The 109118-nt window shown below is 39.2% G+C and overlaps 1 protein-coding gene across 1 annotated transcript; it reads left to right on the plus strand.

Moving 5' to 3' along the window:
- Positions 1-6921: 6921 nt before the first annotated feature.
- On the plus strand, positions 6922-63164 carry LOC127624736 (gamma-aminobutyric acid receptor subunit alpha-6-like). The gene is made up of 10 exons (XM_052099591.1): positions 6922-7120; positions 7221-7339; positions 8423-8490; positions 9938-10158; positions 10631-10713; positions 10800-10943; positions 12426-12578; positions 28231-28478; positions 31386-31636; positions 61774-63164. The coding sequence occupies exons 1-10, from the start codon at positions 7086-7088 to the stop codon at positions 61781-61783; spliced, it is 1332 nt and encodes a 443-aa protein (XP_051955551.1). The 5' UTR covers positions 6922-7085; the 3' UTR covers positions 61784-63164.
- Positions 63165-109118: the final 45954 nt, after the last annotated feature.

Raw genomic sequence — 109118 nt, forward strand, 5'->3', positions numbered from 1 at the left:
ATATAATTTTGCAAAAATGACACGCTCTGTTGGTTTGATCGCCATAGAGAGATCAGGAAAGATGTTTGAAATCAAGATTATTTTTGCAACTATATTTGGTGACATTGGTGGTGTTTAATTTACACACTCAAGCTTTTAGCAATCTTTTTTTTCCTTCTTTTTTTAAGAGGTCTGAATGAAGTGTTTTATCAAAAACAATTATTTCACAGAAAGAGGAATTGCTCAGTCAGAGTAATTGAGCAACAGGATCACTTTTTAATTGAATGTGAAGTAATGATGTCTTTTTACAACTTGAGCATTCTATAATCTCTATTCATTTAGAAGGTGGAAGGTCATACAAAAGCTCTTTAATAAATTGCACATTTCTACTTGTGGAATTCTGTGTAATCTTAAAGTATTTGTCTCTTTCAGGTGCAATATGAAAGAATGTTGACTTCACCTTGAGCATTTCTGAAATCCTGTCAGTCACACTGCATTCACACCATTAACTTCCAAACACTGCCTGTTGGCCATGTTTTCTCCCTGCTCTTTGATGCTCTGTAATTTCGGATGAGAACTGTACGTGTCCATGCCTTTGTCGTTGATGTCTTCAATCTTGACAGTGGGGTTAACTAACAGCCAGTGCTTATGGCGTATTACCTGCATCCCAGCCAGAAGAGAGGCCACCTGGTGTCATTTTCAAGGCCATGTTGACTTTACACGTCCTTCAAAAATCAATAGCCATCATAGCATGTATTTGGCACAATGCTTATGATCTTAGATGAAAGCAACAAACCTTTTAAAGATTTAGTTTCTCCTTTTGTTAATACTGTTCACATTAAATAGTGCATTGAATGTAACTCTTTCAAAAAAATCTAGATTTGTCACAAACTTGCCCCAAATTGGCCACTTATTTTCACATGCAAATGAGCTTGCGATTCACCTAAAATGAACTATTGTGGGTATGGGCATAAGTCAGGTTTTGTTAAATTGGTTTTTCTGTTTAATTGTTGAGTTCTGTTCCAAGTAGTATATACTGTGTATATACTGTATATATATACCAAGTTACTGTATGTGATCTAGACTGCAAGTGTACTTCATGACTACATATCTTAGTAGTATCTTCGTACTGCATATCTTAACAATATGTGTTTGAATTGTATTAATATTATTCAATATTATTCTATAATTCTGTATTCTAGTGCAATTATGAAGCCATCACATGTATCCAGCTGTGCACTAGTGAGTTAATTTAAACTCATAATATATTCCTATTCAACAAATAGGTAACAAGACTTGCCTGTTACACATATGTAATAATACTTGTCTATTACACATGCTGTTCCATAACTCAATTACATATTAAGTACATGTTGTTTCGTGTTATTACATTATTTAGTACTCTGTACTTAATTGGCTAATTACACTGTAACAGGGAAACTGTCAAATAAAGTGTTACCAGTTACGGATATGACTAGAGTCCTCATCTCATGTCAGGGGTGATGATTTTATACATATGTTTCAAAATTACAATTCATTTATTTAGGAGTAAATATTTTTAATGGGGGAAAAAATACTGAGTGCGCCTTTAATTCAGAGACCCTCTCCTCGAAATCTGAACACAATGGTAATGTATCATTTTCATGGAGGACGTTTGGCTTTTGTGTTAAAAAGAACAAGACATTTTAGAGAAATTCTTTGTTTGTGAATCAATAAACTTGATTTAACCTCAGTGAAGTTGTTGTCATGTGTTTTGGCTACAAGGTCACTCTGTAAAACCTTTAAACTAGCAATCGGTCTGATGCCCATGAAACTGCTGCATGTTTTTACACTTATTTCCCACTCTGTAAAGGCCAACAAATACACAGTTGTTTACATAGCCCCATACTGAACAAACAGAGAACATTTGGTTTGGGTGTAGTGTTGTTGAGACCAGAAGCACAGTCTCCATGTCCGTTTGGCACACCTTCACCCCCGGTTCATGCTCCAGTGACCCGCTCAGCTTGGTTTTCCTCCCAGTTCTCACCATGCCTCAGTAATCTGCAGGCCTGCCATTCTCTTTGCCACATTCCAACACTCTCAGTGTTCACTGGTTATATCACAGGCCAGTTCTGCTATCATTATATTTCCTGAAAGCTCCATGATTTTTACTTTGGGGCTTGGTATAGATTAAACTTGGCCTTATTTCATGGTATCGAAATTAGTGAGAGTGGACAGCAAGCTGGATGAATTGATACGGTGGCAACCTCTCTTATACATGGACTGTGATTGTGGCAGAATTCAATGTCTTTCTGACACCAATTCAACATTTGATGAAGTGATAAACCACAAGAGGCTCCGAATTACAGTGGTTTTACCATGAGTAAGGGCTGGGTCTTTCCTGTTATACCTTTTGAACTTAGTAACTATAAAAAAGGATTATGTCTGCAGTAATTTAGGGTAGTATTTCTGTAAAAGGGTATGCCATACTTTCAGATATATGCCTTGGTCAAGCGTAGACACTTCAACTTTTTTATTTATAACAACTTAAATATAAAACTTGCAAATGATTTAGAGTGGCACACTGTGAACCCTAATGTTGTAATTACTGGAAAAATATATTTTTCTTAATTAAACATTACTTGAAATGTTTGATATATGTTGAAATGTATGTTCCTTGAATTTGTTTTTCTATTTAAAATGTTTTTTTAACAAAAACTATTCATTACAAAATTGAGGCAATGGAGAAGACCCATTATACCTTGCACTTGAATTATTTAATTGTGTTTCCTTCTAGTAATTATTATTCATTTTTTTATAGTTTGGTGTGATGTCATCATTAGTGTGATCTGTGTCCCCTTGGACCCTGTTAACGTTATTTCAGTTCACCTTTTGCATGTGTAAATGAAGTACAGGTATATATGCATTATTGTGTATAATTATGTTTATTTAATGATTGACCTAAAATCTGTTCTAATCTTTATTTAAGAGGATAGTTCACCAAAAAATGAAAATTCTCTCATCATTTACTCACCCTCATGCCATCCCGGATGTGTTGCTTTTTTTTCTTCTGCAGAACACAAATTAAGATGTTGCGTTGAATATTTCAGCTCGGTAGGTCCATACAATGCAAGTGAATGGTGACTAGAACTTAGAAGGTCCAAAAGGACATAAAGGCAGAATTAAAGTCCTATTTTCACTATAAATCTCCATATTTGACTAGCCCTGACCAGTAGGTGGCTGAATGTGAAAGAGAAAGTGAAGATTTAAAGAAAAAGGACTTAAAATGGATCTGTTTCTCACCCACATATATCATATCACTTCAGGAGATATTTAACCACTGGAGTCATATGGATTACTTTTATCCCGCCTTTGTGTGCTTTTTGGAGCTTCTGATTTCTGGTCACCATTTATTTGCATTGTATGGACCTACATTAAAAATCTTAATTTGTGTTCAACAGAACAAAGCAAGTCATACACATCTGGGATTACATGCGGATTGATTAAATTATGAGAGAATTTTCATTTTTGGGTGAATTATCCCTTTAAGCTGTGCTATTGTATGACTTGTATGAGTCCATTCAATTAAAATTATTAAGTAGAAACAACATTTAAATGGAAAATCTGAGTTAAGTCTAGGGTATTTGCGTCTAATTACCTTAACTTAAATAGTTAAGTTCATTCTATATGAACACCAAGTGAACTTAATTAAACAAGTCAACATTAACATTAAGCATTTTTTACATCAGTGTGACAAGGAAAGTGACAACAGAAATGAGTCAAGATAAAACAGTAATTAATTGCTTATGTTATTCATTTGTAAGTCGCTTTGGATAAAAGCATGGACAAATGACTAAATGTAATGCAAATATAATAAATATAAACAAAAGTGGACTGTAGCAAAATGGCAGAATCCCTCCTTTGAATCTCACTATAATTGTCTATTTTTGCTACATCGTGACATAAATCATGAATAAGTTGGAACAAGTGTAATTATTAAGCATTTTTGTGAGTTAAAATGCTCACTATTTGGCAAGTATTGCATGGGAGTCACCCTTTCTATTCCTGCTGTTTTAGCTTCATATTAATTATTTATAATGTGTAAAGTAAAAATACTTTTTAGTTATTAATGAACCCCTTAATAAACTCTAAATGAAAGTAGTATATAAAATATGGTGTTATTATCATATTTCCCAATAAATTTTTAGTAATTCATTGTAGAGGTTAGCACATATATAAGCATATTTTGCATGCAGGGACATGACAAGAAAATAGAAACATCCAATGAAACCAAAGGAGTGAAATTATTCCGAATTCATCCATGTGTTAACTTAATTTCGACACTGTGGTGAAAGAGAACCACATTTCCTTAAAAAATGTGATGTTAAAAAACATTTCTTGCAATATGTTTAGACATAGGCTATATGATGGGATGATATGAAAATGAACTGCACATAGGAATGACCCAACACTGTTATCCCTAAAATCACTATTATGCATGGGTTCGACTATAGCTTATTGCTTAAATAGCAGCAATAGCAATAAAATAAAAGACACTTGTGTTCTAGAAATAGTTAAATCTATTTATAATTACAATCGAAATAAACAGTTCTCCCAGCATGTAATATAGTTCCTTGGCCTATCCAAGCAAAGCATCAACTTAGTGTAACAGGAGCTAGCAAGTATGTGATAGCTGTGTGTAAATGTCACTCCCCTGTCCCCTCAAGAAGAGCCTTTAGCCAGTAGCCTTTAGCCTCCACGTTAACGTGCCCATCTCCCATGTTGAAGACCCTGGTTCAAATCCCGCTCTGAGCGGGTTGAGCTGTAAGGGATACATTAACACATTAATTGGCTAATATGCAGTCACAGGTGTTTGATAATGGGTTATACAGTGGCTTTAAATGTGTCTCATCTATTCAGAATTTAGAGTCAGATCTATCCATTTTATAATTCTCTGTCATTCTCTGACAGTGCTCGCAGACTGAATGGCCCATCAAATTTGAGATGAATGAAATGGTTTCTGATGGCCTGATGCATTAAACCTTTATGGCTTTGGATTAAGATAATGGCCCAGAGTAGTTTCATTGAGAGTAGTCCAGGCTATGCCAAGCAGATTCAAACACCATCATTTGAATAAGCTCCTGTTGAAAGAGCTGTAATGTCACAGATGTGTTCCCATCAATCTTTAGTGAGTGGGAAAGGCTGCGTCAGCACAGAGCGGGCCGTTTTATAACCATTGCATTATAGACTTTGACTGTAAACATGGAATGATATTGCACCAGAGATCTTCCATCCAAAAATCACAACAGAAAACAAACATAAAATAATCACTAATTTAATAAATAATTCATCCTGATCCAAAATACTTATCTGATTGCTACTGCATAACGTTTTATGCTCTTATTATCTCAGAATATATATGACATTTGGTCTTATACTTACACATTTCTTTAAGAAAATCTGCAATCGATGAGGATGCAAATGGCCTAAATGAATTCTCTGTTTGATAATACAATTTTGCCTTCCGTTAAAATATGATACAGGGAGGTATCTAATACAAATGCCTGCAATATCCGGGTATTACAAGTAAATATTAGACATTCCCATCCTAAACTAAAAGGAATAGTTCACCCAAAAATGAAAATTCTCTCATCATTTACTTCCTCTCATGCCATCCCAGATGTGTTTGACATCTTTCTTCAGCAGAACACAAACAAATATTTTTAGAGGAATATTTCAGGTCTGTAGGTCCATACAATGCAAGTGGATGGTGATCAGACCTTCGTAGCTCCAAAAATCACATAAAGGAAACATAGAAGTAATCCATGCCCAGTGGTTAAATCCATATGTTCAGAAGCGATATGATAGGTGTGGGAGAGAAACAGATCAATATTTAAGGCCTTTTATTACTCTAAATCTCCACTCACACTTTTACATCTGAAAGTTAAATATTGATCTGTTTCTCACCCACACCTATCATATCCCTTCTGAAGACATGGATTTAACCACTGGAGTCGTCTGGATTACTTTTATGTTTCCTTTATGAAACTTTTGGAGCTATAAAAGTCTGATCACTATTAATTTGAATTATATGGACCTACAGAGCTGAGATATTTTTCTAAAATCTTTGTTTGTGCTCTGCTGAAGCCACACATCTGGTATGGCATGAGGGTGTGTAAATGATGAGAAAATGTTGATTGTTGAGTGAACAATCCCTTTAAGCATGACATCAATGACAATTTCTGAAACCATTTTCAATGTGTGGATTTTACATAAGCTTTACAGTGCAACATTTATGATTTAAAATAGTGTATACTTTGTGTTTATATGTCTCAGTAAGCATCCACAGCATGGTTTTGATAATGCATAAAATGTAGTTATTTAATAAGTCATAAACAAACATTATATAACTGCATGAGTAGTTAATGCATATTCAAATGTAAAAGTGAAAATATATGATTCAAACTTTAATGGATTTTCTAAAAAAAGAAGTAACCTGCAACTTCTGCTTGATCTAACTCTTAAAATGAGTTTTATTGGTGTAAACTAATGCAATTTAAGGTGATTCAGTGGTGGTAAATTATATTTTTGACTTGAATAAAACCAGTTCATTTAGATGTTACCACATGAAGCATGTCTTTTTTGTGATCTGTTAAACATTTTACTGTATATATGGTCATGTCAATTATATTAATGCAAGTTGTTATAAAGTTTAAATAGTTCAAACAAGGAAAATAGTACATTATTAATGTTCAAATATGAATGTAGAATTATCTAACGTTCCATCTCTCATGTAAACTCTAACATCAGATCATTTAAGCTTTCCCAGTCCAAACTATCAGGATATTTCCACTCTAATCTCTCCTAATGCTTTATTCGATCATTGTCAATGTCCTTTGGTCGTGTCTCCTCCGCCTCTTTGACAACACTTTAGTTTTCCATCAGAGCGCGAACAAGCGCAACCGCACTGGAGAACTCCGGCAAGACTTTACGCATATAAGCTTCAGGATTTACGCACACTAGTCGTCCTGTGATCGCACCAGCTCATCTAGCACACTCTGAGTTATGGGATGTACAAATCATACCAGTTGACAAGCGGACACTTGGTCAGTGAGTGCGCGTAAAGCATGGCTTGGATACGCACATGTTTTCTCTTCTCTTGGTAAGTAAAGTGCCTTTATCTAACTTTGTGTGCGTGTTTATCTTTCCGCTTTGCTTATTGATGTGTGAAAGTGTAAATGAAGTTAGGACTGTGTTTACAGTGTCGGACATGTGTTGGCCAATCCGCCAGCTGAGACGAAGATTTATTTGGATAACATCACGCGCATTTTGGATAGATTATTAGATGGATATGACAACAGACTACGACCTGGATTTGGAGGTACTAAACTGTTGCTGGAATGACATGACGTGCTCAAGAGTTACTTAGGCGCAATTTTGAAGGAATAAAATGTTTATCGTCGCTGTTAGTTAGCCTACTTGAGATTTAGTATTTTTGACTTCATTAAGTTTTGCATTTGTAAGTTCCAAATATATATATATATATATGAATTGCATTTTCTTTGAAGTGGAATTGTGTGTGTGTGTTTTTATTATTATTATTATTACAAAAAAGTGCTTTGTTTTTTATTAGATTTCTTTTTTTCATTTAAAGTGAATTATTACTAAACTACAATCTCAGTCCAAAATATTTAATACAGTCCTTTTATTTATTTATTATTTATTATAATTTTATTTAATTGAAAATAATAACTGAATTGGTGATTCTCATGAAAGTTGTCAAGAAAATGTCCTGGCCATATTTAACCCCAATTCATAATTTTTTATATATTTAATTTATTTGTGATTTTTTTTTTTGCATTTAAAGTTAAAAAGAAATAAAAATGAAGCTTGCAATTTGTAACATTAAGATTTTTTTTTATTTAATTTTACAGTATTTTCAGGAGACATTTTACCCCAAATTCCCATTACTCTAACACGTCTAAATATTTTATACTATTCCCATTTTCTTCAATTATGAACCTCATTACTGTAATGCCATGTTACTGTAAACTCAAATAGACCGTTTATTTTTTTTCTTCTTTATTTTATTATTAAAACCAGTGAAAATGAAATGCTAAGATGTATAAATACTTACAATTTTAATAACATATATATATATATATATATATAACATTGCGGTAATAAAAATCTCATTTATTTTTTTATTTTTTTTTATTTTTGCATTGCGTTGCGGTAATGAGAATTGAGGAGTAAAATGTGTGTAACAGCCATTAAATTATGTCACAATGTAAACATTTTTTAAATATCATGAAAAAAATAAGAAAAAAATCAAAGTTTATTTGTTTCTTCTGATTTACGAATAAAACAATAGCAGGGCTTTTTTTTGACTGGTTTCGTGAAAATATCTCTAAAGATGTCCTTTTATTTTTCACATTATTTTTGTTTAAAACAACAACACTAGGTCCTGTCACAGAGGTTAAAACGGACATCTTTGTCACCAGCTTTGGTCCTGTATCTGATGTGGAAATGGTATGTGAGTTAAAAATTCTACGTATTTACATGCATAGAAACATAAATCTACTGTAATTGCATGTTTTCTATGCCCACTGCCTGTAGTCATGACGGTCCAGGGCTTCATTATTCTGACATTTGTGCAGGATGTCATTATAGCAGCTTAGGGATTTTAATCTGGTTGACAATCCCTGACAGTAAGGGTCCCAGCTGAGCTTTGCTTTCTCTGTTACACACTACACTATTTTTCCATAGTGTCCAAAGCCTGCTCACTTGCCATGTGATTCACTGTGACAGTCCGAAAAACAGTATAGATGAGTCTCTGCCAAGATTAGTGGGGAGAAAAAAAATGCCATTGCTGAGTGGAAGCGTGCAATCTTAAATCAGATACATGTGCGATAACACTTTACTGATGTGTTTGCTGTAACAAAAGTATTGTGAGTTAGAGGGTCACGTTAAAAATGACTTCATCATTTATTTTGTTTCTTTTCAAATGCCTTTATGAAGAGGTTTTACAGTTTTAGCCTTGTCCCAGACCCAAACTTGTACATTATTAAACTATGAAAATCCATTATATATATATATATATATATATATATATATGTATGCCTTTCACATGAACCTTTTCAATATATATTGTATGACAATGTTTTCTAAAGATTTTTTTCCAATATACTCAGTTTTCTCATGTCATTGCCACTAAACCAAACTATTTTGCCATTAGAAAAAGTATTTTAAAGTTAGTATACTTGTTAATCAATTAAAAAAAAAAATTCAGTGAAGAGCAGACTTGAGATTAAAAGTGATTTTTGAAGAAAACAAAGAATATTCAAGGTAAATATCTCCTGTGAGCAGAATATTTTTATAGGTCATCATTTCCAATCAATCTACAATTTTCCCAAATGATGCAGAAAGTGTGAAAATGTTATTTAATTGTGCATTTAGAATACATAAAATGCTAGCTATGAAATTAGCCAAAGGAGTCGGACACTTTATTTCAAAATATACAAAAATTTCATTTCCACCAATGGGAATAAATCATAAATAAATAAGACAAAAATGATAAATCTCCTGCAATGCACATACATACACTGTTAGACATTGATAGTAGATAAAACAAAAACATTTATAAAAATAAAACAAAAATAGTAATAGTGTGACATGATTTATAAGACAAAGTCCATAATGCTTGAAGCTGAAGAAACCCCAAATGTATTTGTAATATTGTGTTGACATTTATTATTTTTTATTTCTCTAGTTCATTGTAATGGTCCTGCAGTGCGAAATGAACTTTTTCAAGTACAATATTCCACTCTAAGCACTCTAAGTATATATAATTAGTTTCTGCACATAACAACTTAGACTTGTTTTTTTCGAGCAAAATAAAGTACAGTTCTAGAAAATACAATCAGATGGATGACTACTCTTATGTGTTAAAAACCCCTCTTTAAAAATAATTTCTCAGGAATACACAATGGACGTGTTTTTCCGGCAAACATGGATGGACGACCGGCTGAAATTTGAGGGCCCCATTGAAATCCTGCGCCTCAACAACCTCATGGTCAGCAAGATCTGGACTCCAGACACATTCTTCCGAAATGGCAAACGTTCCATTTCACACAACATGACCACTCCCAACAAGCTGTTTCGCATCATGCAGAACGGAACTATCCTGTACACAATGAGGTAACCGACCTGCCAAACTGTTTGCTCTCCAAGTCAAAGATGGACTGCACACACTTAAAATGGCAATAGAAATAAAAATAGAAAACATCACAATATACAATGGATTCTAGTGTATAATGCAAATGTATCATGTACTGGTCATCTGTTGGGAAGAAGGCATTATGCAATATAAAGTGGGTCCAAACAATACTTGTACACTTCAATCACACTTAAATCACATGAATGTCATTTCATTATCAAAGTAAAATATCAAAGCAACTGCTGTTTATTGTAAAGAAGCACTAAAAATAACCTATTTCTTAAAAAATGGTTTTGAAAATGTAGTTTTGAGAGGTGCTCTAGCAGCATTTGTTTACAAATGACACTTGCTTTGATAATTTGTTTTCAAATTGTAGGGGCCGCTCTATATGGAGATAGACTAAATCTGTTGTTGTTGCACATTTACTAAAATTGTTCCCTTATTTTTTTCCAGGTTAACCATCAATGCTGAGTGCCCCATGCGATTGATAAACTTTCCGATGGATGGACATTCTTGTCCTTTGAAATTTGGCAGCTGTAAGTCTTTTCCAAAACGGCGCACATTTGCTTTGAATGAATTCTTTGGAATAACTGACTTTAATTTGGTTCAATATTCCATATAGATGCCTACCCAATGAGTGAGATTGTATACACATGGAAGAAAGGGCCATTATTTTCAGTAGAAGTACCTCAAGAAAGCTCCAGTCTGCTACAGTACGATCTGATCGGACAGACAGTATCCAGTGAGAGGCTCAAGTCAAACACAGGTATGATTTTAAGGAGATAAAAAAAATAAAGATCATCAGAGAGCTTTTCTTAAAGGAATATTCTGGGTTGAAATTAAGTTAAACTCAGTTGCCAGCATTTGTGGCATAATGTTGATTACCACAAAAAATAATTTTGACTGTTCCATTCTTTTCTTTACAAAAGCAAATATCGAGGTTTTAGTGGCGCACTTAAAACGGAAGTTAATGGAGGCCAATCAGTAAACGTTAACATACTCACTTTTTAAAAATTATAGCCACAAGATGTAAACAATATGCATGTTAACATGATTTCAGTGTGATAAAATCTCTCAGTAACCTTTTCTGTGTAAAGTCAAAGCCAATTTTACAACTTTGTTGCCATGATGATGTATTGTCAACAAATCCTAAAGCCCTAAAATTACTGTAAAATGACAATTTAAACAACTTTACAGTGAAATTGTACAAATTATACAACTGTTTTAAAAAATAATTAATGTAAGTCTTTTTATAAAAAATATATGCTTCACATTTCTGCCTTTAAACCCTCAAATAATTGGCCACATTCAAAAAGAAAAGGAGGGATGAGTCAAATTTCTTTGGTAATCAACATTATGCCACAAATGCTGTCAAGTGATCTTAACTTGTATTGTCCATTTTTTTTTTTACTATTTTTAATCTACTTTCCAGTTAAATAAGTGCATTTGCATTTTCTCCCTGCTGGAAAATCCAGCTTAAACTGGTAGCTGTGTTTTGGAACATGGTAGATGGTCCAAGCTGGTCCTAAAATGGTCCAAGCTGGTCATGAGCTGGTGGACCAGCTACCATCTACCAAAAACCATCTTGAACAACTTGAGCTGATATGACAAGCTGGTAGCTGGTCTAAGCTGATCTCCCAACTTGGACCAGCTAATGACCAGCTTGGACCAGCTAGAAGCTAGCTACCATGTTCTAAAACACAGCTACCATCTTAAAATGGATTTCCCATTAGGGCTTAGTTCAAATGAATCTAAAAAGAGGATGTGTTGAATGTAAATGTTATCAAATTTGTGAATCTGAAATTTGATTTATTTCTGAATCTTGAATGTATTTCTGGATATCGATAAATAACATGCCAATGTGCAGACCTTTTTTACAGTAATCAACATGATTAAGTTTTAAGTTAAACTTTATACGAATGTAGAAGCATATATTTTAGTTCCTGTAACTAGTCATCATTTATTTTCAGGTTTTCACCATTTTTCATTCACTTTTGGCATCTACTATTTCATTTCAAATGGTACGACAAATTAAATTAGGTCAAAAATGCCATGCAGTCCCCCAATTAATATGAAGCATGAATAAAAATCATAACATTTTTTAAAAATACTGTTTAAAACAGTTTTAGATGGAGTGTAGCATGGCACACTGCAGGACATGTTAACTTTTCTTACACAGTGTACAGGACAATGTTATCAGCAGGCTTGTTCAGGAACTGTCTATGTCACTGTTGTTTGTCTCTTGCAGGTGAATACATTGTTATGACTGTATTCTTCCACTTGCAAAGGAAGATGGGTTTCTTCTTGATTCAGACCTACATCCCATGTATTATGACAGTGATCCTTGCACAGGTTTCCTTCTGGATCAACAAAGAGTCTGTACCTGCTAGAACTGTGTTTGGTAAGCCACTGCTTTTACTTCTTTAACGGATCATGTTATGGTTATGCCAGGGTGGTTCAGTTGGTGATTCAGGGTGTTTTCAGTTTCTGACCAAACATTTGTGTTTGTACAAATACCTAAAATACTAATGAGATCACATTGGTTATGCTATTTACTAAATACAACTGTACTTGGCATTTTCTGCATTCGAGGTTGGGTTTAGAGGAATTACAATAATGTTTAATATTAACGGGAGAACAACTTACAAGTCACAGGCTCAGGGTTGTAAAGTAATTGAGTAAAAATACTTAGAGATATGAAGAGATGAGGTTAAGGTTAATGTTCTGTCAAGATTTAAATCAACAATACTTTTTAAATTTTTTCTTTCATTACATTATCGGCTAGGTTTAGGGTTTAGGATAGGGAAGTATCCTGAACCTTAAACCTAAACCTAATCGATAGTGTCTTAAAAAGCATATGTGAGATGAAAAACACAATTTCTGAAGCAACTACGTCATTTTGTGGTGCTTCTATGACACTCTGGGCTAACTCGTACCCCAGACCTTTGAATCGCATATGCACCATTCTATCAATTGAGCTACCATGCAGTTTGATAACACATAAAAAAGCTTGGTAATGTAGTATGTTATGCATTGCAAACATTCAAATGAGTCATGCGCTATAGTAAAAGTGTTTAGATGTCATAAGAATGTATTATGTGAGGAACAGAGTGAAAAGTAAGTGTTTATGAACTGATATGATCTGTTTTACTCGTGATTTGTGTGAAAGGGGATAAAAGTCCTTGTTGTTTTAGCGCCTCTAGTGTTTATTCCACCAGAAAATTGCAGTGTTACGTACAACAGGCCACATAAAAATTATTTTCCCAAAATTGTGTTATTGTAACATGATTCTATGACAAGGTTGCGAATGCCACTGGAGAAAAATATGAGTCATCTGAGACAGTAAATAGGTGAATTATAAGTCAATCGAATTTAACAACATCCTCTCTCACACAATCTCCTCTGTTGATTTCATTCTAGATAGGAATTTTAATACTTTTTTAATATTTAAGGACAATTTAATGGGAATAATTTTTTACTTTCACTCAAGTGTATTTTAGGCCAGATACTTGGTTTCAATTGACTAAAATGTTCACTAAGTACCCATACTTTCACTGAAGTATAATTTCTGAGTACCTTTTACACCCCTGCATGAGCTCTGTTCAAAACCTATTTAGCCACCTACGAAGGCAGCATTTTAAGGCATCATAGGCGTGCCCCGACACAAATGCTGTTAAAAAAGCAGACAGCAACATTCTAATGCCTTCTACGATACTTTCTTTTGATTAAATAATAAGGCAGCATGATGTGTGTACTTCACAAGATGGTGGAAAAATTTTGAGAAATAGTAGATAATAGAAATATTAGAAATAGTTATTTGTTCAATACCAAAAGGTGAATTTAACAAATATGTGTTTGAGCTGTGGATTTCATCGTGACATTATGTTGTTATGCATGTTAGACTATCACGTCATTAGCTTAGCAACATGCTAACACAACATTTTTTAAATCAATTGTAAGATTTACATTCACATTTATGCATTTGGCAGACGCTTTTATCCAAAGCGACTAACAGTGCACTTATTACAGGGACAATCCCCCTGGAGCAACCTGGAGTTAAGTGCCTTGCTCAAGGACACAATGGTGGTGGTTGTGGGGATCGAACCAGCAACCCTCTGCTTACCAGTTTAGTGCTTTAGCCCACTATACCACCACTAGTCCTAGCTATCATCAGAAAACAATTAAAGCCCTTGCCTGTTGTCAAAACGCATTGTTACAGTGAACTAGGTCAATCTTGCGCAAAACATTACTGACTTTCAATTAAGTTAATTACTTAGTAGTAGAATGCTTGGGTTATCCATATTAACAATACATTTAATTATGAATTATCTTAATATGTACAGTATGTCTGTACATGATAGTTTGTGTGTGACAATAAACGTCTCGGTTACTGTTGTAACCTCTGTTCCCTGATGGAGGGAATGAGATGTTGTATCGAAGTAGTGACACTAGGGATCACCCTTGGGAGCCCCAGACACCTCTGATTTTTGAGAAAAGGCCAAGGGGAATTGGCGACTGGAATATGCATGCCACTCCCAGGACATACAGGTATAAAGCTGGAAAGTAACCACACATTCAGGTTTTGTGCTGAGGAGCTGAAACAAGGTCCAGGCCATTTACATTTACATTTACATTTATGCATTTGGCAGACGCTTTTATCCAAAGCGACTAACAGTGCACTTATTACAGGGACAATCCCCCTGGAGCAACCTGGAGTTAAGTGCCTTGCTCAAGGACACAATGGTGGTGGCTGTGGGGATCGAACCGACAACCTTCTGCTTAACAGTTTAGTGCTTTAGCCCACTACACCATCGCCACTCCATTTCAGCGGTTAGTTCTGTGCTGTGGCAGGAGGGACACAACGTCTTGTTCCCTCCATCAGGGAACGAAGGTTACATCAGTAACCAAAACTTTTCCCTTCTGTCAATTACTCAACCTTGTGTCGATGTAGTGACACTAGGGGTCCCTATACATAACACCATGACTAACTGAACTGTGTAGAGACGGGCAGACCTCTGTGTGCCTCGTAGCCAGTGCACCCGGCCATCACCTAACCTCCCCCAATGCTCTTGTAGGTCTCAAAAGTTCACAATTCAACAGGGACAATTCAACTGCTCAAAAATATGCACTGGCTGACCCAGCCGCAGCCTCTTCTCATTTTTCTCCCCAAAAGGAATGAAATTGTTCAGCAGGGGGCCATATACGGTCCGCGTTGGGGGCCACCCGGAGGGTGGGGGGATGAGTGGAATATATCACATGGTCTTACCGAACCCTGTCGAGTGTTTCTACAGACACGGTGACCAGGGGCAGAGGGACCTCTGACCAAAGGAAGACGCGGTTTTCCAATAGGAAACCACTTTGCGGAAACACAGGTTTAGCAATGAGGTAACCAGCGCATGTGGAGCACTTACCCCAGTACAATTAGCACACTAGTTAGCACACGTACTTGGCCAGCAGCAAGTTTCTCAGAAAACTCACCAGCCACAGGGCTAAGGAGGAAGGACATCCAGGGTCCATGCCTTTGTGAACGCGACTGGGAGAAAAAGCACACGTCTTCACCTCAAGGATGGGGAAAGGCGCTATGCGCAAGCAGTACACCTGGCCAGCTATCCCTGAACTTATCTGTTCTTACCTAACAGCACACAGGGCTGTGTCAAGGTAGAACCGAGACGTGGAAGTACGCATCCTTCAGGTCTACCGCCGCGAACCAATCTTGATGCCAGACGCTCGCTTAAATGTGTTTTTATGTCAGCATCTTAAACGAGAGTCTGTGCAAAGCCCGGTTCAGAACTCGTAGGTCCAAGATTGGCCGCAACTCACCACTTTTTTGGTAGGGGCTTTAAAATCCCTTCTTCATCTCGGCTAGTGGAACAGTCTCTAGCGTCGATCTCCACATGCAAGGCAGCGGCGTTCTCGCCTTTCACCAAAGTGAAGCGTAAGCCATTGAATCTGGACGGGCACCTGGCGAATTGAATCACGTAGCCGAGTCGGATAGTCTTGATCAACCACTACGACGGGTTGGGTAGCATGAGCCACGCCGCCAAGCTCCGAACAAGGGGGACCGAGGGAACAATCGCATTGGACATACTGGCGGGTGGGGCCTCGTGACGGGGAGGAGCTTCAGGTGCAACTGGTAGCTGTGGTGAGTCTAGGGACATTGAAGCACTTACCTGGCTCCTCCACTGTCAGGATGGTTTGAGACAGGGTAGGAGGTAAATCATCCTCACGACCAGCCGAGGCGTCAAGTCGAGGGTGGATTTGTGCCACAGCTGAGCACATGGGGGCGGGCCTACCTCTGAGGCGCCATACCTGCGGAAAGGAAACGGTGCCCAGTGGTCGTGACAACGATGGCCGTGGACACCAACCGAATGGCCCATGAAGTGAGGAAACTACTCTTTTCTTGAAAATTTGGGTACTACAGCTCCTTGGGCATGCTGCAAAATCATAAGAAAAGGAAACCAAGGATTCTCCGGCAGGCCCTCCACCGGAGGAAGGAGTGGTCTGCTTACCAGCTCCTGTGACACAGATCTCGAACCTCCTGGGCTCCCCATGTCATGGGTGCTTCGAAGCCTTCCTTAGGTTCTTGGTGGCTGGCCATGAGACGGGTGGCATCTGCTTCCTGTGGGTGGCTCCACTCTGGGGTGGGCTGTGGCAGAGCAGGTGTTTTTGCCGCAGGGGGATGCCCTTGGCTGTGCCGGGGCAGGATATGCTGTATAGCTTCCGTCTGCCTCACCGTCGAAAACTGCCAGGCAAATTCTCCTATGGGGTCGCCAAACTGGCAAACCTGTGAGATGGGCATCAAGGAATCGAACCTTGTCTCCCTCAAATCGACCAGATTGAGCCAAAGGTTGCACTCCTAGACCACCACAGTGGACATCGCCTGCCTGAAATACAGCGCCGTGACGTTTGTCACCCAGAGGGCAAGATCAGTCAACAATCGCAGCTCCTGCATCAATCCCGGGTCAGGACTACCCTTGTACAGCTCTTTAAGTGCCTTGGCTTGGTGCACCTGCAGGAGAGCCATGGCATGCAGGGCGGAGGCGGCCTGTCCAGCAGCGCCATAGGCCTCAGCAGCCAGTGATGATGTAAGCCTACAGGCCCTGGACAGGAGCCTTGAATGACTCTGCAAGGTGGTGGCACTCTGCGCTCTGGTTTTGCATGATACAAACCAGGTGCGGGCAGTAAAAGGAGCACACCACGATCGGCTAAGCTTATCATGCACCTCCGGGAAGAATGGAATGGGGGCGGAGCGCGGCCGTGAGCAGTGCTCTTGCCCCAGGAACCAATCATCGAGCAGCGAGGGTTCGGGGGGGAGCGAAGGATTACACTCCAGCCCTATGCCTGTAGCCGCCCGGGCAAGTATGGCCGCCAGCTCTGTGTCAGCCTGCGACTGGGCTGCCGTACCCGAGGGTGGGAGTCCAGCCGAGTCCTCCACGTCAGACAGGACGAGCCCACTCTCCGATGCTGCTATCAACAGCTCATCCTCTTCATGAGCCCCGAATGAGACTGCGAACCTTCCCTGAGATGGGCCCGCGGTCCCATCCCAGAACACGACCGGGGCACACAAGCATGCTAGGGAATGGGGGTTCTGTGGAGGGTTTCCCAGCAGAGAAGCTCCCATTGAGGTCCCCAAATCGCCCCCAGTGCTAACCGACTCATAGAAGACCCGTAGTTAGAAGGACCCGGGGAGCCGCTGGGGTGGCTTTCCCTCTGATGAAAGAAAGCGCGATCGCAACATTCCCATGGTCATGGACAGAGGTGAATGGATCGGCAGAGTAATTCAGCACGCTGAACACAACCACTCAGCTCCAAAGAAAAAATCTGAATGTGCGGTTGCATTCCAGCTCCTTTAATACCCGTATATGCGGGGGAGTGGTATGCAAATTCCACTCGCCAATTGCCATTGGCCTTTTCTTAAAGATCAGAGATCCCAAGGGCGACCCCTAGTGTCACTACATCGACCCAATGTCGAGAAGGGGAACAAGGAGGAAATACAGACAGTGTATTTTATTAATTTCTGAAAAAGTATTTTAGAGAGTGACTAAAAAAGTAAAGTAATAAGTAATGTGATTACTTTTCTCATGGAGAAATCAGTAAAGTATTTCAATTAGAGAATAATTTGAAATTGGTAGTGGATAAATATTTTAAGTAACTTACCCAACAAATAGTGACATATATCATTACCGTGATTTACATTACATTACTTATACTGTAATATAAGATTTTCGGCATTCACACATAATTACATATTGATTTTGAACTTGTAAATTGGCTTGTTTTTCCATTCAACCAATCCATTATTGGTTGTCCTGTACTATCCAGACTTGTATAAAAAAGATTATTATGACGTAATCAGCTTCAAGGGTTTGATTTTATTGGGATGTGTTTTTCTTGAAGATAAAGCCACAACTAATGTATAAATATGGCTTTCTTTGAGCAAGATGTAAGAGATCTCGTTTTTGCAAGCAATCAACTGAGAGGTGAGTAACCTACAGTGTGTTTCTCACATCTATCAGAGGTGAAAAGTGTTATTCCTGTGAATGGAGATGCAAAAGGCTAATTAATACACTGCTTAATACAGTGCAAAAAGAAAAGAAGTGAGAGATGCTGGCAGTTCACTTTCTTTAGAGAGCAGGAGAAAGAAGGGGAGATAGATATGCAGAGGCACTTATTGTCCACAATCATTGAAGATGTTCTAAATCAGCATGTCCCCTTCACTAAAAGCTAAAATAACCCAGAGCATTTGCTTCAGAGACGTAACTGACTGAGGTTAATTCGAACCAACTTTGTTGCCTTTAAAAGCATGTGTTTGCCCCCAGCTCTCTTTAATTTGTGCCTCTTCTTTTCCTATGATTTTACTTATCTTTCCTACCGTGAAATGTGTTTTCAAATGAATGAAATCTTGATATCAACCAGTTCTTTGTGGCTGCAGTTGAGATTCAATGAGGTATTACATTATATTATACATAGAAAGGACTCAAGTTTTATTTATCTGTGGAAGACATTGGTTTGTTAAAAGCACCATGAGCTTGTAAATGATCAATGTATGTCGATATTTAATGGTCATGAGCTTCATTTATAACTAAGAATTTGAGGCATTCAATTGGCCTATTCAAGCACATTGCTTCTAAACTTCCTTTGTTATATGGACCCGTGTTGTGTATTGTAAATATAACATATTCCTTTAGCTAGAAGAGAAAATGTCTTTTCATGAATGTCGATATAATACACCTTTCAACTGTAACAGCCAAGGTTATAAACTTAGTAGTAATAGTCACTTTCAAGCTCATCACAGGATTGTGGCCTTAAGACATTCTAATATGTAGAATTGAAGCTTCTGAGTAAAAAAAATAATAAATAAAATAAAAAATTGTATGTAAGCAATACTACCTAGATCAGTGTTTCTCAACTGGTTTTGGTTCAGATCCCTGATTTTTCATTGGACATCAAATGTCAACCAAATTACTATGTGTAATTGTTTATTAAATTAGCCTTATTATACTGTAGATTATGCTTTAATCACAAAATTCACAATTTATGTCACAAATTGGCACTCGCGTGAAGCAGTTTGTGATAATTGTCTAGTGATCTTACCGAAGTAATTATCAAATTATGATCAAAGAAAGTAGAAGAACATTATAATCAGACATATATCTGTATGCATGTTGTAGTTGAGCACTCTAAGCATATAAGAATTAAGAGCCAGTTTACTACATTTATGCCAATGAGTGAATCGTTTATTTTAACTGGTTAATTTACACGAATTGTCCGAATGAACTGGTTTACTTTAATGTTTTGGACTTCCCATGAAATAGACAGGGTGGTAAATCTATCACTCCCTTGAGGACTGAGGTTTGTTGCCACTATGATAATGCAAGAACGCACATAAGTATGTTCAACCAGGCGCGTGTTGGCAATGCGGTTGCCAAGCATTGGCATCTGTGTTCGCATATTTGCATAGAGTATGTTTCGGCTTTTCCTTCCCAACATTCATCGAGGCGTGTCGTGGCTTGTCGGATAAACAAGATTATATATGCTTTTGGTCTTTAGGGCCCAGTGTACATTTCTTCATAACTGTTTGTGGTGAATCTTTATAACTTTGATGATTAACTAGGAGTCCTAATCGACCCTTCCATATGGTCCATAGGCTCCTGTCTAAATAGGGACCAAGTAATTCAGAATTAAGCTTTGTGCTTGCCATAAAATGCTGCTGTCTCTATTAAGACGTAGGCATGTTTCATTGTCACTGTCCTCATAACAGACTATCTCTTCCTCGAATGCACTCTCTCCTTGGGTGAGAACACATATCTAATTCCAATCTGCTTGAACCATTGACCATGAGTCACCCTATAGGTCACCCCCCCCCCAATAAAACAAACAAACAAACAAACAAACAAGACAAGTCGGTCTTGGTGTGAATGGCAGGGCAGATTTAATCTGCAGCACCCCTTGCCCCCTAATAACAGGTTTGGAGAAGGTGAGCATGATGTGGGCACAGATACATTTTGTCCTGTTTTATTAATGGAAAATGTTTATGTGACCATCTTTGAGTGATAGTACTGAGAATTCAGAGGGAGCATCGCTTGCATTTTCTGTCATACAAAATGGACTTAAAGTCTTATTTGTTTTTAATTAAAAAAATGCTACGTTATTAAAGCTACATTGCCATTTGAGAATTTCAGTGTATGGAAAGTGATAGAAAAATCCTGCATCTGATAATGCCTTTTTCACGGCTACACACTTTGCAAAAGCAGCATACCAAACTAGTAGGATGTCAGAATGTGCAGTTTTTGTGAAAAAAATGACCAATACACCGTCTGCTGAGATAATGAAATGTGCATCCACTGGACACTTTACTGTACCATTAGGGAGCTGAGAATATAGCAGATTCAAGTTTAATTAAAACATTTAATCGAAAATTACTAGAGAAATGGGAGTTGGGTGGCTCTTTTTAAGAATAAGTGCTAGAAATACCAAGAATTGCTCATGAGGAAATTGTATTTGTTTAACCACACCCAATTACACTGTTTTGTTTTTTTAAGTTATTGTTGTACTTCACATGTCAAAAACACAAGGCTCAAAGGACAATGCCAACATGACAGATGTACCAACATAGTCTCATGACAACTTGGAGAAATTGTAAGATGTCATATTACTTGACTTGACCAGTCAATCAACAAGCAGAAGCCATATTCACTCACTATGTTATGATAAGGTTGCTAGTCAGGCTGATCTCCCAGTGAAGTTGGAAACAGTAGGTAGACTTTTAGTGAAATTGTTCTGTGCTTACCTAAATGTGAAGCACTGCCCACAGTGGCCACAGTGGTAAGTGTTGTTAGGTTTATGGGCACGTGTGAGCTCCATGTTCCGGGTGTAAAGCCAAAAGCGAGTTGTTTTCAGATATAAAGGCTATCATATAGTCAAGGCAGATGCATATTTTATAAACTGTACCCCCAAACTCCAACCTAAACCTAACCATCAGTGGAGTAAAAATGTAATGTTAAAGGGAAAAATGCAACCTCCTAATCATATTCGTCACTGATTATGCGTTTGCAATTACTCACTGGTTTCAACATGGGATCCAAACCAGAAGTAACACACTTTCTTGTCATGCCACAAGGGAAGACTGTGACTTTGTGACTTTAGTGTCTATACACTCTTTGGTGCCACAGTACAGATGTTTAGTATATATCAAAGAGTCCTCACATTTCTATAATGAGATATACAAATCCCAAGAGTTCTTGGCCTCAGATGTTTAACTTATGTAAATTACATGACACTCATTTATTGGTCAACAGCCCCAGTGGTACTACTGAACAGATGCTATACTGAATCAACACACACTGGACTGTGTTCCTGTGGTATGCAACCATTTTTAGAGGATTCGTTTGATTCCTCCAACACATACAGTTCATGTATTCGAGAAATATGTTGAAATTAGGTACCTTAATTGTTTTATATATATATATATATATATATATATATATATATATATATATATATATATATATATATATATAGTAGGGCTGTCAATCGATTAACGCTTTTAATCAAATTAATTACATGGTGTCCCGATTAATTGATAGCGATTAATCGCATATACAAATATTTGCTGAGAAAGCCCCTCATATAACAATAATTCAATATATAATGATGAAATAATTATACATAGCTATTTTAAATATATATATATATATATATATATATATATATATATATATATATATATATATATATATATATATATATATATAATTATTGGCATACAATTCACAGATTGTATTTGTCAATCAGTTTGAGATTTATTATGAGGGCTTGTTTAAGGACACCTGCGTGTCTTTATAAAGATGTTCACGTCAATGTGTTTGCTCTTAAAGAGGAAATAGACTCTTTAAGCAGAAATATACTCTTTAAGTAGAGCTGTCTAAGTGTCCAGGTGTGTAATATGCACTAGGCGTACAGGAGTGAAAGCCATTGGAATGTGCCGTATATCCAACAGCTTTCGCTTCTTTGAGGTGAATGGAACAGCAGTAGTATTCAGCTCACTGATACACAACCGTTCGGCTCTGAACAAAAAATCTGAATGAGAGTAGGCATTCCTTCTCCTTTTATACCCGTATGTCCGGGGGAGTGGCATCCACTCACCAATTTTCATTGGACTTTTCTCAAAGATCTGAGGTGTTTTGGGGCTCCCAAGAGCTACCCCTAGTGTCACTACATCGATACAACTTTGATTGACAGAAGGAAACACAAGTTAGTATTAGTTAAAATTCTGTGCCTATAACAAGAAAAGAATGCTAATAGGTTAAGGAAAGGGATTTTCCTACCCCATTGGCAAATAGATTGTTCTTAATTGTGCCCACCAAAAAAGCCCACCAAATTGTGTTAGATGTCTCTGAAAGCAAGACTTAATATCTTAAACCATCCTGTGTATTAAGTTATAAGAATGACTAAATATATTTTCACCTGGGAAAATAAGACCATAATGAAGATTTCTTGCAGTACACAATATGCTAATAACTACAAAAAATAAAATAAAAAAATATAAAAAGAATCATCTTATTCAATAATCAGCTTATTCAAAATAATCAGACAACATAAGCAAAAAAGAATCCTGATAAAAGAACAAAAATGAATACATTTACATGATCTTAAAAAAGATGGCATTTAAGAAAAAGAAAATAATAAATTAAGGTTTTCAGTAAATAAATAAAACCAGTAGATGTTTGCAGCAAGTCATCCATTCCCATTCTGCCCTGCAGTAATCCAGCTCTGACTAACATCACTATAGAAACTTTGTCTGGTATGTTTTTGTTTTTACAAATTGAGGTGTAACACACTTTTTACAAATGACAACCAAATTACTAATTATTCCTTCCCTGAATAAAATGAATCCAGAAAAAAGAAAAATAGCTACACTTCATTAAATATGTGTCCTTAATTTGTCTTGCCTTTGGCAGTGTCATTAGCCTGATGCAGAGTGTTTACAGAAAAATATTCTCAAAATTCTGGAGAAGTCCTCCAAGAAACATTTCCAAATTTTAGATTTTCCCATGAAGCTTTTTTCACAAATCGGTGAGCTTTAAACTATTTTGAGTGTCAGGAATCTGAACACAGATTAGGTTTAGTCCTGAATTAATTTAGAACAAATTTAAATATTTACTCACTCTCATGTTATTCCAAACCTATTCCCCTTTCTGTGGAACACAAAATAATTTTTGAAATTGAAATCTTTGTTCACTGAATATCTTCCTCACAACAATGGCTCTCAAATGCTTATAATATGTGTTGTGTCAGTGTTGTTCAAAAGCGATGCGAGAACAATGACATTTGATCCATTCTGCACCATAGACACCATATTTGTTCTCAAAGCTTGAGATTTTCAATTAATTAATAAAGACCAAAATATAAGTCTTTTTAATCACACAATATTATCGTATGTCTTCAGAAGACTTGGACTATAAATACGCTTAGCTGTGACATTTTTGGGTTCTTTAGACACCCCACAAATGTAATGTCAAATGGACACTTTGTTCAATTTGACTTGAAAATTCTGCTGAGGCCAGTGCTGGGGTGGTCTCATATGCATCAACCCCAGCAGCGCGGCCACCGCGGAGGATGCCATATGCTCCAGGAGCCTTTGGAAACGTTAAAGGGACCACAGTGCCTGGCTTGAGGGAAGCGAGGCATTTCGGCACCGACTGTGCACGCTCGTTGGAGAGACGTGCTGACATTGAGACTGAGTCTAACTCCATGCTGAGAAAAGAGATGCTCTGAACCGGGGCGAGCTTACTCTTTTCCCAGTTGACCTGAAGCCCCAAACGGCTGAGGTGCCTAAGCACCTGGTCTCTGTGCGTGCATAGTAACTCTCGCGAGGGGGCCAGGATGAGCCAATCGTAGAGGTAATTGGGGCAAGGGCTGCCTCTGTGACTTTCGTGAATACGTGAGGGGACAGAGACAGGCCGAAGGGGAGGACTTTCGTACTGATACGCCTGACCGTCGAACGCGAAACGGGTCGTGGCAGGAATGAGACGTGAAAGTACACATCCTTCAGGTCTACCGCTGCGAACCAATATAGCTGGGCTTCGCAGCGGGGCGGAACAGGTAATACAGCGTCGGGAGGCAGTGAAGCGTCCCGAGGCTCTGGTGCTGAGAACAGACTCGAAGCACTTACCTTGCTCCGCGCACCCGGCAGGAGGTCTGATGTTGGCGTCCTCTGGACTCGTCTGAACCGGCCGGCCGGGGAACAGTCGTGGGGCTGAAAGCGGACTGTGGCCGCGTCCAGCATGCCGGGACTGTTGAGACCTGGAAGCAAAGTGCCGTGAGAACGCCATTTGTGGGCAAGGTGACCCAGAGACAAAAGGAAATAGCTCTATTATTGAGAATGTAATGAATTTAACAAAAGATTCTCCTCCCGGCCCTCCACCGGAGAACGGAGCGGTCTTACCAGCTCCGGAGCTACCATCTCGGTCTCTGGGTCAGTCATCTCAGGAGCGCCTAGGAGCCTTCCGGGTCCTCGAGGGGGTCCGTGAGACGAGGGGCGTCCAACTTCTGCGGGGAGCTCGACGCTGGGGCCACTCTCTTTTGTTAGTTGAGGCGGAGCACCACTTTCTTTCTTTCTTGAAAGCCGCAGGAGGACGCCCTCGGCGAGCAGACAGGGCATGGCCCCTGGCGGCAGGTTTACAATAGCCTCCATCTCTTTCTTCACCACTGAGGACTGCAGGGCGGAGTCGTCAAGTGGTGTCGGTGCCGAATGGACGGAGCTGGGAGACGGGGGCGTTTCGAGAAAGCGTGCTTTCTCTGCCTCCTGTACTGCGACCAGGTCCTGTCCATGCGTTGCGTTTCTGGACCACGGGGGGTGGCCATCGCCTGAGTGCAGTTCCTGCGGCACGTCAAGAACAGGACTACCCAAGTGCAGATTTTGAAGTGCTTGGCCCGGTGGACTTGCAGGAGGGGGCCATGGTGTGCAGGGGGGAGCAGTCTGGGACCATTCTACCACCGAGGGTAGCGAGAGCGGAGGAGCGAGGAAGCTGGGCCCAGGCGAGTTATCCGCATCCGACGCCGCTGTTACGCTCTCGATGCAGCGGTGATGTCATCATCCAATGCCAGGGAGCTCAAGGGACCGGACGGTAGGCCGTTAAGCGGACCGCACTAATCCCGAGCTCGGGGGAAGCAGGTAAGCGTGCCGGGGAGGCGGGAGGTTTCGAGGAGATTTACCCAGCGAAAGAGTCCCGTTATTCTCCTCAGATTGTGTTTCATCGCCCGCGAGGTGCGGGGGGGCGGCTGAAGTGGCTTTCTCTCACTACAAGAGAAAGCAGAGATCGCAACGCTGCCGCGGTTATGTTCTCACACTGAAAACATAACCCATTGGAGAGAATGCTCATCCTGAGCTCGGACGGAAACAAGCAAGCGTGCCGGGGAGGCGGGGGGTTTCGAGGGGGTTCACCCGTCATTGTCCCCAGATCGTCTTCATCGCCCGCGGCGAGGCGAGGGGAAGGCGAGGCGGGGGGGGGGGCGGCTGAAGTGGCTTTCTCTCACTACAAGAAAAAGCCTACGACCGCAATGCTGTCATGGCTATGTTCTCGTACTGAAAACATAGACCATTAATAAAAAACGCTGCCTGCGTGTGATCGCAACCCCGAGGCAGTTTTTATGACAGTCAGAGGTGGGGAGAAATCAACCGCATCCAGAAACTACACAGGGGCGGAAAAATCGTCTTTAAAAAGACGCGTCCTGAGAAGGAAGTTCAACGCTGCTGTGTTTTGCTCTTTTTAGAGCGAAATTACTCTTTTAGAATAACTCTTTCGAGTTATCTGCGCTATCAAAGCGCCCAGGGGCAACAAAATGCACAGCCATGCAATGAAAGAGAAAGCCGCTGTTATGCGCCGTAAGATGCAACAGCATGCAGAGTGTCAGAGGATTAAACAGGAACTGGTGTGTGACTCGCAGCAGACTGCATGCACGACCATCGGCTTTGAATAAATTTTCTGAATGAATACCCGTATGTCCGGGGGCATGATATGCAAATACCGTCTGCCAACTTCTCATTGGCCTTTTTTCATAGAACAGAGGTATATATCGGCGCTCAAGAGAGACCCCTAGTGTCGCTTCTCTGACACAACGTGGAGAGAGCGACAGAAGGGGAACTACAGACATTTTGTCACAATAAACCGTAGATATCCCTGTATGATTAATTTTGTTATTGCATGCTTCAAATCTGATTTATCAATGGCGCCATCTAACAGTCTGATATTTCTAAGTATCAACTGCACACCCGAGGATAAAGATGTATTTGTCCAGTCATCCGTGTATTGCGAGTCATCTTTCCTACTTCCCGGCAGAGTATGTGAGCAGAGCGGAGTGGAAGCTGAGCGAGGAGAGGAGTGGCATGATTTTGCCTAGAGCGAGGAGCGGGTTTTTAAAAAATCACAGTGTCAAAAATCACAGAGTATCATTGTTTTCTCTCACTTCAAGAGTGCTCCACTAATGCTCCATCATGAGCACAACCTGTTAACGGCCCTTATTGCAATAATTCACCACATGTTAAGCAGCGTTAAACACTATTGGCATGAAGGAAAGATGGAATTCCTGATATAACCATAAAGAATGTGATAAAAATAAATTTTTAAATATAGCGACACTTGGTAATAGTTGACCTCCCGCTCGAAAGTTACTTTCACTGTCACTCTCCATATACTGTTCACACTCCCTATTATTGAGGTAAGCTTGAGGTGAAGCTTAAGTCAACTACATGCTTGTGTCTCGTCATTTTATTCCTACATCAGCTGGCATATATTGAAAATTAATGACGGGACGGCGAAGGAGAACACGAGTGGGGAGGTGATTGCCATGATCAAATGTTAATTGTGAAATCCTAAAGACATGGTCCAGAAAACACAATGATTATCCGATCACATGTGAAGAGAAAATATAAAGGTCAGTCATACACAAAATCTTAAAAAAAATTCTAAAGCTAGTATTTCTAAAAGTGAGCTCTGCTGTAAACTTATACTTTTGATAGTCTTGTTTTGATGAAAAAAAAGTGTAGAACATTCTGAGTTTTTCGTTCACAGAATTATAGGGCAAAAATAGAAAATAATGGTCAATAATTAGGCAATAATAGATCATTTTTTTGTATTTTTTGGCATGGGGTTACCTACATAAAGTACACTCAGCCCCTTCACGTTGTGGTGCTGATGACAGATTAGTAAAATCACAGCGCTGCTCATATCCACCATTAAATGTTGCTGCACTGAAGATCCCAGAAGTGTGATTGCCTACTGTGTCATCATGGTAGTTTCATTAATGGTTTACTTTTATGGTGTTTTTGTCCTTTATGACATTTGACCGATGTGATATTATTGTATGGAAAAGAGCTTTGTGAAGATTCTTCAAAATAACAGCATACAGGTTTGGAAAGGCATGAAGGTGAATATATTGGCAGAATTTTTATTTCTGGTAAACTATTCCTTTAATGACTGTTCTGTCATGAAAGTTTGTTTAGATTGACAAGCTGACTGGTTGTCTATGTATGTTTGTTTTATTTCTGACAGGCATCACCACAGTGCTTACCATGACCACGCTGAGTATCAGTGCCCGCCACTCTCTACCAAAGGTCTCGTACGCCACAGCCATGGACTGGTTCATCTCCGTCTGCTTTGCCTTTGTCTTCTCTGCCCTTATCGAGTTTGCTGCCGTCAACTATTTCTCCACCTTGCAGGCCAATAAGGAACTTCGGCGGGCCAACGCAACCCATGCTGCAGCCATGGTGGCGACGAACATTGATGGGGAATTAATTTCGGTAATTTTTACAATTACATGGCCAAAAATATCTCCATATTTTCCTTGTTCATTCAGTCCACCCTCTCTCCTCTCTTGCTTTCAAGGCTTGTTCTTGCTTTAGCTGTTAACAAGAACACTAGACAAAAGGAGACAGCTAGTGTCCTCCCTAGCCATTTCACTGTCACAGATTATGTAATCACTTTGATGTATCAAAATATCCAAGTGAAAGCAAGGCAGGCTCACAGGGATGGGGGTCTACCCTCTCTGTCTTGCATGATTGCTTCAGGGGGGAGATGCAATCCCTGAATACACCTGCACTGAGTGAATGAATGTGTCAGGGTTTGTGTGGCACATTCGGATTGGTCTGTAGAAATGCTTCTTCAGATATTTAAGATAAAGTATCTCCGTCCTTGATTAGTTCAACAATAGCTTTAATGGGGCATTTGTTATCAACTAATTCTCTGTCAAAGGTGATGTAGTTGTTTCAATGTTCAAATACTTGCTACTATTCCAGGTTCATGTGCAGAGACAACTCTAAGAAAGTAATTTGTACATTATTGTGCATAACTGGATACAGGCCAAATGTATTTTATCTATAATATAATCAAATAATGGGGTCTTGGTAGCTCAGTGGTAAAGACGCTGGCTACCACCCCTGGAGTTCGCTAGTTTGAATCCCAGGGTGTGCTGAGGGATTCCAGCTGGGTCTCCTAAGCAACCAAATTGGCCCGGTTGCTATAGAGGGTAGAGACACACGGGTAACCTCCTCGTGATTGCTACAATGTGGTTCGCTCTCGGTAGGGTGCATGGATGCCTCGGTGGGTGGCGTGAAGCCTCCACATATCTTTATATCTCCACTATATCTCCACGGTAATGCACTCAACAAGCCACGTGATAAGATGCGTGGGTTGACGGTCTCAGACGCGGAGGCAGCTGAGATTCCTCCTCTGCCACCTGGCTATTGTTATGTGTGTGTACTACTGAAATTCTGCATGTATCCAATATGTGTTTGACAGTCAGTTGCCTCTCATATACATTCAGTGTGGAAGTAATGAATTGCATTCTATACTTTTTTGCATTCTCTCTGATATATGAAAAATGAAACATACAAATATAACAATAAATTATGTTCCATTTTTTATTTAATTTTTACATTTTACATTTATTCATTTGGCAGATGCTTTTATCCAAAGCGAATTACAAAAGAGGAAAACATAAGCAAATCATCTTAAGGAGACAGTGGTACAAAAAGTGCCATATTACAAAGTTTCACTCTCATCAGAATAGTATAAAAAACTGATTTAAGTACAACAAGAATTGTAATTATTTTTATTTCTTTTGTGACTGGTTAAGTGCTCTTGGAAAAGATGTGTTTTTAGCCGTTTTTTGAAGATAGAGAGTGAGTCAGCTTCACGGATGTAGTTGGGAAGGTCATTCCACCACCATGGTATGATGAAACTGAAAGTCCGGGAAAGTGTTTTGGTGCCTCTTTGTTTAGGTACGACAAGGCGATGTTCCTTAGCCGACCGCAGGCTTCTGGTGGGAACGTAGCTCTGCATAAATGTTTTTAGGTATGCTGGAGCAGACCCAGTGACTGTTTTGTATGCCAGCATCAGAGCCTTGAATTTGATAAGTGCATCAACCGGCAGCCAGTGGAGAGAGCCAAGGAGTGATGTAACATGTGCTCTCTTTGGTTCATTAAAGACCAGACGTGCTGCTGCATTCTGGATCATTTGCAGAGGTCTAATTGCACATGCAGGGAGGCCTGCAATGAGAGCGTTACAGTAGTCCAGTCTAGTTATGACAAGTGACTGAACGAGCAGTTGTGTGGCATGTACAGAGAGGAAAGGTCTTATCTTCATGATATTTTTATCGTTGTGAAAATGCTTATAACATTTTATAATATCTTGGCATTTTGTAGGTTCTTTTGTGATAGATATGCATGCCGGGTTGCTAAAGACACAAGATATGTAGCATTGTTTGGCGAAACACCCATGCATTTACAGGTATTGAAAGGCAACAAGAGTAAATTGAGATAACTAAAGCAAATAGTAATATGATAGCTCATTTGGAGATCATTGCACGATCATACACTTCACATATAGAGCCAGAGAGAAGGCACAAAGCAGAGTGTGAATGTCCCATTTTTGTGGGCATTTAGCCTGAGTTAGATGCCGCCTGTTGTGGTGTCAAAAATAGCTGTGGTATTATGGCAGCGTGAGCAGGTGCTCCCTGAGTAATTTCACACCGCAGTGAGGACGACACAGTGATATACAGCTGACACTCACAGCTTGGAAACCTGTTCAAAGAAGGAACCCAGTCAAAGCACGCACTCCATGCCAAAAACTTTCCCCAGCAGTCAGTGATCACAGATAGCTCAAGCTCTGTCAATTAAAGCCATAAGACCGCATTGTTGCCCACCTGTGCTAAAGAGCATGTGCAACAGTTAAGACCTGTCAGTAATATTATCACACAAAAAGAAAGATATGTTGCATGCCATGTTGTTTTTTTTGTTGTTGTTTTTTTAAATACATTTTACTGGCTACTAATAATCAAGGTTCTGCTGTACCTGCCAATAAAGTGCTGATGGGAGTAGAATCGCTGACAAGTTCACATGCATTCTGAAATAAAAATATAATACAATTAAATAAAACATAATAATTTGCTGATAAGTATTTTTATAAATTTTTCGCACTTCACGGAAAAATAAAATCTCAACATTTCTCAAAAACATGATATAATAATAATAATAATTACCATTGCAATCAATATCAAAACTCTATACCATCAAACATTATTCTAATATCTGTGTTCCAGGACATGTAAAATATGTATGTGCCCAAAGCAAATCACACTGCATGAATTTAGAGTGTGTCAAACTTTTCTAATTGATCTAATGTAACAGTCTCTTTGTATCTCTGTCCAGCATCCTCTGGACCCTGGTGGCATGTTGAAGAAGAGGCTGAACTCTCTTTCTCAAAGAGATGTTGCAGAGAGATTCTCTAGGCCGTGCCAGTCTGATTTCCGTCAGCAAGGTTCTGCTGTTCCTGCCAACAACTTGCTGACAGGAACTAGTATCATTGACAAGTACTCGCGCATCCTTTTCCCACTATCTTTTGGGGCCTTCAACCTGGTCTACTGGATTGTCTATCTCACCAAAGACACTATGGAGTCCAGGTAGGAATCTGCTGTTGGCTTGGATGAACTTGCCTTGTCACACTTTGTAACAATATAAATAACAAAGTGGGTCATAATGTTGGATAATATTGTACTGGGAAGGAAATGCAGATATCTAACTCAATTCAAACTTTAGTTGTATCCTCAGCACCACCCACAGACCGTTCACTGAATGTCTGACGCATAATGCACATAAAACTGGAAATCATGTTCTCAGTCCAGGCTTTGTGGAACAATCTACTCACTGATTTGCCACAATGAGCTTTTTTAAAGAAGAATTAATCGCTGGATTTGCCAAAGTTTTGTTTGAGGCACTAAGAATCAGGTAAACTGGATGTCCTCAAACAAAACTGTACATTGCACTTTGTTTTCTGTTTTGTCTTTGAAATAATCTGTGATTTTTAGTTTGGACAAAACTACTAAATAATTTGCACACATTGTCCTCTTTTTTTTGTCTGTGTCTTCTGTACAACCGTTCAGGGAGACTGCCACGCTTGATGAGTGTTGGGGTTTAATCTGATTCAGTGGCATAGCCACAGGTGGTTCTGGGTTAGCCGGTGCCACCCACTGGCATTCAGGCCGACCCAGTCATTGTCTCATGCCCCTATTCTACCAACAGCCAAAAGCTTGCTGGCCTCAAACCACAAACCTCTAATGTCAGAGGTTGTTTGGCTGGATGATGTCTGCCTCAAAGCTTGCAAAACAACAGCAGCTCAAAAAATAAAACTAGATCTATCATTAAAACGATGCTATTTGAACTGTAAACACCCAATGCAGCAATGAGACACATGTTCAGTTAATGGGCCTCTCGTATCATGCAGCGGCTCCAACCACTTTATTTTCCAATCAAATGTGTTTTGTAAATATCATACATTGATTGCATACATGTAAATTGATCGCTATAATTATTAATTAGGCTATATATATAAATAAATTCTGATCTCTTCATCAAAACCATATCAAACTGACAATTTATTTAAAAAGATAAAATTATGTTAATTATAAATATAAAAACATTTTATTCATTGTAACTTCTTTATTGCACCAAAAGCAGCTTATGATGGCATAAATAAGCTACTCTGAAATAAAATATTTTGGATGATTAAATATGCTCTTAAAACCCTTAAGACTTTTAAACTCTGGCCTCTTTTCCCGCATATGACAAAAATAATAGGTAACACTTTGGAATACTGTATCTTACTTAATGGGGTTCCATTCCGTTGTTGATTTCTGGTAATTGACCATACAGGCCAAAACTACTAAATTCGCTGTAATGACTCATTTTGGGAGTGTAGTAATTCCACGAAATGCGTATTGCATTTCCCTAGTAATAATAACATTAGAAGTAAGGAAGAAGAAAGGGCCACAACCTGAATATTGTAATGGCTAATTGTTATGATATTAATTGTAATTAATCGACTGTTCATTAGTAGTTACTCAATAGTTATTTCTCCTGAAGCTGAATTAGTAGATATTTAAAAGTAGTTCATCAGGAGGCATGACTGAATTCAATAGTTATTGATTAGCTAATTGTTACTTAACACAACTATAAAATGCTATTACATACTGATAAGTTAACACATCTTCCTTAGTAGTTAATAGTAGTGACTTAAGTGTTAATGAAGAATTACCTATTAGTTCTGCAGTAATTCCTTATTAGTTATGCATTAAGTAAGATACAGTATTCTAAAGTGTTACCAAATAATATCCCAATATAATGTTTTTTCTGTTTTTCAAAAATGTTCAGGGTAAACCACAAAATCCCCATATAATAAGTAATATCTGTACTCACAAGTAAGGTTCCATAGGATATGCATATAACATAAAATAAATACTGTTTGAATGTAGCTAAACATTACTATTGTTATTAAGTGACCTTGCATAGCTAAATGTCCTAAATAAGCCCTTGATTTCAAAGTAAATAATAGCTGTAATCTAAATAATTAGATGTAGTAAGTAGTGTAATATTGCACAATTTAAATTCTTGTAATCTGATTGAGTGCAACAGAGCTCGCCCACTTTTTCAGCCACGTGGTTCCGGAAGTATTTTTCCCACTAATTTCTTCCATAGACTTATGTATTATTTGAGCTGTAAAGTTGTTGTTTTTTGCAGTGGACTACTAAATTACTGGGATCATAGGGTTTACACTGTTACATCATCATGGCAACTAAGTTGTTAAATTGCATATTACTTTACACAGAAAAAGTTTAGTAAGCCATTTTATTACACTAAAATCTTATTAGCAGGGATATTATGTACCAATATACCATATGGATTGACCCCATTCACTTACATTGTAAATGTTTCAGTATAACACAGAATTTTCCTCTTTTTAAAGATAAATATGTATTAGATAACCAACATTATGCCACAAATGCTGTCAATAGAGCTTAACTTGCATTGAACCCAGAATACCTAATATATATACTGTGCATCCGGAATGTATTCACAGCTCTTCACTTTTTCCACATTTTGTTATGTTACAGCCTTATTAGAAACATTGATTAAATTCATTATTTTCCACAAAATTCTACAAACAATATCCCATAATGACAACATGAAAGAAGTTTGTTTGAAATCTTTGCAAATTTATTTAAAAAATCACATGTACATAAGTATTCACATTTACAGTACATTTATTGTGTCACACATATTTCTAAAATAATACTATTGTTGTATAAAACATATAAAATATGAATGCATATTTTTAAATCATGAGAGAATTTTCATTTTTGGGTGAACTAACCCTTTAAGGAAAAAAAAAGCGTTCCATCTTCTGTCCCCCACATTATATAATGTCTCAAAGAAAGTCTCAGATCGGGACAATGCATAACAAAAGCTAGAGGCGATCTGCTAAAGCCAGCCAGATCATCCTGCCTGTGTGATGTGGGGACTGTTGTACTGTTGACAACCCCTCAGTGTGACAGTACACTGTCTCTCTCCACAATTCTGAAGTGCTGCTTAATAATCGACTATTGCATGCTTGGCTCTTCAGTTGAGTTGCGGCAGTCCTTCATACAATCCTTAAAGAGGATGAATTAGAAGTGTCACTGACCGGATAGAAATAAGAAACATATTAATGACTTCTGTGCTGTTGGCCAGAAGACAAATGGAGAATATTTATGATAGGACATGTATATTTCATTAGGATTTAATTCCTGGCCAACGCTGAGACTAATTTGGAGTTTAATGGGACACATTTGTTCTCTGCTATTTTCTCATACGCTGCCTATCCCCAAATATTCCTTGTGGAATCACATTTGTAACCTGAGGTTATGATCACTTATCTGATAATAGGAGTGCTGTGTTTGAGTACTATATGAAACTCATTGTCTTTAATTCAGCATTATCAGCAGGAAAAACATACAATAAGATGGACAAATTTCAATATAGGATGCATTGCAACTGGGACATATATGCAGTGTATGGCTGAATAGATGAAAATTCTGTCATAATTCACTCACCTTCATGTTCCAAACAAGTTTGAAGACAAAATGAGTTGTTTGAAGAATGTTCAAGCTGCTTTTTATGGATATATGCCAGGTCATCACACTCTTCTCCAAATTGGATCATTATTTGATGATTAAATCAACAAAAAATCTATTTTTAAAACAATTACATTTACAGCCTGCTTTCCTCTGGCAGTTATAGTGCAATGTCAATTGCAGCAGACTTATAGCACGGAGTATAAAGTACAAAATTTGCCTTATTTACACAGAAAGGAGCCATGCTTGTGCAGAAAGGAATGACAATGACTAAGTAAATCCTTATTTTAAATACACTATTTCAACGCTGGGTGCGCCTGCTTAAACTTGATTGTTAGTTAATAAGGTGAGGGGTTTTGTCGCTGAAATACAGCAACTTTTTTGTGAATTTGTCCTTTAAAGTTTGAAATGTAAAGGCCATAAAAGCCATACTATTTATTTATATACCACAGTTAGTTCCTGTCCTCGAATCTGATTGGACAAGAGACGTTCCATGAACACTGATGGTGTGACAGCATCAGCACTTGGATGCTTCACTGTGTGTGTATCACTCCGCCTTCATGCTGTTCTTAACTAAAGTGAATCTGTTAGGAGTTACTGGATTTATTTTTTAAATTAGATATGTTAGCCAGCAGGTGGTGGCAAAAGATTATTTTTGTGTGTAATATGAGACAGTTGGTGACGTAAAGTCAATGTTTACAGAGAACTGAGCTCCATGATCGCTGTATTACTAATACATTACCAAAGCTAGGAAACAGCTTTAAACGGCTTTAAATGGACAACTTCAGGATTAACTCTTTCCCCGCCAGCGTTTTTAAAAAAAGTTGCCAGCCACCGCCAGGGTTTTTGACGATTTTCGCTAAACTTTAATGGCCCGCAGAATATTTTCTTCCATGAATATATGAAGATTCTATATATCAAAATAAAGATCTGAGCCTCTGCTTTTAGGCAAAAAAAACGATTTTATTTTATCTTCATTTGTTCTTTTTTTATTGCAACTTGAACAGAGGTAGGTTTTGTCAAAAACAACATTTCGGACAAAAAGCTGATAAAAAGGCATTTTTATCAAACAAGTGCTTTAGTATTAGTATGGTGTTCCACTTCACGTTTGAGACGATCACAGTCTGTTTCTTTGATCAAAGAGTTGCGTACGCTTTCAAAACATGCGTGCGGGTCTTCCTTACCGTATACCACCTAAAACACGGATACCCAGAAAATTCCGTGTTTGGCGGGGAAGCGTTTTTTCATAAAACCCGGAAAATTCCGTGTTTGGCGGGGAAAGAGTTAAGGCTCATGTTGAGAGACACAACAGACTGAAAAGTTACAGAACTCAAGTGTAATTAATCAGTCCCAGGTGGAACCTCAGTTCCCTGATGGATGTTGTGTCGAAGAAGCGACACTAGTGGTCTCTCTTGAGCACCGAATTGGCAGACAGAATTAGCATGTTTCTGCCCCCGGACATACTGGTATAAAGGCAGGGAAATATGTCTGTTTCATTCAGGATTTTTCTGAGGAGCCGGAAATGGTCCGGCCACAACAGTGGCTCGGCTCAGCGACGTGGCCGGGAGGACACAACGTCTCCGTAACCTAGACGTTCCCCGTCTTCGCTCACTTTGACATTGTGTTGAAGAAGCGACACTAGGGTTCCAATTTCAATCATGCCATGCGCTGAGCCGTGTACGTGTACTGCTGACACAGGAGCGGGCAGGTACTTGACGTGCCGAAATGACCAGCTGTATCAGACTGCACGTACCCCCCAATGCCCCATAAAGTCATCGTAATCCTTATAGTTACCCTAGACAGGGGAACAAGGCGACGCTTGCAACCTGGGAACGGGCCGAGCCTAGCCGGACCTCTTTTCTCTCTATGTTTCTTGCATAGAGTCAACGGCTGGGGCCCTTACATGCATCAGGGAAGGGGGTCTTACCCAGTTTCCTATTCTTTCAGGGGGAAAAGACCCTGCAGAGACCACACCTGCCCAGAGAGGGGGAGGTAAGAGTGGTGACATACACCACATGGGCTTTTAGGTCACATATGGGAAGTGGCACGGTGGTAGATCCCGCCTCTTCAGAGAGAGGAGTTTCTACAGACACGGCGACCGGGGGGCAGTGGGAACTGCCCAAGGGAGACGCGGGTCCGCTCGTAAGGGGACCATACTGCGAAAAATACACACGGGGGGGAAGTACACGTAGGAGTCCTGACCTGTGGAGCACATATTCCAGTACAGGGTAGATTTGAGTAGCCGCAGTGAATTGGGTCAGCGAACTCCTCCGCTGAATTGCGGACCCAGAAGGCTAGGGAGGAGTCATCCAGGGAGCCGAGTGAGTGGGATCAACTGGGAGAAAAAGCACACAGTTTTACCTCAAACGAGAGAAAGGGCGTTAGATGCAAGCGATCCACCCGGTCAGTCCATCAACATGTTACCGAGTTCTACTGCCTCGGACCTGAGAAAACACGGGACGAAACTGACTCTACCCTGAGATTGTAAAATCTTGCAAAGGTATTTGGTGTTGCCCAACCCGCTGCTCTCCATATGTCTGCCAGGGAGATCCCTCTGGCCAGTGCCGGGCCAAGCAGGGTCTTCAAACAAGTTGCGTCAAATGTGCACACTCTTGCAGTTGCTTGCTTTTGAAGCCATGGTAAACCCTATGTGTGTGATTCTCTTTTTTTCTCCCCAATTTGGAATGCCCAATTCCCAATGCGCTCTAAGTCCTCATGGTGGCGTAGTGACTCACCTCAATCCGGGTGGCAGAGGACGAATCTCAGTTGCCTCCACATCTGAGACCATTAATCCATGCATCTTATCATGTGGAGACATACCGTGGGTGGAGGCTTCAAGCTGTTCTCCACAGCATCCACACACAACTCACCACGTGCTCCACCGAGAGCGAACCACATTATAACGACCACGAGAAGGTAACCCCATGTAACTCTATCCTCCCTAACATCCAGGCCAATTTGGTTGCTCAGGAGACCAGGCTGGAGTCACTCAGCATGCCCTGGATTCAAACCTCGCGACTCCAGTGGTGGTAGTCAGTGTCTTTACTCACTGAACTACCCAGGCCCCTGTAAATCAGTGAAATAAGTGCAAAAACCTTTTCACTTTTGCATCTGGTACAAAGATGCTTGTTGATTCTTTTTACTTTTAGTGTAATAGCCTCTACCCTTTGTATAATTAGTATTATGCATGCAGTTTTATGACCTCATAAATTAAAAGACTAATGGAAAATTTGTACTTTTAAAAGTTTGTTTATCACACAATTTATAATGAAGTAGTGAAGGCAAAATTGTTGATTGAAAATTGTTATATCCATTTTTCATGTACAGTTTTAACCTGAAATCTTGATTTAAAAAAAGTCATGGGCATGTTATGTGTCAACTGCCCTTCAATCTTGAGAATATATTTACAGTCCAAGAATATTGCTGTGAGATGTTTCATAACTGTCAATTGAGTCACATTTTTGCATAATACACTGGAAATAAATTGTGTAATATTGAAAAGGCCTGTTCTTGCAGTGCCCTAAATGTGAGAGACTTTTGTTACAAGTTAATTCACAAGAAATTCTGCTTTTTATTCATTGAGCATGGATCACAGTTTATCTGTATTAATGCCACCTTGTTCTTTTCAAATCCAGTGGAAAAATGGAATGAAGGAAAGGAAGGCTGAATGCCACTATAAAGAACCTGCCGCAGGATAAATGAAACATAAAAGTTATCTCCTCTCTCTCTCATACACATTCAGTCTGTGTGTTTGTCTAACAATGAAATCATAGTGGGCCTGGTGCTGGCTTTTAAATTAGATGTTTCATTCAGACCCAGACATTAATGAGTATATGTGTGTGTGTGTGTGTGTGTGTGTGTGTGTGTGTGTGTGTGTGTGCGTGTGTGTGTGTGTGTGTGCGCTAGTTTCACAGGAACTACCTGCAGGCGACCAGCTCTTCACTTTATTGCCCACTGAAGTGTCTGACGCATGAGGGAACGTTTTTCTCTCATAAATCAAAGGCATTAAATGTCAGCACAACCCAAATTCCCATATTTTCCCATCTTCAAGCAGCCCTTTGCCATAACTTTGGTGTAATGATCATTCAATTACTGCCCCTCTCAGGTATGTCAGGAAATGTTGAATGCCTCCAAGACAGCCATCCATATCTATCATATCTTAATGGATTTGCACAGCACAATGTGAGATACCTTTAAGATGTGTGTGTGTTTATCTGCTTCCGTTTGTAGATGAGCATTTAGTGGACATTATTAGATGTGCTTTTGTAAAGCCAGTCATAAAACAAAACAAAAAACAATCCACATATTTAGTGCTGAAAATCTCAACTTACAGCAGTTTTCAACTAGTTTTGTTTCAAGACCCAGATTTTACATTCAGTGGAAACCCATGCAAAAAAGTTCCAAAATTATTAAATAAATAATTCCCCCAAAAACTAAAAATCTCTCATCATATACTCCCCTTCATGCTAAACCAGATGTGTATGAATTTCTTTCTTTGGCTGAACACAAACAAAGATTTTTAGAACACTATCACATCTCTGTAGGTCCACACAATGCAAGTAAATGGGTCAGAAAACTTTGAAACTTTCAAAAGCACATAAAGACATCATAAAATAAATATGTAAGACTCCAGTGGTTTAATCAATGTATTCTGAAGCAGTCTAATACATTTTGGGTGAGCACAGACCAAAATATAAATAATGTTTCACTATACATCTTGCCAATACAGTATAGGATTATGATTTCAAGCTTAATAACACTTCCTAGTGCTCGACATATTCACATAGCGCTAGAAGGTGCTAGGTAGTGTAATCGAGCTAAAAACCATGATCACCTAGGAGACTGCTGTAGGATTATCCATGAATGAAGTCATCAAATGAACACAACACCACATTCCACAGATCATTAGAGAGTCATAAAAACAAATCTTTGGCACTTAAATTGCTGAAGGAGACTGTCTCTCCCATGCCTGCATAATATCAAACTAGGATGTGTAATGACAGAGCTGACCAATAAAACTAACAAAAGAGACTTTTCCAGATCGCACATGAATTGAGAACTTCTCTGCCAAGAGGCCCTAAGTGCAAAGGTTAAAGGCAATAAAAGACAGAGAACCCACTCCCTGGAATTCCCGAGAAAGACTCAGAACACACTCTGTTTTGTCCTCCGATATAAACCAATTTGCTACACTTAGACTCATCAGATCACGAGACATTGTGATTATTATCCTGCAACAGCAGCTAAAAAGGAATCCATGAACATTGTACTTCGCTGAGTTAACCCTCTAAAATATACAGAATGCATTTAAACCCACAATTTACACAATGCCTAGCCTTGCTAGATAATTCAGAAAACGTATTTGACTTGTGATTACTTCTATAACTTACAAATTAAGGATTTATGATGTACCTTTTAAAATATGTGTAGTGATTTGTAATCACTTATTACTGACAAATGTATGATCATGTTAGGCCTCATGTATTCAGATACAAGACAAAGGCAGGCCTAACACAGTCGTAAAGCCGGACTGAGGCCTACAAAAACAAAGTCATAAATCTTACTGATAAAAACCGTGCCAAAATCAAACAAAGGGAGTACAAAACCGACTACAAATCCCAAGAAGCCTTGCTCACTTTACAACTGTGTGAAATTCCAAAGGATGGAACTCTCAACTCCTACTGGATGAGGCACTCAACAGAACGCACCTCAACTATGATGTCATCAGGAGTAGAAATAGCTTGAAAATCGTTCTGTACCTTACTTCTTACTTTGCTTGCCGTGCGTAGACGCAGTCATCACTGCTCTCAGGTGTTGCCTCGTTGCACAAGGAAGTAACGTACGACTTGAAACTGCGGCCTTACAATCTCCATCTTGCTGGACGAGTTGAGATTACTCTGTGTTCCACTGAACACTTAAACGGATCCGAAGGAGACTTCTTCATCCGTTTTCCTGCAGAAGTGAAGAAAGAAGAATCCACTTCCCTCTTCAACCAAGTTGACGTAGCTGATTTCTCCGCCAGCCCGCCGAGAATCAGCAGCCATACCGACCGCAGACAGAGCAAGGAAACGGTCTCGCGTCATCACCCGAGCCTCAAGGAACCGAGTCGGAGTCAAACGACAGATGAATACATTCTACATGCGTCCTCACGTGATCCAAGTAAGAGGTTAACGTCTTGGCAGAGATAGAATAGTTAGGTGTGTTATTCTTGTGGATCAAGTTTATCGTTTGTACAGTTCACGGACCACTAATAATACTCAAGCTATTAATGTAACAAACTGTTATCACAAATGAGAGTTTGCTGTGTTGTAATCCAACCACGTTGGACTGTTGTGAGACCGCCACACTGTGTTTATCCATTAAAGGACCAAAGGCCGCGGGACAGGTTACGAGCCGCTCACCACGTCTCTGAGTGATAAACTAACAGTTGCCTTCTCTTCCATGACCGGGAAACCGGCTTCAGCGCCACCACTTTATTCTCTCTCTCACTCTCGGTTGTACTAACCACACACATACACGCACGACCCCTCACAAAGATTTGGCTAGTAGATAACTTTGTGATAAAGCTCAGCTTTGTCCCCAAGTTAACGAACAAGCGGAGACACGTGGTAAATGGGCAGACGCCATTATCCGGCATCTCTCCGCCCACATTCGTGGCCATACTCTCTGGCCGGAAATCTCATGTGACGTACTCTTCACGAGAGTCATGTCCGCCTTTTTGAGCACATCACTCCTTACACACACACACACACACACACACACACACACACACCCTCTCACACATACACACACATAACGTCCTCTCATGTGCAATATGCTTATTTTTGGTTACTATATCTAATCATGTCACTGTTTAGTTTATAGTTGTAAGTCGGAAGTTTATTGACTGCATTGTATTGATTATTATTTGATATTACTGCATCAATAAACTTTGTTATATTTCAAAGAGAAGTGTTTTGGTTTGTTTTGCATACACGTGTCAAAGGCTGGCAGGGGATGCCAGTGCTCGAATTCAAACCTTCAATGTTTCCCTTTGGAATTTTGATAATCTACGGACATCGATTTTCCTAAGAGGACAATCTAATATTGAGACTGTCTGGTTATTAGTCCCTGATTCCAGGGTGGTGCCCCGGCGATGTTAATCCTTATTAATATTCTATTGATTTTGATAATTTACAATTATCTTTGATGATTGTCGAATTTGAAGGATCAATAAGCTAATGTTAAGTCTAATCAATGTTCCATTAATTTTAATAGTTAATGATTATCTTTGATATTAATTAATATCTATGAAAATTATGAATTATTGCTAATAAACAAACCCGCTCCTAATCTGTGAGCCCTAAAATTCTAATCTTTAATCTTGTATGATTCATCTCATTCTACTAAGAATGATAACTATAAAAGGCTTAACTTCAGTTCAAAACTTTCCTACCCAAGCAAGAACTTGCTCTTCTTCCTCTTCTATGCTTAGAACTTCTGCACTTGGAACTCCCTCTTGGAACAGTTGATTGGTCTCCTCTCTTCTATGGCTCTCTTGCCTCTTCCATGTAGAGCCCATGGAAACTCAAAACCTGAAGTCATGAGGAAGCAAAGTCCACCTCATCATCCATCCAGACAATAACTTCCCACGATCATAATAGAGGTCAAACTTTCGAAACACAAGAAATGCAACACAAGGAAATGCAACGACATGCAAGTACATCTCAGCACTTTGAGCGAAAGACTGGAGATGTTATCCGATTGCAAATCGATTTAGACTCAAAGAAGGATAAATGGTTCTTAAAGTCATTGTCAACAGACTCCATAAAGTTAATTTTCTCTGTATTGATCGTTTACTTCACATTCTGTCACTACTCACCAACCTGTTTCATGTTGTATGTGTTAGATTAGATTTATGTTTAGAATAGTAGTAAAGTTTGTCTGTATTCAAAGATGATTTGACTGTGGTACATTTTGAGAAATAATATCATCCCTGTTCCTAAAAGATTTCTCTTCAAAGCTATACCTAAATATGTGTAATATAATTTCAATAAGCCATGAGAATAATATTACTCCAATAAGTGAATTAATTATAATTCACTTATTAAAGCTAATTCTATACAATAGAAATTGTGAGCAGATACAACAAGACATCACAATTTTAATGGTAGAGAATTTTATTTAGACAAATAATCTAGTTATTTGTCATTTATCTAATTTATAGTGGTTGTCGAACGCGATTAATTCCATTATAAATTTCTTTACATAATAATGTAGAATAAGGAGAGTTTAATTTAATTCGTAGCTCAGACATACTGTTCCTACATTTAATGGTGGAGAATTGCGGCACTTTAATCCGTACCTTGTACATTTATACAATCAAATTCCCTACACTGCTGATATCAAGATTTATAGTGAAAACTGTTATGTGCTTCAGAAGACATGTATTAAACCACTGGAGTCATATGGAGAACTTTTATGCTGCCTTTATGTGCTTTTTGGAGCTTCAATGTTTTGGTCACCATTCACTTGCATTGTATGGACCTACAGAGCTGAGTTAGAATCTGAATCAGAATTAGCTGCAAGTGTTATCATGTACACATTTTTTGGGTGATTGGAGAAACAAGTGCACACAGAACATAACAGTGAGACATAATATAAAACAAGGTAAGAGTAATAAATAGACATACAAATAATAGAACATATAACAGAAAGGCTTAAGTACATGTGCATGTGGTAATGTATGTGCAAGTTAGTGGTATGTATGGTTATTGAATTAAATATGTGAATTTACATATGTACATGAGATAATTATTTACATTATTGCACTATAGGGGAGTTCTGAGGCAGTTTAATTGTTCATGAGGAAAATGGTCTGAGGGTAAAAAACTTTCTTGTGCCTGGATGTCCTGGTGATCAGTGCTCTGTAGCAGCGACCAGAAGGCAACAGTTCAAAGAGGGATTGGGCAGGGTGTGTGGGGTCCAGAGTGGGCAGGGGGCACCAATAATCCTCTCAGCAGTCCTGAAGTCTACTCTCATCACCACTGTTTTGAGCGTATTCAGCAGCTCAAGGTTGCTGTGACCACACCAGACAGCCAGCTGTTCAACCTCATCATGAAGACTTGTCACCATTGTTGATGAGGCTGATGACCGTGGTGTCGTCGGCAAACTTCAGGAGCTTGACAGTGGGATCCTTTGCAATGCAGTCATTCGTGTACAGGGAGAAGAGCAGCAGAGAGAGAACGCATCCCTGAGGAGCACCAGTGCTAATAGTGAGGGTCCTGGATGTGAGTTTCTCCAGTCTCACTAGCACTGCCTATATGTCAGAAAGCTAGAGATCCATTGTGGCAGTGGGGGCGTGGTCAAGCGCCCGTCCGGGAGAGAAAAGCGGTAAGGGCGCTCACACCTGAGCTAAATTATGTCTAACACCTGTCTCTAATTGCAGTAGCTTGAGGAGAGCGGCATAAAAAGCAGCAGCAACAGAGCCCAAGGGCAGAGCCCGACACAAAGGCCAAGAAGCTACTGTGTTGAATCTGTGTGTAAATTATTATTTGAGAATTAAAAAGCAACCTTACCTGAAACCTGTTGCTGTTTCCGTCCCTTCCTCAGTGGAAACCCTTTACATCCATCAACAGATTGGGGTGGGCATGGAGAGCTGGGTCAGTTTGGTTGAGAGAAGATCAGATATGATGGTATTGAAGGCTGAACTGTAGCCCACAAATAGGATCCTTACATAAGTCCCAGGTCTGTCGAGGTGTTGCAGGATATAATGCAGTCCCACATTGACTGCATCATCCACAGACCTGTTTGCTTGGAAAGAAAACTGAAGGGGGTCCAGCAAGGATCCATTGATGTCCTTCAGGTAGGCCAAAACCAGTCTCTCAAACGACTTAATGACTACAGACCTGTCACTCTCACGTCTGTGGTCATGAAGTCCTGTAATTTTTTTTGTTTTGTTTTTGGGGAGCGGAATGATGGTGGAGTGTTTGAAGCAGCAGGGAACGTCACACTGCTCCAGTCATCTATTGAAGATCTGTGTAAAGATAGGGCAATTTGGTCAGCGCAGACATTCAAACAGGCAGGTGAAACTCAGTCTGGGCCTGAAGCTTTCCTAGTCTTTTGTTCCTGAAAACACACTCCGCACACATCCTCCTCACAGATCATAAGTAAAGTTTGAGTAGCAGGAGGGTGAAGGTGAGGGGTTTCAGGAGGGGTGTGTGTGTGTGTGTGTGTGTGTGTGTGAGCGTGTATTTATCACTTTGTGGGGACCAAATGTCCCCATAAGGATAGTAAAACCTGAAATTTTTGACCTTGTGGGGACATTTTGTCGGTCCCCATGAGGAAAACAGCTTATAAATCATACTAAATTATGTTTTTTGAAAATGTAAAAATGCAGAAAGTTTTCTGTGAGGGTTAGGTTTAGGGGTAGGGTTAGGTTTAGGGGATAGAATATAAAGTTTGTACAGTATAAAAACCATTATGTCTATGGAAAGTCCCCATAAAACATGGAAACACAACAAGTATGTGTGTGTGTGTGTGTGTGTGTGTGTGTGTGTGTGTGTGTGTGTGTGTGTGTGTGTGTGTGTGTGTGTGTGTGTGTGTGTGTGTGTGTGTGAAGTGAAGATCAGAGTGGGGGAGGGAGTGAGAATGGGCTTTTCAAACCTGCACTAAAACACATTCAGTTCATCAGCCATTAGTTGACTTCTACAGAGCGGGGGGAGGTGTCTTGTACTTGGTGATTTTTTCAGGCCTTTCCACGCTGGTTCGTTGGCTGAAAACAACAGAAAACAAGCTTATTTTAGCCACTCTGATTTGCTTAGTATGTGTGTTCCTGGCCTGGTTGAACAATATTTTATCTCACTTCTGTAAGCAACCTCTTTGGCATGACGAAGCTGTCTGAGTTTTCCTGTAAACCGTGGTTTATCGTTATTGAATGATAAAAATGTCCTAGTAGGGAAGCACATATCCTCACAGAAACTGATATATGATGTCACAGTATCTGTGAGCTCATCCAGATTGGTGCCTGCAGCTTCAAAAACACTCCATTCAGTGCAGTCAAAGCAGGCTTGTAGTTATTGTAGTTATATTTTTGTCTCTGGTGGGGCATATGATGTGTTGTTTGTATTTTGGCAGTTCACAGGTGAGGTCAGCTTTTCAAAAAACTCCCAGAATTATAATAACTGAGTCCTGGTGTTGTTGCTCCATATCTGTGATGTGATCAGCCAGCTGTTGCAATGCTGTGTTCGCCCATGCTTGTGGCTTGTAAGATATAAATACTTACCAGAATGAATGAGCAAAACTCCCACAGCGAGTAGAAAGGCTTTCAGTTGAAGAAGAACACTTCTAATTTAGGATAGAACATCTACTTCAATGCTGTTACATCTGTACACCAACATTTGCTGATGTAAAAGCATGTTCCACCACCTCTCGTTTTCCCTGACGATTCCACAATGCGATCCACTCTGGTGTAGGGTCTGAACCAACCAGACACACACTAATTATTCATTATATACAAAGGTCTATGAAACTCCTCCGAAACTAACATCCCAAATGAAACGAACACCCTGGCAGAACCAAGTCTCAGGTTACAGGGCTGATAAGGAGACTTTTACGACCTCCAAAGGAATGTTCAGAGAGTGCTGACTCTCACTTAATTCTTACTGAGGAGAAATTAACCCTTTTAATCCTATATATTCTATATATATATATATATATCCATGTGATAAATGTATTGACATGTATCTAATGTTCCATCTCATGATTTTCCTTTATGTTGTTTGGTCTATGTTTTCTTGCAAACTCTAATGGGTTAATGTTTCAGACTTTGCATACTATGGTTAACCGAAATCATATGTGTGGCATATTTGGTCTCTATAACTTGGTATTTTGAAGATAGAAATGACTGTGTACATGATATGTCGATAACAACAACAAATTAGTATTACAAGAATATTTCCTAGTTTCTTCATCGGCTACCACCCCTCCAGGGTGCACATGCAATGAGCACCCTTAGAACAAAGAGCAATAAACCAAATTCCCGCCTGGAACTTCCACCCTTCTTATTGGTCGAGCCAATGAGAGGTGGGACACGTTTTCTAAGGTTATAAATTGCATCCACACCGGCCCTTCTCTCTGTCTTGCTTCTTGTCCTCTTGCTTTCTGGTCCTCTTAGCCCTCTCTTAGCTCTCTGAGCCTCGTGCTCTCTTACTCTCTTGGTCCTTCCTGAGAAGTCCTAATGAAGATAATGCTGAACTAGAAGGCCCCCAAGGACTCCCAAGCATGCGCCAGGCTACGGCCTTGTCTTTCCATTCACCAAAGATCCTCTGACTCCCACTGGTTCTCTCTCATCAAGACAACATCAACAAAGATCAACTGGAGCCTCAACAAATTGCATCAGGACAGTTTAATTCAAATGGGACATGCAAGTATCAAACTTAGTCTCATTATTTGATACATTAAGTATCCTTACCCCTTTCTAAAAGGGCGTGTCAGAACTAATATGATGGTTTGCTCAGGCTGTTGATCTGCTGAACTTCAAACAATGCTATAACTTCTTGCCTTCCTGTATTCTGCTTCAGCCCTCTTTCCCTTGGTAAACTGTATGCATGTATGTATATGTATGTTAGAGTAGTTTAAATGTTTAGTCTAGTTAATAAAGTCTTGTTCATGTCACATGTAAAGTTGTCTGTGTCTCAAGCTCATATCTAAAGTCACTAATCATAGATTTTGACTACTTGCTCTTAATACTTAGTAAGAAAGACATTTCCCTTGCCCCGGAAATTTACATTTCTATTAATTAATTAATTAATAACCAATATTGAGTGTTCACGGGATGAACCGAGTATTTGGTTGTAATGTTAATGTAGCTAAATCAAGTTAACCCGAGTAACTGATCCAAATATTCATAATCGATTATAACAAGCTATGATTGATTATTAATATTTCGTAGAGCTGATTCGCTACACTGGACACCTGGACGCCCGGCAGATGTAATGCGCTGTTCGGGATGGCTTCATTTAGCCATGAAACACATGAAACACAGATCAGCAGAGATCACATGTCCTTATTTGTTTGAGTGAGCGGAAGCAGCCATCTTGAATCCTACATTATTACAATAGGGTTCACATAATAGTAAATAAATTGTTAACACAATAGTTAACATGAACTAACAATGAACAATATTTTTTACAGCATTTATTAATCTTGGTTAATGTTAAGTTGTACATATAATAATACATTAATTTACATTTAAAATTGTTTATGTTAATATTAGTTAATGCATTGTATTCTAACATAAATTTAAAACAATAATATTTCACTTACCACTAACCAAGATTAAAACATGCTATATAAAGTATTGGTCATTGTTAGTTTATGATACTTAATAAAACAAATTGTAAATGTTACAGCCATGTTATAATTTTATAAAATTGCTCCAAAATACATAAAATACCTTGAATAAATTAAAAGCCTTTGATGTTCAGCTTCCCCAAGCACTCTTTTTTTCCATTGTCAAAGTAAAATTATTTTATTTACAAATATCATGTGTGTGAATTAATTGCTATGATTATGTAACCGGCTCCCTCTGGCTACCGTTACGCTCTGCGTTGTGTTTGATTTGTAAGAAGACTCGTGACACTGGAACTGCTGCTTCACTGGAGATTTATTATCAATGAGCCATGTAGATGGTACTGGATAGATTAAAGAGAATACAGCAATGAGAAATGTTTTTTGCTGTGATTTTATCACCTCTCCTCAGCATGCTCTTAGCAGTCTGAGGACGAACATCATAATTTTGATAACATATCAAAATTACAATGTATAAAACATATTACAACCACTACATACAAAATAATTTTTCACAGCCCATTACATTAACATACAATATAACCTTTTACAACTAATCTTAAACCAATCATAGTTTAGAAAAGAAACAAATTAATACAAAATGAATACATTTGAAATATTGAAAAATATAAACCATACCTGGATAGTTTAAAGAGAATACAGCAATGAGAAATGGTTTTCGCTGTGATTTTATCACCTGCACAGATTAAAATCCAGTTAATCAGTCAGTTAAAATCACCACGTTTTGTTAACGCACACACAACCATACTCAACTGCTGTACTCGATGATAAAACATCGAATCCTATCCATCCATTAATTAAACACTTCCTAAGACATGTTTAACAATTTTAACAATAATATTACTGCATATTATGAACTTAATCAAACTCCTGAAAACGTTTATGGGCTTATATTGTAAGAGCACCTATAACCGCTTACCTCTCCTCAGCATGCTCTAAGCAGTCTGAGGACGTCACAACGTCAGCTCAAATAAATCAAAACTTATTTCCCCAAATAAACATTAACAATGTCAAAACTAAATTACAATATTTTCTTAACCAAATTAGTGTAAAGTAAAATAATTAAAATTTAACAGGAAGGATAAGTGAAATACATACTTTACATTGTGAATATTACTCATGAATATTAATATCCGTTACATTCACCCCTCCTGAATTTCACTAATATCCTGACCAAATAACACAAAATTGATCCAAAAGAACCAGATTTACAACAAATCTCATTCGTAATTCAACATAGTGAGTTACCTGCTCTACAGGTTAAGAAAAATCCAAGGTTGATCAAGTCTCAGACATCCTTAGAATAGTATGCTGCCTTGTACAACATACAATAATCTAGTCTATTTCACACTTCATGAAATTCACATCTCGTACACACTCTTCACAGAGTTTTCAGAGAAACAAATACCTTTTAAAACAAAGAAAGAAATGAACTTGATCTCCCTGTTAAAGATGACCCTATTCTCTGAGCATAAAATGGTCTTTGTGCCATTGATTCAATTAACCGATTTACTTTTCTGACTACCCTCCCTGCACGGGTCCTAACACCCAATACGTCAGTTGGAATTTGTGCTTGTGTGTCAGTAATACAGCTATCGTGTGTGTCAACTACAGTTTCTATTAATGAGTCAGGATTTCCAGTAGAAGATTCTGTCTCTATGGAAAATACTTGATCAGAACCCTTAACAGCCTCATTTTCACTGAGATTTTGACCAACGATACTTCTTTGATCATGAATTGAATGATCAGACTCCAGAACATTATCATCCATACATTCTTGATCTCCAATCTGTTCTTGACCTTCAAGTTCCCATGCCCTAGTTCTATCATCAGAACTATTTTCTTCCGACGAATCAGACAACTCAGACACACAAGACTCACTCTCCTCATTGTCAGCATCAGATTGCATATCTTTGTCATCTTGAGGTGATTCAACGGGTAGGAAACTGATATCCAGAATCAAATTTCGGTGCACGACTTTGGATTTTCCCTCCTCCCGTCAATTAGCTTGTATATGTTTGTCTGAAGGTTCCGGTCCCTTACAATATAGACAGTAGGATCCCACTTATCAGCGAGTTTTCTCTTTCCTCTCTCACTCTTGTTTGCAAGGAGTACTCTGTCTCCGATGTTCAAACATGTGCCCTTGACTTTACGATTGTAACCTTTAGCCTGCTTTCTTTGCTCCTTTTCAGTGTGTTTTTGAGTAATGCGAGCTGCTTCATCCAGGTAAGACATGAGGGTTTTTGCATAGCTACTATGATCAACAATCATTGGGTCACGCAACACCTGTCCAAACATGACATCAACAGGAAGCTTTGGAATGCGACCAAACATCAACTGAAATGGGGGATAACCAGTAGTCTCATGCACAGTGGCATTATATGTGAACGTCAAAGTCTGTATCTGTTCGGGCCACCTATGTTTCTCCTTGAGAGGCAGAGAAAGAAGCATATTGCCTAAGGTCCGATTAAACCTCTCGGTCCCACCGTTTCCCATTGGATGGTATGCTGTAGTGTGGGATTTCTCAATTCCTGCCAGCTTGAGCAGCTCGGCTATAAGGGTACTTTCAAAGTTGGTCCCTTGATCAGTATGAATGTGTGTGGGGAAACCATAAACGCAAAAGATGTGATCCCACAGCTTCTTTGCGATCTGTTTCGCCTTCTGATTCACACAAGGGAAGGCATGGGCTAGCTTGGTAAAGTGATCAGTCACAACCAATACATCTACGGAACGCTGGTTGCTGTCCTCAGCACTCCAAAAATCCAAACAAACTAGTTCCATAGGGGCAGAAGTCCTAATGCTCTCAAGTGGGGCTCGTGCAAATGGCTCTGGTGTTTTGGCCAATATACATCTCTGACAACCCTTGACGTAGTCTCTTATGTCACGATCCATTCTAGGCCAAAAAAAACGTTGTCGGGTTAACTGAAGAGTTCTTGACTGTCCCTGATGTCCAGCAAGATTGTGTACACCAGTTAAGGCTTTAATCTTGAGGCTTGAAGGGAGCACAAGTTGAAACCTCTTGTGCTGGCTTAGAGGGTCTTTAGAGACACGATAAACTATCCCATCTTGAATCTTCAGCCGATCCCATTGCTTAAAAAGAATTAGAGTCATAGCATCCATTCCAACCCTTTCTCGCCTTGATGGTCGCTTCTTCTGACTCAGATAAGGCAAAAGTTTTGAAATGACAGGATCTGACTCTTGGCCATGTTGGATCTCTTCAATGGGGATTGCTGAAATAGTGTCATACCTAAACGGTACGGCATTCTGAATGGACTGAATTGCCTGCATAGCTCTCAGTTCAGTTACATTCTCCCACTGATTATGGAGGTTCAACTGAGTTCTGACTGCTGCGTGATCACAGGACACTGCAGAGTCCGGCTGACCCAACACAAGAAGACTGTTTACTTGTAAATGGAAAGTGTCTTGGATTTCATCTTCAGTTACACCTGCAGCTTCAGTAAGCAAGCTGCCGTATCGCTCCGTAATGAGCCTCCGACTGATTGTTTTTGAAAAGGGATCTCGGCTCAAAGCATCAGCCACTGTGCTCTTCTTCCCGGCAATACATTTGAGGTCAAAAGTATATGCAGCAAGCTTGGACACCCAACGCTGCTCACAAGCATCTAATTTAGCCTTGGTTACAATATAAGTGAGCGGGTTATTGTCCGTCCGTACAGTAAAGGTATGGCCCTTCAGCCAATGACTGAATTTCTCACACACACTCCACTTTAAGGCTAAAAACTCGAGTTTGTGAGTTGGATACCTCCTCTGCGAATTACTTAGGGACTTGCTTGTGAATGCAATGGGACGAGCTTTCTCCTCGCCTGCTGGTATTTGCTACAACACGGCTCCAAGACCATCCAGAGAAGCATCAATTGATAAGATTAATGGAAGAGAAAAGTCGGGATGTGCTAAGACCACACTGTGTAGTAGGCTCTTTTTCAGGTTAGAAAGACCATCATCACACTCTGAATTCCAGTCAATGGGCTTGAGCTTTCGGTATGTCCCTGCCTTAGTCTCAGTTCTGACCTTTGTCCTCTTTTTCTGTCCAGCGGTTAGAGAGAAAAGCGGTTTGGCTACAGAGGAGCAGTTTGGGATGAAATGTTGGTAATAAAGAAGCATTCCCAGAAAAGACTTAATCCTCTTTACCGATGGTGTACTTCCATCTTCTTCCATGAGATCAGCTTTTGACAGCTTGACTATGGCGTCAACCTATGAGGGATCAACAGAGACACCATTTCCATCAATGATATGGCCTAAAAACTTAACAGTAGCCCGCATCAGATGGCACTTTTTTGGGCTTAACTTGAGATTGTGGTTTCTCAATCGTTGGAATACTACCTCCAGCCGCTCCAAAGCCGCATTCTGATCAGGCGCGAACACCAAAATGTCGTCCAAATAGCACAACAAACTACTAAAATTCAGGTCTCCAAAGATACTCAACATCATGCGCATAAACGACGCTGGGCTATTACACAACCTTTGAGGCATCCTGTTGTACTCATGAAGTCCTACTGGAGTAGTAAACGCTGTGTATCTCTTATCTTCTTCAGCCATGGGGATGTTATAAAACCCTGATGTTAGGTCCATGGTACTGAAGAGAGTGTTTCCACCCAAAGCAACTAGACAGTCAGACTGGTGTGGAAGCGGGTGCGCATCCTTAGTGGTCCTGGCATTAAGCCATCTAAAGTCTGTACAAATCCTCAGACCGCCATCTTTCTTCCATACTAGAACTAAAGGCGAAGCTTACTCACTCACTGATTTTCGAATTATTCCTTGCTCTTCCATTTCTGAGAGAACTTGACGTAATTTTTGATAGTTAGCGGGGGGTACTTGACGGTATGGCAGTCGGAATGGACGCTCGTCTGTCAAACGGATACGATGAACAAAACCGCTGACCTCCCCGCAGTCCAGAGCATGCTTAGAAAATACATCATGGTAATTCTCAAGCAACTGAACGAGCTTTTCCTTTGCTGCGCCCTTGACAGAGCATGTGTCGATGTCGATATCGTTGAGGCCTACGGCCTTTAATCTTTGTTTAAGATCCGCTGTGGCAGCAGGTTGACAAGGATTCTCAGGTGTGGGCAATTGTACATGATTGAAACCCTGCAACAGCTCAAAATCTTCCACTGCGAGACATGGGGACACGTCTGCAAGCTTACGATTTCTTTATAGGGTGACAGGTTTGTCTGAAAGGTTGGTAACTTTTAGAGGAACCCAACGATCTCCCCACAATGGTGTAATAACCCGGCCAACGATGATATCTCGTGGCATGGATCTGGAAGAAGTGGTATCCACTATTACAGTGCTCCCTAGTGACATAGCAGTATTACTCGGTAACCTTCCCCAGACAAGATGCTCTGTTTTAGCCATAAGGGTAACGGACTGCTGAAGCTTAACAGTTCCAACCTTATCAGGTGGATCTCTGCCTCTCCAACGGCAAGTATTTGCCATGACATCCAAAAATCGTTCACATGATGAAGATGGCTCTGAGACACCGTTAGATACTATCCTCCAATTATCATCACTGATCTTCATCCTATGCATGAGGAACTTAATCACGTTAGTGCCAATGATTAAGTCGTCCCTTTGTCCTGACACAACTAGAACAGGTACCAAACAGCTCTCGCCATACACTTTCAACTCAACTTCATACATGCATTTTGGCTTGGTGGCTTTACCTCCACAGCCTACTAACATTATTTCCTGTGGCAATGGTGTGGGATTCGACAACAAACCTTCACTCAGCATTCTGCTCTCTACTGCTTCACTGAAAGTACAAGCCATGGATCCTGAGTCCAACATTCCCATCATCTGGGATTTGTCATTGACACAGACGGGTGCATAAAACAATTTGTCAAACACTTCAAGGGATTGCATGTTCTGTGCGATTTAACTTCAACAGGAGCTTGTGCACAGGCACTTTCGTAAACTTGCATAAGATCAGTATTTTCGAGGGTTTGCTCCACTCTACCCACACGTTCCCTCTCTAGGTGTGAGTCAGCTAGTTTAAAGTTGGCAAACCTCAAGATAGCTGTACAACCTGTATTTGCACAATTCCTCTTTATGTGGCCAGGTTGGAAACAAGCAAGACACAGTCGTTGTCGTCGGCAATGTGCTAAAGTTGAGTGCTCAGGGGAATGGCATACCTTACATGCTCTCACAGGGGGTTGGCTCAGCCGAGAGTGCTTCATCTCTGCTTGACTATTCTGAGAAAGAGCACGATCAAGTAAACCGATAAGAGTCTTCATGCAGTTATTATCATTCTGTGAATGTGCTGGGGTACTTGCAATGACTTTATCAGTAGACACGACAAGAGAAACACTAGTGTCAACCTCGCCCTCCATAGGTGACTGGGTATGAGTCGTAACGTTTCCCACGACAAAGTTGTGCTTTGATTTAACTGCCAACTGTTCTTTTTGCTCAGTCTGATACCTATCAAGATGCTCTTGAACCTCACTCGCTGTCCACTTATCTGGTGCTTTCAAGCGGAAAATGGCTGACAGTGTTTGGTCTGGGCAGTGTTTGACAAACATCATGGCTGCCTCCTGACATGGATTGTCCATCTGTCGCCCAAGCCTAATTAGAGCCTCCTCTGCAACATCCACAGACTTATTTATCCGGACCCAGTATTCGACTGGTTTTTCTCCAACAACAGGCACTGTGCCGTAGAAATCAGCTAAGGGCATATAGGAATATCTGACTTCGCTAAAATGCTGTTTCAGGATATCAAGGATCACTTTGGGGTTCTCGGAAGGTCTTAGGGAGGTGTTACTGCGAAGGGTAATCCTAACAATGTCTTTGGCTTTACCCATCAACCTTGAAAGTATTTCATGATGATGCTCCAATATTGGTATACCTCTTTTCCGCAGATAAGTGTCCATTAAATCCTCCCACTCATGCACACTGAACTTATCTGTTCCATCCCCTCGGAAGACAGGGGGCTCTTTTGCCTCAGACTGCATGACTAGTTTGACGCCTGTCAGATTAAGTGAGGGTGCTTCTACGAATGACTGACCTGCACCTAAACTTTGAGTCTGTGCTTTACTGGTGTCTCTCTCCCTATACACTACCCCACTTTGTGCAGACATTATAGATGTTCCCACTTCCTGGGCAATGTGTGTAATAAAATTATACCATGCTGGATCAGTTAAATCTGGGCAGACTGATAATGGATTACCCTGTAGCTGACTATGTGCTTGTTCGGTTACTCGAGTGGAACAAAGTTCAGGTGATGCTCATTCTACATTACCCCTTCCTGCAACAGGTGTGAATGTACGATCACTGAAAAGTCTACCTCTTCCAAAACTTGAATTTGACATGTTGCTATCAGCATTGAAATGATCTGCATTGAGACCATGTGCCATAATTTCTCTTTAACATACAAGTCACTAATCAATACGTAATGTAAAATGCAAATGTATATAAAAAAAGCTCTTGAGCGCCAACACAGTAAACAATTAAAGAATGTCAAAAGAAAAAAAAAGAATTAAAAGTAATGGCACTAATCATGAGGTGAAGTGTCCAGTCCGGTGAAAGTTAACCTATTTGTGTTACTGGTCATTGAAACCTTGGTGAAGTTTAGCGTCCACCGGCGATCAAACGGCATTGATCCTTGGATGAAGATTCTAGCGGATGAGCTCATCTCCATCCGGGTCACGGCACCACTGTAACCGGCTCCCTCTGGCTACCGTTACGCTCTGCGTTGTGTTTGATTTGTAAGAAGACTCGTGACACTGGAACTGCTGCTTCACTGGAGATTTATTATCAATGAGCCATGTAGATGGTACTGGATAGATTAAAGAGAATACAGCAATGAGAAATGTTTTTTGCTGTGATTTTATCACCTCTCCTCAGCATGCTCTAAGCAGTCTGAGGACGAACATCATAATTTTGATAACATATCAAAATTACAATGTATAAAACACATTACAACCACTACATACAAAATAAATTATCACAGCCCATTACATTAACATACAATATAACCTTTTACAACTAATCTTAAACCAATCATAGTTTAGAAAAGAAACAAATTAATACAAAATCAATATACTTGAAATATTGAAAAATATAAACCATACCTGGATAGTTTAAAGAGAATACAGCAATGAGAAATGGTTTTCGCTGTGATTTTATCACCTGCACAGATTAAAATCCAGTTAATCAGTCAGTTAAAATCACCACGTTTTGTTAACGCACACACAACCATACTCACCTGCTGTACTCGATGATAAAACATCGAATCCTATCCATCCATTAATTAAACACTTCCTAAGACATGTTTAACAATTTTAACAATAATATTACTGCATATTATGAACTTAATCAAACTCCAGAAAACTTTTATGGGCTTATATTGTAAGAGCACCTATAACCGCTTACCTCTCCTCAGCATGCTCTAAGCAGTCTGAGGACTCAGCGTAAGTTGAACGGCAATGACGTCACAACGTCAGCTCAAATAAATCAAAACTTATTTCCCCAAATAAACATTAACAATGTCCAAAACTAAATTACAATATTTTCTTAACCAAATTAGTGTAAAGTAAAATAATAAAAATTTAACAGGAAGGATAAGTGAAATACATACTTTACATTGTGAATATTACTCATGAATATTAATATCCGTTACAATTATTATTGTTATTTTTTTTTATCTATCTAAATAATTTCAGAGCATTACATCAAAGCTAGTGTGTGATGGCATACTGTAAGTAGAAGGGTTATTACTGTATCAAGCGTTCAAGGGCCGCAAGCATACATTTTGAGTTTTAAAATCTGGAAGAAACCAAATTAAACCTGTGCTTGGTGTAAAACAGCCATAAGATATAAGAACAAATGCTAAAATGTGCAATGTTTGTTTGCGTTATGGTGAAGGTTATGTACTAGCACCATGTTGGTGGAAAATAAATATAGTCTTTGTAATTCCTTCAATTAGTTTGTATATCATCGCTGTCTGATGAAAAAATCTCCAAAAAAAGTATTTTTCAAGAGCATGGAAAAACTCTATTTAATGCAAATCATACAAAATGAAACAAAAATAACATAATTAGTCACATTTAGCACCATAAACAGAATTCTATCATTACACATCTGTTAGTGAACTGTTCAATATTTTAATTGGACTTTTTTGTTAGGAACGTGGACATACACGGTTTTCTCATCAGGGGTTCCAGTGGCGCATGTTCAGTTACAGACTCGATTCTAACTGTTTGTGTTCCCAGAACTCAGTTGGTAGGTTAACGATTGCAAGATAATTTAATTTTGGATATAATCTGAGCTTTCACTTACTATTTACAAGTCAGTTTTATGACTAAGGTTTCTAGTCCAGTTGTTGAGTGGACAGTTCGGTTTTGAGATGTGTTTTCCGGGTCCATATTCAACTTTCACTCGTGATTTCGCAAAAATGGAAATCTGGCAACCAAATATGGCTGGAATAGTTTACTTTTTAAAGCCATCTGACATTGTGTGAGCATGAATGACGTTGGTTGTCAGGGAAATCACAGAGCTGGTCAGCTGAGGTAAATTAGTTGACGCTCTTCAAAACATAAGTGTGGGACATACATGGTTTTGATGGACACTTCTCAAGGAAGGAGAAATTCTTAAACAGATTAAACACCTTTTCATTGGTCATTTAGATGCACAATTCAAACAGTAGGAAGAGGTCATTTGGCGCATTCCGTAAATTGTAAAAAGTCAAAATTGTCAAAAGTGGAGATATGTGTTTTTCATCGGACAGCAACAATATACTCTGTTCATACTGTTAACGCAATAGCATAAATGTTTTGAATGCATTCTTTTGATTCAGAGCTTGGGACAAGTATGTCCAGACATAAGCTTTCTCAGGGAGCCTTTTTCCTTTCTGTAGTTTTCTCTAGTGTCAAAAAGCTAAGCAATTCATCAGCTTTCTCAGCACTTTTCATCATAGGTCATCTAAGACAACATTATCTCCCTTAGGACAATACTACTGGATCAATGCACGACCTAAATCAAATTTCAACTCCTGGAGAGGTGTTCATGTATCTACATGTAAAAAGTAGTTTATTGGCATTTCAGGGGCTTTTGTAGTGTCAGTGGATATTCAGAGCTTAGCCCAGACCTGTGTGATTCTGTATGGGGCCATCCTTTGATGAAATATCAACATATTTTACACTTTAGGATAAAGGTTTAAATGTTACATCTGTCCTGCTAAGTTTTGTCTGGGCTTCAGGTATGCTTACAGATTAGAAATTCTGTGCTTTCAACACAATGTACTTAAAAACAAAAACACACACACACATGTTGTCACTTTCGGAACATATATTATTATCCCTTCATTTACAATATGATAAAACACATATGGGGCTTTACTGAAAACATTCGAAGCCCAGCAACGCCCATAGGACATTTTATCCTTTTTGGAGTTTGACAGCTGTGGTCTTCACGTGCGTGGATGTTGTATGGAATGAGTTACATTTAAATTTGTCAAAATGAATATTGTTTTCCACAGCAAAAATTAACAGCATGAGGGTAAACTTTTCCTATATTAAACTACAAAAAAAGTTTTGATTTGTATAAAAGACCATCTAATTTAATTTGCTACAGCGCACATGAGGTATACATCCAATACCTGTCAACTCAAATAAGCAGATCTATAGGTGAATTTATTTCTGGAATAAATGAGAAACCTTCTCAGGCATGAGCTGGATAGACTGTTGTTGCTTTGACGATGACGTCCAGACAGTGTGATGCAAAATCAATGTTGTGAGCAGAATAAAAGTTGACATTCCGTTAGATTTGCTAATAATCATCAACACAACCATTCAAGGCATGTTAGGCATGACTTTGAAAGGTGAATTGGATGAAAAGAGGTTGAAAACCAGGTTGTAAACTGTTCTAATATCATCAGTGTTAAAGGAATGGTCATTATATCTGTCCAAACCCGTAGGACTTCCAAACTCGAGATGTCAGGCAGAATATTAGGGACTCACAGTCTCCATCAACATTCAATTTTATTGCATTGAAGAAAAAAGATGCAAAGAAAGTGAATAGTGACTGAAGCTAACATTCAGCCTAACATTTCCTTTTGTGTTCCATGGAAGGAAATATATTAGGTTGTGTAAATGATGTCACAATATTCAGTTTTGGATAAACTATCACTTTAAAATTTCATTCATTATATGCATCTGTGATTTGTCAGCAAGGATTTGTTTGTAAGTGTGAATGCATTCATGTTGTGTTGCAATTACTCTAATAACAAAATTAAGGGTAACACGTTCTTTAAAGGGTCCACAATGATGCACTACTTAAGCATGAATAAGACTGTAATTAATGACTAACTGAATCTAGAGTAAGGATTTCTTAGCCATAATTTACAACTTACAAGTCTTTGTTTGTGTAGAAAGTAATTAATGCTCAATTTCAGAAATCAAGTTTACTAAAAACTTTAATAAAATCTTCTATTTATGAAAACTGGACCCCTGTTCTAAAGTAAAAGTTTAGTATACTCAAGTCATTGGTTTGTTTAGAACTTTTCAATTCAATAAATCTCTCTGAACTTCTTTAAGTTGACATGCAAATACTGTTATTACCCAATAAATGGCAAACAAAATGGTAATGTAATGTAATGTACCAGTGTGAGTAAATGTTTTGCTTTTGAAAAAGGAGCCAAATTGTCTTCATTTTTAGCAATTCATTAGTAAAGATGTAATAAAACCAATAATAATTAGTCATAATTACTGTGTTCAAATAGTTGAATACATTTAAATACCTCCTAATAAGTGGAAAACAAGCCAATAACTTGAATAGATTTGACTCTCAGTTTATAACAGGGGGTAAGTTTTTTTTCTTCTGCAATTTATTAGTGAAAACAAAGTAAACACTAATTAGTAAAGGCTATTATATTTAAATTAACTTGAATTCCACCTAATCAATGCAAAACAAAACTTTAACTTAAATAGGTAAAATATCCGCTCTATAACAGGGGGTCCATTTGTCTTTAATAGAGTAACAGCTTTGTAAAGTGAATACTAATTAGCCTTAATTACTGGCTTAATGATGTTTAGTAGTCTTAATTCACGATTCATTTCTGAAATAGAGTTTAAATTAGCCTACTTTTGACCAAAAAATAAGATGTCGAATAAAATGTAAATTATGGCTAAGAGAGCCTTACTCTACATTCAGTTATGCATTAATTGCTGTCTTATTAATACTTAACTAGTGTTTATTAACATCATTGTGAAGCCTTAAAATAAAGTGTCTAAGATTCTACTCTGAGCACATCCTCAGACTCAGAAAATATACAGTATTTTGTAATATATATGGCAACACTATAAAGGTGAAGTGTGTCATTTCTATGCCACTGGCATAACCAAATGGGACAAAAAAAAAAAAGACTTGCAAAATGACTTAAACTGTTTTCCTGAACACTCTACCTGCCATTGGTTGCCCAAACAAACTCACTAAATTGTTGTAGTTTGTTGCTAGGTTTCCATATACATATGTTTTTGTATGGAAAGTTTGGAATATTGCATAAAAAGTCTAAATGAATACATCAAGATGTGAATAAAATCTTCAAAATGCACATTAAAAAAACTCATACGCTCACTTGACATGGATACTTTTTTTATTCAATAACAAGACATGAGCATAGGGTTGAAACACATTTACCAAATACAGTATATTCCAATAGAACTTATTAAGAAATATAGTTATATGACTTTGCCTCAACGAGCCCTCTGAATGCAAACACATAATTAGCTCGGAGGATATCATCAATATCATGGTATAATGCCTTCAGTGTTGCTTTGGTTGTTCTCAAGAGCCAAAGTCTGTCATCAAAATAAATGGCTACTATTGTTTTTTGTGATATTGCAATTTTGTGCAGAAATTAATGGTGTAAATTGCATGGAAACATGACTAATATTGCTGTGTCGGGCTGTTCTAGATGCTCAAACAAAGCATTGCTTTGAGAGAGCCACAGAGTTACACTTTTAATGGCTTATTTACACAGAGTTACACTACAAATGGCTTACCTACATTTGTCTTATAAAATCATAAACATAATTAAAATAAATATGACAATTACATCACCTTTAACTATTGAAGATGCTGATTTTTGATTTATGTAACAAATGTGAAACTTTTGAGCTTTTATAAGGTGTGTCATTTTCAACTTGAAATTACAAGGCCAGTGAAGACAGAACATTTTTGTACAAGTCAGAAATCTGTAATTGCAGTAATCCCGACATGAGGTGAAAGCAAATTAAACCTGCTGTTAAAAGTCTGTGTTATTTGCTTATTTCTTTTTTTCTTTGTATTTCTTTTAGGGAGGTGTAAGCTCTGTTGGAACTTCTCCAAGGAGAAAGGCCACTCAGAGAGCATGTGTTGACCTCTCATTTCTGTGGCATGAAGCTCTCCGACTGCAGAATGACTCTCCTTCTCTTCCCTATTGACATTCATTGCACAGTGGCACTTGCGTTCGAAGTATGTCATTGACCCAGAAGTACACACTCAACATTCTCTCTTCACACATTCACCATAACACTCACCATTCCCCTAAAGGTTCAATGATGGTTGATTACAGGAATGTTTAATATACCTGGAAAGAGCTGTCTGTTGTATTCTTCCTTATTCTCATTGCCTGGCACATGTACCCCTGGAGGTTCATAGGCACTCGGTTCTGGAAACACTTTTTTGAGCAAATCACCTGAGTCATAAATCTCATGTGACTGATCACTCTGTGTTAAAACTTGGTAACGCTTTACAGTAATGTTCCCTTTGTCAATAAAGGGGTTTAATAATGACTAACAAGTCATCTACAAATGCTTTATAAATCATTGATATGCAGTTGTAACAGGATGAATAAAAAGGTTGACTTTAATGCAATACTTGCCGAATTGTGAGCAATTATCTTGCATGTAATACATGCTTTATAAATACACTTATGCACACTTGTATTAATCAAAAACATCAAATGCACTGATTCATGATTTATGTCACAATGCAGCAAACATAGACTGTTAAAGTAAGATTAAAACGAGAGATTAGATCCTTTTGCTACAGTTCACATTGTGTTTATATTCACTACTATAACATCTTGGCTAATATTTGTTGTCATTTTCCTTGTCACGAAAAAAGAAATGGTGCTACTCCTATTGGTGTCCAGACTTAACTAGACCTAGTTACCTATAGTCCTCTGCAAAACACTTTTTGGCATACATCTTACAATATATCCTGATCACCATTAAACATACTGAAATTAATGTAGATTGGTTACTAATGTTGGCAACTCCTGAATAAATAATTTTTATGTGTTCACTTTATATTTCAGTACATGTGCATAGGGTACTAATATTGAATTTGCGTTATTAACCATTTACAACATGTGAGGTAAAATAGCTCACTCTTTGTCAGGTATTGCATGAAAGTGTCAATTTTCTGCATGCTGCTACATCTTCATATTTGTATGCATTTATTTTTAATGCATTTGTAAATAACGTATTATTAATAATTAACCCCTTTATAAATCCTTAACAAAGGGAAATTCATGTAAAGTATTACCTAAATGTCCTTCAAGCAGATAGGGAATATTTCATACTGATAATAGCCATCGACACACAATAATCGATCACTGGTTAAAACTACTATAAGATTACGATTTTTTTTTTGGTAACACTTTGCAGTAAAGTTCCATCCATTAACAATAGTAAATGCATTAGGTATCATGAACAATATAATATATATATATATATATATATATATATACATACTGTATATATACTGTATAAGCATTTATTAATCTTTGTTAATGTTGTTAATAAAAATACAATTGTTCATTGTTAATGTTAGTTCATAGTGCATTTTCTATGAAATTTGAAATTCTGATTTTAAAAATGTATTAGTATATGTTGAAATTAACATTAACTAAGATTAAAAAATGCTTAATAAGTATTGTCCATTGTTAGTTCATGTTTACTTATGTTGTAAACCAAACTTTTTTATTTTATTTTCATTGTAATTTATACATTGTTATATGACCAAAATCTTATATCACGATATGAGTAATATATATATCACATTATAGTATTTATTTGGAAAATAAAATATATTATAAAACAAAATATAATAATAATATATTAAATAACCATATTGTACTGCCAATTTGTGGATAATCCTAATCCAGACAGTAAATAAAATACTTCAAGATGCTTACTTTCATTTAATTTTCTCTTTATTTGAAAATTGGCAATAGTCCATGTAAAAAACAAAATACATTTAATAAACAATGATTTAAAACTTGGTTGCTAAATTTCACATTATGGCACATTTCAGTCTGATATGTTGTTGACCAATTTTATTATTATTATTCTAAACTTTCGTTAAGAGCTTCCCAAATCAATGCAGTAAATAAATAATAATAAATAAATTATATATAAGTAAAAAAAAAAAAAATCTACAAAACTAACCACAAATATCCAAAATGATGTAAACATTTCTTGCAGAATTTTTTTTTTTTATAAATATAAACAACAATAAAATTATGACAGAATAAATGCAAAACACATATTTTGGCTTTCATAATATTCTTCATGCTTCATTTTGAAATAAAATAAATGGCTTGTATTACGAGTGATTATCGTTTTACGACACGATTTGCAGATTATATATCTCTATGTTGACTTTTGTGAACCAACACCACAGATGTCACACCTTTTTTACTAACAAGCTACTCTTAATTTTCTTGTTTATGAGTTGTCAGTTCTGTGGATATTTTTTATTTTTTTCCTGGGTCAATAATTATTGAGTAGCATGAGCGCGTTCCTGTAAATATCGAGTATCCTGCTCAACTCCAGAGAAAGCAAATGCGATGCTCACATGAAACACAGATATGCACGTCTCACATGAAGCCCTGCCCACGTAGATAAGACCACGCTGTGCACATGGATACATATCACAATATACACAATATAGCAAAATCTCTATTGATTGACACTTTATATCATCACCACGATATATATTGTTATATCACCCAGCCCTATTATATGTTGAGTCTGAATACAAAGCTAGTATTAAATGGCAGTTTATGGTGAGCGATACCCAAGATTGCCTGCATAATGGTGTGGTAACATTATCAATCAGCAGGAGCTTACTGCCGAAGTTAACCAGCCAAAACTTGAAACTTTGGTTGGATCTTTTGGCTGTCAACCCAGTCACTTTTGTATTAATGGCTGCATTTTCAGTCTTTAACATGGGAATATTTTGATGGAACCTTGCTTGTTTCATAGGTTGCACCTGGTCGTGTAAATGGTCCTGTAAATTCATGGGTCCTTTTATGATTATGCCGACATAGAATCTCATTGAATCACATTACAATACCTACATTTTTGCAAATGATTTTAACGTGGCTTGTTGTACAAATTGCAGCAGTTACCTGGTGAAATTAACACTAGAAGCTTCAATATCAATGACATTCATTTTCACACAAATCACAAATGAAATGGCAGATAATCAGTTTAAAAACATTAACTTTTTGTCTTGTTCTTCACACAATGCTATCTTATGACATCTAAACACTTTTACTATAGCACATGACTTGTAAGACCACCTTTAATAGCTCAATCCGATGCAATTGCTTTTATCCAAACAGGTTTCCATTTTATCAGTTTGTTCAAGTGTGATTAAATGGCACAATAGCTCAACTTAAACTTAGAGAATTGCACTTTTTATGTGAAGTCCTAAAAAGCACATGAGCTGAAAGATTCATAGAAGCACCACAAAATGAGGTGGTTGCTTCAGGAATTGTGTTTCCCTGTCTGTCACTCACTCGACATTGTGTTGATGTATTGACGCTAGGGGTTCAATCTTGAGAGCCCCAATCACCTTTGCTTTAAAAAGAAAAGGCCAATGAGAATTTGCAAGTGGAATTTGTGGAATAAAAGGAGATGGCGTGCATCACTCATTCAGGTTTTTTCTTTGGAGCTGAATGCATGTTTTATGTTCACCCTCTCACCTTTTGCTACACTGCTGGATTCTTACACCGCATATCAGTTGTCACAGTCAAGTGTTGTGCTTCCCCTGGGGACTTCGGCTGCTGAGTCTGCGGGTGCTAAAAGAGAATATTCAAAATACTCAATTTTGAGTATATTTTCTTCTAAAAGAGCTCGCACAAATGCTTGGTGTCTTTTTAAAGATATTCTTCCGTGTTTGCCCTACTGAATGTGGCCGTTATCACTCCCCTCCAGATTCCATGAAATCTTTCTCGAGTGCTTGGGGCACCAGCCCACTGAGGCGGCTTTCGTGGAAGGGTTGTGTTCTCATTGCGAAAACATGCCCATGAGAACACCCTGATGCTCAGCCGGCCGGGTCGGGGAGCACCGTGGGTGATCTGGATGAGGACATGGAAGTGTTTCCACCGGCTCAGCCCCCACGGACCTCCCATCTCCAGCACACTCATTCCTTCCAGAAGAGCTGTCAATCGATACAGGTGCTCCGCCTCAGGGCAGATTTAATTTGTCGTTTGTGGCTCACAACGTGGAGGAGCTTTCGGTCACAGCATTGGTGGGTGGCCTTCTGCTATCGGAAGCGGATGAATCTTTTGAGCTCCCGCTCATGGGAGCATAAAATGTGGCGGACGCTGAGATGGCAGCCGTGCTTGCCTTGACGGCTGCGAAAATGTGGCATAAGTGGAAATCTCCACCCTGCCCTGAGCGTTTTCGACTGGATGATTGGTTTCTGGGCTCAGAGCGTGACTCACGGCCACACCCCTCCCCGCCTTTCTTCTTGGAAGTGCACGAGGAGATAACAAAGTCGTGGAGAGCACCTTTTTCTTCCCATACACACTTCGTGGGCTCATCCACTCTGACTTCCCTCAACAGTGGAGTGGCTAAGGGATATGTTGAGTTCCCCCAGGTAGAGCGTGCCGTAGTGGTGCATTTATCCCCACAGAGTGCAGCCATATGGCGCGACCGACCAAGGCTCCCTTCCAAGGCCTGTAAGTTATCTTCCTCATTAATGAAGAAGGCTTACAAGGCCACGGGTCAAGCTGCTTTCATCCTGCATGCCATGGCCATCCTGCAGGTCAAACAGACCAAGGCACTGAAAGATCTGTACAAGGGTAGAACCGAACCAGGGATGATGCAGGAACTTCGCACTGCGACCGATCCCCCCTCACAGCGCTTGCCCTGGGCCGAAGTATGCCCACTCTGGTCCAAGATGGGCATCTGTGGCTCAACTTTGTGCATGATGCCGAGAAAGGGGGGGCATCACGCAAGGGGGGCTTTTTGGTGACACCGTTGAGAATTTCGCCCATCAGATCTTGAAAGTGAGGGAGCAGGCTGAGGTGATTAAGCACATCTTACCGCAGTGCGACTGAGCTGCCTTCAGTCCTCCGAAGTCCCACACCGCATGCTTCTCGCAAGAGCCATCCTGCTGTGGTGCATCAGGATGAGCAGAAGCGCATCCTGCCGTCAGTACGACATCAGGATTAGTTCATGGCCATCGACCTGATCATTCAGTTTTGGTTTGATCATTCGGTTTGTCTTCGATGGTCAAGCATACCAGTACAAGGTCCTCCCCTTTGGTCTGTCCCTGTCCCGTCGCATCATTACTTAGGTCGCAGAGGCTGCCCTGGCACCGCTGAGGGAAAAGTGCATACACATTCTCAATTATCTCGACAACTGGCAAATCCTAGCTCAATCGCGAGATCTATTGTGCACACAGGGACTTTGTGCTTCAGCACCTTGACCGACTCGGGCTTCAGGTCAACTGGGAGAATATCAACCTCTACCCTGTGCAGAGCATCTCTTTTCTCAATATGGAATTGGACTCTCTCACTCTCAAGGCACGTCTTACACCCGAATGTGCTCAGTCAGTGCTGACCTGCCTGAAGACCTTCAGGCTGAAGGTAGCGGTGCCAGTGAAACAATTTCAGAGGCCCCTGGGGCATATCCTTGGTGGCGGTTCTCCTCCTCGGGCTGATGCATATGAGATCATTTCAGCACTGGCTACAGACTCAAGTCCCGAGGTGAGCATGGCACCACGGCACCCAGCGTGTGACCATCATGCCACAGTGCCGTCAGACATTTAGCCCTTGGTTGGTCCTGGCATTTCAACGGGCAGGTGTTCCCCTAGAGCTCAAGGCGCGTTGTGGTCACGGCAGACACCTCGAATATACTTCCGTAGTAGTTCTTCTATATTCTTTGTTCAGGGATAAAATTACGTTCTAAACAGTCAAACAACGGTATACTGTTTCCGTACATTCAGAAACCCGCCGCACTGATGTGAGTGGTACATTCAAATATGAGGATGCTACATGTAAAAATATGTTACCAATGACTTTATGCCTCATTCTGAGTAGAATTCACACATGGTCAGTAAATGAAGATGTTTTAACCACTCAATGATGATTTAAAGTAATATGCAGTAGAAAAGGATTGTCTTGCTTACATTATGAATTTATGTCATTAACACTGCACTAACACTGAATGTGTGTTAGTGTAATTATGCACTAACATGATACACAAGGCCATAATATGTGCCAGTTACACTGTTATTTTAATTTAATATGACACTGATACCATTGCAACGATGAAAGTATAAAAGTGTCAATGTGCAGAACAAAGATAAAACAATGATTATAGAGGCATATCTCACTGTAAATCAGTTCAATGGAAAGTAGGAGGCGAGAACTGACCAGCCATGCTCCTCCGTCTCCCAGCAGATCACCCGCGGCTGGAGTGGATGGTAGCGGCGAGAACTCCACTACGGCGTATCCCTCCTCCTTCCTGGGTTTCGGCACCAGTGTAAAGCAGTTAAATGGACAGGAGGAGGTGAGAACCGTCTTGACTATATAAAAATAGTTTAATGAAAAAATAAACCAAAAGACACAAACACACACACACATAGGACAGACAGCTGCCTCTAAAAGTTCGCTCTATGTTGCACCACCGTCCACAGTAGGCCTTTATCCCTCTAGGAGGCTTGATTAGCCTGATAAGGGGCCGGATGTGTAAAATCACGACCCGGCCCCGCCATCCGCCTTGTCACACTTACTTTAGACAGATGTGTGAATGGCTTTTGCTGCAGATAGCACATGAGTGAATGGGCACTTAAGAGTATTTTATTCCTTTAGTAGACTAAAATAAAAAGGCACATGAAAATGTTTCTATGCGAACGATCTTACAGATAAGTACATTTGCATCAGCTCGCTAATAACTCTGCACATCGATGTGTTCATGTTGACTGATTTTGACTCACTGAACAACGTAAAGGTCACACCTACCGATGACGTGGACCAATTGAAGTAAGAATGTGTTTAACACCCAATAAGAATTTGCCCCACTGAGACTAATGCAAAATACATCTTTTTGGCCAGATTTTGTTCTAAATGATGTCACACCCAATTGTTTTTCGATTTCGTAGAAAGTATATCGAGGCCTTAAGGGTTATGTTTAAGGTAGGGAGGTTGTTTTTTTGCTTTTCAGTGCTATAGAGCATTAACCTTAAAAACCGCATCTGTTTGAGTGAACATTTAACTGACTTTTAGCACCATACAGAGGACATTTCACCTCGGAACTGCTGTGCTACGTGCAATGAAGCATGTAATATGATTTAGCAAAACTGTTACATAGTCATGGAAATTTCAGGCTGGACTATGCAAACAATGGACCAAATGGTTGGCCAGATCATTACAGAGTCCCCAGTGTGCTGACTAAAACTATTGTTTTTATGAGATGTATTTTATCTCATAATGTTAACCGTAACTTTTTCCTTCCATTTCCTATCCTCATGGCAGGTTCTTGGCCAGAATAAGCTGCTTTGTTGATCAGACTTCATGTCATAAGTCAAAGATCTGGCTCTATGGGACTAGGTACTAACAATTTTGCCTATTTTTAAGTCATTAGAGGTGCATCTGTTGCCACATAGACTGCTGATTGCTAATTAGCCTATTGCAACTCACCGTTTGTAATTGCAATTTGTTCTCATCAAAGTTAAGCTGCTTTGTTCATGTGGTATTTAATTTATTATTCCTCTACACACACAATCACACACAGTTCTAGTCTATTCAGACACAAGAGCACACCTGAGATAAAGACCGTCTTCAGGCAGTCATTGTTTCCTTGAATCATTGTTTTGCTTCATTGACTTGATGGGAGTCTTTTAAGAGGGAACTCGCAGCGGTTTTGGACGATGCAGCCCTCCTGGCGACAGCCTTGAGTATGTATGTCTCAAATTTGTTGTCGTATTCACTCTTTTCTAAAAACATTTAGACAGGCTCTCACTCCCACATATGCCCTTTTTGCAAGAGTTTGTGAACTGCATTTGTCATAAAAGATTCAATGCTGCTGCGATGTTGCCATTGATTAATTGTTACTCTTATTCAAGGGGCTATTATAAATGAGGATGTTTTATTAATGGCCTTCATCAAAGCATTTTATGAAATGTATTTACGCTTGTGCTTTGGCAGAAAAGAGCATCTGTGAATGGTTTCCTGGCAACAGTGCACCTGCTCTAAATTGAGCTTGTTTATTGATGTTGTTTATAAAATGTTTATCTCATTTTTATTTTCAAAAGGATGTTCAAACCTCATCTTATTATGAGGTATACTGACTGACCTTTTTGCATTTTTATTTCCAAGAATATTAGCACTTACTAATTCACTTCTTAATTAGCTTCATTCAATTAGATTCAGGTAATCCAAATCAGTTCACAAACAATTATGCAATTTCCAATTAAGATGAGGTGCTAAATGCTCATTTTAAAAGATGCACGGTCAAATGCGTGTTAAGTGTTAAATTCAATGTTGTATGTACATATATACCAATGGGTTATTTATATTCCTGTAGATAAGCTACTGGTTGACTCATTCTTTTGCATTTTTCTTTTAAATGGACTGTCTGGCGTCTCATGCACACAAATTGACAGCTTCTTGACAGGAACCCCTGACCTGTCTAGCTTTAACATAGCTCTGTGAAAAGAAAAGCACAAATCAGAGGGTTATGTGTGTGTGTGAGACTCTTAATCACTCTTGAAAAAAGCCTGTCATGATAAATCCAGTGTAGAAATAACACATTGAAAGCAGATTATTATATATACTAATGTATCCTCATGATATTTTTTGGAAATGACAGAGTGTATTAGGCTTTCTTTTTATTTTAACCAATTTGGTTATATTTGAGTTTTATTTTGTACCCCAAGCATGTTTCTTGGGTTATAATTAAAATGAGAACTAATATTTTCCTCCTCTTTCTGGGTTTGATTGTAAAGATTTGTCAACAAAATACATTTTAGTATGTCTATGATACATATTGTCAAATGTTAACTGTAATAATGCTTTTTTCTTCAATGGCAAGGTCTGGATTTATAGCATGTATAGTGTTTTTGAACATGCTACTGTAATATTTCAGTTATTTAACATGCAACTTCTGTTCTCATTAAATACTGAAATGAATAAGAAATTAATGCTTAAGCATTATTCAATGTATTTATTTTGCTTAATTGCAGTAAGAATATTTCAAAAAGCAATTAAAGATAAACTGACAAAAAATAAATAAAAAATGCTTGGCTTCATCTTAAAATGCAGTGTTGACTTCAGAAATACTGACATTTTTGCTTGTGCCATTATATTTGAGGCCACTTAATTAGGATGAAAATTGTGATATTAATTGCTGACAGAATACTATTCTCTGTTCAGCAAATTCATTTAAATACTAAGACTGAATTAATTAAATCTGACACTTTGTGTTTGAGAGAAATGATCAACATTTGAGAACACATTTCGGAGATTTCAGCCTAACTAGAATTCTCAAAGCGTACGATCTCACATTACAAAATTGTTTTTAGTCAAATAAACCCAGTGGTGAACAATATGAGTTACTTAGTAAAACTATACTTGATCTAATCTAGAAATTACTTTTTTTTTATTCAGTCATGTTAAATTATATTTAATTTACATTTAAAATTAAACCAGTTATTTATTTATTTATTTATTTATTTAGAGTGCATGTAATTTGATTTTGCATTTGATTATATATACAACAGTTAGTTCCGGTCCTCGATTCTGATTGGACGGAAGATGTTACATGAGCACTGATGGACTGACACCATCAGCACTCCGACGCTTCACAGTGTATGTTTCACTCCACTTGTGTTAGTGCCCTTCTAAACTAAAGTGTAAGAGCAGTGCATGTGTTAAGTGTTACTGTTTGTCTTTTTTTTTTTCATTATATATGTTAATGAGCAGGTGGTGGCAAAATAACATTTTTGTGAGTAATAAGAGCCAGTTAGGTGACATGAATTGAATCCGCATTTACATACAACAGCTCTTAATGATCGCTTGTATTACTAATACTAAAGCTAAGAAATAGCTTTAAATGGCTTTAAACTAACAACTTCAGAATTACGGCTCATCACAGCTGAGAGACACAACAGACTGATTAATTACACAATGGGTGCTGTTTAAAATGGCATAGAACATTGCTGTTTCTATAGTGATTGACCCTTGCACACCGGTTACTGCAAAATGGGGAGAAATACCCCCACTTGGACACTATTTTTCCACTGAAAAAGCTGATCTTCAGAAAGCTGACAGCATCTCTGCTTGGGTGTGACAACAGGTGATCAAACACTCTCTCGCTTGCTCTCACACACACACACACTCCCTCTCTCTCTCTCTCCTCACTCACTCTCACTCACACACACACACACACACACACACACATCCATCCTTGTTTATCCAATAACCAGTTCGAAACAGCACAAGCCATGATATTTGTGAATTTACATAGTTGAATTACTAACAAAGGCTTGGACGCATCATTTGATTTGAACCAGCAATGCCAGATTCTGATCCGTCACGTAAGAAAGTAATTCCATGCACAAATGCGTTTTTTATGACTACTCAGTTTTTCCATATTTTAATACATTTATTTGTTAAATGAACTGTTGTATATAAGCAATATCATGCTCGCAATTGTGCTACATGGCCCTAAATCAGCACTGCTGTGATTACCTGTGGTCGAATCAAAGCAGTCCTGATGTAGGGCAATATCACTCTCTTGCTTGTGTGATATTGCTTTAATATAGTCAACATCTAAATTGACAAGTCAGATTCAAGTATAAATTTAATGAAAACCAAAATATCAATGAATCAACCTGAATACATTGTTACACCAACAAAAATAATTTTGAGGTTTAGATTGGGCAATTAGCTCCACTTTTTTAGATTACCACTTTATACAGTGTAGAATGTGTTAAGAGTTATAAAACAGATAGTTATTGCTATGTTTCTTGCTAACCATAAACAGCCTACAGTAAGGATTCTAAAAATGATTTGCTATTATAGCTTATTCTGATTTTTACAATTTAAAATTACTTATTTATTGCATTATTATTTTACCATGTTGCTGTTCCCGCCATTTTTGCTGCCATTGCGCCTTACCTGTGGTAAAATCCCTGTAGTGCTCATCTTCTCATGGCTTTATGGCATCTGTAATAACTATTCAACCATTTGAGCCATTTGTCATAATTATGACTTCATCATTTTTCTTTGTCCATTTAAAAGATGAAAGGCATGATTGTATCTATAAATGTCAATACTACAGCCAAGATCCAATCACAGATCCACACACTGTTTTCTCTGTTAGTATAAATGACACGAGTGTGCCAGAATCCATCCAATCCCTTAAGACCTCCAGATGCCCTTTGCAGTCAAAAAGCATAGAGTGCCACCTATTGGTACATAGCTTGTTACCTGCCCTGTGCACTCACTCCTCCCTTTCATATCCACCTGCCCAGTGCAGAGTTAAATGCATGGATGCACACTCACATACTGGCAAGAAACAAACAGTTTTTTTAAGTCCAGAAAGCCCAAAATGGGCTGAAAATAAGGAGGAATCAGGGGTTGATTCAGATTATACTACAGCATACAGTAGTTGAACACTTGATTCTGATTGGTTGACAGACGTTCCAAGGAGTGGAGTCATTTTCTGCAACTGCACAACTCTGAAGTAATTCCAGGTTAGTTAACCGCATTACCAATAAATATTTTTGCTTCCAAAATTTCAACTTTGCCACGTTAAACATACTGTACATGGCAGGCACAAAGCCTATAAGCCTACAGCCTATCATTTGAAAAAAAGAAAAAAAAGAAAAAGCAAACCAAATAACACTTAAAATCTTTTTCTGCTTTATTTCTGAAAATACTTTTAATATCTTTGACCAGCATGACAATTATTGTAATAACTAATACTTAATAATGTGTGGCATGTGCAGGTATGTAGCTGAGAGGCAGACCAGATGCAGGTAATCACATGATCTCTCTCACTCTCTCTCTATCTCTCTCTCTCTGTATCACATGCACACAGACACACACAAAAATTTGTAATTTAAATAACTGCTAAAAACAGTCCAAACCATCGTTACTAGCTCAAAAGCGTCAATTAGAACTAGTAACAGGAGCTTGGACTGCACTTTTGAAAAAGTAAAAAGGCTTGGGTGCCAGTACTGAACTAGTAACAAAGGTTATACATTCAGTTTAGTAATGACTGCCTGGGTGACACTTTGAAATAGTAATGCAGCATAGGTGCCATTCTTGAACCATCACAGATAGCTCAGGTTATGCATTCAAACTAGTAACTACTGCCTGTGTGATGCTTTTGAAATGGTAACGCAGCTTGGGTGCCATTCTTCAACTATTGACGATGGCTCAGGTAATAGTAATGACTGCCTGGGTGATGCTTTTGAAATGGTAATGCAGCTTGGGTTATGCGTTCAAACTAGTAAAGACTGCCTGGGTAACGCTTTTGAAATAGTAATGCAGCCTGGGTGTCATCCTTGAACTATTAATGATGGCTCAGGTTGAGTAATCGAACTAGTAACAACTGACTGAATGGCACTTTAGAAATAGTATTGCTACTCAACTGCTGTCCTTGAACTAGTTTTGGTGGCATTGGTGACACTTTTGAAATAGTAACGTGGCTTTGGTGGTATTCTTGAACTAGGAACAATAGCTTTGGTGATGCATTCAAACTAGTAATGATGGCTTGGCTGATACATTTTAAAAAGTAACTGGCTTGGGTGAATCTTTCAAAACGTAGTGCAACATAAGTGCCATCCTTTAACTAGTGCCGGTGGCTTGGGCAACACTTTTGAAATAGTAATGCGGCTTTGGTGGCAATCTTTTACTAGCGCTGTATAGCCGGGCTCACCAGTGGGAAACCACGGTGTGGGAGTCAAAGGCTTTATTCATCGCTTCCTATGAAACTTTTAGACTGAGATGCTCAAAGTTTTTGACCAATCGGTGTGTGGGAGGGAGGCAGCACACCAACAAGCGGCTCTGCACCAAAGGAAGCAGTTTGTGGCAGTATTCTCAGTCCTATTGCAGCTTGGCGGCGGCCACCAACTACAATGCAGCAGCCCAAGTGGACATGCTCTGGCAGGAGCTCGTGGAGGACGTTAAGGACAAGATGTTTGCTCAAGATCTGCCCTTTGAAGATTTGGTAGACATGGCTTTCAGTGTGGACCATCTCTTTGTCGCCGTTATCAATCGACTCATCCATCTTGGAGATCATCGCTCCCTCCAGAGACCTCTCTGTCTCCCAATCCTCTACACTACCCATGCAGGTGGGTAGAACCCGACTCACCACTGAGGAAAGACAGCAGCATATGATTAATAATATTTGCTTGTACTGTGTGTGTGTGTGTGTGTGGGGGGTGTTGTCCGGTAGAAGCCAACACTTGGCAGTAGTAAGGGAAATACTAGTGAGAGCAACACCACTCTTTCAGTCCCTCGTCACTCGTAATCTCTTTCATACCATCCTTTGGTTGGAAGACGCTTCCCACCAGTGCTCTATCCTGATCGAAACAGGAGCCAAAGACAAATTCCTTGATTCTGAGCTGGCGACCAAATGGAGCATCCCCATATGATATCTCTCTGTGCCACTGGTGCCCAGTGCTCTAAATGGCCAGCTGCTAACTGAGGTGTTCAAGATCTCCCCCTTGGTAAGTTGGCTTTGGTGAGGACAATTTCTGGTGAAGATAGACTTCTACCTCATACACTCATGTTTTTCTCCATCACTTGTCACCCATGGTTGTCTCAACATAACCCACACATTGACTTGTCCCATAATTCAGTCAGACAGTGGAGCACATTTTGTTTGTCAAATTGTCTTGGGTCTTTATCTTCTCCTGACTTTACTCTCTTTGTGTTGCAGGGGAAAGTGGTGGATCTCTCTGGTGTTCCATCGGAATGCCACAATTTTCGAGCGATGTTCAGTTGGTCCCTGGCCGTCTCCTTGCATACTCACTGGCCATATAATTGTCCCATCTATCTCTATCTAGGCATTTCTCCACCCCGTAAATGGCTATTTTCCTAGTCCGCCCCTGAGAGGGAGGTGATGGTCAAATAACTCAAGGAGTCTCTGGTGGCTGGCCTCATCTGTCCTTCCTTCTCGCCAGCTGGCGCATGATTCTTTTTCATGAAGATTAAGGATGGCTCATTGTGTTCCTGCATTAATAATTGGGGGCTGACTGACATGACAGTCATGTAACAGATATCCCCAGCCTCTTATGTCTTCAGCCTTCGAGATCTCGCAAGGAGCTCAGTTATTCACAAAATTGGACCTCTGCAATGCCTACCATTTTGTCTGGGTCAGGAAGAGGAATGAGTGGAAGACGGTGTTTAACACTTCTATGTACCATTTCAAAATAGCACAATCCCTTTAAGATTGACCAGCGCCCCCACCATCTTCCAGGCACTTTTTAACAACTTGCTGATAGACATGCTTGATAAGTTTCTCTTAGTGTACCTGGATGATATTCTGATTTTCTGTTCTTCAATTCTTGGCACATATCCGGACACTCAGCATGTGTTGCAGAGGTTGCTGCAGAATCAGCTGTTTGTCAGATGGAGAAATGTGCCTTCCACCTCCAGTCATTTCCGTTCATGTGGTATGTCATCTCAGTGGAGGGGATTCGTATGGATTCTCTCCCTTCTAAGTTAACAGCCATCTCCAACTGGCCAGCTTCCACTCCCGCAAAGCTCTTTAACAGTTTCTTGGTTTCAAGGAGATTCATTGGAAATTACAGTCAGGCAGCCATGCCACTGACTGTGCTCACCTCCACAAAGATGCCGTTTCAGCAATCCTCGGTGGCTCAGGCCACCTTCAGTTCCATTAAGAACTGTAACAGGGAAAGGATGGGTAAGGAGGATGCAGGAGGGGGCCTGGGTTGCTCAGCATGTATTGATGCTGACTACCACCCCTGGAGTCACGAGTTTGAAACCAGGGTGTGCTGAGTGACTCCAGCCAGGTCTCCTAAGCATTCAAATTTTCCCAGTTGCTAGGGAGGGTAGACTAACATGGGGTAAGCTCCTCATGGTTGCGATTAGTGGTTCTCACTCTCAATGGGACATGTGGTAAATTGTGCGTGGATTGCAGAGAATAGCATGAGCCTCCACATGCTGTGAGTCTCTGTTGTGTCATGCACAGAGAGCCATGTGATAAGATAAGCGGATTGACTATCTCAGAAGCGGAGAAAACTGAGATTTGTCCTCCACCACCCGGATTGAGGTGAGGAACTGCGCCACCATGAGGACATAGTAAGCACTAGGAATTGGGAATGCCAAATTGGGGAGAAAAGGAGATGAGCAAAAAAAGGCAGGAACAGGCAGAACAGTCAATGTAAATTTAATGGGAGAAATTCAACTTATAACAACATAAATCAAAGACACACACATATAGTGGCTGCATCTCTCTCTCTCTCTCTCTCTCTCTCAAACTGGCATCTTCGGCTCCCCTTTATCTTGCTCTCGTGCTGACTCCGCGCCGGCCATGAACCCTCATGGCCCAGCCATGCCCTCCTCCTCGCAACACTCCTCCCCCATCCGATTCCCCATCTCTAGAGGAGATACACTGCCCTTCCAGCCATTCTGCAAGCCTGTGGTCTACCCTGCTTCCAGGGAACCTGGGGGAGAAACGAGGGGAGGGACAGGGGAGTGTTGAATGGGATAGTGGGAGAGAGAGATTAACTTGTACACCGGTCCCTGGACACACTGTCGCCTGGACCTCAATTACTCCTCTGCACTCTGGTGGACTAAAGCCGGTCATCCCCGTGTGGATGGCATTGAGTCCTCTGACCCCTGACATACGGAATGGCTCCTCCCCTTCCCGGCAGCTGGCAGCGACTCCTCCGTCCCCTGGCAGACGGATGCTGCTCCTCACCTGGTAGACAGCAGTGGCAATGACTCCACTACAGTGCAAAAAAAAAAAAGGAGGAGGCGGGAATTGGTAGAACAGTAAACATAACTTTAATGACAGAAATTAAACTTAAAACAACATAAAAGAAAGACGCCAACACATACAGCGGCCCTGTCTCTCTCTCTCTCTCTCTCTCTAACTGGCATCTCTGGCTCCCCTTTATCTCGTTCTCTGTTGATCAGCTGACTCAGCGCCAGACTGCACCCTCACGGCTCACTCATACCCTCCATCTCGTCACAACCCTTTTTACCTCCTCTCCCATTTTGGTGAGACCAGACCCTGAAATGCAGTTCATTGTGGAGATGGACATATCAGCTATTAGAGTTGGGGCGGTTCTCTCCAAGCTGTCCACTATTGAAGAATTGCATACCTGTATTTTTTTACTCACCATCTCTCCCCAGTTGAACAGAACTATGATATAGGTAACAGAGAGTTGTTCGTGGTTAAGATGGCCCTGGAGGGAGCAGCCATTCCTTTCCTGTTCTGATCACAGGAATCTGAAGTTAAACTCAAGGCAGGGTCGATGGGAATGCTCTTCAGGCATTTTGGTTTAACCCTCGCTTACCATAAATCTTAAGACAGATGCCCTGTTGTGGCAACTCGCTGCTGGAGATGAGGGCTCCCCACCTGATGACATCCTGTCTTTGGATATTGTGAAGGGGACTTTCCTCTGTGGCATCAAGTAGTATATCAGGGAAGCTCTTGCCAGGGTCGAAGCACCCGGGGGGTGCCCTGACGGTCTGCTGTTTGTTCCTGACTCTGTCCAGTCTACCATTCTCCAGTGGGGTCATTCATCCAGGTTGACGAGTCACCCGGGAGTGAGGAGGACACTGAGTTTTCATGACGCTGAGTAAGCGGAATAATTGACTTGCGCACCTCAGGGTGTGCATTAGCTTTAATAATTCAATGGTGTCTGACCTATTATTCTTTACATATCCAATGTATGAATCACATTGTATTTCCATTAAAAGAGAAAAATCTATTCTGGTGTAAAAGTGCACTCACTGTGTGTGACTTATGTAACATTTCTGCATTCCTAAATCAACGGCCACTTCCCACAGCAATTTATAAATTAACACTTTGTTTTAGGGATCAGAAATAAGACAGTGATTAATGACTAATAATTTGACTTCTAAGGGACTAGTAACAGACTTGTTTGGAATTATAAGTTATTTATCAGGCCTTTGTTCGCTAATTACTTACCCTTGCCTAATAGCCTCTTTACATTCGTTTTTTTTTTTCTCCTAACTATTATGCTAGTATTAGCTAGTAAGGTGAAACAATACATCCATCCTTTACTGGTTCTAATTACACTGTCTGAATGTGCTAAGTATAAAATAAATATAGAAGGCAGAGCGTTTTGTTGCTTACTCTAAATAGCAACAAAAAGCATATTCTTTGCATTAAGTGCCAATAGAGATATTACTCCGTTTTAGGGATTTTGTCTTTTTTCTGGTGATTATAACCAGAATGTTTTCACAAGCCTCCCAAATTTAGCTCAGCTCTGCTCCAACTGCACACTGTCACATGCCATGTGATCCACTCTGCTCTGACGTAGCAAAAGGGAGAGAAAGAGGGATGGAGAGAGATGGATGAATAGAGAATCCCACATACAGAATCACGACAGGCTCTCAAATGCCAAGCTCCATCCAGAGCCAGATCCTCATCCTTTAGACTCTATCATTTTCCCACTGTTAATAACATGTTGTGAGCATGTATGTATGTATGTGTGTTTGTAGAAATACAGTATGTGCAACCACAATGCTCTGACATGTTAAAAGAAGTTACTCACCATCATGTCTTTCCAGACCATTATTCTGTAAAATTAAATTTTGTGAAAAGTCCAATGACATAGCAGTACATTTTCAAATATTGTACATGTCATTTTCATGGGGGAAAATTAAAAGTGAAATAAAAAAATAAATAAAACTTAAAATTGCATTATTTTCAGAATAACGACAAAGCAGTTTGCTAAGTAATGTACAGTCACTTGGAGTCAGGGTCCTGATCTCCCTATCGGGGCTTATTTTTGCAATAACATCTGGCTGAATGTACATTATCCTGTTATTACATGCCTACTGACCAAATAAATACATGGACAGAGTCCCGTTGTGGTTATTCTGTGAAAATGACTTCTCAATTTCCAGCCTATTTCAAGACTACTTGCCAAATAAATAAATAAATGGACATGAAATATTGATTTGCATTGAAATTATGTTATTATGTGAAAATAAATAAATAGCTAAACTGCTGAAATCCACCTCAAGTTCTCTTGGTGTTTATTTTTGTAATTAATGACTGTTTGACTGCTCATTTCAAGCTTATTACAAGACTACTTGCCAAATAATGCATATGAAGCATTGATTTGAGTTTATATTATTTTATTAATCTACTTGTAGAGATCACACAGAGATATGAGAAGCAGGAACGATGGCTCACAATACCCAGATTTATTTATATATATATATATATACAGTGCATCCGGAAAGTATTCACAGTGCTTCACTTTTTCCACATTGTGTTATGTTAAGCCTTATTCCAAAATTGATTAAATTCATTATATTCCTCAAACTTCTACAAACAATACCCCATAATAACAACGTGAAAGTAGTTTGTTTGAAATCTTTGCAAATTAATTAAAAATAAAAAACAAAAACCAAAAAATCACATGTACATAAGTATTCACAGCCTTTGCCATGACACTCAAAATTGAGGTCAGGTGCATCTTGTTTCCACTGATCATCCTTGAGATGTTTCTACAACTTGATTGGAGTCCACCTGTGGTAAATTTAGTTGATTGGACATGATTTGGAAAGGCACACACCTGTCTATATAAGGTCCCACAGTTAACAGTGCATGTCAGAGCACAAACCAAGCCATGAAGTCCAAGGAATTGTCTGTAGACCTCCGAGAGAGAGGATTGTATCGAGGTACAGATCTGGGGAAGGGTACAGAACAATTTCTGCAGCATTGAAGGTCCCAATGAGCACAGTGGCCTCCATCATCTGTAAATGGAAGAAGTTTGGAACCACCAGGACTCTTCCTAGAGCTGGCCGCCTGGCCAAACTGAGCGATCGGGGGAGAAGAGCCTTAGTCAGGGAGGTGACCAAGAACCCGATGGTCACTCTGACTGAGCTCAGTTTCTCTGTGGAGAGAGGAGAACCTTCCAGAAGAACAACCATCTCTGCAGCACTCCACCAATCAGGCCCGTATGGTAGAGTGGCCAGACAGAAGCCACTCCTCCGTAAAAGGCACATGACAGCCCGCCTGGAGTTTGACAAAAGGCACCTGAAGACCTCTCAGACCATGAGAAACAAAATTCTCTGGTCTGATGAAACAAAGATTGAACTGTTTGGCCTGATTGGCAAGTATTAGGTCTGGAAGAAACCAGGCACTGCTCATCAACTGGCCAATACATCCCTACAGTGAAGCATGGTGGTGGTAGCATCATGCTGTGGGGATGTTTTTCAGTGGCAGGAACTGGGAGACTAGTCAGGATCGAGGGAAAGATGAATGCAGCAATGTACAGAGACATCCTTGATGAAAACCTGCTCCACAGCACTCTGGACCTCAGACTGTGGTGAAGGTTCATCTTCCAACAGGACAACGACCCTAAGCACACAGCCAAGATAACAAAAGAGTGGCTACGGGACAACTCTGTGAATGTCCTTGAGTGACCCAGCCAGAGCCCAGATTTGAACCTAATTGAACATCTCTGGAGAGATCTGAATATATATATATATAAATTATAATTTTTTATTTTTTTAATATATTATAATAAAAAAAATGACCAGAAATAAAATCAAAGTTACAGTATTATAATATAATGTCTAACTTCTTGATTAAGATAATGGCCACATTCTAATCAGTTTTCAACCTCTGTTTTCAGTTTCCTACTGTCATAGTTTTCCAAAGTATATGAAAATGGAGAGCGTTTTCGAAAGTTTCCACTTGTGGTGGAGAAATATGGCATTCCAGTGTGGATGAGAGGGAGAAATGTGGAAAAATGATTGCATTTTCAAATGAATAATTAATAGTGTGGACATGGCTTTTACAGAGCAGCAAATTTTGAAATTACAATTATTATTTTTAGAGTAAACCAGTAACCATAATGACCGTAGAGTCAATCTCAACAGTTCCATTATGAAACACACACGCACTTATTTTGAAGTTGAAATGCAGAATTAATGTGAAACACATTATGGCTGATTAAACCAAACTCTCATGCATTTGTCATCAACATTATCCTGCGGATGTTCACGGACAGAGTCCTTCCATTCAAGCTGCCTTGGGCTTCATATGACCATTCTCCCATTCGCAGACATTCAATGGGACAACACGCAATGTGATCATGAGCTGAAAGCAGCCACATACACACTCATGTGCCCTGCTGACCTACAAACTGAAGACACATGACTAAGCTGATGTGCTTCATTAGCACTACTTTTAGGTACAATACCATTTTGCAATCCTCTGCTGGACAGAAACAATATGAGACATATACATTGCTGTGTATTATAATTATCACTTATTCACTAAGTTAAAAGAATTGCAGATTTCTAACATATCATTATAAAAATATCCTTTTCTAAGACAGATGCCCTGTTGTGGCAACTCGCTGCTGGAGATGAGGGCTCCCCACCTGATGACATCCTGTCTTTGGATATCGTGGTGGGGACTTTCATCTGGGGCATCAAGTAGCATATCGGGGAAGCTCTTGCCAGGGTCGACGCACCCAGGGGGTGCCCTGACGGTCTGCTGTTTGTTCCTGACTCTGTCTTCAATTTCTTTGAAGTGCCCAATGTCCAAATGCCCCTATTTCAAAACTCAGGGCCAAATTAAAGGCACAGTTCACCCATTATTATTATTATTATTTCATATTTTTATTTATTATTATTATTATTATTATTATTATATAATTTTGTATTATTATTTATTATTGTTTTTATTTTATTTTTGTGAAACACATAGAAAGAAAAAACAATGTTCTAGAAGTCCATACAACTTGTTCTCCATATTCCAAGTCTTCTTAATTACCTTGTGTGAGAAACAGACCCAAATTTAAGTAATTAAATATTCAGAAGCCCTAAAATAGTATTCACGTTTGCATTTAGATTAAACCATGGCAAGCAGGTGTGTTGTTAAATTTAATTTCACTGATTGCAAAACTAAACTTGTTTTTATATGTGACATATAACTTGGCATGCCCGTTACAATATGTGGAATGAAGGAAGAAGGTTTTACAAATTATAAAAAATTTAGCCATCACAATTTCATGGTTTAATCGGATTGGTCCATTGAAATGTAATCTGTTAGCCAATAATCTCATGCTCTCCATCCAGCATTTAAATTGCTTCAGTCATTTGCAGGTAAGCCAGTCTCGCTGCAGCGTGCCAAGAGAGTTTGCTCACTGAAACTCTTCTCCTCCCCAGCACCACTTTAGATCTTATTCAATGGTGAGATTTTTACTGACATGTCATTTTTTTGTCATGTTGCTTTCATGGCATTTTTTTTAGGAGTTTGGTAGATTGGTAGCCTTTTAAATAGTTTCAATTTAGTTTTAAATGTCATGAGAGTGAGTAAATTGTTATTTATGCCTGAATTTCATTTTTGGGGAAACTATTCATCTGCAAAACAACTGGAATCCCCTGGTGTAAAATCACAGGTATATTAAAAAAGCATCTGCCCACCTCTATGAAACTTCTTCCTATGTTTAATAAGGCAATTCACATTTATTTCATTCTAGAATGAGAGTCATGGTCTGATTAAAATCCTCTTGAGTTCCAGCTAAAAATACAACTAAGATCACTGGAAAATGACCTTGTTTGATTTGTGTTCTCATTTTGGCTTCCCTGGTATATCATACTGCAGAGAGAGGAATACTCAACTGAGGATTATAAAGGAAACCCAGTCGCTATAGTTACTTGATACAACTGAATTTGAAATTGCATCATTCGGTTAGACTAATATATACTGTTCATATTCATACATGAAAAGCAAAAATGAAAAGCTATAGAGCCATTTATATTGCTATGTAATGCAATGACATTCTGACATTTTTAAGGATGGTTTAACATGAGATGCACTGTCAACAAACTGCATGTTAAACCTTCACCAGTGTTACATTAAAAGTTTGACTTTTATGTAGTAATGACTACATTCCTCATTTTATTAATAGAATCATAAGATAAGTAAAATAAGCTGCTTTCAGCACTAAATGTTTGAAAGTAAGATATATGCAGCAGATATTGTGCATATTTTTAATGTTAATGTTTATATTCTGCATTCATGGTGCTAATGCTATTGCCATTATATGCACTTTTAGACTCTGTTATTGTATTGTATGTGTCAAATCTATATGAGTTCAGCAAAAAACTCAAAAACACCTTCTTTTTGGCCAGATTTTGTTCGAAATGATGTCACACCCGAACTTTCTTTGATTTTTGCTAGAAGCATATTGGTGCCTTAAATGTCCACATACATTTGAGGCCACTGTTTTTCATAATCAAAAGGGCTTGATCTTATCTCATTTTACCTAATTATCTATAAGTTTGTGCCTAGATGACAATGTTAAGTTAGCATGACAAACTAAGTTAGCATGGGGACAAGAAACGTCCTAATAGCTGAGCAATTAAAGTAGCAAGGCAGGTCTAATGATCACTCAGTGTGAATGAAAGTGTGTTGTTCAGCAGCTGAGAGTGTAGTCTTTAGAGAATTGAAACAGTGCGGGCATCAACGCGGTCACAGGAGTGACAGCAGTTAGCGAAACTCTACACTAGAGTGTTAGATGTGACTGTAAATTCTCTGTAGAATTTCACAATAATGATGCTAGCGTGTCTGCCAATTATTTTAACCAGCCTATCTTGTTTGTCGTGATTGGAAAACAATGTTAAATGCTTTCTCTTTGTAGTTAAAGGGGAAATTCACTTAAATTTGACAAATCTGTCAATAATTACTCTCCAACTATGTTGTTCCAAACCAAATAATCAATTTATTAAGGGATTTTAATGGTGTTTATAAATTACTATTAATTCATTTATAAATGCATTATAAATCATTAACATGCTATTATAACAACAAGCATAGAAAGAGAGACTTTCATGCAATACTTGCCAAATGGTTAGCCATTTTACCTGTTAGCAAACTTACCGCAAATTTGCAGCTTGTTATTTTCACATGCAAATGAGCTTGTGATAGCTGCAAATGCTTGCCAGAAGTTTGCAGCTCTTCACCGGTTGTGGTGAACCTCAGGGAAACCTTTGGCAACAATGGACAATTTGGCAAAATGTTTGTAAGGGTTAAGGTGAGACAGTACTCTGAGTAGCCCTGTTGACATAAAATGATATTATTTACATAATATAGTCATAATATAACCTCAGGGAACAATTGGCAACAATGGACAATTTGCCACAATTTTTGTAAAGGTTAATTAAGATGGGACAGTTCTCTGAGTAGCATAGTTGACATAAAATGAGATCCCTAATTTTGTTCAAAGTTTAACTATTATCAGTTTAACGTAATCCTCTCATGTTCATATTACTCAAAAAGGCATGTAAACTTAGTGAAATTAAATGAATTGCGTTGTCTCAATAAGTAAAATGTGTCTTGTCAGCTTGACTTAATCCATTTCATTGGGACAACATGAATATATTTGTTTGGTTTACTAAAACTTGGACGGGGAGTTCTAGTTCCCATCATACTTTGCATTTGGACGAGATAAGGAAAGTATTTAAGAGGCCATATTATGCTTTTTGGGAGTTTACCTTTCCTTTAGTGTGTAATATAGCTGTTTGTGCATGTAAAGGGTCAGCAAAGTTACAAAGCACAAAGACCACACCAAAGGGATTTAGAAAACACTGCTCCTGAACTGCCTGAAATGCCTAGTTTGCAATCTAGCCATTACTTTGTGAAATAGCTATGTCACTATGTAACACATTTGCATAATGCACGCCTCATGATGCCTCGGGAGCTGAATCTCGGTTTGGTAAGGGGTGTTACACATTTCCGACACACGCTTCAAGTGGTTGACCAATCACAACAGACTGGGCCAGCTGACCAATCAGAGCAGACTGGTCTTTTCGGAAAGGGGGGCTTTAAAGAGACAGGAGCTACAGCAGAGCGTTTCAGACAGAGGGTGAAAAGAGGTGCTGCAGCAATGTTCATTATGAGAATAATTATGAGTTTTTTGAACATTAAAGCATGTAAACCTATTTTAGTAGACCCCCAAAATAAAACTATGAACCTGTAAATGAGCATAATATGGGCTCTTTAATAGTTATTTTATGTGTCTTTGTGCAAGATACATACAAAAGGAGAGACTTGTCAGTGCTTAATGATTTGTTATGCTGATATTTAGAAGAGGGGGTGGGGTAGCATTATGGTGAAGAGTGGAGCTTAAAGTTAGGCTAAGGACATATACACATTGTGCATTCTACTTTTTGCTATATCCATTGAGCAATTGCTTTGCAAATCATAGCATAGTGGCCAAACTGCACTCAATAGTGCTTCTCACCAGCATGCATTTAGCATGCACTGTCACCAGTGACAGTCCTAGCTTTTTGGGTGTCCTAAGAAAAAACTTGTGTTGGGGCCCCATCAGAATGTTCGTAACACAACAAATAATGTCTTTGACAGTGTGGGGGGCCCCCTGGCGGATCGGGGGCACTACGCAAGTTGCTTAGTTTGCCTATAGGGATGACCGGCACTGACGTTCACTGTTACTAGTTAGCATACACAGTAACTGAAAGAGATACATTTGAGTTGTTAGGTTTACTCAATTCAGTTAGGTTCCCTCTAATTGAAGTATTCAAATTGAGATTACATGGAAAATGTACATGATTTAATCAAGTTAAACCAAAGAGTTATTTATTTTATTTCATTTTTTCTTTTTATGTAAAGCACTTTGAATTGCCATTGTGTATGAAATGTATAATATAATATGCTATATATATAAACTTGTCTTGCCTTGCCTTATTTATTTATTTATTTAGTTTGTGAGTGATTGTGTAATAATGTATTTTTGCTGTATTGTCACATATATCATGAATTTTGGCATTTTATGTTTTTGATTAATAGAAGTATGAATAAGTGTATTTATTAAACATTTATAAAAATGTCAGTTAAAATGCTGACTATTTGGTAAGCATTGAAATAAAGTTGCTCTTTTATGCATGTTGCTATAATGGCAAATAAAAAATGTATAATGCAATATTATAGTTATTAGTAAATAGTATTAGTCATTAATAGGGCCCCAATATAAACCAATAATATCCATAAAAGTATAATAAAAGTGGTCAGTTTGACTCATGCAAAATAGTTTGTAATAAGTCTTCTGGAGCCATACGATAGCTTTGTGTCAGGAAAAGGTAGACATTTAAGTTGTTATTCACATAAAATCTTGATATCCACACTAGCTCTCTTTTCATGAGAGTTCGTAAGAGACATAGCGATTCATGAATGAATCATTCTTCTGAGTTAGATCTCTTCAAAGAATCAGTTGATCCAGTACATTCATCCTGGTCTGACTGATTTATTCTTGAATTGGACTGAACTTATGGATTCAATGATCCAGTCACAGCATTTAACAGCTCACAATGGTAAGACTAGTGAATCAGCGACAAAAACTTTGATCTACTCCTAACACAAATTTATCATATGGCTTCTGAAGACTTGTAATATAATGACCAAGTTGCATGGTCCACTTTCATGGTCCATTTTTGTTTGAGTTTTTTTGGACTTAACAGACCCAGTTCTCAGTCACATGCATTATATAGAAAAAAAAGAGTGGTCTATGTATTATTCAAATGTTCACCTAGAGTGTTTCATGAAATAAAGAAAATCACACATGTTTGGAACAACATGAAGGTAAATAAATGATGACAGAAGTTTCATTTGTGTGTGAACTATACCTTTAAGTCTGGGATTCTGGTAGAGAAACTGATTCCAGGTGGGTGTAGAGAAGCACATGAGCATCCTAACAAATACAGTTCATTTAGACTGTAAGACAGCAGCAGTAGCAACTGCTAATGGGCTGTAATGGACTCATGGACCTAGAGGGTTGATAATGGGTTTGGACAATAGGCTGCTGCTGTTGTTAGTGGGTGACATATATGACTGGAGTCAAAACCCTCTATTCTCTGAGGTGGGTCTTGACCTTCAAACAAGGGTGTATTGGCATATAGCCACATACTGTAATGCGATTGAATGTTTAGAGCCTGACAGTGCCACTTGTGCCTCAAAAACCAAAACATTTTATTTTTTTTTTTTAAAATTGGAAACATACTGCTTGCGTTGATTAACAGCATAATTATGCATTGTTAATGGGCATTCAAGCGACCTGAAGGCAATTTAAGTTGGTAAATGAGAGTTGGTGATTTCTGGCTACATGAGCAACAATGAGCATTGATGCAGAGCTCAACAATATGCAAATGAGCAGTGATGCAATGACTACCAATGGGAGTGAAAACAGTAATCCATAGCCTGATATAGTTGGTGACCCGGAGCCCCCAATACTTTGTGTGGCCATAATAAAAATTCACCTTTTGTGTTCAAAGGAAGGAAGAAAGTCTTGTACAAAAAATATTGGCCCAAACAATAGTGCAAGAACGCCCAAACTAATGCCATTGGTTGAGCCAATGTTGCTGTGTCAGGCTTGTCGGTATGTGTGGCAAACAAAGCAATGTTAACAAAAAAACACCACAGAGTCAGTGTTTTAATTTTTCAGTGAAATCAGCCTATAAATTGAGTTATGACTGAAATCGGGTGTCAACTGTGCTCCGATTTAGAGAAAACAACAAAAAGTGTAACGATTGCCGAATCTAAAAATCCACACCAAAACAAAGTAGATTTGTTGACTTTGTGAAAGGTTTGTAAAGGAGTTTATTAATGACATATAATGCATTAACAAAAGCATTAGAAATCAATGATATGCGGTTATAGCAACATGCATTAAAAAAAGTAACTTGTGACAAATTGTGAGCTCACATGTTATAAATGATTTATAATAGTTTTTCAACATTAGTAACCTATGAAAATGTAAAACTTAATGTAAAGTGGACACATATAACTAATTTACTAAGGAGTTTGCCAGCATTATTGACTTACATACCAATTTAATTTTGGTTTAATGGTCATCAGGCTTTATCATTGTCTATTCTTGCTTCATTGTGACATAAATCATGAATTAGGGCATTTCATATTTTTGATAAATAGAAGTATGAATAAGTATATTTATAAGAATATTCAGAATTCAATACAAGTTAAGCTCAATCAACAGCATTTGTGTCGTAGTGTAGAATACCAAACTTAATTTTTAATTGCCCCTCATTTTCTTAAAAAAGGCTCAAATCTGTGTTCCAGTGAGGCACTTACAATGGAAGTGAATGGGGACATTAACATTAATATACTCAGGGTTTCAAAAGTTTATACACAAGACAAGATAAGTTTAAATGCTCACTGTTAGACAAGTATTGTAATAAAAAGTCAGTCTTTTTATACATGCTGTTATCACTGCATATCAATGATTTATAATGCATGTGTAAATTACATATTAGTCATTAATAAATCCCTTTATAATCACCAATATACACTGTCTTTCAAGTTTAACTAACTTAAAGAGCTTGACTTTGGAAACGACAATGAAAGTGGGACATTATATGCACAAAACAGTTAACAGTTTCTTGATGTAAGCGACTGTAAATCTCATTTATATATCTGTGCAGATGCATCTAAAGTAATGGGTGGAATTGACATTATAAAGAATAGCATCTTACGACTATGTCTGATGTTTTGTAAGATATAACACTGATAACACACACTGAGCTTTTATATTTTGTAGGGGTATTACAATATTTATCTATATAGAGCTATCCACCATTGGTCAAAGGCAGCAAGTGGCTCTGATGTTCTTCTATTGCTTTTAAGCATTTGCATATTTCAGGTCAATGACTGAAGGCACCTTGAGTACACTGGACAGCATCTATGCTAATGTCCTGTGAATGAGCATACCCTTGGGTTATACTGTATGTGTATGTGTGACACAAGGACACATTTAGCTCAAAAGTGTGAGTGTATGTTTGAATTGTCTGTGTTGTGAAGGAAATTAAATGCTGCACAAAAATAAGGTTAACTTTACATTACCATGGAAACGCACTGATGCTGATGAGCCGGTTCCATCTGCTCAAGTGAACGTACTTTAGAACCTCTGTCGCAGCTGTTAAAGATTCTCTCGTTGTGAACTTCTGCCAGTAGGGAACTTCTGCCACAGGGAAACTGAAGTATGGTCAAACACAGAATATCACTAATTTGCTAATTAATTCCATCTTATTACATGGCGTAATGGAATGCAAAATGGCCATAATGCAAAGTCTATATTTTGAAACCAACCTGCCTCCAGTCTTTTGCTATATATATCATATGTAATATAATGTAAATATAAATAATCATTCCTTGGGTGATTGTTGTTTGGCAGAAAAAGTTTGACTTTAGTGCTGTAGACTGTAGTGAATCTAACAATTATAATCCACATATGTCATCTGATGAAAAAATTAAATAAAATATAAAACATATACATATATATATATATATATATATATATATATATATATATATATATATATATATATATATATATTATTATTTTTTTTTTTACTATACTATATATAGATTCATTATTAAGTTATTTTAACAACTGAAACATAATATTTACATGTGTTCTACATTTTGTATGCAAATTATTTTCCCCATTACAAATAGTACACTCAAGAAGTAACATCATCTGGACAAGTAAATAAGCACATACCATTTTCATTTACACACTGTCAAATGTGGTAACCTGTAATTGTTACCTTAAGTAATGTCATGGTTACTGTTGTAATCTCCGTTCCCCATTGGAAGGAACGAGACGTTGTGTCGAATGAAGTGACACAAGGAGTCTTCCTGGGATGCCAAAAGTACCTCTGAACCTGAGAAAAGGCCAATGTCAAGTTGGCAGACAGAATTTGCATGCCCCATCCCGGACATACGGGTAAAAATAGAAGCAGGGCAGCGAGTGCCAGTCAGGATTTTGCACTGAGGAGCCGAAAATAAGGTATGGCTGTTTACAGTGGTAGGTCTTGTGCTGTGGCATGAGGGACACAATGTCTCGTTCCTTCCCTCGGGGAATGGAGGTTACAACAGTAACCATGACGTTCCCCTTCTGTCACTCACTCGACGTTGTGTCGAATGAAGTGACACAAGGGGTCACATATAAAAACGCCACGCACTGACCGTGTTACCTGCGTGCTAGAGGCAACTGTGTTGGCTGCACGTAGCCCTCCCCAATGCCCCCAAAGTGGTGTCACATACAGACCTTAGGTTCCCCGCACCCCTGAGGGGGGGAACAGGTTCTATATGAATAGCATGGGAGCAAGCCCGGCAGCCGCGCCTTTTCTCTCACTATGTCTCTCACATAGGATGTGATGCGGCTATCTTAACACTATGAAATGTGTCGGGGAAGGCGGTCTTTCCCAGTCCTATTCTTTTAGGGGTAAAAGACCCTGCCCAGTCTAGGGGGAGGTAACATGTGGCAAATACACCACGAGGGTTGTGAAGCCGTACGTGGGAAATGGCGCAGTGGTATGTCCAGCCTTATGAGGGGGGACTCTGCAAGCACAGCAACCGGGACAGCGGGGCTGCCCAAGGGAAACGCGGGTCCGACGTAGTGGGTCTGGCCGCGAATTGCTCCGCTGAATTCGCCGGACAGAAGGCTAGGGAGAATAAATTCCAGGGAGCGACGCTTAGTGGCTAACCTGGGATAGAAGGCACACTGGATCAACTTGGTGAAGGGCGCTGTATGCAAGTGGAACACCCGGTCAGTTGTGCCGCGTTACCGAGTTCTACCGGCTCAGACCTGACAAAACACGGGACGAGACCGACTCAACCCTGAGACTGTAAAATCTGGCAAAGGTATTGGGTGTTGCCCAGCCCGCTGCTCTGCAGATGTCCAGTGCCCACGAGGATGCCACACTTCTCGTGGAGTGTGCTCGAACCCGCAAGGGGGTGGGCACGGCCTGGGTGTGATAAGCTAAGTAAATAGCATCAACGACCCAGTGAGCTAACCTCTGTTTGGAGACGGCGTTCCCTTTCCGCCATCCGCCAAGCAGATAAAGAGCTGCTCAGAACAACTAGAGCTCTGCGTGTAGTCAAAATAGATACGCAAAGCACGTACCGGGCACAGCAACGAGAAGGCCAGTAAGGGGCCACTAGGATGACATGGTCCTCGTCCTCCCTGATCTTGCACAGCACCGGAGTAGGAAGGCTCACTGGGGGAAATGCGTACTTGCGCAGCCCCCGGGGCCAGCTGTGTGCCAGCGCTTCTGTCCCGAGAGGTGCTCCTGTCAGGGCAGTGGGAGGCAAAAAGAGATCTATCTGTGCCTTGCCGAATTGGTCCAATATCAGCTGGACACCTGGGAGTGGAGCCTACACTCTCCGCTGGGTGAAACCTGCCACGTCCTCCGTCGTGTTGCGGTTGCCAGGAATGCGAGTGGTGCGCAGCGACCTGGCTGACTCTAAAAGAGGAGATTTACATTTTACATTTTCATTTGTGCATTTGGCAGACTTACAGTGCATTTTTACAGGGACAATCACCCCGGAGCAACCTGGAGTTAAGTGCCTTGCTCAAGGACACAATGGTGGTGGCCGTGGGATCGAACCAGTGACACTCTGATTACAAGTTATGTGCTTTAACCCACTACGACGCCACCACCACTCCACTGGGAGATGGCGGGCGAGTTGTGACATGACGAGAGCCACGCCTTGGCGATTTATGTTGCGGTGCTGTCTGAATGGATCAAGACGTGCTTGACCCGGATTAGTGGGAGAAACCTCCGTAGGGCAAGAGATACAGCCAACAACTCTTGGCAGTTGATGTGCCAACGCTGCCGGGGTCCTGTCCAGAGCGGCGCGGCCAAGGCTGAGGATGCCATATGCCCCAGAAGCCTCTGGAATTGTTTTAGTGGAACCGCTGTGCCAGGCTCGAAGAGAGCGAGGCACCTGAGCACTGACTAAGCAAGGTCGTTGGTGTCTCGCGTCATCGAGACTGAGTCTAACTCCATGCCGAGAAAAGAGAACCGGGACGAGCTTGCTCTTTTCCCAGTTGACCTGAAGCCCTAGATGGCTGAGGTGCCTGAGCACCTGGTCTCTGTGAGCACACAGTAACTCTTGAGAGTGAGCCAGGATGAGCCAGTCATCGAGGTAGTTGAGTATGCGGATGCCCACTTCCTTTAGCGGGGCAAGACGCTTCGTGAAGACATGAGGAGACAGGCCGAATGGGAGGACCTTGTACTGATATGCCTGGCCGTCAAACGCGAACCATAAGAAGGGTTGGTGTCGAGGCAGAATGGAGATGTGGAAGTACGCATCCCTCAGGTCTACCGCCAGCGAACCAATCTAGCTGTCGAATGCAGGTAAGAATCTGTTTCTGCATACACATTTTGAACGGGAGTTTGTGTAAGGCCTGGTTGAGAACTCACAGGTCTCACACTGCTTTTTTGGGTACGATGAAGTAAGGGCTGTAGAAACCCTTCTATAGTATTGCCGAAGAGAGCAAGCTGGGAGACGGGGGCATTGAGAAAGCATGCCTTGTCAGCGTTGCGCATCTTGACCATGTTTAGCCAGAGGTGATACTCCTGGACCACGAGGGTGGCCATCTCCCCCCGAGTGCCTGCGCTGTGACCATCGTGGTTCTGAGGTTGGTGGCAGACCGCAGTTCCTGCAGAACATTGGGGTTGGAAATACCCAGGTACAGACCTTTGAGTGCTTTGGCTCAGTGAACTTGCAGGAGAGCCATGGAATACAGGGCGGAGGCAGCCTGTCCGGTGCCGCTGTAGACTTTCGAGGTCAGTGATAACGTCATTCTATAGGCTCTAGAGGGGAGTACCGGGCGGTCCCGCCAGTTGGCGCCGTTCTCGGTACACAAGTGGATCGCAACCGCTCTGTCCACCTGGGGGACCTTAGTGTACCTGTGGCCCACCCCCCCCATCCAGGGTAGTGAGAGCGGCGGTGGGGTCGGTTCCGGGCAGTAAAAGGTGCCCTCCTCGACCGCGTCAGCTCGTCATGCTCTTCCGGGAGGTTTCCAGTCCAGCCTCGCGCTCACGGCGGCCCGGGAAAGCGTAGCAGACATCTGCGTGTCAGCCTCAGACTGGGCGAGCAGACCGAAGGTGGCAGCCCAGACGAGTCATCAGCATCAGACGCCGCTGTGCAGCGGCGATGTCGTCATCCAATTCCGGTGGCTCAAGGGAGAACGCGAGGCAAGCCGCACTCATCCCGAGCTCGGACGGAAGCAAACAAGCGTGCCGGGAGGCCTGTGGTTAGTGGGGATTTACCCGGCAAAACCGAGCCCGTCGTCATCCCCAAATCACCTTCATCGCCAGCCGCGTCGTCCTCAATCCCGTGGGAAGAAGGTACGATGCGGGGAGCGGCTGAAGTGGCTTTATCTCGTGAGAAAAGAAAGCTGCGACGGCAATGTTGCCATGGCTATGTTCTCGCACTTAGAACACGAACCATTCATAAAACGCTGCCTGCGTGTGATCGCAGCCCAGGCACGCGAGGCAGCTTTTATAACTGTCAGAAGTGGAGAGAAATTAACTGCATCCAGGAACTACACTGGGTGGAAAGACATCTTTAAAAAGACACGTCCTGCTGTGTAACTCTTTTTAGGAGGAGAAACACTCTTTCAGGCAATGAAAGCACTGTCGAAGCGCCAAGGGGCGTAGACTGCACAGCGTGCAGAGAGAGAGAGAGAACACCAGCTGGAAATATGCCGTAGATCCAACAGCAGTGCTTATCATCAGTAGAGGTGAGTGGAACAGTGGTGAACTCAGCTTGCTGTTGCACAACCATTCGGCTCTGAAGAAAATTTCTGACTGGCACTCGCTGCCCCACTTCCCTTTATACCCGTATGTATGGGGTGGGGCATGCAAATTCTGTCTGCCAACTTTACATTGGCCTTTTCTCAGGTTCAGAGGTATGTTTGGCATCCCAGGAAGACCGCTTGTGTCACTTAATTTGACACAACTTCGAGTGAGTGACAGAAGGGGAACTAATTCTACCTGGTGTTTTGTTATTGGGTGCAATTTATTATTTAACTTTTTCTTCTTGTATGAAAAGAAATGTGTTATGGCTTTTTAAACATTTTAAACAAGAGTGAGTAAACGACATTGTGTGTGTGTGTGTGTGTGTGTGTGTGTGTGTGTGTGTGTGTGTGTGTGTGTGTGTGTGTGTGTGTTATGTATACCTTGTCTTGTTTCACTGTTGCCCTTTTGTTTGCCATTTTTGTCACTTTTGCATTCCTTAGTTTTCACTTTTGTCCCTTGTGTAACTCCATAGTCTCTTTGTTAGCTTTCGTGTTCACCGTTCATTGTTTGCACCTGCCCTCGTTAATTTGCCATTTTGCTTCTGTTAATCACCTGTTTGTTCATTGGCCCCTTTGTTCCATGTTTATGTATTTATACCTCGGTTCTTTGTTCACTCCTTGTCTATCGTTGTTTGTTGTTAGCCTGGTACGTGTTCCCTGCCCGAGTTCTCTGTTTGTTTTCATCGTGTTTAGTTTTCAGTTTTATGTTTTATTTCCCCATTGAGGGTTGTTCCTTTGTGTTTACTTGTTTGTTTATTTAATAAAAAGTCTAAACTGCATTTGGATCCGCATCTCCTCGTCTGCCTCGTTGCTCAAGCATTACAGTGTGTGTGTGTGTGTGTTTGTATGTGTGTTTGCTATGTAGAGGAATATTGGAATTCTAAGGCCTAGTTGAATTCCTCATACTAGCATTACAACTATTTATATTTATTCTGTTTTTGAATATTTATTAGTATTTAATTAAAACGTTGTGTATGATGTATTGTACACAGAATGCAGAAAGTATGTCTACAGAATATCTACAGAAAATAGCAATTAACAATGTAGGCCTAATTACAAAAAGTTTTTTTTCATCATTCAGCAAAAATATTTGTGTTATAATATTTTTGTTTTGATAAAATGTATATTAATTTCAATATTAATTGATAGAAAACAGCAATTACACTACTTGCAAACCTTTCTTTTTTCGGTACTCGCTCTTGCTTTACTTTTTTGTCATACGTCACAGTGATGCAGCGGTGGTGCTGTTTGAAATCGTACAAAATTTCTAACCGACATGCAGTGCTTCAAGATCGGTCTGCACAGCTCTTCATGAAGTCGATCACACCTTATGACTTCTCACTGAGAAGCGTCATCTCTTATCAGACATGTTTGCTTCGGCTCCAGTGTGTTTACCTTCCCTTGAGGTGAAATCCGAATCACATTACGTCAGCAGCTTGGGGGACCGGTATTCAGAGACCGCATTGAATCCAGGAAGTAATCGCAATAAGCGACGAGTCTGATCTGGAGGTTGCATTTTCCCCTCTAACATTACATTTTTACTCCACTGATGGTTAGGTTTGTTTACTTTTTATTATTTTGTGATTAAAGGTGCAGAGAGTGACATGCTTGCACTCTCAAAGTCTTAGCTCATGTTATTGTATTTGGTCTCCTCACAAAAGGCACCTTTTCCATCTGAATGACCCTTTGTTACTAAACTAAACTCTTGAACTGCATCAATTTTCTCGCTCTGAAGACTTACCATAGTTCCAGATGAGTCTTAAGTATGATTATAGTCCTTCTGTGACAGGGTGGCAATTAATATGTCCTTAAAGCATCTTTTCCTCTTGTTTGAGATCCTTCCTTAGAAAGGCTTAAAGCCTTTGAGCATAAGTCATTTATTTTCTCCTCTTCGTTATGTTTAAATTATCAATTTTTTATATTTTTTTAAAACTAAGTTTCCTAAAATGTGGTGAAGCAAATTAGCCATCATTCAGAATGATGTGCATTTTGATATTACACAGGACAGAGTGAATAACTGACAAGCCATTGAGTGAAGTACTGCAGAGTTATATTAAACAAGCTAGATGAAAGGGTAGTTTAAAATGTTACTTTATCTGGTGACACTTTAAAACAGTCAAAACAACTTTGATGTTAAATCTATGTAAACTGTTCTGACCAGAGCTTGTGCCTAATTAAAGTGAGCACTAATCTCTGACTTGCAAGTAGGCTGGTACGTACTGCACACAAGGGGGTATTTCACCCTTTGTCATCTATATGAGATGGAAACAGAAAGAAAATGAGAGCGATTAAGATGCTGAATGACAACGAAAGACATAAACAAAGAAAGCAAGCCAATTCTTTATCATGAATCATAACTGCTAAAGGCATCTGAAAGAGCAATAGAGCCTACACAGATCAGCAACAAGATTAAAACCACCTGCCTAATATTGTGTAGGTTCCCCTCGTGCCGCCAAAACAGCGCCAATTCGCATCTCAGAATAGCATTCTCAGAATGGTCATTCTTTGTTGACCTCTCTCATCAACAAGGCATTTCCATCCACAGAACTGACACTCACTGGATGTTTTATGTTTTAGCACCTAAAGACTAGTAAATTCTAGAGACTGTTGTATGTGAAAATCCCAGGAGATCAGCAGTTACAGAAATACTCAAACCAGCCCGTCTGGCAACCAACCATCATCCATTCGATTATCTAATCACCCAATCGTGTGGCAGCAGTGCACTGTACAAAATCCTGCAGATACGGGTCAGGATACAAGAAGGACCTTCTCAGTGATTTGGACCGTGGTATGATTGTTGGTGCCTGGTGGGCTGGTTTGTGTATTTCTGTAACTGTTGATCTCCAGGGATTTTCACATACAACAGTCTCTAGAATTTACTCTGAATGGTGCCAAAAACAAAAAACATGTCTCAACCTCTTTATGCATATCCCGAGGTTACCAGAGCCGGCCAGATCCAGCTCCGTTCCTGCATGTGTCAGACTCCACTGCTACATGTCGCTGAGTGATGACGACAAACTACAGCCGGTGCCAGCCAGACATCACTTCAGTCTATTGTGATGGACTTCAGAGGATGAACTGATGCCAACTGTAACTGTAAGACACTGGATAATTCATATGCCACTACCTGAACCTTGGATTTAGGATGGACCTCACCAAACCTCATCGAAATGACCTGCCGGTTAAACTGCGATGCACGTCACTGATCACTGCCTGAATCACATTTGTCTAATGATGGACTACAGTTTTAAAATGGAATACATAGACTATCCTTTAATTGCCAACAAATGCCTTCATTAGCCAACTAACAAAGAACATTGCATCTATGTGAACTTCTGCAGATAATCCAAGATGGACTTCAAAGGCATTAGTCATTAATCTTAGAATTCTTACAAAATCTTTGTTTAACACTACCTTAGTTTACTAATCTTAAACCATGACCTAAACTGCACATAATTAAGTAATATTGGCATTATATTCATGCAGTTAGCCAGATCGGAACTGACCCCCACAGTGAGCCTGATTATTTTTCTCCATTAACCAACATCTTTTGGAGTTTTGTGTTCCTTGCCACAGTCGCCTACAGCTTGCTTACAGGGGTTTTAAATACAATTATTATTTAATTATTGAATAATTAAATTTGTATATGCAATTTACAATCATATTGAATCAAAGTACACAGTGATGACTTTAAGACTTATATATATTACATTATCATTTTTTGTTAATGCATGATTTTCTGAAAAGCTGCTTTGAAACGATGTGTGTTGTGAAAGGAGCTATACAAAGAAAAATTACTTAACTTGACTCTAGAATTTACACCGAATGGTGCCAAAATCAAAAAAACATCCAGTGAGCAGCAGTTCTGTGGACAGAAATGCCTTGTTGATGAGAGAGGTCAACAGAGAATGGCCAGATGGCAGCAAGAGGGGGACCTACACAATATTAGGCAGGTGGTTTTAATGTTGTGGCTGATAGATGTCAAACTAAAGACAGCATGTACAATTTATATTTCTCACAGGTGTATATCTCATTCTGCAACATGGCCTGTACATTATTTATCTTAAAGCAGGGGATCTTGCCTTGTGCATTGAGGTCCAATCCAGGTGCACTATGGTGATGGAAAGGTATGTGACCTTTATCCATGTAGTCACAGCGGTCAAGGTAAGGGCAGTCGGGCTTTATGATGATTGATATGAGCATGACGACACACAAACAGCCAGGTGGGAGGCAACTTTTCGTCTATCATGAGAGGTTATTTATAGTTTTCTTTCAACCTACATAAAATAAACAAACAAATAAATAAAACTAATTAGTACAAAAAGTGAAATTGATCATACATGGGTGTAATCAAATGAGGCAATGACTTTGCTTAATATTTTGACAGAATACTGGCACACATCTCACATTGTTTTATCCTATCTTATTTTATTAATTGATAAGTATTAATAATATCTGTTTGTCTGTCCTTCCGTCCATCCATCTGTCTGTCTGTCTGTCTGTCTGTCTGTCTATCTGTCTGTCTGTCTATCTGTCTGTCTGTCTGTCTATCTATATGTCTGTCTGTCTATCTATCTGTCTACCTACCTACCTGTCTGTCTGTCTGTCTATCTATCTATCTATCTCTCTATCTGTCTGTCTATCTGTCTACTTACCTACCTGTCTGTCTGTCTATCTATCTGTCTGTCTGTCTATCTGTCTACCTACCTACCTTTCTGTCTGTCTATCTGTCTGACTGCCTGTCTGTCAAAGTTTTTCTTAATTAAATGTATTTTTCAACTTTTTTAAAATCATACCTATGACACACATTTAATTCTCCTCTTATCTATTGCATAATAGCAGGCTGCTATTAAGAGTTGGCCGTGGCTAAAACAAATCTGAAATCGCCCTCATACCAGACTGAAATAGCCCTCAAATTGTTGGTCTCCAGTTGGTTCCAGTGAAATGGCGTGTCTAGTAGGCACTCTCCGAGCCCACTGGAGGTTGATGAGACAGGCCCATGCTGAGATGAGCCAGTCCGGTGTGACAGTCTGCTCTTGTCCCTGTCATCCACTGAACGAACAGAAAGCGACAGTCATATGGTGAGGGACAGTGGATCCCTGCTCAGCACCACGGACAGCTCCGCGTCTGTATTTACTCTGCAGCAGAGACTTCTAAACATTGTAGCACTGAAATCTCTTCATATCTTAAATTGTTTTTGGAGAAATATCCATTTAAAGTGAAGAAAGTAATCATTATATTTACACACCCTCATGATATCTCAGATGTGTATGACTTTCAGACCATTCTCAGACTTCAGATGCAGAACATAATTGAAGAAAAATAGAAAAATATCTTAATAAGTGGATGGAGAACAGTCAATATAAACATCACCCATACAACTCCAGCGGTTAAATTAATGTCTTCTAAAGTGATACAATCACTTTTGGTATGAAAAAGCTAAATATTTCAGTACTTTTTAAACTATAAACCATCACTTCCGATCAGCAGCAGTATACACATGAATTTATTTGTGGGGCGGGGGGGGAGTTTCTCCCCAATTTGGAATGCCTAATTCCCAAAGTCCTCGTCGTGGCATAGTGACTCACCTTACTCCAGGTGGTGGAGGACAAATCTCAGTTACCTCCATGTCTGAGACTGGCAATCCGTGCATCTTGTCATGTTTTATTGAGCGCATTACCGCGGAGACGTAGCTCGAGTGGTGGCCCTCGCTATTCTCCGTGGCATCCATGCATAACTCACCATGTGCCCCACAGAAAGCGAGAACCACATTATAGCGACCATGAGGAGGTTACCCCATGTGATTCTACCCTCCCTAGCAACCGGGCCAATTTGGTTGCTTAGGAGACCTGGCTGGAGTCATTCAGCATTCCCTGAATTCGAACGCGTGACTCCAGGGGTGGTAGTCAACGTCAATACTAGCTGAGCTACACAGGTCCCCAGTATACACATTCATGAGAGCGCTGAGATCACATGACCTCTCGTGTAATGTATTCGCATTGGCATGTTATGGACGTAATCTCACGTTCTTCTCTCGGTTAAGACAACCAGGATAAGCACACAAACGCACCACAAATACTGATGTAAACAAAAAAACCACGAAGCTTCAGTTCAGAAGGCCTGCGGCTGAATCACAGCAGTGCTGATGTAGGGACATATTGCACTCTTGCTTGTGTGATATTGCTTAAATATATATATATATATATATATATATATATATATATATATATATATATATATATATATGTGTGTATACTGGTGGCCAAAAGTTTGGTATAATGTACAGATTTTGCTCTTATAGAAATAAATTGGTACTTTTGTTCACCAAAGTGGCATTCAGCTGACCACAATGTATAGTCAGGACATTAATAACATGAAAAATTACTTTTACAATTTGAAAAAATATTCAGAACTTCTTAAACTACTTCAGAGTTCTCATCCAAAAAAATCCACCACATGCAGCAATGACAGCGAAGGCAGACGAGGAGAGCGGATCTAAAATGCAGCTTAACTTTATTGAGAAAACAAACACAAAGGAAAACCCTCGATGGGGAAATAAACATAAAACAGGGAACATCGGCAAGGACAGGAAACCGGGCTAAACAACATTCAACGAAAGACAAGGACTGAAACAAAAACCAGGATATAAATACATGAACCCAGGAACAGGGGACCAATGAACAGACAGAACTCCAACAAGATGACGAGGGAATAAACAGAGGCAAAAGGCAAGTTAACGAGGGACAGGTGAAAACAATGACAGAGAACACAAACGCTGACAAGGAGACTATGGAACTAAACAAAAGACAAAAGTGAAAACTACGGAAAACAAAAGGGACAAAAAAGGTAAACAAGCGGCAACGGTGACACAAGACAAGGTATCCCTAACAGTCAGTCTGCCCAGATACTCAGGTGACATTTCACCCCACGCTTCATGTAGCACTTGACATAGATGTGACTGTCTAACTGATCCCACAAAAGCTCAATGGGGTTAATATCCATAACACTCTTTTCCAGTTATCGGTTGTCCAATGTCTGTGTTTCTTTGCCCACTATAACATTTAATTTTTATTTTTCTGTTTCTGTTTCAAGTGTCTTTTTCTTTGCAATTCTTCCCATAAGGCCTGCACCCTCTGAGTCTTCTCTTTACTGTTGTACACGAAACTGGTGTTGAGTGGGTAGAATTCAATGAAGCTGTCAGCTGAGGACATGTGAGGTGTCTACTTCTCTAGTCTTTGAAGACTGTAGTGTACACCTTTGTATGAAATCTTTAGTTTTTTGGCAATTTCTTCAAAGTCCTTTTTTGCTTAAAATTGCAAGAAGAATGTAATCCACCAAAAACATAAGAAGAATGTAAAAGTGATCTGCTTCCCAACCACACCTGTCATATCACTTTTGAAGATATTGATTCAACCACTGAAGTCTTATAGATTAATTTTATACTGATTTATGTGAATTTTGCAGCTTCAAAGCTTTGGTACCCATTCAGTTGCATTGTATGGACCAAGAGAGCTGATGAACTCTTCTAAAAATCTTAATTTGTGCTCTACTGATGAAAGAATGGGGATGGCCAGAGGGTGAGTAAATGATGAGAGAATTTTCATTTGTGGCTGAACTATTCTATTAAGATAAGTTTTTCACAGTTTTCAACTGATCACATGATGGACATAAATGTAACAAGAGTTAGTTTTTCACTTGATGTCCAATCTAAAATCTGGATCTTGAAGCTGAAAATTATTGCATTAGAATGCATGAAATATGTCCAGTAATGCAAAGCAAATATATATCTCTACCTGCCTTCAGAAAGACTGTGTGCTGCCGTTCTGACTGGTGACATTCATGCTGGATTTGTGAAGACGAATCTTACCTGATGGCTTTCCAAACCCTCATGTGATGAACTATGACAGGTCTAGCAGCTTTGAACGGTTGAAGCGCATGGGTGTTGATTATGTTACCTTTTCCAGCATTCCATTTACAGGCGTGAAGTCTCTGAGATTCATCTCCCACAGCCTATTTTAAGCGTGGGTTGACAGTTATTGTCAAAACCTAAGGCCAACACTGGTGACACAATTACAACTTTTCCATGTTGTCTTATGAACAGGCTGAAATGTTTGAGACCTTGTTGTTTAATGATAAAAAATATTCTTTGAGTTAACTTAAAAGAATAGTTCAACAAAAAACATCATCTTTTGTCATCATTTACTTACACTCGTGTTGTTCGAAAACTGTATGACATTTTTTTCGCTTCATGGATCACAAAAGGAGAAGTTTAGCAGATTGTTCAAGCTGCTGTTTTTCATATAATTTAAGTGAATGGAAAACACGGCCAGGTTTGGGAACCGAAACCCGTCTCTTATCCACCTTTTTTCTGGGGCTCTTACTGGAGAAACGAATGTGGGTGAGACTTCTTCCAGAAGTCGTTCTAAAGCATTCCCTAGCTCTGGCTACAGTCATTTTAAGACCCTGTTAACAGCTGGTAAGACGTTTCGGATTATCTGATCGCAAATGGTAAGTGCTAAATATAGTTGTAAATTGGGGTGAAACATTTTTAGTTATTGGATCACAAAAAGTTAGTCAAAGATACATCACATTTGAGGTTTAAAATGCCCTGCACCACTTCTCACCAGTCATTCAACCGCTGAACAAAAGTTTAAACTTGCATGCAGATTGAAAACAAAATAACTGCCAATCTGAAAACTTGAAAAAGCAATTGCATACTCAATGAGAATTTCACAGCTCTTCCTCAGTGTATCTGATATCAACAATGCAGGGTGACAAGATGACAAGCACACACAACTGAAGCTGAACAAACACAGGTACTCCACTAAAAGGATGGATAATTCTGTTGCGTTTGTTCTTAGATTAAATCTCAACTGCATCTGGGAGAAACAGCGCACCAGGTTTTTGATCACGTCTTTATTACTTTTTTTGCAATTTATTATCATTTTGTAACACACTGTTATAGTGATTGATGTATGTGCTGATGAAATCATGCATGCTCTCCTCAAAATCTCAACACCACAACGAAAGAATGAATGGCCATACGCTGCAACAACAGCTGTGTTTACTTGTAACGGCAGTTAAGCCCATGTATCTTGATAAGCATCACTGGACATATAAAAAAATATTGGAACAATTGGCTTTTAGGACTTTCGGTTCTGTTAACAATTCTTGAACAAGTATTTTTCTGCCTATTCCAACCTACCGTAATAAAATATTCTGTCAATGTTCCCTCATTTGCTATTCAGCGGCGCTGCAATGCCAGCTACAGCCCTACACATTTATTCCAGTTCCCGAACAAATGACTGATATGTCGGTTCTTTTGAATCTACACCACAAAACATACAGTGCTACCTGTCACAAACTCACAACTCATCCCAGCTGGTTCAGTTCTGTGAATCAAAAATTGACTGAACCGCACGTCATTTATTTTGCCATGTCACCAACTCGTTAGACTTAAATCAGAGTAATTACTGAAAAGATGGTCATATGACAGTGTGTAGTTAATTACAAATATGATGAGTTTTGTTGCAATTATTGATATTTTATATACAAAAATAATAAAAAAAATATCTTAATTCTGCAAGAATCTTTTGTATTAAAATATGAAGTGATCATCATTTGGTGTCAGAATTGGAAGCTCTTTTGTATTTCTTATTTCTAAATATTTCATCTTCAAATGTACTTAAAGTATTGGAACCATGATGATTAAGAGGAATTGAAATTGGAACTGGGAATAGATCAATTCCATAGGATTCTCATCCCAAAACACAAATGCTAGGCACATTTCAGTGAATAACAATTTAAATTTCAATCTGTTCATCACACAGCTCCAGATGACTTGGAAAAAAGCATAAAAGTCATTTGGACCACTTATTTGATGTCTTTTAGGTTGCGTTTTTGTTTGTTTGGAGCTTTCTAGCCTCTGGTCAAGACAGGGTAAGAAACAATGGGGGCTTGGGGTATAAATGTTCCCAAAATTCAAAATGTTGGTGCCAAAAATAAAATAAAATATAGAAAATAATATATAGACAATATATCTGGTGGGGGTCATAATGAATTCCTTCTATTTCTTGTTATATGATCTGATGTATGTAAGAAAGTAAATCATAAGGGTTTAGAACAACATGAGGGTGAGTAAATGAAGAATTTTCTTTTACATTTAAATGTTTGCTTGTTTGTTTATTTGTTTTGTTTTTGGAAAGATTACAAGTTATTTAGTCAAACCCTGGAAACTGTTTCAGAAATGTTAAAGAAGAGATCTTTGCTAAGCATAAAGGAATGCAAGCAAGAGGTGAAACAGATGGCTGGAGTGCTATTAATGTGTGCAGTGGTTTACAAAATCCCCAGCATATAATCACTGTTATATAAACTGTCTGCTCCACCATAGATGCACAGCCTGACAGTTAGCAGTTAGCTTCCCCCTGAACACCATCAAAACACGAAGACGACTGTCTAGCCTTCTGTGTATCAATATATCTGTTTCTGCCTTTTACAACCGCAAGTTGTGAGATCTGAAATCTGTTTATTTTGATTAGAGGCACAGTGAGAGCAATCTAAACAGAATGAAAAGTTAAAAGCAAGCACATTGCTTTTTGTTTATGAGACATTTATTAGAAGTAACCTATTTGAAACCATCAGCTTCAACAGACCAATTAAAAGGAAAAGGATTATCATACAACCAGTCATGAATTACATGAAAAGATTTTGAGAATATAACTAATCAAGTTACTTACAAAACCAATTCTGGGCATAAATGATACGTTACATTAGGGTAGTTGACCTGAAATGCATTTTGTAAGTTGCAGTGTGCATGCTATACACCATCTGAAACTATTGTAAACAGCATTTTGTTTTAAACAGCGTGGCTAATTCTTAAAAATAAATAAATAAATAAATATATAGAATCAAATCCATTGACTTAGTCAGTGCTAAAACCATGTTCTACCAGTTGGGCTATGGAAACACAACACATTTAAAGTAAAGGCAGGAAATTAATTATAGATATCTGCAATTTTATTTTCACTAGTTAAAATGGAATTACTAATGGAGAAAAGACCATTTTTTAGATCAGTAATAAAGTCTGAAATCAAGAGCGTAGCAGCCGCGGGGGATGTGGGGGACACGTACTGCTGCTTGAGTCATCCTCCACATACATGATTAATAGCAGATGGCGCCAGGTCTGCTGCTGCCGTTCAAGATTTCTATGCTTTTTGTAACTTGACAGGAGTCACGAGATTCTCCCTAGCCAATCACATTGATGGATAAAAAGAAAATCATGACAGGGAAGAAGTGAACAGCACTTAAAATGTACACTTCAAAAAGTACAATTCCTGAGGGAAAAAAATACTTAATTACAGTAACGAGAGTATTTGCGATTTGTTACTTCATTATACCCCTGCCCATACTTGACTTGAGGTGCTTGAATTGGACACTTTCTCCATTCAAAGTAGTTATTCAGAGATAGACTTTGTCTCATGTCTGTCCTCTGGACTGGTTTTTGTCAATCAATTTGCAAGATGCATATGTGCAGATAACTCCTTGCTGCAGGCCATTCATAAGATTCTTCTTCAAGGGGACTGCATTCCAGTTCAAGGTCCTACACTTCAGGTTGTCAAAATTAAAAACATTAGAAGTATTTTGCAATGCATGGAAGATAGTGTCTGTAGCTACAGACAGGCACTAAAAGCTGCCAGGTCAACATATTTTAGCAAACTCATTGAAAATAACCACAAAAATAGGATTAAAGCCTCAGCTGAACCAGACATTCTGTCGCAACACAATAGTAATGGCTTCATGAATTTCTTTACTGATGAAATTGAAATCATTAGAAATAAATTGGAATAATACAATTGTCTGTCACAGTAACTCAGTCTCTCATAATTTTCCTTACAAGCAACTTCAAAAGCCACATCATGAATGTTAGATCCAATGCCAGCTAAGCGCTAGAGGTATTCCCTGTCATCTCAGAACCTCTTCTAAATATTATTAACTCCTCACTATGCTTAGGACATGTCCCAAGAAACTTTAAAATAGCAGTTATAAAACCACTTATTAAGAAGCCACAGCTTGATCATGGAGATCTGGCTAATTATAGACCAATTTCAAATCTCCCATTTATGTTGAAAACACTAGAATAGGTAGTATCTTTAACTTGCACTGATGTCGACTTAATCTGTTTTCAGTGGCTGGAACATCAAATCCTCTTACATTTTTACATTTCTACAGAGAAACAGTATATATGAACAATTGCAGTCAGGATTTAGGCCCCTATCAAAGTACAGAAACTGCACTTACCAGAGTTACAAATGACTTGCTCCTATCATCTGATCGTGGCGGCATTTCTCTTCTAGTGCTTTTAGATCTTAATGCTGCCTTTGACACCATAGATCACAACATTCTCTTGAATATGCTTGAAAATTATGTTGACATTTGTGGACTTGCATTAGCGTGGTTTAGGTCATATTTAGCAGACCACTACCACTTTGTCTATGTGAACAAGGAATTGTCAAATCAAATAAAAGTAAAGTATGGAGTGCCACAGGGATCAGTTTTAGGGGCTCAGCTTTTCTCCTTATATACAGTATGCTTCCTCTGGGAGATATTATCAGGAATCATGGAATAAGTTTCCTCTGTTATGCCGATGATTCCCTTTATATTTTGAACGATGAACTTTATATTTCTTCTAAACCTGACGAAATTTCACAATTCTCCAAATTAGCATAGTATATCAATGAAATCAAAGATTGGATGGCCAGAAATTTCCTTTTACTCAATTCCGACAAAACAGAGGTACTAATTATTGGACCAGAAACCTTAAAAATAACCAGCTAAAATATAATTTCTCGATGTTTCATCATCTTCTACAGTGAAGAACTTAGGTGTTACATTTGATACCAGTCTGAAAATCACATTTCCAAGCATTCTTCCTCCTCAGAAATATTGATAAGTTACGGCACATGCTCTCTGTTGCTGATGCCGAAAAATGAATTAATGCACAAAAGCCTTTGGCAAGGTGGCCACTAAGCTCCCCTCCTTTCCACTATCCATAATTATGTGTTATGTTGTTTGAATACTCCCTGGAATGGCATCGAGCCATTGGTGTATTGTTCCTCACATTCCTTCCAAAAAAATAAACATTTACGTGGAGGGGTCGTTATAGCAATGCCTTTTTACCACCCCGTTGGCTAGTGGGCATTGCCTATCAGTGCTAAGGCATTATAGTATTCGTCTCCCGTAGTGTTAGCTTCTGACTCAGCTTTGAAATTACCTTCTTGAAAGAGAATGTCTCAGATACTCTTGTATCCTTGGTTACCTAAAAGGAGGGAACAAGATGCTGCATAGCTTTGCCACAGCTACTGATTTTTCACTATAATGGGACAAGAGATAAGCTGACCTTCCTTGAAAAAGGAAAATCCTGATGGTGCGACACTTGGCTCCAGCTTATATGCCCTCAATAACGTAAGCATTGAGCGGAAAGACAACCATCACCAGCCAATCAAATTGGCATGATAGTATAGGGTTTCAAGGTCACCACCCCTGGGAGGTGCTCCCATAGCATCAGCTTCTGACACAGCATCTCGTTCCCTCTTTTTAGATAACCAATGTGCCCACAAGCTGTGGTTCTTTAAAGTCAAGTGACAAATGAATACACTTACCACTCCACACACTCCATAGTCACAAACACATGGTTTAAATGTTAAATTTGTGCAATAAGACGAAATAATATTTTTGTGAAGAAATTTCCCTGACCCAAAAATAGTACAGCAGAGTATGTAACTGAAAACAAAACTAAGGAATCACAGATTGTTTACTTTATTGTAATTCTTTATTTACAAGCACTTTCACATAAGGACTGATGTGCTTAACACTTACAAAATGGGGAAAATACACTGCAGGTAGCCAATGTAGTGTTATTTATATATTTTTTTAAGTCATTAAATGAAAACATGAATTAGATAGATAGATAGATAGATAGATAGATAGATAGATAGATAGATAGATAGATAGATAGATAGATAGATAGATAGATAGATAGATAGATAGATAGATAGATAGATAGATAGATCATTAAATATTATAAAAATATGTTTAAAATAAATATAAAATAAATATGAATAATTCTATAATAACAAATTAAGTTAATAATAATAATAATAATTTTTATAAATATAATAATAAATAATATATTTGATATTTAATATAGATGATAGACAGAATATAGATTTGGGGTTCAAAGATGACTGCAGTCTCGTGTCTGTCGTGGTGCTGAAACAATACGCGCAAAGTTACGCGAGTCATGCAGTAGAATTAATGTCACTCTAGAAATTGGAATCCTTCGAGAGTTACTGATTAGATGAAGGGTACGATCTGTTCTGCTCTTGGGGATGCTGACTCTGTAGGCAAATCCAAACTTTCCTGATGCACATGCCTGCACAGTCACGTGCGAAACGTGCAGTGACGCGCGAGATCTGACTTAGTTATCACCATGTACTTGCAAGACGGGAACGCGGTGAATAGACGAAAC

The sequence above is a fragment of the Xyrauchen texanus genome, chromosome 31 (genome assembly GCF_025860055.1).
Source record: "Xyrauchen texanus isolate HMW12.3.18 chromosome 31, RBS_HiC_50CHRs, whole genome shotgun sequence".
Taxonomy (NCBI): domain Eukaryota; kingdom Metazoa; phylum Chordata; class Actinopteri; order Cypriniformes; family Catostomidae; genus Xyrauchen; species Xyrauchen texanus.

Coding starts and splice junctions, on each gene's coding strand:
- LOC127624736 (XM_052099591.1), top strand. CDS start 7,086: ATGGCTTGGATACGCACATGTTTTCTCTTCTCTTG. Junction 12,579..28,230: donor ACCTGCTAGAACTGTGTTTG/GTAAGCCACTGC, acceptor TATTTCTGACAG/GCATCACCACAGTGCTTACC. Junction 28,479..31,385: donor TTGATGGGGAATTAATTTCG/GTAATTTTTACA, acceptor ATCTCTGTCCAG/CATCCTCTGGACCCTGGTGG.